Source organism: Stenella coeruleoalba, assembly GCF_951394435.1.
Source record: "Stenella coeruleoalba genome assembly, chromosome: 1".
In the NCBI taxonomy this organism is placed as follows: Eukaryota; Metazoa; Chordata; class Mammalia; order Artiodactyla; family Delphinidae; genus Stenella; species Stenella coeruleoalba.
In genome coordinates, this window is record NC_137169.1 from 99,837,129 (window position 1) to 99,977,324 (window position 140,196).

Consider the following 140,196-nt stretch of genomic DNA (forward strand, 5'->3'; position numbering starts at 1 on the left):
TTCTCACCTCCTAATGCAAACCCAGGTTCCCAAGGAGGCAAGGGAAGAGCCCGCTCAGGGGCTCCTAATGCGTGTGGAGGCTTACAGATCCTATACACCGCTGTCAAGCAGCTAGAACGTCCCTAGATTGCAACGATACATCAAAGCCTAAACTGAGGTAATTCCTCACCAGCAGGGGGCTTCCTCGGTAAGCACTGCCTCCCCGCGCGCTGTCCAATCTCTGGGGGTGTCACGCTAGGCGGTGGTGATGTCACACTGGCGGGGATGACATTTTAAAGCTGGACCGCCACACCGCCACCAAGCACCTTTAAATCACCGCGGAGTCGGCCGTGAGGAGGGGGCGGGGAGCCGATCCCCCCACTCGATCCACGCTGGCTCCCCACGGAGGCCCCCCCACTCCCCCTCCCACTCCCCTCCCCCTCCCACCAGTACTATGAAGTCATCCTAACCTGCCCGCTCTCCGACACTTCCGCCTCAGTAGGTGTCATGGCGCGGGGCTGGGGACTAGTTCCCGCGAGGAGGGGCCGGCCGGATGGGGGCGGCCGCTCGGCGCTCAGCTCGTCGAGTCTGGCGACAACGGCGGCTGCGGAGTCAGGGGCCCGGCGGTGGCCCCGGACGGCAGCGGGAGGCTGAGGCGGGAGCGCGCGGTGCTGAGGCGGCGGCGGCGGCGAGAGGCCGGGCGGCGGAGCTGGGGGGAGGCTGAGGGGGCTCCCCCCGTGGGACGGGCGCGGGGACGGCTCCGGGGGGCGGGGGCCGGGGCCCGGGCCGGCTCGCGCGGGGGGTATGATGATCCGGCGGCGGGGCCCCGGATCTCGTCTCCTCCGCCGCCTCCTCACTGCAGCCCCAGCTCGCGGCTGAGAACCAGACACACCGGCGGTGAGTCGAGGCGGGGGGGAAGTGGCCTTGGCAGGGAGCGACCTCCCATCGGCTTCCCGCGGCGCCCGGCTCTCCGGGGCGCCCGGCCTGCGGGGGGAGCCTCCCTCAGCGGCCCCCACCCGGGACCAGGCGCCGAGCCCTGCGCCCCGGCCGGTGACGGCCGCGGAGGGGATAGCGTTCCCAGGAAAGTGGGGAGGCTGCGGGCTTGTTTTCGGGGCAACTCCCCCGTGTCCTGCCACTTCTCTCCTGGGCGTGTTGTTGTCCTCAGATGACAGGGGACCGCCTGGCGTTTTCTCACCCGGCCGGTTTTTTCTCGGCTGTCGTGGCCGATTCCCAGTGTGTGGTTTGTGCGTGTGAATTTCACAGCTCTGCTTAGTGCCGTGTTTGGGGTTATTTGTGCTGTTGGGGACCAGGAAGCGGTGTCTGGAACGGACGGCCGCGGAGATGTGGGTGTGGGAGTCCTCCTATCCTCTCCACTGCTGTTATTTAATCGTTAGGTTGGTAAATTGTAATGATGGTGGAGACTGCGTGGGACCGGCCCACCTAATGTATATCTATGCAAGGCAGATCTAGATGTCTGGCTCAAAGGGAAACTTTTGCTGTTTGACGCCACTTTCCCAAAGCTTTCGTTTAAAAAAAAAAAAAAAAAGGGAGGGGGGCGGGGAAACAACCAAAACTCTTGGTAAGGCCCCCCGCTGTTCACAGGTCTGTGGGAAAGAGGCCGTTTTTTGTGCCTAGCAACCAAGACTTGGGGCTCGGTCTCCAAGAGCGCTGGTCTAACCTCCAATTTGTTGTGGTGACAAACCGTGAGCTCTGGCCTGTGTTTACGCTCGGCGCGCTTTCTTTTCTGTTTAGGTGGGGGAAGGGAGGAGGGGCTAGAGGAGGGGAAAAAAAAAAACCACCGCAAACTCCAGTGTCTTTACTCCACTTAACCCCCTGACTCAGTTGTAGATACTCTTTGAGGCAGCCCTAGATGCTTTTTCTTAGTGACACTTTGGGAATTTTCAGTCATTGCATCAAAATACTAATTTCAGCTGTAGAATCTTCTGCCCAATCTGTCCTTTATCTTATTTGTTTCCTGGTAACTGATGAAAACAGCAGCATGGCTTCCTTCTTCTGATGAAGTGGGGTTTAAATTAAGTGGCTGATGCCCTCAGTAGAACCTACAGTTTTGCTCTTGTTTGTGTGTAAAGCTATTTTTGATTCCTGGTCTGTAGTGGGTTCTTTTTTTTTTTTTTTTTAAGATTATAGAGAATGCAAATCTTTACCAGCTCTTTTTCATATGTAGGTCTAAAGCTTTCTGTAAAACATCTAAAAATCTACTAACAAGTCATATAATAGTTGTTAATTCAGCTGGTGATTTTGGAGATACCTGTAATCATCTCAGGGTTCTGTATTATAAAACTGGTACAACGGTATGATGAAAGATATCACTGACTTTAAGACACTGTTCCAGGCTTGAAGGATATTTTGGTAAAGTACTTGTGGCTGGAACTGGAGGCAGCCACGCCAGTAAAACATCTTACCAGTAGAATGGTGAATGAGATGTTGTAAACATACTGAGTCTGATTAGTAAGTAGGACTTTTGCTGGCAATATCTTCATGAATAGTTTATCCTGTCTTTGGACATTGTAGTTTTATGGATTGCAGAGCAAGTTGATTGGTAATTTGAGATTGAAAACCAAGCCAGAACTCTCTCCTAAAAGAAAAAAAGATAATCTCAATATTCACAATTCTCTGGAAAATAGACTTCTTTTATTCTCTGGTTTTGTTTTCATAAGCACAGCTTAGTCAGTGGTTGTGTTGGTAGAAATCAGTGAGCCAAAACTGCCTTATAAACTTCTTACAGTTGGAACTTGTGCAGCTTGTTGTTAGTTATATATCGTAACTGGTTCTTTTGTAATTTGAAGTAATTTTGCAAACATGAACTTCCTGATTGGCCCTTTATTTTCATTTTCATGACTATATAAAGCAATCCATTTTTAAAAAAGTTAGTTATTAATTCTTCCCCAGTTTCTTCCCTTAAATGTTATGCCATTCTGAACACAAGTCATCAAAATAATTTTTCTCTCAAGTACCACTTCAACAATCACTGATTTGCTTTTCGCTTCCTTTTTTGTTTTTTAGTTTTTGTTCCTAATCTCCTATCTCCCTAAATGCCTTATGTATTTTTGTAGAGCATAATTTGGCACTTAAAAATTTTTACATCCTGTTTTTATATATATATTTTTTGTGTCATATCACCTAAGCAACATTTTAAGTTCTTTGAAGATAGGGAAACTTAGGTGTATTTCTTTTGGATTCTTTAAGAGCGCCTTGTACAGTGCTTTCCCACCATACTTAATGAAAAAGAATCAGAAAACCTGAATTCTTTGCCAGCATTACTACTCATTAGCTCTGTGTAAAACTTGTTTGGCTTTCTTGGGTCTACTTTTTCTCATCTTGGAATTACAGGGTTTTAGAAAGTCTTTTAAGGTCCATTTTAGCCGTTAGAATCCCTGTACTTTTTTTGCCAGTGTCTTCTGCTCCAATCAAATGCATTACTCTAAATGGTTTTTCATTTTTCCATATCCCCTGGCATACTGGCAAAAGTTATCTCATTCATCTAAGACCTTCTACCTTCCATCTGCCAAACTGTCGTTACCTTAGTTGAGTCCTGTTTTCCTTAGGCCTTTTCTGGCTGATCCAAACAGGGTTCTATCTTAGTGTTTATGTTTCATATTGATGTGCTAATTTGTCATTTTTGTTAATTTGTCATTTTTCTTATGATTGAAACTCCGAGGTATAGTTTTCTTTATTCTAAACTTTATAGACCTTATAGACTGTCCTGTGCACATACTAAGATAGTGCCATTTTACCAAATACAAAAAACACTTTTCTTTTGTTCTGTTGCTATAGATTCTTCATTCCAAATAAATCTAAGAGAGCAATTGAAATTTAGGAAAAAATATCCTGCCTAGAAGGAAAACGCCACTCAGCCAGTTTACCAAAATATTACAGAATTGGTTTAAATGGCTGTAAATTACATAGAATTGTAGAGTTCCTTCTTTGTCAGCTACCACCACCTATTCCACACCCTATTTTTGCATACTAGTTGAGGAACTGGCTCTTTCACATGGTTCCATGTGAAGGAAGTGCTACAGGAAAGGGGGTGGGGAACTTTGATTCAAATGCCGTCATCAGGGTTTCAAGCTTATTTTTTCCTTCTGTATCACTATACTTAGAATAAGTATTCTCTTGTAGACAACAGACTATAATTTCTATCTCATGTGAGTATTTCTCTAATTTAGCCAGAATGACTTCTGAGATCCCCTTACATTTATATATGGAGCAGTAATGTGATCTCTTTATAGTCATTCATTCTAGCAAACATTTGACACACGCTGTGTGCCAGCCATTGTGATTGATGCCGATGATACAAAAGAAGAAGATACCTATTCTGCTGTTGGGAATTGCCATCATGGAACTTGCAGTTTAGAAGAGAAGTCAACTTCTAAATAAGTATTTATTTATTTATTCTAAGTATGACTACAAATAGTCATACTTAGAATAAAAATCCAGAGCGACCGCAAGTCAGTATGTATTCTGGCCCTTGTCTGCCTTTTTGTGTTCTGCTTCTACTATTTTTTCCCTTGTTCCGTTCCATCCATTCTGGTCTCTTCTTCAGATAGACCAAGAATGTATCTTGGCACTAACTGTTCTCTCACTGGGATGGCTTCTTCTTGTCAATTAGGTCTCAGCTTTAAGTGCCACCATCCTACAGTGCCTTCCCTGACCACCAAAGAGTATCTCTCCCCCTCCCACCATCTCGATCATGTCATTGTGTTTGTTTTCATCATAACATTTATCACTAGCTGCCATTTTCTTGGAGAAGAGGTGTTTATCTCCCCAGTAGAAAGTAAACTCCAGGAGATAAGGGATCTTGTCCATCTGGAACCACTGTTATCCCTGGGATCTAGAACAGTGCCAGCAGACATACTAGATGCTCAAAATATGTTTGTTCAATGAATAAATGAAATAAATAAGTACAAGTGTGGTAAGTGCTACTACTTCTGTAGTAGAGGATCCTGTGGGAGCCTTTATCAGGAAATCTAACCTAGTGGTCTGGAGAAGGCTTTCCTGAATGTATTTGTCAGCGTAGGGCTGGCTAAACAGTCTTGCTGAAGGAAAGTTGTTTTTCTCTCATGTAACAGCCTAAAGTAAATGTTCCAGGTTGAAGTGAGCATTCCTGCTGGGCAGGTTACTCTGCTCTACATGATCATTCAGGTACCCATGTTCTTTCCATCTTGCTGCTCTGCCAACCCTTGAGTGTTGTCTCAGGGCAGAAACTGGATCTCCATGGGTTCCTCCTGGTGGAAAGGGAGTGGAACACTAAAGGCTCATACGTCACTTTTTATTGGAGGGAGGGACTGGTAAAATGTTGTCTAGCCTTGTGCCTGGGATGAAGGAGAAAGTAGATTGTGGTCCAGACCAACAGCCTGTGCCACATTGAAAAAGTGAGCTTTAAGTAAAGGCTAAAAGGATAAGTAGTAGTTAAAAGAAGAGAAGACAGGGTAAAATGAAGTTCAGAGAGAAAATGTTATGTATGAAGGAACTGGGGCAGGAGAAACATTTCGAATTACTAGAAAAGAGAGTGCCTGGGGGAAAGAGTCAGTGAAACGAGGCTACAAAAATAATCAGGGTCCAGATCTTATAAAGCTTGACAATCCAAATTAGAGATTTTGGACTTTATCTTAAAGTTTTTATTTTATTTTGCTATTTTATTTATTTATTTTTGGCTGCGTCGCGTCTTCGTTGCTGCACGCGGGCTTTCTCTAGTTGCTGCGAGCGAGGGCTACTCTTTGTTGTGGTGCACAGGCTTCTCATCACGGTGGCTTCTTGTTGTGGAGCACGGGCTCTAGGTGTGCGGGCTTCAGTAGTTGGGGCGTGTGGGCTCAGTAGTTGTGGTTTGTGGGCTCTAGAGCGCAGGCTCAGTAGTTGTGGTGCAGGGGCTTAGTTGCTCTGTGAAATGTGGGATCTTTCTGGACCAGGGCTCGAACCCGTGTCCCCTGCATTGGCAGGCGGATTCTTAACCACTGGGCCACCAGGGAAGTCCCTATCCTAAAGTTTTAAATGAGGGATAGATAATGCATTTTTAAAAGCTTCAGTTGTAAGGTGAAGAATGAATTGAGAAGGGACCTTTAAAAAAACCCTTCAATTGTAAGGTGAAGAATGAATTGAGAAGGGCTAGAGAGTACCATTTGGGGAAAGTTAGGCTGTTGAACTAAGTAGTGCAGGATTGTGCAGTAGGTGGGAGATATTTGGTGTTCCAGTGAGAGTTTTCTTCCCAATCTTATCTTTTTCCAGAATGTGTATTCTTATTTACCCACTTTAATGATATGAATACTCTTTATATATCAGTGTGCTGGAGAATACGTACATCTGTGTACATGTCAGCTGAGGGCAAGTGCTAGAGGAAGAAATCAATATGCAGTACTGATGGTAGGTTATTTAGATCATCAATTGTTAAATTGTATCAAAAAGTCAAAGATGACTCCAAGCAAAAGCATTAGGAATTTATTATTGGTATGTCCAGGAAAAGATGGAAGTGAGTCAAGACTAAGGGCAAAACACTGATAAATGATTACCTCCATTGTCATACTCAGCTATTTCATTCATAGTTATAATATTTGAATTCTTTATGGTAAGATTATCTAACTGTAGTGCCCAGAGGATGGGGCACCCAGTAAATGTTGTTAAATAGATGTGCCCATGGCAGGGAGTGGAGAAGCTGTTAGTTTGACTGTTTTTGAAAGCCTTGGAGTCTAGCAAGACTCAATTCTCTTTTTAGCAATACGTACAAGTACCAGTAGCCTTTTGCCTTTTGTTCTAGTTTGGGATTAATGCAGTGGGAAAGTTTGTCATTATATTTAGACGGTTAAATCCTTGGAAAGTCAGGTTTGAAATGAAAAGACTAGTTTATTGCTAGAGTCAAGAGGGGAAACATTTTCAGGAAGTTAGCTTTTAATTTATTGGGAGCTGTTCTCATGTGAATTGAAAATAGTGTAATGTGCTTAAGGGAGTGTGATACATTGTAAATTTCCCACAGATGCTAATTCTATTCCATGGTTTTGTTTGGGAAGTCTCAGCCTAGGGAGAAAACTGTCTCTCACCCCCCCACCCCACCCCCTGCAAAAAAAAAAAAAAAGAAAAGAAAAAATTTTGGGGGGACATAGTATCTTTATGTCGTGTTTAGAAATGGCTGTTTTTAGCGGAATTTCAGAGTGTTATATAAATAAGAGTATAGATTTTTCTGGGCAATTTTGATTCTGTATTTGCTTCTCACCTAGTGCTTGTTGAGGTCAGGCTGAGTCTCAGCCACACTGTAAGAGTCCTGGTGGCATGACATTGACTTCAGTACCATACACCCTTGCTGGGGGGAAGGCCAGTGAAATTCTGGGTTGTTATTTCCCTATGGGTGGACTTAAGTTTGTCTTACTGAGTAAGAATTATATTTATTTATATACTTAAACTTTTGGAGCAGTTTCCTAGAACTTGTGCTTTTTGCAGTACTCAGTGTGAATTTGAAGCCATCAGTATCTGTTATTTTGTTCACTGGGTGAAAGGTTGTCATTAACATTCCTCTGGTAAACAGAATACTTTTGAAAAGTGTCCAGTTATGATCATCATACTTTTAAAAACTTGGAGCTACATTTCATGAATTCTTTTCAGTATAAGCCCCCATATTCCTATACATAGCTACAAACTGCAAATTTTGTATAGTATTCAAATTTTTTACTAAATACTTTTAGGTACATGAAGGTTGTGCTTATGTATTTTGATAGATTGTTAAAAGTAGTAACTCAACAAATATACGATGGAAAACAAATTTCAAACATTTGCTTCCTTTTCGTTGTTCAGAAATTGGTTTGATATTATGACAAGAAATATTTTTGCATATATTAATAGGTAAATTTTGTAAAGGCACTACTTGATTTCAGTTTTTCTCTCATTATAGTTTGGTATTATGTCAGTGATATAGGTAGAATAAGATGATTTGTAAATCTGTAACCTAGGAGTTAAATTGCAATAACATTTAAAAAAAATATTTATTTATTTTGGTTGCTCCAGGTCTTAGTTGTGGCTCCAGAGCTCCTTAGTTGCGACACGTGGGCTCCTTACTTGTGGCATGTGAACTCTTAGTTGTGACATGCATGTAGGATCTAGTTCCCTGACCAGGGATCGAACCTGGGCCCCCTGCATTGGGAGCGCTTAGTCTTATCCACTGCGCCACCAGGGAAGTCCCGCAATAACATTCTTTTAATTTATACTTTTTTTCTCGTCAAGGTTCATATAAATTATAGAAACTCTTGTTTAAAGTAAATCCAGACAGCATTTTAGAAATTGAAGGTTGAGGGTTTGTTCTTTCTTCTAGCTATCTGGTCCAGTGCAGATGGTTTTTAGTTGCATTCAAGCACAAAGAAACGTTCACTTTGTTTTTTTATGTTCTGTAACATCCCTTGTCATGTTTCCTTCCTTTCTAGTTGTGTGTGTTTATTCTCTTATGACTAATAAAATTACACTGTGTGTACTAGAGTGGAGGCTTCCCCCATATCTCAAGGACTGCACAGATAAAAGAGAGGGACGTCAAAAAACCAAAACAAAAGAAGCATTTGAGAATCCTGCAGTTTAACATGAGTAGTAGGGAGTAGAAATGAAGTTGGTAGGCAGGGGTCAAATCACCCAGCAAATACTGAGTGTCTGTATATTGTCAGAGTCTGTGGTAGGTTCTGGAGATAAAAGCAAAAGAACAAGACAGATATGGTACCTGCTCTCATGGAACCTTTACAGTATCTGGGGATGTAACATTAAATAAATAATGTTATAAGATAGGTACAGGGTGTTGTGGGAATGCAGTGGTGGTGATGATTGTGGGGAGAGTGTGTGTGTGTGTGTGTGTGTGAGAGAGAGAGAGAGAGAGAGAGAGAGAGAGAGAGAGAGGGAGGGAGGGAAGAAACAGTTTTCCTAGCAGAGAGTCTCCAACATAGAGGGCCTCCCAAGAACTGAAACAAGGGGCAGTATGACTGGAGTGGTGGAAGAATCGAGGTGGGGAGATTTTGGAAGACAGCAACTAGATTTGTGGGGAGCTTATTAAAGCAAGTTGAGGATTTTGGATTTTATCCCTAAAGCAATCAAAGACCCTGGAGGCAGAAGGAGGGAGATGGTTAACAAAGAGCAGTCCTCCAATATATAATACATAGTTTAAAAGCAAAGTTCCCCTGAGTGCATTCAGGATGAGTTTGGAGGCTCCTGGCAGTTTGAACTAGAAAGGTTCCAATAAGGGTAGAGAAAAAATGGCTGATTTGAAATATGCTTAGGAAGTAGATAAGATTTGTTATAGGTTAGATATGGGGATTAAGAGAGGGAAACAAGGGAGGGGAATGAGTCAGGATAATAATATTAAGTGAATTTTTGGCACTAAGCATGTCATGTGTATTAAATCATTTAATTCACCATTTTATAGATGAGGAAACTGAGACTCATTGCCTCCCTGATTTTTTAGCTTGAGGTGTTAGATGCATGATGGTGTCTCATAATTGAGGTAAAAAACTGGGTGTGGGGTGGAGGCTCAGAAGTTTAATTCTGGACATCTTGAATTTGAGATGTCTCTGAGATATCCAAGTTGAAGTGTGGAGTGGTTATTTGAAAATAAGGATTTGGAGTTCAAGAGAGAAGTCTGGGTTAGAGAGGGAAATTTGTTACTTTTTCGCAGATGACTAATGCTGGGAAGTAGTGAAAAGAGGGAACATGTGGAGCAAGAGAAGAGGGATTAGTGTGGAGGCCCGAGGCACCTGAGGGTTATGTGATTCAGAAGGAAGAAGATAAATATGAAATGGCTTGTATGCTAGGTCAAATGTTTGGACTTTATTCTGAAAATATTAGCTTTCGGATTAGTCTTTGGGCTTATTGAGCTTGAGGTGTCTGTGGGACATTCAGGGACAGAAAGGTGGGCAGTTCTTATTACTTTTCCCCATATTTTTCTAAGGATGACTTCCCTAGGTTCTTCAGAAGATCCCGTCTGGGCTTTGCCTCATCCTGATTACTTTCTTCTGGTCAGTTTATCAATGGTCCTTTTACAACATAGTGGGCAGAGCTAGACACTGTTTTATTTGTGATCTGAGCAGAGTGGGTTGCCTTCACTTTGCTACATTCTGGACACTGCTTTTTCTGTGAATATAGTTTAAGATTGAATTAGCTTTTTAGGGGAGGGGAACATTATTACATAATGTTTCTCTTGCTAACAAAGTGTTTTTCATATATGATCCTGTGAAACCTTGTATCTCTTATCCTTGTGCTTTGTGCTAGCCAGATTTTGGACCTAAGTAGGAAGTCAGTATTTGTGTTAAATGTCATCAGCTAGATTTACCTTATGGTTTCTGCTCTTTGTGATCTTTTTGGACCTGTTACTTAGCAATATTGAGTATCCTGCCCAAATTTGGTTCATCTATGAATTTTATAAGCATGTCATCTATGTCTACTTTTAAATAATTGATTTAAGAGCTAATCAGGGCAGGAATGAAGACAGCTGTGGAATGAACTCTGGGGCCACAGAGCTTGGGTTTGAATTCTAGTGCTGCCACTTAAGAACTGTGTTATTTTGGGCAAATTCTTTTAACCAGTCTGTGTCTTAGTTTCCTCATCTGTAGAATGGAAATAATGATAGTATGTTTTTCAAAAGGTTGTGGTGAGAATTAAATGAGTTATGTGTATGAAGTGCTTAGACTACCACTTGACACATACTAAGTGATCAATCATCTAAGCTATTGTTGTTGTTTTTATCTTATAAACCATCTTAGATGTTCATACTCTTTTAACAGTATGTCCTATTATTGCTGAGTCTCAAAAAAGTGATTCAGGATGTGTAATTAGACCAAAAAGTTTATCCTTCTATAATAGGAAACATGTTTTGGAAAATGTATAAAATAAAACCTCAGCCAGATATACGTTTACTTGTTTTTTTCTAAACTGAAAGTTTTCTGATATACTAATTGAGGGGTTGTATAAAATTGAGGGCCTAATTCTTCCTCTTTCTTGATGTAGGTATGGCATCACAGCTGCAGGTGTTTTCCCCCCCATCAGTGTCGTCGAGTGCCTTCTGCAGTGCAAAGAAACTGAAAATAGAGCCTTCTGGTTGGGATGTTTCTGGACAGAGCAGCAACGACAAATACTATACCCACAGCAAAACCCTCCCAGCCACACAAGGGCAAGCCAACTCTTCTCACCAGGTAGCAAATTTCAACATCCCTGCTTACGACCAGGGCCTCCTCCTCCCAGCTCCTGCAGTGGAGCATATTGTTGTAACAGCTGCTGATAGCTCTGCCAGTGCTGCTACATCAACCTTCCAAAGCAGCCAGACCCTGACTCACAGAAGCAACGTTTCTTTGCTTGAGCCATATCAAAAATGTGGATTGAAAAGAAAAAGTGAGGAAGTTGACAGCAACGGTAGCGTGCAAATCATAGAAGAACATCCCCCTCTCATGCTGCAAAACAGGACTGTGGTGGGTGCCGCTGCCACGACCACCACTGTGACCACAAAGAGTAGCAGTTCCAGTGGAGAAGGGGATTACCAGCTGGTCCAGCATGAGATCCTTTGCTCTATGACAAACAGCTATGAAGTCTTGGAGTTCTTAGGCCGGGGAACATTTGGACAGGTGGCCAAGTGCTGGAAGCGGAGCACCAAGGAAATTGTGGCTATTAAAATCTTGAAGAACCACCCCTCCTATGCCAGACAAGGACAGATTGAAGTGAGCATCCTTTCCCGCCTAAGCAGTGAAAATGCCGATGAGTATAATTTTGTCCGTTCTTATGAGTGCTTTCAGCATAAGAATCATACCTGCCTTGTGTTTGAGATGCTGGAGCAGAACTTATATGATTTTCTAAAGCAGAACAAGTTTAGCCCACTGCCACTCAAGTACATCAGACCAATCTTGCAGCAGGTGGCCACAGCCCTGATGAAGCTCAAGAGCCTTGGTCTAATTCACGCTGACCTTAAGCCTGAAAACATAATGCTGGTCGATCCAGTGCGCCAACCCTACCGAGTGAAGGTCATTGACTTTGGTTCTGCTAGTCACGTTTCCAAAGCTGTGTGCTCAACCTACTTACAGTCACGTTACTACAGGCAAGTGGCAAATGCTAAAGAGCATGTCTTCAACTAGAGATCTGTCTTTATATTTAACATATATTACAAAGGGCTACGTATAACAATGAATTTATTTACAGATTTCAACACAGAATAGGATAATATACTTTAGTATTATCCTAAATATATTTAGTATTTAATATTCCATGTGTGTGGCATTCCTATATGTAACATTATTTTATTTCTGAAATTTTAACTCTAGAAAAATTAATTCAGTCTGATTCTGAAGGTTGTTCCTAGTTGAATTATAGTAGCATCTGGTTCCTTCTTTACTACCGTTATACCTAATTTTCCCATTTTAAAGTATCTTTAAATATATAAGATGTTTACTTATATGTGATGAATTTGGGCATATGCTGCTATTTTTCCCAGGTTCCTCTCTTGGCAGGTAAGATGCCTTGGGAATAATTCCAAGTTTAACTCTAGCAACGTTTTATTATTTTACATTTTCTTTCTTGCATAATAGAGAGAATTGGATTAGATGATTGCTAAGGTCTCTTCTCGTTTTAATATTCTCCATAGTCCTTTGAACTTATTTGCATATGAACTTATTTGGTTCCATAGTCCTTTGAACTTATTTGCATATGAACTTATTTGGTTATCCTAAAATGGCCTTGACCCAAACACCTTATAGTTTAGTGATTTATATTTCCATATTGATACTTCTAATAAAGCTACCTTTTCAATATATAATATTTATTGGGACAGAACTTAAATGCTGGTATGTAGAATTTTGTCTGTACTGTAATCAAGGAGTATTACTGAAAGAGAAGACGGGAAAGTCTTTAAATGAGCTTTTATTTCTCAGTACGTCATTTATCTGTCTAGTTATTAATTTTAAAGAATCTGATATTTATTTTAATGGTCATGCATTAAACACAGATTGTACACTCACCCAATCACGAAGTGAAACAATAAAAAAAGATAACCCACAAAATAAGTTTTATCAAGAGATATGTCCAACATGCCAAATGCCTATAATAAATTTTGAGAAATAGAAATTCTGAACTAAGAATTTTATATTATGTGTGAAAATAATGTAAGGACATTTTAACCTGTATAGGGACTCAGAAAATATGCCATCTACATATTTTTGTTTTTCTAATTGTGATAAAACCTACCTAACATGAAGTTTACCATTAACATGTACCATTCAGTGTTGTGAAGTATCTTCATAGTGTTGTATAGCCTTCACCACTATTTCCAAATGTTTTTTATCACCCAAAACAGAAACTCTGTAACCATTAAGCAGTAACTACTCCACCCTCCTACCCCCTACCCCTGTTACCTCTATTTGACTTTCTGTCTCTATGAAATTGCCTATTCTAGATATTGCATATAAGTGGAATCATACAATATTTCTCCTTTTGGGTCTGACTTACTTCACTTAGCCTAATGTTTTCAAGGTTAATCTCTGAAATTCTGTAGCATGTATCAGAATTTCATTCCTTTTCAGGACTGAATAATATTCCATTGCATGTATATACCACATTTTATTTATCTGTTCATCTGTTGATGGACACTTGGGTTGTTTCCACATTTTTGGCTATTGTGAATAATGATGTAATATGAACATTGGCATTCAAGTGTTTGAGTCCCTGTTTTCAATTCTTTTGGGTATAAAACTAGAAGTAGAGTTGCTGGGTCATATGGTAATTCTTTAACTTTTTGAGGAACCACCAAACTGTTTTTTCTCAGCCATTGCATGATCTTATATTCCCACCAGCAATGCATGAGGATTCCAATTTCTCCATATCCTCACCAATACACCAACACTTGTTATTTTCTTTCTCTCTCTTTTTTTTCTGTTTTTTTTTTTGGATAATAGCCATCCTTATGTATGTGAAATGATATCTCATATAGTTTTGATTTGCATTTCCCTAATGTTTAGTGATGGTGAGCATCATTTCATGTGCTTATTGGCCATCTGTATGTCTTCTCTGGAGCAGTGTCTTAAGTCCTTTGTCCATCTTTGAATTGGATTGTTTTTTGTTGTTGCTGAGTTGTAGGAGTTCTTTATATATTCTGAGTATTAATCCCTGGTCAGATATATGATTTGCAGATATTTTCTCCCATTCCATGGGGTTGCCTTTTCACTATATTGATAGTGTTGTTAGCACAAAAGTTTTAAATTTTGATGAAGTCCTATTTGTCTTTTTTGTTGTTGCTTATACTTTTGGTATATTCAAGAAATCGTTGTCAGGGCTCCCCTGGTGGCGCAGTGGTTGAGAGTCCGCCTGCCGATGCAGGGGACATGGGTTCGTGCCCCGGTCCGGGAAGATCCCACATGCCACGGAGCAGCTGGGCCCGTGAGCCATGGCCGCTGAGCCTGCGCGTCCGGAGCCTGTGCTCCGCAACGGGAGAGGCCACAACAGTGAGAGGCCCGCATACTGCAGAAAAAAAAAAAAAAAAAGAAATCGTTGTCAAACAAATGTCATGAAGCTTTTCCCCATGTTTTCTTCAAATAGCTTTAGCTCTTATATTTAGGTTTTTGATCCATTTTGAATTAATTTTTGTATGGTATAAAGTATGGGTCCAATTTCATTCTTTTGCATGTGGATATTCAGTTTTCCCAGCACCATTTGCTGAAAAGACTGTCCTTTCTCCATTGAATGGTCTTAACACTCTTGTCAGAATCCTTTGGCCATATATATGAGGGTTCATTTCTGGGGTCTCCCTTCTGTTCCATTGTTCTAAATGTCTGTCTTTATGCCAGTACCATGCTTTTTTGATTACTGTAGCTTTGTAATAAGTTTTGAAATCAGGAAGTGTGAGACCTCTAGTTTTATTTTCTTTCAAGATTGTTTTGGCTGTTTTGGAGTCTCCTGAAATTCTATATGAGTTTTAGGATGGACTTTTCTATTTCTGAAAAAAACATCATTGGTGTTTATAGCGATTTCACTGAGTCTGCACATCACTTTGCGCAGTGTTGACGTCTTAACATTGTCTTCCAATCCACCCTAATCTGTTTTTATCTATTCTTTTTATAGTTTTCTAAAGCTCTATCACAGTAATACTTGATGAGCCTAAGGCAAGTGGAATAGCAGCTCAGGCATTCCTTCTTTATATAAATTTTATCCACAGTGGTCCTGTGCATGTTGCATTGTTGCTTTATTAGAGTCCATTAAATCCTCACCCTCTTGTCTTTCAGAAAACCTCTCTGAAATCCTTTTGACCATTGAAGCATTCTGGCTCCAGAGCCAGCCTTCCTCTTACCCTCCTTTTTACATTGCATTGTTTACATTGCTTCATCTTGCTGATAACATGCCAAAGTACTATCAGTTGACGTAAATTTTTGCCACCATGCTGTCTCTGTTGGCCATGGGCACAGCTAAATAATTCAAGCAGTTAAAATAAAGTACTTTATTTCCTAGCCCACTGTAAATGTAAATGTAGACTAATTCCAAGAAAAGTTGCTGTCGTTGGGGCTTGAGTTTTAGGCACAAAGGTTTGTCATGCTTACAAGCTCAATGCTTTTCCATTCTGAACAGGCTAGCTGGCCTTAAAGCTGAGGTCACTTTGTTATGTACGGAAGGACAAGATCTAGATAAGGAAAACATATTTTCAGTTTATCCCAGACAAACAAACAATCCAGTTTCATCTGACACTGAAACCACAGTTAACACCTAAGCCACAGATGTAGGAAGTTAGACTTTATGTAACATCTCTTATTTGGTTTGATGCCTCTGAGATGGGTGGGAAGAAACAAGAGTGTTCATGAAGATGAGCAGAGAATGATTTGTGCTGTTAAGTGATTCCAACCTTAGCTTGCTCTGGGTTCCAGTGAAATAGAGCTTTATGACTTAGGTGGAAGTTTTCAATTTAAAGGAGTTTGAAGTTGGGAAATCAAAATGCAAGGATTGCTATTTCTACCTCCTGGTTATAGCAGTGAGAGCCTGTTTAGTATTTGTTCTCAAAGGATGGGATGTATCTTCAAAGAGGAGAGTCACCATGTCCAAAGTACAATTAATGCCATTTTCCTACTAAAGGGAAGACTGCTAGTTTTGTTTTCCTTTTTCCTGTGCTTTAATAGGTAATCTTTTTTACTGCCCAGTTGTTAGGATGTCAGAGCTGGAAAGGGACCTAGAAGAGTAATTAACTTATTATATAGATGAAGTAGAACCAGAATTTCAGTGTATAGTTTATATTGAGGGATTGAGAAATATTGGAGGCCAAGGGGAAAGATGATATAGTAATGAAAATATTATCAAGAATCTTGATTTGAATTCAGAGGTTAAAACATTCAGTCTTTAGAGGTGAACCTGCTCTAACTGATGTTCAGTAAAAGAAGATAACTTAAGTCTTTTTGCTTCCTGGAGTTTACATCAGTCTAACATTTTTAGGCTCTAATGAAAGTGAAAAGTCCTCAATAGACTGAGCAGCCTTATTTTATTTTACTTTATTTTTACTGCTTTCCTTGTTTTTCTTTTGATACTTACCTTTTTGCATGGTAGATGTGGTAGAGTTAACTGTTTTGGGTGAGCTTTTACTTGAAATACTTAGCTGCTTTTGTTACTCCAGAAGCAGAGCAAGACCAAATGGAAAAACTGATTCCAGTCAGTCTTCAGGGTTTTTTTGTTTAGTGGGCTTGGGAGATGGAATTAGTGTTTTTCTTAATTTCCCTTAAACTTTAAGCCTTAGAAGCCTAACAGTTATCACATCTTATGGCTACCTTTTTAAAGAAGTAAGTTATTGGGTGGCCTGGCCCCTCCCTGTGACCTGCCTTTTGGATTTTAAAATGTCTTCCTGGTATAGTAGGAATGGCAAAATCAATCTGCTGCTCTTCAGTTGATGTTTAGGAATGTTCTAAGCCCAGTTTTTATTTTGGCACAAAGCCATTTGCATTCTCCCTGCCAGCTATTTTTGGCACTGTCATGAACTTAGAAATTAATGAGTCTGCTCAGTGAAAGTAAAAATTGTGTTCCTTTTCAATTTTAGAAAGGCTTTTATGTTTCTGGGTACTCTTACCCTCTAGTTTATTAATGCTGTCAAACATGCCACAGTGGTTGTATTTAATTGAACTCTGAAATTCCATCAGTAATATGGGGCTCTAGCCACCTGCAATAGGAATATCACTTTTTTGTTTTCTTTGGCTAACAGAACCACAGTTCACATTAAATAGCCCCAAAACTGATGGTATTAGTGGTTCCACCCTTAGCTGTCAAATAGTGTAAGTCCCAGCAGGCCTGGATCTTCTGCTGTTTCTGTGCAAGGATCAGGAAAGTTTTTAGACCCCTTGGAGTCCTCTAATTTACCATTTTCTAGGGGCTACTTAGAAAATTACTCTGGGAGGATATTCTTATTTAGGGAAATATCTTTATACCCTCCCCACTCAGTCTTTGTCTGCCCCCCTCCCCCATACACACAACACAACAATAAGCACATACTACTTAAGAATAAAATTTGGGAAACCTAGGCACTTCATGAGGAGCCATGGCCAGTGGTTCCTAATGGAGAGATCTGCTTTTCCATTTAGCTCCTGATTAATGAGGGATCTGGATCTGGAGTGTCCTTACAGATTCAAATTCTGTGACTTGTAAGAAGAAAAGGAAATTATTTGGAGATGATAAAGTGTTTCAGAGCTCAGACCTTGGATCCAGACTGCCTGGGCTCCAGCCTTGGGCAAGTTACTTAACCTGCCAGTGCCCAGTTTCTACATCTGTAAAATGGAAATAATACTTTCTTACATAGAATCTAAGGTGCCATTGATTGTAAGATGAAATATAATATTATTTATGTACCAATAAGAAAGTAAAGGCACTGCCATTAAACTAAAATATATCATCATTTGCAGGAATCTTCTTAATTTCAGAGATGTTAAAATGTGAAAAATGTGTACCTTATAATTGATGACTTAACAGTGATAAGATATACTTTCATAGGATTGTTGTAAGAATTAAGTGAACCCCACATTTTAAAGAACTTAGTGCATGGCACATACTAAGTACTATATAAATATCATCTATTATTAATATAACCTATTATTATCCCCCTTTTGAATCCATTTATCTCTTAATTTTAGTTACAATTTGAAAAATACCATGTATACCACCATGCCAAATAGATAGGTATGTATTTAACTTTTACTTATTTAGAGACAGTATAATGTACTCAACTTCAGAGCTAGGCTACCAGGATTCAAATTCTAGCTCTGCCACTTATTAACTGTGTGATTTTGGGCAAATTACTTAATCTATTTGCCTCTGTTTCCTCCTCTATAAGTATAACATAGAGGGGATAATAATTTTGCCTTGGATATATTCATATAGAGAGAGCTCTTAGTTTATGGTATTACCATAGTTTTCTCTTTAAGGTTTCGTAGGGTTGGGTTTCTCACATGGAGCGTTAGTGGAAATGAATATTTCTGAAGGCACACAGAGAGTTCAAAGTTTTAAAAGAATGATGGTATAATAATAATAGTCATTGTTTTATCTAACACTTACATAACACACCATGTGCCAGGCGCTGGTCAAGAGCTTTAATATTTGAATGACATCATTATCATCATTATTTTTTACTTATTTATTTTAACCTTACCACAACCTTATGTAGTAAGAGGTACTCATCTCCATTTTATGAATGAGGAACCTGAGGCTCATAGTGGAAATCAGCCGCATAGCACAGGGAGATCAGCTCAGTGCTTTGTGACCACCTAGAGGAGTGGGATAGGGAGGGCGGGAGGGAGATGCAAGAGGGAGGAGATATGGGGATGTATGTATATGTATAGCTGATTCACTTTGTTATACAGCAGAAACTAGCACACCATTGTAAAGCAATTATACTCCAATAAAGTTGTTAAAAAAAAAAAAGAACCTGAGGCTCAGAAAGATTAATTGCCTACAGCTGTTAAATAATGGAATTAGGATTTGAACCACTGTGTCTCTACAGAAGGCATTTCTGTCATAAAGGGGTATTTATTGATCAGGCCATTTAATTGATTTTTCTGTAATTAAAAAGTTTCTAAGAATAAAAAGAATAAGTCCATAATCCCTTATCTGTAATTTCTAAATTCAGAAAGCTTTCAAAGCTAAAAATCTTTTTCTAAGTTTGGTATAAACTTATTTATTGGCAAGACCTGGCTTGAATCAATGTAAGGCTGTTTAAAGTATTTGTCTGGCTTAGTGTGATTGCTCATATGTTTTGTTGCAGAAGTATTAATGTGTTTGATTATGGGATGCTTCCCTACACTCCATTGGGATTATTATAAAGTATGTAGTTTATGCATGGGTAGTACCTTTCTGAAATTCAAAAAGCTCTGAATTTCAAAACACATCTGGGGCCAAGAGTTTGGAATTATGGATTTTATACCAAAGATTGTTTTCATTTTCATTAAATCAATGTACCTTTACCTGATACTAAAACAAGACTTAATCAACATAGTTAGTTTCCCAAAATAATGTGTAATTTTTTTAATTTGCTATTTTTGTTTTTGCTAGAGCCCCTGAAATTATTCTTGGATTACCATTTTGTGAAGCTATTGATATGTGGTCATTGGGCTGTGTGATAGCTGAGCTGTTCCTGGGGTGGCCTCTTTATCCTGGTGCTTCAGAATATGATCAGGTAAGAGTGTTTATTTGGATGGCAATAGAAAGCAAGTAGTTACTGATGAAAGGTTCTAGAGGAATAGAAGTACTAGTGAAGTATTTATTTAGGTTGTAGGGAAAGAATAGTCCAATTAAAAATAATTTTTTAAAGAATAGAATTTTCTCTACCTGCTTCTTAGTCTGAAGTTATATTTGCAATTCTAAACTTTAAAAAGGATTTTATTTTATATTACTTTAGGTTGCTACTTTTCCAGGTCTGTAATGATTTATTAGAGACTTAACTTGTCAGCCAATATGTCTTGTGAATTAGGATATGAAAGTAGAGTAAGGAAGTGAAGTTGGAATTTTAAGAGCAAACTTTGGCTCATTTAGTGCTATTTATTCCTTTTTATACATGACACACACTGAAGTAATTACTATCTGCATACTGAAACACATTGGACCCTAGAAGTTGTGATGTGTATTAGGTCTCTGTAACATAGGATTTAGGAGGGAAATCTTATGAGTTGAAAAGTATTGTAACAAATTATCTATGTTTCAAAACAGACAAGCTTTAGAAGATATGCTACAACTTCCTAAGAAACTGGTCCTAAGGAAAAAAGTTTTGCCATGGAAGTAAATTGTGAATTCTCATTTTTTGTTCTTAAAAAAAAATGGTTCTATGGTTATTTTAAACCATTAAAAGAGAAAAGAGCAAAACAGTGTTTTTCCCTATTCAACCTGGCATTTTGACTCCTCAGTCCATTTTACAGTAGATGTAACATTTACCAACTTCCAAAAATTTGACTCTTTGGATTTGTCTCTGAGTGAGACATAAAAAATGAGTTGTTCATATGATAAGTAACCAGTTACATTGAGCTTTGTAATTTTTCAGTCTTTCATCCACCTTGTGAGACGTGAACCACCTTCCTTATTTTAACAACAACAACAAAGAAGTGTGAGGGAGATTAAATGATGCAAAACCACAGTTACTTGAACCAGTCCATTGATTCTCCTCTTTCGGTTTTAGACTCTTGAGAATCTGATGAAGCTATGGATCTTCTCAGAAAAATATGCTCACAATGTTTTATATACAAAGTTAGGGAATTCGTGGACCCCCGATTAAGAAAACTTGCTCCGAGCAATTATAGCCTCTAAAGTGCCATTCCTAGGCCAAATGTTTTGTGGCATCTCTTCAACCTTAGTAAACAGATTGCATTGTAAATATTCCTAGGAAGTGGAACCAAATAAAATTAGATTTAGAAGCTAAGGTACAATGGGGGGTTACCTTGTAAAGAAATGATATAGTAGTTTTGAGAATTTTTGCCTGGTGCACAGATGTGAAAATGGGTTGTAGGAGAAAGTTGTTTTTTTCCCATGCTTAATAATGAATAAATAGGGTGTTGCTGTTGTAGAGCAGGATTGGGAATACTTTATCTTGATGCATCTTTGCTTATATAGAAAGATTCCTGTGGCAGGATCCTTGTTCTTACAGCTGAGTTTTTTTAAAAACAACTTTATTGAGATATAATTCACATACTGTATAATTCAGCCATTTAAAGTGTACAACTCAGTGGTCTTTAGTATGTTCACAGGGTTGTGAACCATAGCCATAATCAGTTTAGAACATTTTCATGACTCTAAAATGAAACCCAGTACTTACTAGCAGTCAGTACCCATTCTTCCCTAACCACCCCACCACCACGCTGGGAGCCAGTAATCTACTTTCTGTCTGTATAGATTTGCCTATGCTAGCATAGCATATTCATCACATACAATATGTGGTCTTTTGTGCTGGGCTTCTTTTACTTAGCATGATGTTTTTCATCCATGCTGTTGCCTGTATCAGAACTTCATTACTTTTTATGGCTGATCAGTGTTTCATTGTGTGTATGTCTATGTGTGTGTGTGTGTGTGTGTGTGTGTGTGTGTGTGTGTGTGTATGTATATGTATATATGCCACGTTTTTTTATGTGCTCATCTGTTGATGGACACTTGGGGTGTTACCACCTTTTGGCTGTTGTGAATAATGGTGCTATGAATATTGGTGTACCAGGGTTTAAGTCCCTGTTTTCCGTTTCTTTGGGTATAAAGCTAGAAGTAGAATTGCTGAGTGTCTTGCTAATTCTATGAGTGTCTGAGAAAGTATATGAATAGATTATAGTTCAAAACTTCCCTAACATGGGAAAGGAAATAGTCAAGCAGGTGCAGGAAGCACAGAGAGTCCAATACAGGATAAATCCAAGGAGAAACACGCCAAGACACATATTAATCAAACTGTCAAAAATTAAACACAAAGAAAAAACATTAAAAGCAGCAAGGGAGGGCTTCCCTGGTGGCACGGTGGTTGAGAGTCCACCTGCCGATGCAGGGGACATGGGTTCGTGCCCCGGTCTGGGAAGATCCCACATGCCGCGGAGCGGCTAGGCCCGTGAGCCATGGCCGCTGAGCCTGCGTGTCCGGAGCCTGTGCTCCGCAACGGGAGAGGCCACAACAGTGAGAGGCCCGTGTACCGCAAAAAAAAACCCCAAAAAACAAACAAACAAACAATGGCAATAATACTTTCTGTTTGCATAAAGGTAAGGTGGGGCCTTTGTTGTTGCATTATTTTAAGCTATGTGAAAAGCAGTATCTGTATGATAGTTCCCATTCTACTTTCACAGTTTAACTCTTTTCATTCTATAATATTAAACATTTTTAATGTTTTAATATTGTAAGTGCATTATTGTAGAGAAATTAGAAAAGATGCAGTAAGCCAAGAGACAAAAATTTCAACCTTTAGTGGTTCTACCCCTCAAAGGTAACCTGTTACGTTTTGGTATATTTTGTATTTATTTATATATTTTAATTTATTAATTTTCTTTATGTATTCATTGACTACTGTCATAGGTACTCTGGTTACTGGGGATACAGTGCTGAATAAAACATTGTCCTTGCCCTCATGGAGGCTATAGTTTGGTGGTGGGAAATAGACATTAAGTAAATCACACAAATAATAATATAGTACAATTGAGATAAATTCTATGAAAGGAAATGTAGTTTTGCAGTTTGTGTGTGTGTGTGTGTGAGAGAGAGAGAGTGTGTGTGAGAGAGAGAGAGTGGACATGCACGCACACGTGTGCACATGCATGTATGGACATGCATGTATCTCCTGACCATGTATGTCCTAATGCCTCTTGATTATACTCATTTTTTCCTATTGCTATTACCCTCGTCCAGGCTGTCTTCATCACTTACATGGGCTACTAGACAACCTCCCTTTTACCTACTCTGGCCTCCCTCTAGTCTTTTTTCCAGAGTGTTTTTTTTTCAGAACACAAATTTGATCATGCCACTCCCCTGCTCTTTAGTGGTTTCCCGTGTTTTAGAATTAAGGGCTAAATCCTTAATATGGCCTCTGAGCCTCTACCTGGGTTGTTCTCCTCTTCCTCTCTTCCTTTCAAGATTTGATCTTATACCATTTCTTCTTGCTTTTCTTGCACTAGCCCCACTGGCATCATTTCAGCACTGGTTAAGAATGTTTCCTTCTAGCACAGGCCCTCACACATACTGTTCTCTTAGTCTGGAATGCTTCTCCACCACCCATTCATTTCGTTTAGTCAGTCCCTACTCATTTATTAGCTAACGTGTCACTTCTTCAAGTATGTTTTCCTCACCAGTCCCCAGTCTAGGTCAGGTTCCTTTGTTATGTATTTTTATAGAAGCCTGTTTATTTTCTTCAGGATGCCAATTCAGTTTGAATTATGCATTCAGTGTCTGTTTCCCTCACTTGACTGCAAAGTCTATGAGAGCAAGAACCATGTCTATTTTAACAATCACTACTGCCTGGCTTAATAAGTACTTACTGAAAGAATGAATATGTGCTACATATAGTTATGTTTCATATATAAACTTATGGACATAGAGGAATACATATACTGTGTTTCATCAAATCTAAGACACTGTTGATTGAGAGATGAACTACTTTTCTGTACCTCTAAGAAAGAATGCTTCCAATTAAACCATGATTTATCATGGCTATCAGTTTTAAGACATATCCTAATTTCAGAGATGTTAATGTGAAAAAATGTGCCTCTTAGAATCAGTGAAGTGTAATTTTTTTAAGTGAGGTCATATTTAATTTGTAATCTGCTTTTTCAGTTAGTATATTATGAAATATCTTTCTTTACAATGTCGATAAATATACTTTTACCCTATCATTTAAAATGTCTGCATAGTATTTCATTGTACAGATTTTATCCTGGATTTTAAATTCCCTTTTTGTATGGAAAAGAAGTTCACATTTAAAATGTTCTCATCCACATCAATTTTTTTTTTTTTTTCTATTTTGCCAATGCTGTATTTTGGCTTCCAGTTAGGTACCTCTCACAGATTCAGAGTAATATCCTGCTGTTTTCTAAAATTGTCTTGTGACGGCCGGCCAGATTTGGCCTGTAGGCCATAGTTTTCTGACCTCTGCTTTACACTCTTAAAAAATTGTTGAGGACCCCAAAGAGCCCTGTTTATGTAGCTTATATCTATTAATATATATTGCATTAGAAATTAAAACTGAAATTTTTGGGGAGGAGAGGTGAGAAGTAAGATTTCCTTGCTTAAAAGTTTCTTTCTAATTTCGTCATTAAATATAGCCATTCTTATGTGGAGGGGGGGATGGTTAAAAAAATTACCTCTTGTTTTACTTTCAGTAGGTCAGGAAAGAAGCAGATTGCTTTTTTGGATAGGGAGAATTGTGAAAGCAAACAGAAATGTGAACAATAAAACTGGGAAACTTTTATTTTTATTTTTTAAAATATTTATTTGGTTGTACTGGGTCTTAGCTGCGGCAGGTGGGCTCCTTAGTTGTGGCACGTGGGCTCCTTAGTTGCAGCAGGTGGTCTTCTTAGTTGTGGCACACAGGCTCCTTAGTTGCGGGAGGTGGGCTCCTTAGTCGTGGTATGCAAACTCTGAGTTGTGGCATGCATGTTGGATCTAGTTCCCTGACCAGGGGTCAAACCTGGGCCCCCTGCATTGGGAGCGCAGAGTATTATCCACTGTGCCACCAGGGAAGTCCCAAAACTGGGACACTTTTAAAACACAAGAATATACAGGCACATGTCTCATTAGCCATCAGAGCAGTGACATCATCACACATCACCTCTGGAAATCTCTATACCCATGAGAAAGAAATGAAAAAGGCAAATAACTTCTTAGTATTATTATGAAAATAGTTTATATTTCATAGACTCCCTAAAAGGATCTTGGGGACCCCTAAGTGTTCCCCAGACCACACTTTGAGAACTGCTGGTCTAGTTCAAAGTAGGTGTTCAATAAATATTGAATGGGGACTTCCCTGGTGGCACAGTGGTTAAGAATCGCCTGCCAATACAGGGGACACGGGTTCGATCCCTGGTCCGGGAAGGTCCCACATTTCTCTAGGCCACGGAGAAAGTAAGCCCGCGAGCCACAACTACTGAGCCTGCGTGCTACAGCTAGTGAAGTCTGTGCACCTAGAGCCTGTGCTCCACAACAAGAGAAACCACCGCAATGAGAAGCCCGTGCACCATAGCAAAGAGTAGCCCCTGCTCTCCACAACTAGAGAAAGCCCATGCACAGCAATGAAGACCTAATGCAACTAAAAATAAAAATAAAAATTGAATGAATGAACATAGTACCTGCCTTTTATTGATGGGGGGATAGAGAAACTAAATTGTTTAATTTTATGGTATGAGCAATTTAGAGTGGGGACAATTGACAAGAGCTAGAGTAGCCAAGGAAGGAAGAGGTTTATGGAAATTTTTTCCTAATCTCTTAAATTTGATAATGTATGAACAAACAAACAAAACCTTGGTAATCCATGAAATAGTTTGTTGGAAACTATTCTGTTCTGTCCTAGAAATTTCTTATAGTTTTTTGAACTCTGTATCAGAAATCTACCAAAAAAAAAGGTCACACAGAAAATTTTCAAAACTGAGTTTTCCTTGTAAATAATAGGTATAGTAACAAGGAAGTTACTGAATAAATATTTGGGAATTATCTGTGAGTGGGTTAGCATATATATCTACAGATAAATTTCATTTGTATTGATCAAATAGTTAATTTCTTTGCAGTACCTTTCTTTTTTTTTGACTAGAGCTAATATTTATAATATTTTAGTGTAAAAGTTTTTAATAATTTACCTTTTCACTCCAAATCAATGTTTTGATGGTTTTGACATTTCAGATTCGTTACATTTCACAAACACAAGGCCTGCCAGCTGAATATCTTCTCAGTGCCGGAACAAAAACAACCAGGTTTTTCAACAGAGATCCTAATTTGGGGTACCCACTGTGGAGGCTTAAGGTCTGACTCCCTTGCTATACTATACTATTCATTCCTGTACTCCTTAATTCCAATTTGAATTCAAAGTTTAGTTATTAAATTCTTGAGGTGGAGGGGGGCAAAAGGGGGGACAGTGGGAATTTTCGTTTGCAGGAGCAAATACTTTGAGAAATTATATCATTGTACCCGTATGGCCTTATCCTTAGTTAAAAAAACAAAACATTAAATGCCAGTTCAATTGGCTGAGGTTATTTTATATATTTGAATCAGCAGCTAAGAAGGGGGTATGGAGAGTAGTGCTTATCATTAAGTGATAGGAAGAACTAGAGTAATTTAGTAGTGGCTGTTTTTTAGAGAATTCTCAATAAATATGACAAAACAACACAATTTTATAACTGCCCATATTAAGACCTTACTTATTTTCTTAAAACAAATAGATGTCTGAGTAATTTGATTAACCCAGTGACTCTGTCTCTGAGCCTATTGAATAGTTAGTATTTGAAATATTGTTTCATTTGAAAGTAACTTTTAGAGAAAAATGGTAATGTCTCTTGTTAACTGACATTCTTCAGGAACTGTGCTACATCATTGCTTGCACATTTATTTTATCATTGTTGAAAGGGTGGCCAGGTATCAAGGTCCCATCTCTCTACCGGAAGATTTTCTTGTTGTAAATTACTTTCACGTTTGTGATCTCTGGTTGGCAAGGTGACAACACTTGTATCTCTGTATTCTGACTTTAATTTAGAATAAGAGGTGAAAACATACAGATGGAATTTTTTAAAAATCTGTATTTTGTAGACACCTGAAGAACATGAATTGGAGACTGGGATCAAATCAAAAGAAGCTCGAAAGTACATTTTTAATTGTTTAGATGATATGGCTCAGGTAAGCATGGAAAGTTTCAGAAAGCCAGACATTTATGTATCTCTTTAATCAGAGATACACTTCCATTGGTTATATTAAAGATAGATTCAATTTGTTATCATCTAATATATGTTTTCATTTTTTACATAAATACATTAATATTCTTCCACATATTAAAAGAATGTTTGAATCCTAGCAAAGGATATTTTTAGAATTTACATATTTCTCCTTTGCTTTTGCTTAACTAGTCTTTTGCATGTCAGTATTTTGAAATATTATTTACGAAGGTTCCTTTCTTGTCCATTTTTTCTACTAAATAAATACTTACATAAGAGCTAACATTTATTTAGTGCTTTTGTTCCAAACTCTGTCTAAACACATACTATGTCATTTAATCTTTTCAGCAATAGAAACTATATTTAAGTAATAACAATCATTTTTACTTAACTTCTTTGATCTGGATTTTGAATGAAAAGAGCTTACTCAGCTTTATTCTACCAACAAACTGTACCAAATTGAAGATTTTAATTAGACAGTATAAGAAGAGCTTCCATTTGTGAAAAAATTTCCTCAGGTTTTTCTCTTGAGCTATATATATATATATACACACACACACACACACACACATATTATACATATGAATATTATATATATAAATATGTATACATAGTGCACATGTTAAATGTCAGCATTAAAGGTTGAGTGATGAAGTATAATATTTCTAAATTTTCCTTGTAAGGTGAACATGTCCACAGACTTAGAGGGAACAGATATGTTGGCAGAGAAGGCGGATCGAAGAGAATACATAGATCTGTTAAAAAAAATGCTAACAATTGATGCGGATAAGAGAATTACTCCTCTGAAAACTCTTAACCATCAGTTTGTGACAATGACTCACCTTCTGGATTTTCCACATAGCAATCAGTGAGTATAGTATGGTCTGGGGCATTTTGCCATGATGTGGTTTTCTGTTGAGTTACCATCTTACAGCTAAATGGAAGTATCACAAGAGTAGTGGCTTTGATACTTGCATATTTGGCTTACTGATGCTTTTCCTTCTCATTGAAAAATCATGAAATTAAAAATTAGATGTGTAAAAAAAAATTAGATGTGTATTTTTCCTTTTTATGGTTATAAAAACTCTTGGTTCATTTTCTCTGAAAGTACTCAGGGGTAAAAAACCATTAATCTGTATTTATCTTGAGTTATTTGCTATCTGTTTAAATCTCGGCATTTTTTTCATTGAATTTTTAATCTCTTTTTTCAGTGTTAAGTCTTGTTTTCAGAACATGGAGATCTGCAAACGGAGGGTTCACATGTATGATACAGTGAATCAGATCAAGAGTCCGTTCACCACGCATGTTGCCCCAAATACAAGCACAAATCTAACCATGAGCTTCAGCAACCAACTCAATACAGTGCACAATCAGGTATTCAGTAAATGATTTTGGGAACTCAGACCTAAGTGGGATAAAAACTAGTAAGAGTACAGGGTGAGGTAGAGAAACCAGTCTTTGCTTTGGTGGTCTTGTAGCTTCATAAGAATTTTCAGACTGATAATACCTACACATCATGTGCTGACAAAAATTAAAAACAAAGGCCTAATCCATGCCCTCATAGTCTTAGCATAGCCAAATAAGTGGAACCTGGCTTCTGTACTACTTACTGCTGTTGATTGTACTGACTTCAGCCAAATGACTGTCTTTTTGTTAGATAGCTCTCATTACATGTATCGAAAGGTGTTCCCAATCATCTTTTTCTATGCTGTATATTAGGTCCTCAGAATTTACTCATCTGATAACTGGAAGTTTGTACTCTTTGACCACCTCTCCAGCCATCTCCTACCCTGCCCCACCAACTACTGATCTACTCTTTGTTTCTGTGAATTCCAATAATTAACTTTAAGAGTGGTTTTGCATTTGTTTGCCAAACAGTGATATTTACATTTAAGTTTGTTTCTGAAGATGGAAGTTTCCTAATTTCTTAGCTAGGTCTACTTTCTAAATGGAAGATCATATGAGATTTGGTGGGATCTCACATTCAGTAACTTTTTGCAAAGAAAGAAGAAGTAGGGGTTTATTTATATAGCCTCAACCAGAGCAGGACTTTTTTTTTATTCTTTGTTTTCTTTTTCAGCTTTATAATCTACCTTAAATTTAACAGATAGGAAGAATTTCTTAAGCAGAGAGTTATTTCAAAGACAGTTAACATTACATTTTAAAACTTCATTGTTAGTTTTTCTGGATAGAATCTATGTATGTGAAAATGTTTATACCAGTATCCTTTTGTTTTTAGGCCAGTGTTCTAGCTTCCAGTTCTACTGCAGCAGCTGCTACTCTTTCTCTGGCTAATTCAGATGTCTCACTGCTAAACTACCAGTCGGCTTTGTACCCATCATCTGCAGCACCAGTTCCTGGAGTTGCCCAGCAGGGTGTTTCCTTGCAGCCTGGAACCACCCAGATTTGCACTCAGACAGATCCATTCCAACAAACATTTATAGTATGTCCACCTGCTTTTCAAAGTAAGTGGGGAAACTCCTATATCATATGGTATATATCAGACCTACCTGCTTTAGGCAGATCCTAAGTAAGTATCTAGTTGTTTAGTTTTGATCTTTGACAAGTTTAAACTCAGTCTTTGATTATGAAGATAACTGAAGTAGGTTGATCTTTTTTACGTTGGTTATTTGTCTAATTATGATGCTATCTGACACATAGGCATTCAATTAATGTTTCCTTATTTGAACTGCCTGATAACCAGTTTTCTTGCCCATTGAGACCTTGTACTGATGTCCTATATCTAGCATAAACATGTATCTCTCAATGTTCAGAGTATATACATCTTGAAAAAAACTTGTTGGAAATAGAACTGCTATATATTGAATCTTATTCCCTGTATCATTCCATTATAAAATAAAATTAGTATTCCAAATAAAAGGTAATTCTATTAAAAAATGTAAAAATCATGTTTAAGAATGTAGAAACCTCTTAAGTTACATTCAGAAGTAAAGATCATTATTGAACTGAAAAATTCTACAAGCTGAGGTATTTGTGTGGGTAAGGCATTAAGATTATCTGCTTCAGCTTATGAATTATATTGTTCCTGCAAACTCCTATCAGTAGAGGAACAGAATAGCTGAAGAAGGGGGCTCTCACCTGATGTGTTGCAATAAGATTTTAATTTTTACATTTCCATCCTTCCTCATTTTCTCGTTGTTCCGTATTTATTGATCTGGTGAGCTATTTAAAAGGTTAAATAAATTATTTTAAGGATATATTCTGATGACATCTTGACTTTCCCAATAGAAAGTCAATGTCATGCCCTCTGGGAATAAACCAGGATTCAGGCTTCTCATAGCAGTTCACACAGAAGCAGTTAGCATTTTTATCTTTTTACTTCAGCTACTTATTGACTGTGACTCTTATTTGTTTGGTTTCTGACAGAGTCAGAGCAAACAGAAGGAAAAGAGGGGCTAGGGGAGATTGAGAGATTACCGGGAGTACAGGAGAGCGATAGCAATGTAAATCAGGGAGAAACCACAGGGAGAGAGGAGGAGCAGATTCAAAACCTGTAAATGCAAATTTAGCCTAATTTACCCAATTATTTTTTTCGTATGCTTCATAATAGTAAATTCTATACTTTGGGTTGTCATATGTTGAGTGATTCTTCTACTGAACTTAGCAAATAGCCACCCCTCTCCCCTTCATCTTTCCCAAAGTGAGTTTCATTGGAATACTTTTCAGGTGTGCAACTGAAGTTTTCTGCTTCTTCTCAGATGATATTTAAGAGATGAGGCAGAAGAACTTTTAGTTCCTTTAACAAAACAAAATGTAAGGAGAAGAGGTAGAGGGGGAAAGTGGTTTAACCCCTTTTGGTATATTTAGGGAAGTATAAGCTTTGGAAATTTTTTTCCTATTTAGGAAGTCTAAATAACCTGAGGAGCTAGATAGAGCAAATTTTAAAATTTACAAATGAAAGGCAGTTTTAAAATGAAAGTGATGACAGTAATGAAAACTGATATGTATTAGTTACTACATGCCAGATAATGTTCTAAGTGCTTTTACATGTATGTATTCATACTCACAGACAACCCTGGGAAGTGGATAATGTCATTATGCCCAATTTATAGGTGAGAAAACTGATCGTGATTCCCTCATTTGCCCAGTTTTTATGCCCAGTCAGCGGTAGGGCCATGATTTTGAACCCAGGCAGTGGGCCCATAGCTTATACATCTTGAAGTGTTATACTCTGTACTGCCTTTCAGTGTCTAAACTCAAAGAGCTGTAGGGAGTTGTCAGTTCATTTGCCAACCACAGCCATATGCTGGTTTCTGCCCAGCAGGCCTCTGTACCAGGTTGCCTACTTTTCTTTCACCATCTGCTCTTTCACAAGATGCCTACACTTAGAGGAGAATAGACCCTCATCCATTTGACAGCTTTACTCTTCTTGCCATACTTTCATGTTTTTTTTAATTTAAAGGGCTATGTTCAACAAAAACAAAAAACAAAACAAATAATAAAAACAAAACTTTAATCCAAGTTCAGGGTTCAGGGAGAACCTTCCCAAAGGGTTGCCTTTTGTTAATTCTTTGTTTCCACTTGGGGTTCCCTGCAAAAGCTAGTTTTAAACTAGCTTGACTGCTGTGGCTTAGCCTAAATTACTATAGCAATCTAATACTTACTTAGAGTCACATTTGTGGGTCAGTATATAAATACTACTTTCTATAGTATTCCAGTTGACCAAAATAGACATTTTGCTCAGTGGAAACTATAATTCTGTAATTTTGTCCTCTTTTATTTCATCATCCTGGGACACAAAGATGAGCTTCTATAGTGAACATTTCTTCCTAAATTTTGCCGTAGGAGGCTATTGCAATAATGTTGTCTTGTAATTAGCCATGGAAATATAGACAAGAATCCTTGATGTTACTTAGCTTTCTGATTAGATAGCATTGCCTTAGGAAGAATGGCTGGCAATTTTTTTTTTTTTAATCTGGATACCTGGATTTGTTTCCTTTTCTTTTTATGTAAGTAGCACTTTTAAAAAAGTTATTATTAGAGTGTTGTAATTCTGATTTTACTAGTCTCTTTTACTTTGTACATTTCTGGATTATGTTTTCCTATGTGACAATTAGTTACTAAATTAAATTACTGAAATGCAAAATTGGAAGACTTAGCTTGCTGAAAACAACAATATTAGAGTTTATGAGTTATGCTCATTTGATACCTCCATAGTAATATTCAGAGAAATTAGTTGGTGATAGCCTAGAAAGTGTCACTGAAGGAATATTCTAATTAAAATGGCTGTATCCTCACTTAACAAAATGCAACCATCAGTGAATCAAGAGGCATTATAGAAACTTAAATTCTTTACGTTGAAAGCCTTGATAGGGTAGGTTTAAAAGAAAGTTTTGAAGGTTCTCTTCTCAAGTCTTGGCAAAAGGGAGAACTATCTTGAGCCCTTCTTTTCCCCAGAATGAGATACTCCTGATTGCAGGAAACATTTATTCAACATTTGTGCCCAGAGGATAATGAATAAAATGATAAAGAGACATGGTCACTGTTCTAAAGGCAGCAAAAAGTTCTTAATTTTCCTAGCTTTCCATTAGCTAGAGAAGAGCTTTAGAAAGCTGTCAGTGACGAGAGCAGATTTCTAAAATAAGTACAAAAAAGTGTTTCTGTAAACCACAATGTCTGCTTTTAAAATATTTTTATCCTAGGCATAATTCCTTCAGTTCACATACTGGTTAAAGATAAAATATATGACTAAATTGTGAACTAGGTTATATATTTTTGAGCAGTTGGGTAAAAACATCCCCTTAAAATAGTCTAAATAAAAGGGTAACCAAGATAATAAATTATTGAGCTTTTCATAATGTTCCTTATCTAATTAACCAGAAGTTATAAAGTCTTTGCCTTTAATAGATTACACTTTTTAAATGCTTAAGTGTTTTTTTTCCCTCTAGGATTAAAAGCTGAACATAACTTACTAAGTGAAGGTTTTTTGTTTGTTTTTGCCTCTGCTGTTAATGGGAGTGGGATGAGTGTTGTGTTTTAAGCTTTGTTGGATAAAAAAAAAAAGTTTTGAATTTCCTGAAGCCAGCCCTCCCTCTGTCAGGCATCTTTCCATTAATCCAACCTGAAGGGAATCAAGTCTCCCTTTTCTTAACTTCCCAGACTTTGGTGAAACGCCTTTGTCTTAAGTGTCTAGAACTAAAACCTGGGTGGTAGATTTTTCGAACCAAAAAGCTAAAAACAAACCCAAAAACCCCCAAACAAGCAGTATCCCCAGACCTAGCAAAGCAATATAACTGTGATGTTACTTTTTACAGCTGGACTACAAGCAACAACAAAGCATTCTGGATTCCCTGTGAGGATGGATAATGCTGTGCCAATTGTACCCCAGGCACCAGCTGCTCAGCCACTACAGATACAGTCGGGAGTTCTTACACAGGTAAAAGACAGAGCAGCTTGGATACTCAATAGTGCTGAAGTTCTCTGAAGCACTGTTGAGAATCAGATATTTTGTCCTAGAAAATGATATTTGCTTTGACTGTAAGATCTTTCTTGGTCACGATTCAGTGGACTTAAAATGAAACATCTATAATGGAATGACATACTCATTCCTAACACTATTGCAACTCTGCCAGTGACTTCCTTAGACTTGGAGACATAAATATCCAGACTTTGAGAAATTGTCTACTGAGTAAATTTAATTTTGTGGGATGAAGTTAATTTTTTATCTTGATGCTCTTAAAGGTATAGGACACATGTAACAACACTTTGATTCTAAAAGTAAAAGGTTCCCCTTTTGCTCTCTTAGTGTCCCCATTACTCACTCTTTGAGAATTTCATCACAGTTGAGAGGCTGGATTATATCAGGATGCCTCTTCGAGTATTACATTCCTTCATTCCTTGTGTTTAACTAGGCTGTAGAAAGGTTTAAAACTTTATCCCTGCCATGCAAAACGTAGCTAAGATGGTCAAGAAACTCATGAAATATTCATATAAGCAACAAATACTATATTTTTAATTCTGTGTATAAATGTTTGTGGCCTGTGACACATAGCAAATCTGAAATCCAAAACCCTGATTTTGTGAGTAGGAAGAGGAAGAATTCTTAATACGTGCCTTTGTTAACTGAGTTTTTTAGAACTGATCCTCTGAATCCAGCCCAAGAAGGATTCCCATACTTTTTTGCTTTAGGCCATTGACATTTGACCTAGTGGTCCAATGCTGTGCGGAGTTGAAGGGGAAAGTTGTGTTTGGTACATGCATTTTAAGTGATATGAAACTACTGCTTATTGTTGGTAATAACTTGGGGGGAATGAAAACCCTTCTGAATCCAGATAACCTGCCTCCGTGTTTGTTTCACTCACCTGCCTAATCTACATTTCAGGGAAGCTGTACACCACTAATGGTAGCAACTCTCCACCCTCAAGTAGCCACCATCACACCGCAGTATGCGGTGCCCTTTACTCTGAGCTGCGCAGCCGGCCGGCCGGCGCTGGTTGAACAGACTGCCGCTGTACTGGTAATTCCCCTCACTTGATTGTGTTACTAACGGAGTTTCTTTGGTTTCTTTTTTTTTTTTTACTTTTTCCTGTTTGTTTTTGTTCTGTTTTCTTCTGGTTTTCTCATTTTTCCAAAAAAATTTTTTTAACTTAGTCTTTGCAGAGGGCATGGAAGCATGTGCCATCTTGTGGCTGTGTTCTTGCTACATCTTTAATGTCTCATTGTTTTCCTCCCCAACATTTGCTGAAGCACTGTTTGACTCTGATGTTCAGTGTGGCTCTGAAAGGGGTCAGACCCCTTGATTCTTCTTTGCCAGCCTAGTGTGATAAAAGCTCTTGGTGTAGCCTCAGAAGAGCTTCAACACTGTTATCTGTTTCTCTGCCCTATCTTTTACCCTGTGAACCTTGAGAATGAAGGAAATGGCCTTTAGTTTGGCTCTGCTACAGGTACCGGATGGCCAAAATTGGAACTCCTTGGCAAGTTAGCTTCCTTCTTTATTGACTGTTTTAAGCTTCTAAAACTTTTGTGTATGTAGAAATGTTTAAGATGCTCTTACTTTATTTCCTTATTAGTTGACATTAACTTTCCGTCTCTGAACACATGAAGATAACTCTTTGCCACTTACGATCAGTGACAGCTAATATCTTCCATTTAAACATCTTCCCTTTAGAGCCTTTTTAGATCATATTTCATTTGTTGGTTGAAATCAAAGGTGAACTCGTTTATAGGGGTTTTGGAGAAATTAATTATTTTACAAATAGGTCTTTATACAAAAGACCTATTTATACTGAAAAACTTTATGTAAGAATATCTTTGTTATCAAAAGTCATGGGGAAAATTTATTAAATATAGCAGCAAATGTAGTGTGGGTTTTAGAGATAGGAAAACAAACAAATAGGACTTTGAGGTATATTTCAGCATTTGTAACCTTAATAGTGATTTTTGGATGTGTTTGGTTTATTTGGGGGAGTTAGAATTATTTATTTGACATCTGGCATTTTATCATTTAAAATTTAAAATTAGATAAGCATTCGAAAACCTAATTGATACTGTTGACCCCTGATATTTGTTCATCTTTCAGAGTGGCTTTAAATTTCTTTTGTTGTTTCTCAAGGACTCGTGTGAGTGAAAAACACTTTCAGAATACATACTTTAGTTGCTGGAATTTCTTTGGTTTTCAATTTAAGAGTCTTTGTCACTGCCAAATTAATTACATCATAAGCATAAGCCCTGAGTGTGAGGGAGTCAGATATATTTCCAACTTGATTGATCCAAGCCACTGGTTTTAACTTGCACACCTGTAGTTTTGAGGTTGGGAATGTTAGTTGACACTTCTCCTTTGCTGCTTCTCTTAAGTTTGCACTAGCCATTTGCTAAGCTTTGCATATTTTTGTTCTTCCTCTGTCAAAACAGTTCGTCGCTTGGAACGCCAGATTTCTGCCTCACGTTGAAATGTTATTTCTTGCTTTGTATTAAACTACATGCTTTGTCTTGTGCAGGTGTTGGCTTATGGAAAGACGCATGGTGTGACTTAACATACTTCTCTTATTTTTTGTTTTGTTTTGTTTTGTTTTGAATTCTGCTTATGGTAGCAGACATGTTTGCAGTTTCTCTGATTTGAAGGCTTCTTGTTTGGAACCGGTATTTGTAACAAGTGGATCTGTTACTTGCAGAAATATTTTTAAAACAGTGTGTTGATGGCCTTGCAGTTTGGAATTCCAGAAACAGAACCATATGTACCCAAGCATTGTAGGTGATTGTACTGTGGAATTCAGGTTTAAAAAGCAGACTTTCAAATCTGTTCCCATTTTTCTAGGAAATGCCACAATTTCCGTAAGAAGTACAGAAAACATATTTGTTGCTATTTATTGCAAGTGGCATGGCTTGTTAAGAACTACAAACAATATATTTTCTTTTAGTGATTAGTTTTTATGTCGAGTTATGTTTCTACAAATGATGCATATTTAGGAAACTACTAAAAACAAAATATGGTACTCTCCGCATCTATTTCTTAAATATTTTTCTTATTGCATTTTTTAAAAATGCTATCACATGGCTATAAATGATGAAGTTAGCTTTCTCTTGCTGGCATTAAGCTTGTTTGCCAAAGGATTTTGGCCTTTGGTCATCCACATCTGGCTCCATTTTCCAAGGACTACCCTTTTAAAAAGGAACAATTCTCCTCTTTGTTTTATGGGTTGAATTGACCTGATGTCTTTTATCTGATTGGCACTCAAATTTTTAAATTCCTATTTTTAATCTCAAGGGAGTTGTCTTAACTCTTTCTTGGGATGTTTTTAGACTCTTTGCAAAAATGTTACTCCAGCATTTAACTAGAGCTTACTTCTGAACTTTCAGATTCCTTTACTCTGCAGTATAATAGAAACTCTTAACCACAGGGATCTTCTTTTCTTTAATACCCTGGTGGTCAGGTTATGGAGGTGGCCAAGAGAAGGCAGCGTGTTCTTTTTCCCTGTTCATAAGACTTGTAACCTTGAGCCCCTCTGACCTTCCTTTTTTAAATCTCTGCAAGTTAACAATCTACAAGAAACTTCTTTTAAGCTATTAATTTTTCTTTCATCTAAAAAACAGAAGAAAAAGCCAAGAGTGAGTCAAGTCTGGATCTTTTTGTGTTTGTTTCCTTACAGCAGGCTTGGCCTGGAGGAACCCAACAAATTCTCCTGCCTTCAACTTGGCAACAGTTGCCTGGGGTAGCTCTACACAACTCAGTCCAGCCCACTGCAGTGATTCCAGAGGCCATGGGCAGTGGCCAGCAGCTCACAGACTGGAGGCAAGTGCCCTGTGTTCCTCTCTGGGAGAATTTGCAAGGACAGGTCCCTGAGGGAAGGACCACTTGAGGATTTGGTGAGACAGGAAGAAGGTAAAGGAAAGGAGAGATTTATCTCTGTGTGAAATCCTTGAAGAAAAGAATCCATATCAGGCTAGGAGACGGAGTTACAAGAAAACTTTGAATGCAGGAAAACAGTAGGTTCTAAGTTCAGAAATTATTTACTTCAGATTTAAAGAAAGTGTTATGCAATAAACCATACAGTGAAAACCCCTAAAGCCTTATAATCCAGGTGCCCAACTATAAAAATAAAACACAGCTTTATTTGGTTGTTTTAATTGCTTTTAGTACCTATTTGGTCCTGACTTCCCAGTGTTTTCAGCATTCATACTTCTCTTTCTGATGATACAGGAATGCCCACTCTCATGGCAACCAGTACAGCACTATTATGCAGCAGCCATCCTTGCTGACTAACCATGTGACATTGGCCACTGCTCAGCCCCTTAATGTTGGCGTTGCCCATGTTGTCAGACAGCAACAATCCAGTTCCCTCCCTTCAAAGAAGAATAAGCAGTCTGCTCCAGTCTCTTCTAAGTAAGTCTCTGTTAGGGCTGATAGTTAAAATTGCCAGTTTGAAAGATATGTCGCCTGGCATTTAGAGTGTTGGAGTATAGACACTTTCGGTATGAAGCAGCAAGAAGCTGCCAAATTGAAAAGAGCTAACCTTCGGGCATGCACACAGAGGTGTTCTGGTTATGCTGATCCTATCTCTCTGCTGCCACTTTGAATCCAGCCTTCTTTTGGCTGATGTTTTTAGTTTTCTGCCCACTTCACAGAGTGAAATTTAACCACGGGGTAAAGGGCATACAAAAATAAAATCTATATTCTAATTTTGGTGTTCTTGTCCTGGAAACCCTGGCTAGAGTGGTTAGTTTATTTTTTATTGGGACTTTTATAGTTAAGTGTATTGGCTTATTGATTTGGTAAGAAGGAATCAAAGAGTAAATTGGAAAGAGTTCTGGGGAAAAGATATCTACTTTTGGGGACCAAGCACTGAATGATCTTTCTTGTGACCTTTTCCTACAGGTCCTCTCTGGATGTTCTGCCTTCTCAAGTCTATTCTCTGGTTGGGAGCAGCCCCCTCCGTACCACATCTTCTTATAATTCCCTAGTCCCTGTACAAGATCAGCATCAGCCAATCATCATTCCAGATACTCCCAGCCCTCCTGTGAGTGTCATCACTATCCGCAGTGACACTGATGAGGAAGAGGACAACAAATATAAGCCCAATAGGTAAGACAGGTGAATGGTTCCCTAGCTCTGGGGCTCCTGCCCTTGGTCTTAGTCTGTTGGCTTCACACAAGTGGCTCAATTTTGGCTATGAAAGGAAGGACTAAAAAGGGGTATTTAGGAAGCATGGCCGTGGATGAGTGAGCCAGAACACTCAAGTTTCCATAACTGAGCATTGTCAAGTTTTCTGTAATATTATACATGTTCATCAGTTAAATCAGTCGTTCAGATACATTAGATGGAAGGTATAGATTACGTTGTCAGGCTGTTCTGGCTTGGAATGCACATTATGTACTACCGACATGATCCCCTGCCTTTAAGGAACTTTAGAGTCTGAAAACAGATACTGTAACAGAAGCATGTAAAAAACAATTAATTGGAACAAGTTGGTAGATATGAGATTATATGAAATTCGTGTAATTTTTTAATCTGAACAGACCTCTTTGGAAGAGGTAGAACTTTAAGTAGGGCTACCTTCTTTTCCCCCCTCTGCTATATGGTCATTCAGTTTAAGAATTTAAGTACCAGATTATTTCCTCTTATCCCAGCACCTTAATCCAAGTCCTTAATTGGGCAGTTAACTAAGAGAGATAGGATACATTTAAGAACTATGATACACACCTCTCTTGGTGTGAACATAGTCAGTTGCCTTGATTGTTCTGTGTTCTTCTTCATTGTGTTTTTGGTGTTAGGCATATAGAAGAAGCAATAACTCTACTTTTACCTGAGGAGGAAGGATTCACGCATGAAAGTAACTTAGGAGACTTAACAGAGTCACGTGTAAATGAAGTTTAAATGAACTTGAAAGAGTAAATTTAGAATGAAATACTTCAAAAGGGCTATTTACAAATGGTATTTACAAATGGCTATTTACAAATGGTAAATAGACTTGAAACTAAGTTTTGAAAGTGGTTATTGAACTGATTTGGGGAAGAAAAAAGTTAACTTTCCAGTGAAGAAAAGGGGCCTAGTACTGGCAAAAATTATATAACCAGCAGGATTGCTTTGACCGGAGGCAAGCCTATTAAAAATTAAGGAAAAGGTAAAGTTAGTAAGGTAGGGATCATTTTGTGAAGAAACTTTTTTTAAAAACACCTATAGTGAGAAGTTTGATTAGATACAGTAAAGAACCATTTATAGCCTAGCAGGGTGATATGAAAATAAAGTGGTGTTTGAAGAATGCTGTTGAAATAACTGCGAATGGGAATGGCTAAGAGGCAACATAGAATAGTTGCTAGAGGTGTGTACTTTGGAGTCATTCTGTCCTGGATCTGAATCCTGTCTTCACAACTTATCACTTGTGTGACCTTGGTCAAGTTTCCTAATCTCCATCTCCCTCTGCCTCAGTTGCCTTATCTGCAAAACAGGGATAAAGTACCTACTTCATGGAAGTGTTGTGAGATATGTGTAGAGTGTAAGAATAGTGCCTGATGCATAATAAGCACTCAGAAATTTGTTGCTGCTACTGTTGTTATTATTACTATCATCATGATTATCATCATTTTTATTATGGGAAGACCAGAGACCAGCAAAGAAACATTGCTAAAAGGGGGTTGAATTTTCATGTATTTTCTTCTCCTCAGCTCTGGCCTGAAGGCAAGGTCTAATGTCATCAGTTATGTCACTGTCAATGATTCTCCAGACTCTGACTCTTCCTTGAGCAGCCCATATTCCACTGATACCCTGAGTGCTCTCCGGGGCAATAGTGGACCCCTTCCGGAGGGTCCCGGCAGAGTCGTGGGGGATGGCGCTGGCACCCGCACCATCATTGTACCTCCACTGAAAACTCAGCTTGGTGACTGCACTGTAGCAACCCAGGCCTCAGGTGAGTTTGTTCACAGCTGGAGTTGAATGCTCCTTCGATGTGTGTATCTTTAGTATTTTGCTATAATCTGCTTTTGCCAATGGTACAGACCAGTGGTGTAGATTTTCCTAAAAATTGCCTAGTTCAGAAATCAGTTCCTTGTGATATGAAATTGTTTTTGGCCCTCAGTTTATCTTCCTGTGTTTATTTTGCTTGGATCAATATAAAAGTGAGTTTGTAGACTCAGTAATACACTCACTGTTGATGGGAGAAGGTAGATACAACTTTTGTTAGATGGCAGGGAGAATTAACAGGCAGGTTTTTTTGCCACAGGTGATTCAGATTTGACAATCCAGCAATGAATGGGAACTGATAATATTAAAAGTGATTGCAAAAGTTTTTTTGGAAAACAATATGTACTTTAGATCTTTTCTCGCCCAGTGGCATAGCAGTGATGCTTTTGTGGGTTGTATTATCAACCAAATTACCTCCATCTGTTTTGCTCTGTGAGACGCTGGGTTTAGGTTCCCGGGTTCAGTTATTGGGTAATGAAATGCTAACTGCAGTAACAAGCCCCAGTTTTCGTGGCTTAACATAATAGAAATTTATTTCTTAGTCACGTGAGTTCCCAGTGCAAGTGCTCCTGGTTGGTGGGCCTGGCAGCGAGTTAAGGATCAGAGCCTTGGAATCCTCAGCATCCAATCAGAAGGAGAAGGAAAGTATGGAGGAGGCACACACAGTTTTTAACCTCTTTAGCCCCGGAAATAGTGAAAACTCATCACATGGCCCCACCTAGAGGCAAGGGGGCCCAGAAAAATGTAGTCCTTGTCTAGGCAGCTCTTTTCCAGTGGCAACTCTATACACCAAAGGCGAGGACTGTGAAATTTTGGCATCGATATAGCCATCTCTTCGTACTTTTATGAATTAGTGTTTTACCATGAATTATAATACTGCCGAAGACATAAACAGTGTTCTAGTTTGAGGGTGACGTGTGGTTCTCCTCCTGAGAAGTAGACAACTGTCCATTGCAGACAGGGCAAAACTTCCTGATGCCAGGCTACTGAGAAACATTATTAGGAGCTCTGTCCACTATTGGGTCCAAAGAAAATAGGTTGCTCCACAAGTCACTGAATAAATGCTCCAGTTTTCCTAGTGGGACCACAGAAGGAAGCAAAATTTTGAAAATTGATCGTGCTTATATTCAGCTGCAGTTTCTTAGAATTTGAAGACAGTGAATGCCCAACAAGATATAATCTTGTCTTCCTTTAAACCCTTTGACACCTAAATGTTCCTAAATATTACCAATATCTTACTCAGCTTCACATTGTCATTTCTGTACTTGTTTAATCCCTTCCTACATAAACTCTAGGCTCCTTGAGAGCAGGGACCATGTCTTACTTGTGTTTATATTTCTAATAGTACCTTTCACATTACTGGAGATTAGATAATATTTACTGAAGTGAACCTTTTGAAGATCTTTATGGAGCTTTGTAGAAAGACAGAAAAGAAATGGATAATACAGTTTTTGTTCTTCTAGTGTAAATGTAATTGAGGAAATAAGATACACATGAAACCTTAACTCTTGCAAACCTCATACAAACATGGACTGATTAATATGATGCCATCTGAGGTTTAGCTCAGTGATACTGAGTCCACGTCTGCTCATAACTAAAGCCTGACCCTTTCTTAGGTCTCCTGAGCAGTAAGACCAAGCCAGTGGCTTCAGTGAGCGGGCAGTCATCTGGATGCTGTATCACCCCCACAGGTTATCGAGCTCAGCGCGGGGGGACCAGCGCAGCACAGCCACTCAACCTTAGCCAGGTAAGCACTAGGGGCTGCTGCCTTCTGTTTGGGGCCCCCGCTATTGTTACTCTCTGGAGAACCCTGCTTCTGGCTGGACTGCTGAATAAAGCCAAATGAAGTCCCTTTTGTGTCAAACAATTTGGTGTTCCATGGCCTGTGTCATATCTGTATGTGTTGTGTCTCTTCATTCCCTCTGTAAATGTGTTCAGAATGTACGTTCCAGGTTTTCCATCAGACCTCCCTAGTCTATCCTGGAAGATGAGAGAAATGTGTGGAATTTAGAAAGTGCCTAGGATGCTTTAGTTCTTGCCTCGTTCTGCACCACCACATGCATTGAGACTAGATTCTCTTTCTTTATCTCCTGGGTCATAAATAACCTGAGCCTTACTCTGTTTACTTGAAGCAAGAGACAGTGAAAAAGCTTTCTGGATACTTAATCAACTGGTTCTAGTCTTACATGGTGCTTGAGTCTGGGATTTGGGGCTTTTTTCCCCCATCTGATCCTCTGATGGGGTGGGGAGGGTCACTATTCTATTTGTGTTCACTTTTTCCTCAGCTGAAATTCTGGTGCTTGTATGATGTCTACTAGTAGTGAGAAAGTGTAAATATGAGGGTGTAACTCTGTGGTTGTGTGTGTGTGAGAGAGAGAGAGCACATGCAGGTGCAAATGTAAGTTTGAGTTAGTGCATGTGTCTTGGGCTCCACAGTTCAAGAGGGATATGAAAAACTTAGAGGAGAGCAAGAGAAAACAATGGCAAGGAAGAAAGGTTAGGAAAAATTCAGTCACTGATGCCAGAATAGGGTGAGTTGAGTCGACAGTTATTTACTTGCAGGAGTGAGTAACCCTATGAACTCTTGATTTCCCCCTTTCCTCTGTCATACTTGAGAGCAAACTGCTGCTGTCTGGGCTGGGTTACGATCTATTCTGCCAGGAGGCAGAGGGATGGATGGCTGACTTCTGACAGCATTGCCAGTCTGGGAGATTCTGTGCTATGGCAGCCCAGAAGCAGTATGAGTTAGAACCTCAACTCTCAAATTGGCCTTTGGTGCCCTGAGCCAGGGTGACCTCAAGATTCCTCACTTCCTTCTTCCTCCTTCCAGAACCAGCAATCATCATCAGCTCCAACCTCGCAAGAGAGAAGCAGCAACCCTGCCCCCCGCAGGCAGCAGGCGTTTGTGGCCCCGCTCTCCCAAGCCCCTTACGCCTTCCAGCATGGCAGCCCACTACATTCGACTGGGCACCCACACCTGGCCCCAGCCCCTGCTCACCTGCCAAGCCAGCCTCACCTGTATACGTATGCTGCCCCCACTTCTGCTGCTGCATTGGGCTCCACCAGCTCCATTGCTCATCTCTTCTCCCCGCAGGGCTCCTCAAGGCATGCTGCAGCGTATACTACCCACCCTAGCACTCTGGTGCACCAGGTCCCTGTCAGTGTTGGGCCCAGTCTCCTCACTTCTGCCAGCGTGGCCCCTGCTCAGTACCAACACCAATTTGCCACCCAGTCTTACATTGGGTCTTCCCGAGGCTCAACCATTTACACTGGATACCCACTGAGCCCTACCAAGATCAGCCAGTATTCTTACTTGTAGTTGGTGAGTATGAGGGAGGAGGGGTCAGAGTTCTTAATGGGCTGTGATGAGCTCCTCCCTCACCCTCTCCTGAAACTCCTTAGCCAGCAACTTGCTCTGCAGGGGCCCACTGAAGCAGATGGCTTTTCTCTGGGGAACCTGTCTCAGTGTTGACTGCATTGTTGTAGTCTCCCAAAGTCTGCCCTATTTTTTAATTCTTTATTTTTGTGACAGCATTTTTGGTATTTGGAAGAGTTCAGATGCCCATCATCTGCAGTTACCAAGGAAGAGAGATCATTCTGAAGTTAACCTTTGAAAAATATTTTCTCTCTCTGACTTGATTTCTATAAATGCTTTTAAAAACAAGTGAAGTTCCTCTTTATTTAACTTTATTTTATTGTAATCGCTGGTCAGAGGAAAAATGCTGATAGAAGGACTTGAAATCTGATAACAAGAAAAGAAAAATCATTACTTTCTGCTTGTTTAAAAACCAAGACTTAATTGCTTATCTTAAGAGCAGCTTGCACAAGTCTGTATTTTACTATCTTGCATTTCTCCTCAAAATTTTACCTTTGCTAATGGGACGTTTAAGCTTACAGTGTTTCAATTTTGTTTTCATGTCATGTTATATTTAGTGGGAAATTGTTATTTTTGCAAAACTGGTTACATACTACTCTCTGTTACTGTTGGGATTCTCTCAGTTGCTCCTGTGTTTATTATTAAAGTAGTGTTAAAAAGGCAGCTCACCATTTGCTGGTAACTTAGTGTGAGAGAATCCATACCTACCGTGAAAGCACCAGGTATTCTTTCTAAATGAACCCTGTGCATTCTTTTTAAATTATTTTTAAAAAGTCCTTCTCTCTCTGATTTAGCTTAAATTTTATTATTGGAAAAGCCATTAAGGTGGTTATTATTGTATGGTGGTAGTTGTTTTATTATATGCAAAATCTCTTTGTATTATGCGATACTGGCATTGATGAGCTTTGCCTAAAGGTTGTTGGCATCGATGAGCTTTGCCTGAATATTAGTATGAATTTTCAATAATACACCTCTTTCTCTCTTTGCCTCAGCTCTCCCTTCATTCTATGTGATTTATTTGGGGAGAAAGCTAAAGGATCTGAAACCGGATAAGAAACGTTGTGTATAGCTTTTATACTTTAAAGTAGCTTTCTTTGTATGCCAGCAGCAAATTGAATGCTCTCTTATTAAGACTTATATAATAAGTGCATGTAGGAATTGCAAAAAATATTTTAAAAATTTATTACTGAATTTAAAAATATTTTAGAAGTTTTGTAATGGTGGTGTTTTAATATTTTGCATAATTAAATATGTACATATTGATTAGAAGACTATAACAAGCAATTTTTCCTGCTAACCCAAAATGTTATTTGTAATCAGATGTGTAGTGATTACACTTGAATTGTGTATTTAGTGTGTTTCTGATCCTCCAGTGTTACCCCGGAGATGGAATTGATGTCTCCATTGTATTTAAACCAAAATGAACTGATACTTGTTGGAATGTATGTGAACTAATTGCAATTATATTAGAGCATATTACTGTAGTGCTGAGTGAGCAGGGGCATTGCCTGCAAGGAGAGGAGACCCTTGGAATTGTTTTGCACAGGTGTGTCTGGTGAGGAGTTGTTCAGTGTGTGTCTCTTCCTTCCCTTTCTCCTCTTTCCCTTATTGTAGTGCCTTATATGATAATGTAGTGGTTAATAGAGTTTACAGTGAGCTTGCCTTAGGACGGACCAGCAAGCCCCCGTGGACCCTAAGCTGTTCACTGGGATTTATCAGAACAGGATTAATAGCTGTGTTGTGTATATGCATTGTTCTCAGTTTCCCTGCCGACACTGAAAAATAAAAACAGCAGCTTCTCTTTTTTACTGCCACCTCTACCCCTTTCCATTTTGGATTCTCAGCCGAGTTCTCACAGAAGCATTTTCCCCATGTGGCTCTCTCACTGTGCATTGCTACCTTGCTTCTGTGAGAATTCGGGAAGCAGGTGAGAGGAGTCAAGCCAATATTAAATATGCATTTTTTTTCTTTCTTTTTTTTTAAGTATGTGCAATCACTTTTAGATGAGATTTATTTTTTCCTTTTCCCATGTGGCAGTCCTTCCTGCAAATAGTTGATATTCCTAGTAAAATATTTGCTTGTTGAAAAAAACATGTAACAGATGTGTTTATACCAAAGAGCCTGTTGTATTGCTTCCCACATCCCCAATACTATGAGGAGGAGTTTTGTGAAGCCGCTGGTGACAGGGAACTCAAAGAAAGGTTTCTTAGCCGGTGAAGAATATTTAGAAGGAACCAAAGCCTGTTGAGCCATCGGGCTTTTGAGGTTTCTTTTTAACAACTTGTGTATTCTTGGGGCCCTTCAAACTGTGAAAGTGTCCTTGTACTCTCAGCTCCTACACGGATCTGGGTCAAGTAGAGAGTACTGGGGATGGCAAAGTTCCTGCCCATTAAAGATTTGGGGGAAGAAGGTTAACCCTAAGATGTAGACATGTTCCATCTGAACTGAAAATTATGTATTTGAGGGATAAGTCTAGGACTGGTTCTTTGTAGAGATGGTGTCAAGGAGGTGCAGGATGGAGATGGGAGATTTCATGGAGCCTGGTCGGCAAGCTCTGTACCAGGTTGAACACCGAGGAGCTGTCAAGGTATTTGGAATTTCTTCATTGTAAGGAGGAAGGGCTTTCAAGATGGGGCAGATAGTCAGTATAGCCTACCAGGAACATGTTGGTGTTTTCTACTTTTTTTTTTTTTATCATTATTTTGTGTTTTCAGCATTATATTGATCAAGATACCCAAGCAGTTTGTATAGTTTCTGTCACTAGTGTTATACAGTTTTCTGGTCAGTGTGTGCAATCTTTGTGTCTCTTTTTGCCAAGCGCATTCTCATTTTCATGCTCAAAGGCAGATCTAGTTTCTAATGTAAATATTTTTTGTTCCTTATCTTTACAAGGGATAAGATTTGTTGTTTTTGTAAGAAATGAGATGCAGGAAAAAAACACTCCACTCCTGCTCACCCTACCCCCCCACCCTCAGTCCAGTAAGTGGATACCACTTAAGATAGGAGTCTTCACGGGGAGAAGACAATACCAAGAGCTTATATTGTTACCATAATCACCTTACTAGCAGTGTGTGGCTTTAAGAATTTTAGAGATCTTCAGTATTAGTTTTGCAAATTGGCATTTCAGATTTACCAAGATAAAAATCTATCTGTGTCTGCTGAATGTGTATGTGCTCAGTGTGGCTTTAGATTCTGTCTCTGGGGCTTAACATTGCTGGCCCTGACAGGATGGGGGAAGCTCCAAGAATAAAGTGAGCAGCTGGCCCAGGTCACAGTGGCCTGACCTCAGACCAGCTTAAGGCTTTAAGTCCTGTCAGAACTTGTATTTCCAGCTTCTCCCCTTCAGGGTGAGAGAGAAAATGGGAAGGGTTAGGTACAGCCACTCTAGGCTCATCTGGACACTTGATCACTCTGGAGTTTTTAGTAGCTTCCAGGAAGTGATACTATGGTCAGTGCTCAGCTAAAATCCCAGCCCCAGGAATGAGAACTTCATTTAAACAGTTCTGACCATCCATCGTCCTCCACTAGAGGGGCTAAACTTGACTGCCCTTAGCCAGGCAAGCGCAGTAGTGTGTGTTTTATTCAGCATTATTATGCAAAAACCCACTGGTTAGGATGGTTTGCTTTAGGATAGGAAATGAAATTGCCTCTCAGTGACAGGAATGACCCAAGCCTGCTTCCTGTTTCAATTTTTTTTTTTTAACTGATGGATGGTGCAGCATGTCTACATGGTTGTTCGTTGCTAAACTTTATATAATACGTGGTTTTGATTCAGCTTGAAAAATAATCTCACTACATGTAGCAGTACATTTTATGTACATTATATGTAACGTTAGTATTTCTGCTTTGAATCCTTGATATTGCAATGGAATTCCAAGTTTATTAAATGTATTTGATATGCTAGTTATTGTGTGCGATTTAAACTTTTTTTGCTTTCTCCCTTTTCTGGTTGTGCGCTTCCTTTTATGACAAGCCTCTAGAAACAGTTTCTGAGAATTACTGAGCTATGTTTGTAATGCAGATGTACTTAGGGAGTATGTAAAATAATCATTTTAACAAAAAGAAATAGATATTTAAAATTTAATACTAACTACGGGAAAAGGGTCCATTGTGTAAAAACATAGTTTATCTTTGGATTCAATGTTTGTCTTTGGTTTTACAAAGTAGCTTGTATTTTCAGTATTTTCTACATAATATGGTAAAATGTAGAGCAATTGCAATGCATCAATAAAATGGGTAAATTTTCTGATTCATGTGGCTGTTTTTGACTTCTCTTATAGGGGTACAAAGGGGATCAACAATTGGCATCTTTGGAGTGACTAAAGACATTGCATCTGAACACCAATAGAGTGTTAGAGACAACTTCATTCTTCATACAAATCTCCGCCCCAGAAATAAATAGGGGTCGGTAGGGAATACTTCCCAAGAATGGAGTGTCCAGGGCCCTAACTTAAGATCATCTGGATCTGGCCCTTTGAAAGATGCAGAAACTTCTGACACAGGCTAATTAAACTTTGCTTCCTAGCATGTTCCACCAAACATCTAAAGTACCAGAATGCAAATAAGAATAACCACAAGACGATGCTATTTTCCCCTCCTTTCAGAAAGCTGCACTGTTAGAAGAATCGTTTTTTTTTTCTTCTTATAACATCTTTATTGGAGTATAATTGCTTTACAATGGTGTGTTAGTTTTTGCTGTATAACAAAGTGAATCAGCTATACATATACATATACATATATCCCCATATCTCCTCCCTATCCCACCCCTCTAGATGGTCGCATCTCCCTGTGCTATGCGGCTGCTTTCCACTAGCTGGCTGTTTTACATTTGGTAGTGTGTATATGTCCATGCCACTCTCTCACTTCATCCCAGCTTACCCTTCCCCCTCCCCATGTCCTCAAGTCCAAGGAGTAGTTTTTTTTTTTTCTTTAGAGGAGGACTTTGGCTCAGATTTCTCTTAAGTGAGTGATTAAAGTAAAATTTCTCCTGATAAAGAATTAGAGATTTGTCTAGATTCATCACTGCGGGGCTCTGAATAAATGCTATGCTCATTTGACTTCTTTTGACGCATGTGTTTCAGGACAAGTCTGTCTTACAGTGGCCATTAATTTTTTGGGCTCCTGTAGTCATAGTTGGGATATGGAAATGAGAAACATTTAGAAACACCCTTTTGGGCCATAACCAAGAGAAGTTATCAATAGTCTGTTCTCTCCCATTAGTAGGGAAGTCAGAGTACGTTTATTTTGATTTAGACTGCAACATATATATTTTTCATTTTTTTTTTTCCTAAATAAATGAATGTAAAATTAGTGTGAACTCACTGAACACTCCCTAGTTTGGGTAAGAGAATATGCCTAGAAACTTTCAGGCAAAGGAAAACTGTATATAGAAAGACTGCAGTCAGTCTCACTTCCAGATAATCAAGAATTAATTTACTAATTTCTCAATGACCTGTTTTGGGTTTTTTGGTTTTTGTTTTTTAGTTTTAATCTCAGATACATTCTCTTTCTTAGGCTAAATCAGAGAGAGATTGGGATAGCCCCATAAGTAATTGGATAGTCCGTGGGGAAAGCTGCATTTTAATCATGAAAACCCCTGTAAATTAAATCTACTTGGCTTGCTTTGTGGGAAATTTTCCACTGGAGGTGAACTTGGTTTCCCTATTAATTCTGAGATGACACCAGGTGCTTAGCACAAGATGGCGCCAGTGAGCTGTAGAAGAAGGTACTACAGACTTGACCACTGTGGCCTTTCTTCCCACCCCTTCCCCTCAAACCTCATCTCCCCTGCTTCCAGCTTCCACTAAAGGCAGAAAACAATCCATGCTGTTATTGCTGGGAAAGGAAAGGATTAACGAAGGATGGTTCTTAAGTCAGCATTGGAAGCATTCTAAAGCAGGAATAGAGTTTGTTAAATTTCCTCCGGGGCCTCTGCCTCCCCCTGCTAGCTCCTTTCCCTGGGTGACTGCCCAGAAGGCCTTTGCCCTAGGGTTTCCGATCTCCTTCTCCTCTCCTGGGGAGCCCACGGCCTAGGCGGGAGGCGGTTAAGCCTTCTGGCTGCTCTGCAATAGGGCCATCTGTGTTTGATCAATCCAAGCGGAAAGGAGGGGGTGGGGCCCGTAAAGAGACTGTGAAAGCATTCCAGAGTAGTGAGAGAGCCCCGAGATCCTGCAAGAGAGAAGGCACCGCCCCCAGCCCGGCCTCCGAAGCTAACCCGCTGGCTTGAGTGGAAGAGGCCGTGTGCACACGACTACACACTTGGTCTACCCTGGCCCTACTCTCCCGCAGCCATGGGGCCCCGCACCCCGCTCCTTATCTTGTTCCTTTTGTCTTGGTCGGGACCCCTTCGAGGACAGCAGCACCACCTTGTGGAGTATATGGAACGCCGACTAGCTGCCTTAGAGGTAGGTGTCTCCTTTCTCTTCTGGCCCAGCCTGGAAGGATTCCACATCTCCTGTTGATTCAACCAGTTTGTCAGGGATATGGGGATGACAAATTAGGGCTCTCGTAAGAACCTCCAGAAAACTCCATCTTTTAATAAGAGGATCCTCAAAATTGCAAGTCCTCCTCTTTCCCCACATACAGAAAGCAATTCCAAAGCAAATAGACCTTTGTGTTTCACCCCTGGGCTTAGATGGGATAAGGGAAGAGAGTGGAAATTGAGAGCTAGAATTATGGGAATGCATCTCAGGATGAGCTGATGATTCTTTTAAAAGCTGGAAGTTCTCAGAGAATCTGCAACTTTCTGCCTTTTTAACAGCTTGGAGTCTGTAGCATCCTAATTCCCAAGAAAAGGATCGTATAATGGAGCAGAGGTCCCTTCTCACCCTCATGCACTTAGACTGCCCTAGAGGCTCAGAGAAGTCAGTGGCACTGCTCACAGCACGGCCGGAGGATGCAAAGTCGGGATGGGGGCCTAGATGGATCTTAGCTGAGCTCTTTGCGCATTTTAGCATCTTGAACATTTGGTTTTCTCTCTGTGGAGGTTGAAGGGGATGCTGATGCCTGGCTGAGTTTTGCTTTTTCCCATTCCTGACTCCCTGGTTGGGCCTCTCCCTGCCTGAGAGTTGTAACCCTTCGGCCTTCCTTCCTGCTGCCCCATCCCTTTAGGAACGGCTGGCCCAGTGCCAGGACCAGAGTAGTCGGCATGCTGCTGAGCTGCGGGATTTCAAGAACAAGATGCTGCCGCTGTTGGAGGTGGCCGAGAAGGAGCGGGAGGCACTCAGAACTGAGGCTGACACCATCTCTGGGAGAGTGGACCGTCTGGAGCGGGAAGTAGACTATCTGGAGACCCAGAACCCAGCCCTACCCTGTGTAGAGGTTGATGAGAAGGTGACTGGAGGCCCTGGGGCCAAAGGCAAGGGCAGAAGAAACGAGAAGTACGATATGGTGACAGGTAAGCAATCTGAAACAGACCCCTGTATTCTTCCTTGGTTCTTCCCCTTTTTTCTCCTTATCCCAGTCCATTTGGCTCTGTCTTCTAGAATCTGTTTTAGGGAAATCTCTGTACTATGAGGTTCATTAAGGAGAGTTTCTGGGGACCCAGGCCTCTGTGGTGCTCTTTGCCCCAATCCTCCATGAGAGTGGAGGTGTCCACTGGGCAAAGGCCCAACTGTTCTCCAAATAGCCCACCCTGGGGGGTTCCTGCAGTGAGCATCTAACTCTTGCCTGTTTTTCCTTGTCCTGTGCTTTTCTCCTTTCCCACCAGACTGTGGCTACACAATCTCTCAGGTGAGATCAATGAAGATCCTGAAGCGGTTTGGTGGCCCAGCTGGTCTGTGGACCAAGGATCCACTGGGGCCAGCAGAGAAGATCTACGTGTTAGATGGGACCCAGAATGACACAGCCTTTGTCTTCCCAAGGCTGCGTGACTTCACCCTTGCCATGGCTGCCCGGAAAGCTTCCCGAGTCCGGGTGCCCTTCCCCTGGGTAGGCACGGGCCAGCTGGTATATGGTGGCTTTCTTTACTATGCCCGGAGGCCCCCTGGAGGACCTGGAGGGGGCGGTGAGTTGGAGAACACTTTGCAGCTCATCAAATTCCACCTGGCAAACCGAACAGTGGTGGACAGTTCAGTATTCCCAGCAGAGGGTTTGATCCCCCCGTACGGGCTGACGGCAGACACGTACATAGACCTGGCGGCTGATGAGGAGGGCCTTTGGGCTGTCTATGCCACCCGGGAGGACGACAGGCACTTGTGTCTGGCCAAGTTAGACCCGCAGACACTGGACACAGAGCAGCAGTGGGACACACCATGTCCCAGAGAGAATGCTGAGGCTGCCTTTGTCATCTGTGGGACCCTATACGTTGTTTATAATACCCGCCCTGCCAGTCGGGCCCGCATCCAGTGCTCCTTTGATGCCAGTGGCACCCTGACCCCTGAAAGAGCAGCACTCCCTTATTTCCCCCGCCGATATGGTGCCCACGCCAGCCTCCGCTATAACCCCCGAGAGCGCCAGCTTTATGCCTGGGATGATGGCTACCAGATTGTCTATAAGCTGGAGATGAGGAAGAAAGAGGAAGAAGTTTGAGGGAGCTAGTCTTGTGTTTTGAATCTCTTTCACCTCCATACATTTATATCCCGACTAAATTTCCTGCTCGTCATTCAGGGCAAGTTGTGATTCACATCTCATATTTTCAGCCAATGGAAGCCAAATTCTCATTGCCCCTTCATTTCACATGGGACTCCAGATCTCGAGGAATCCTTTTAGAGCTAAAAGAGAGAAAGCCCTAAATGTTCACTCCTCTCTTGCCCCATGTCAGCAGATTTCAGGCCGATGAAAGATGAGCCAGTTCCAGAGCTCTGACCCTTATACATATGGAGGCGACCCTAGTGAACAGGCAACAGAATATTTCTTGCCTCAGTGCGAGTCAGGGGAGAGAGAGGGCTAGGAGGAGATGTTAGACTCTGCCCTCTCTCCCTTCTCCCTTCAGTGCCCTAGAGGATGGGACTCGTTCTGTACTGCAGCGTTTTGCATTAAAAGGAAAATCCACTGCTCCTTGCCTGTGTTTGTTTGGGGTAGCCCTCAGATCAGATTTCTCCCCGTGATCGTCCATCTTCTCCTCTGCCACATCCCCGCTCCTTAAGCCGCATTAGGAACTTGGCTGGGCTCCCTTGCCTAGCGAGAGGGGCTTCTCCAGTTTCAGACTTCACTGGGAGGTGCCTGGGGAGGCGGCAGAATCCCAGCACTTCCAGAGGCTGGGGCAAAAGCCCCCGGTGCCCACCGTCCTCCACAGCAGCCCTCCCAGAACCACCAGCGGCACCACGCCTCCGGCTGCGAGACTGGGGCCCAGGGGCACAGCTTCCAATTCCAATTCTCCGAGGTTTTGATGCAGACAGTGGGGTTTAGTCGAATGTGGAAACCAGAGCCCTGAATGCGTGTGGGTTCTGTAAGAACTTTAAGCCTCACCTCTGAAGTGGACTCTGCCCCCAGGACCGGAACCCCACTCCCATCTCCAGCATCAAGCTCATCACCAGGGCCAGGTTGCACAATCGCGCTTGGTCTGAACCGCTCTGATTTTCCTGCTGCCACGGCGTCTGCGGTTTGAGCGAGGAGGAGGGGCAGTGACCACGTCCCAGATGTTAGTCTTACCAGTTTCCCAACACATCCCTCCCGCCACCCTCCTCACCCCCACTTACCTACCCCAGTCCTGGAACCTGGCTGAAGTCTGTCCAGAAGTCCCGGAAACTTAACCCTTTCCTGCCTAGCACTCTGGCCTCTGGGCTGCAATTGCAGAAGGCCATCTGGGGAAGGGAGAAGGGAGAAAGGACAGGAGGAGACCCCGGTTTCGGACTCCAGTCTCTAGGCATCTGCTGAGCTCTGTACCAGGCCCCGCTCCAGCCTCATCCCCATGTCCAACTCTCCGGAGCAAGGCCATCTGATGGACAAGATCCACTGCTTAGACTGTGAAGTTGACCTCAAGCAGCCCTGGGAGTCCTCCTGGTTATTTACCCCTTGCGGGGGGAGGAGAAAGGGACCCGGTCTTCTCCCCCCACCCCTCCCCCACCCCCGGGGTAGGGTGGATCAGTCAGGACCCTGTGATCCTCCTTTTGTCTTCTTCCCTCCCCAGGCAGAGCTGCTCCTGACGTAGGTTGGCGAGGCAGGGGAAATGAAAGGCAGTGAAGCACCTCACAAAGACGCTATTGTGGGGAGCCTGGGCGGGCGGAGGCTCGCTCCCATTCAGTTCTCTCTAATATGGGGCTGGCAGCAGTAATCACCGCCTGTCAGCCCACAGAGGGGTCTGCCCACGGAACATCTGGCTCTAGCAGCGCGCGGTTCGCTGAGGAGGGCGTGGAGGAGGGAGGGAGTTCTCGGTGGGGGCCGGGCCCCGAGGAGGGGTGTGTGGGCACGTGCACACATGGGGGGAGCTCATCTCCTTCGTGTGACACCACTGTGTGAGAGGGTGAGGCCCCGTCTGTAGAGGCATCTTGATACAGAAATGGCTTTTTGACGACCCTGGGGAGGGAATAGCTCGGAGACTCTGTGTGTAGATGACATCAGTGTGAGGAGTGAGTACCAACACCGGGTCCTTCCACCTCACAACGTGTGTGTGCCTGTCTTTGTGGCATCTTTTTTTCCCTGGTTCCTCAATGAGGGAAGACGCAGCTTTTTTTTTTTTTTTTTTTCTTGCTTAAAGTTTCTTTGGAAAAGTTCACTCAGACTTTTCTGAAAGGGCAGAAATCTCTGGGGCCTTGTCACTTACTACTTTTTCCTTTTTGTTTTTCTTTTTTGGCTTGTGTACAATAGCTAGTGCTATTTTGGAAGCGTTTTAGACGGTGAGTGGAACTGTGTGGGCAGATCCAGTGAACTGTCCAAATTCATTAAGCTTAATTATCTGCTGCTCAAGGACAGAGCCTCCGTGGCTGAATCCTATCATCAAAAAGCAGCCTCACTGCTCCTTCTCAGACCCTCCATAACATGTCACTTGACAGAAACGGGTTATGACCTCTGGTTTGAGTTGACAGTGGGAAGACAGTGGGAAGCAGAGGCCCTATGGGGTAAAAAGGCGCTAAGAGTCCAAAGAGAAGTTCCACGTGTGTCCCCAACACCCGGCCCTAAGACAGTAAAAGCCAGGGATGGGGTTGTGGGAGTAGCATCAAGAAGCAGGAAGGGCCGCTGCTGTGGGGACAGCTGTCTGCCAGATCTCTGGTCCAGGCACTGCCTCTCTATCACAAGGCAGGGTTGAGAGGGTTCCCTTTACCCCTATTCTGCCCTCAGAACTCCCCACCCTCACTTCCCAGCTCTCCTCTTTGTTCTCAATATCCTTTCCTCCCTGGTGCTGGTCTTTGTGTCTGCCCATGAGAGAAACGAACGTGTTCACCTTGTCATTTTCATCAGGGAACCTGAGCCAGTGTTGTCAGAGCCCCAGATGGTGGCGGAGGGAGAGGGCAGAGATATATAAGGAATGAAGTTGTTGATTCAGCTGACAGTGCTTCCTCTGGAATCGGGCTCTGAGCTAAACAGGAAGCAGAGGCCTTTCCCTCTTCCTCCTCCTCCAGTCTCAGATTTTCTGGATTCCTTCTCATCCCTCTCCTTGTACAGGCGCCCTTCCCCGAGACGCCTGGAAGCATCCCCTTCTACTGCTCCACATTTCTCTACCTGCGTTAGGTCAAAACATGCCCATTTTGAGAGCTCTTGAAACTGTTCTGGTATTTCTCCCAGCCTGCAGGATTGGTCTCTTGAGCCTCTCTGTGGCTGCCTCGGCAATGCGGTCTCTGCCCCAGGAGGGCTGTTTTCGACCTTCAGCCAGAGGGCAGGGGCCGTCCTTCCGCCCTTCGCCCCGCTCTGCAGCTGCAGCCTCTCCTGATCCTCTGCCCCAGCAGCCTGGACGCGTCTTCCTTTGCTACCCCCGGCCACCAAGGCTGGTAAGCTTTCCTCTGCCTGCTTTTTAACTTCTGCTCTCACAATGCAGAGCTTAAAAGATTAAATCTTTATTTATGGATTTAATAACTCCACAGAAGAATTATAAATGTGGCAGACAGTGTATTACTTTAGAGGGCAGAATGAGAAGGTAAAAACGAAGACCTCTCAGCACCCTCTCTCCAGAACATGGGTCTGACGATATCTGGAGTTGGACACATCTCCCCAGAACACTCCAGCCTGACCTCTGGGGTCATGACCTCCAGCCTCCCCAGCTCCACCTTCTCTGAGAACGGACACCCTTCCTTCCCATCCATAGCCGTGTGGCCCAATGGGAACAAATCAGATTCTCTCTCCTGGGGATTTAGAATTGCAGATCAGAGATGTTAGGTCTGAGAGAGTGTCTGGAAGCATCTTTTGCCCTGCTACGGAGAGACAGTGAGAGCCAGACTGCAGAGGGAAAAGGATACGGAGACACCAGACAGAAGCAGAGACAGGAGAGGAGTGAGGGGTGACTGATCAGGGGCAGTGTGCATGTCTGATCTCAAACCAGCTCTCCTGCGGTCCCAGTACATTGCTAGCCCTTGGGTTCTAACAAAATGCCTGAATCCTTAAACTAAATACTCCCTTTTCTTGTTTGTTCATGTTTATTTCTTTGCTCAAGTTAATATGAGTAGGTTTCTGTTTCCTACAACCCAGATCCAACTCCTCATCTACACCTTACCTTCCCACCAAAAAAATCACCCCATCTACTGGACGGCCGGGCACATGGCCTTCAGCCTTTAGAGTGTTTCTCCCTGCCCATGACCTAGAGGACTCACTAGAGTGATGAAGAATCTGTGCAGGCCTGTCCTGAATCATTGTACCACGGCTCGCCACGCCACTCATCCTCCGCGACACCCCACAGACCGCAGCTCACTTACCCTCTCCTGTTCTGGCGTCTCATGGTGTGGCGTTTCTTTCTCCATTGTAGCTTGTAGCACAGTGTTCTCTGAGGCAACCTGACATAACTTTAGGGTCCGGCAAGCTTGGAGTCAGAGCTCCTGGGGTGAGAGTCTGCCTCCGCTACTTACTGCTCTGATACCTTGAGCAAGTTATTTAATACCTTATCTATAAGGTAATAATATCTGCCCAACAGGATTGTTGCTGTGAGGATCAGAGATGGTATATGCCAGCTCTTTGGCAGTGCAGACAATCAGAATGTAGTTCTCAAGCCCCACTTCCTTTGGGACGCTTTTCTGGCTGTTCTCAATCCCACCTGGCAGGGTCAGGGGCCTTTCCTCTGGGCCCTGACTTACCCTGTGTGCATCCCAGTTGGAGCCGATACCACAGTGTGTTGTGTCTTGCTCATCTTTGTGTCCCCAGAGCCTAACCCAGAGCCTGGCTCAGAGACGGGACTCAGTAAATACTTGTATCGTGCTCCCCCAGGAGACTGTGAACCCTTGGAACTCTGGGCAGATTTGTCTCCTAACTCAGGGCCTAACTCAGACCAGCAAGCAGTAAATGTTCTTGGTGGCATTTTTCAATTCAGCTGCACAAAGACAAGCTACAGATAAAAACAGAAAGCAGGGCTACCCTGGCACAGTGGTTGAGTCTGCCTGCCGATGCAGGGGACACGGGTTCGAGCCCTGGTCTGGGAGGATCCCACATGCCGCGGAGCAACTGGGCCCGTGAGCCACAACTACTGAGCCTGCACATCTGGAGTCTGTGCTCCGCAGCAAGAGAGGCCGCAACAGTGAGAGCTCCGCGCACTGCAATGAAGAGTGGCCCCCGCTTGCCACAACTAGAGAAAGCCCTCGCACAGAAACGAAGACCCAAACAGCCAAAAAAATTAATGAATTAATTAAAAAAATAATAAAAACAGAAAGCAGTCTCTCTTCAACTGCAGAATGTGTTGGCCTTCCCACAGTGGCGATTTCTAGCTCCTACATCTAAGGGGAACGTCTCAAAGTAGGCCAGCACAGCTAAGCCCTGTGGCCACGGGGGAGGAAGGCAATAAAACTACGGAAGGAAGGCAGTGGGAAGACCTTTGTTGTTCAGCATCTGGTTCACAGCAGGGGTTGTGGAGTAGTTAAGTCTGTTCCCAACCTGGCCCTGCCACTTGCTACCAAGTTACTTCTCTGTGACCCTCGGTTTCTTCATCTATGTATGATGTAGAGAATACCAATTCCACAGATTGCTGTGAGAATTAAGCGAGGTAATCCCTGTAAAGCAGTAAACCGGTGTCTGGCACATAGTAGGTGCTCAGTAAGTATTGTCTTGTTATCAATATCATCTTGATTGCAGGAGTCTTTTCAGATTAAGAAATGCTCATGCTTTTTATCTCCTCGGATCCTTTCAACAATTCTGTGAGACAGGCAATTCTCAGGAACCCGAGGATTATAAGAGATTTAATGATTCGTCTAAGGTTGCAGAGCTAATAAAGGTAGTAGGGCCAGAACCTAGTCTTGGAGGCTGTGTGGAGGAGCGGGGAGAACTGGAGCTCTGAACACAAGCTGAGTTCAAATGGTTGCTCAGCCGCTCGCTGGCCAGGTAATCCTGGGCAAACCAATCCTCTGAGAGTCTGAGTGTCAAAGACTTGTTGTGAGGGATGGGTGGACTAGTGTGTGTAAAATATCTAGCAGAGCATCCAGAACAATAAAGTTGCTCACGACATGCTCATTCCCAGGACTGTGACTTGCTGTCTCATATTGGACAGTATGCTGCTGATTCTCTCTGTCTGGTGATCAACCCTCTGTCTTGATCCAGTGGCTCTCTGGCAGCCTTCTCTCTCCACTTGTACATTGTCTACAAGAAGGCAGGACACGTGTTTCCCACCGTAATCTGTACATTATCAGTAACAGCGGGGTTGACAGGTGTCCCGTGCCAGGGGTGAGGGAAGAAAGCAGGCTGTGTGGGAACATCCCCACCTCTTCTCTGTGCCTGTACCAACTTCACCAGCAGTGCTGTGTGTGTTTGGTTTTCTTTCTTTTCTTTTCTTTTCTTTTAAATATAGTGCTCCCAAGCTGCCTTTTTCCTTCTACCACGTTTTCTCTCTCAGAGATATTCTAGTTGTTCAGTGTGTGTCCCTAGTAGCCATTACTATTGACTTTTCGGATTTATCTTGCTGTTGATCTTGCTGTTGACTTTGCCAGATCCTTCGATGCCGTTTTGGTTGCACTTTGTCTTACAGATATTTATTAGTGTCCAGTTGCACATGATTTTTGTTTTGTGGCTGCTGAATATTGTATTCCAGGCCTGTAAATTCAGGCAGCTGTCAAATGCATGAGCTGTTCTCCGTCTACTCTGCTTGCCCTTTTGGAGGAAGGAAGACAGTGTGGAGAGAGCACAGGGGTGGGAGGAAGAAGACCTTTCTATTTCAGTGTGACTGGTTCATGTGGCTGAGTGTCCTGGCTTTGCTCCTCATTAACTGTGTGACCTTGAGTCAGATGCTAACCTCTCTGAGTCTCAGCGCTCACTTGCAAAATAGGATTATGTTACCTGGATTACCATCTCGTAGGACTGTGGAAGTTCAAGTCGTAATGCATAAAGCTTTTAGGACCTCCAGGAAGGAATCTTAGGAATCACTGAGTTTAGCTCCCTCATTTCACAATTGAAGAAATTGAAGTCCAGAGAGCCTTTTGAGGGCAGGGACCATGCCTTATTCATCTCTCTATCCTGGGGATACAGACAGAGTTAGGCGCAACCTGGGTGTCCAACAAATATTTTGTAAACGAGCTGAGCAATCAGCTCGCAGGGACATGTCTATGATTTAACCTCTCGATGACTCAGGGTTATCAACATCAATTACTGTGCTGTGCCTCTGTGCCCTGACGCCTTCAGAGCCAATTATGCTGTGCAGGATGTGGCTATGATGCTTTTCTTCTTTGTGTGTCTCGTCTCTCCTCCCGCACTGTCACCTGTCAGTTTACCTTGTAGCCTTTGGATCCATTCTGAGAAATCTCCCTCACTGTTTCTAATTGACTGTCCACTCAGGCTGGGACAGAACAAGAGTTAAAGGGCTTTGAAAGACGTAAAGTTGGCACACAGGCCAGGTACCTTTACTGGCATCACGAAGAGTGTGGCAGAGTATTCCGCAGACTAGAAGCATAGCCTGTTTTAACCTGGAAGAGGCCTTAATGTCATCTGGTCTAGGACCCTCAAGTCATGCAAGTGTTTTCTAACTCACCGTACACTTCCAGAGCCTTCTAGCATGGTGTGATCGGTTTACTCAGTGACTTGTGAAGCAGCTGCATGTTTTATGCTGGCAGTGACTGAGGATTCAATGGTTTCTACCCCCTGGAATCTCTACCCAATGACCTGGATTCTTGAGCATTTTTCCCTCCCAGCAGAGGGGAGGTAAACACACAGATGTGGATTTCTCCTCTCATGCCTGATTATGACCTAGAAATTCCCTTCTCTTCCTCTCTCTGTCCTTTCCAGCCCTCCTTAGTCCTGATGGAGGTGAAATACTTTTTACCGTTGTATACTGTTTAGATATCTAGGGGAATCTTTAAAGACGTAAACTAGAAACACTAGCTTAATAATTAAGTAAATAAGGGGAGACATCGGGGAAATGTTTCTTTTATCAGTGGATTTTTTTTTTTTTTGGCCGCACCTCGTGGCTTGCAGAATCTTAGTTCCCGATCAGCGATTGAACTTGGGCCCACAGCAGTGAAAGCACAGAGTCCTAACCCCTGGACCGCCAGGAAAGTCCCTATCACTGGATTTTAAGTTGAGGTAGGAGTAATCTCATTTAAACAGACTTCAGTATTCATCTGAAAGCCTGTAAATTGCAGACAACTTATCAGCCACAAAGTGGGATTTTATGTACTGTGAGTTTTTAATGAGGGCAAGGGAGGCAGCTCAACACTTACTGATTCATGGTCTGGGAAAGATCAGCCTGGCTTACCCTCTCCCTGAGGACAGGGCAGTGGCAGGGCACAGAGCAGACATCTGAGGTTCAAGAGGTAGTTCAGCTCTTTTCTGCCTGTGTGATCTCAGTTTCCTCATCTGTAAGAGAACACCAATATTCATATCTTCCTCACAGGGGCAGTGTGATGACTGAAATGAGATAATGCATGTGAAAGTTTTTGTAAATCATACAGCCACACAAGTGCTCACTGCTCAGATTACTCAGTTAAGAGTCAACGTAGAGTGTCTTGGGTATGTGCTGGGTTTCGGGCAGCCAAGGAATGGGACAGGCTGAGGAGCCCGTCCAGCAAGAAAGAGCAAAGGGTTGCTGCACAAATGAAAAGTCACCATTAGGAAAATTGATTATTACAAACAAAAGGAACTTGTAGGTGTATCAGACTCAAAAAGGGGGATATGACGCCTATGGAACCTGGACCCTGTTATGGAATTGAATCGCTGTGAGTGGTCATCAGCAGGCAGAAAATGCAAAGTCAGAGACAGTGTTCAGACTGCAAAGTCAGAACACCATGACTGTGTAGAACGAGACCCAATGCCTAGTTATAGAGCAGGAAGCAAATCTGGGGGTGAGATGCACATCCGCGTCTGGGAAGGTCACTGAGGGATGTTGAAGTCTGAATGGAGCCCGTGTCAGAGGCAGCATCAGTGGGGACCCTTCAATGTCAAAGCCACTTGGACAGACAATTGATTAATGAAAAATGTAATGGATATTGGTGAAGTATTTACTATGTGCTAAGTGCTTCCTCACAACAGTGAATAAGACAATCATGGACATATCTTCACAGCTCCTGGACTGGTGGTTAAAGAGATGAATCAATAGGAACCACACTGCAGTGCGGTAGGGCTTGTGCTATAGGAGGACCTTCTACCCAAGCCTTTCCTGCAGTGGGGGATGGTCAACTTCTGGAGGGTCCTCAGCCTGGCTGGAGGGACACCCATCAGGACCGCTCTGCACACCATTGCCACCGCTGTCATCATCACTCAGCTGGACCACTGCAGGAGGCTCCCAACTGACCTCCTTGCCCCAGGGTCTCTCCCGGCTCCAGCACCCATGTCATTATGTCTCGCTCTATGTCATTGTTTGTTAATGGACCCATCTCCCCAGACTAGACTGTGAAACTCTCCCTTTCTGGGGGGATTCAGAGAACAGAGAACGGAGACAGTGACTTCCTCTTTATAGCTTTGGTACCTACTTCTTGGGTTCAGTGGATGTTTGAGGAGAACAGGGAGAGGAAAAGGCAGGAAGGCACAAAGGGAGGAAGGAGGGTCCAGGACTGTCCTCTCCTTCCAAGCTCGTTCTCCATGAGCTTGAGAGGTGAGTGCCCCCGACACTGGGAGTTTGCACAGGTGTAAGCTCTCCCTGAAGCAGCAGCTTCTTTCGTGGGACGGCCAGCAGCCAGAACCCAGGCCAGTTCTCCTTTTTTTTGCAGTTTTCTTTGCAAGTCTCCTGGGAACAGGACCTTGTTGCCAGCTTTGCGTGCCCTGGAGCAAGTCTCACTGGATTCTCCCTCGAATTCACCTTTGCCTTGGGCTGCAGCCTCTGCAGGGCACTCACCTCCGGGCCCTGCCACCTACAGAAATAATAAACGGTAGCACTGTTTACGGAGCCTTTGGCACTCACCCTACACGGCACAAATGCAGTGGTTTCGGCCTTCAAAACAATGATTCCAACGCATTTAACAAGAGCCAGGCTTTGTGCTGGGGGCTGAGAAGACATGGTAATGACTTCTGTGCCTCAGAAACTGACTACTTAGTTGGGGTGGGGCAGTGGGAGGCGGCCAAGGGTAGGGTGATAAGACAGGCATACGTTTCTCTCTGCTACCCACTGCCTGAGGAGTTTAGGATAAGTGCCTTAAGAGAGGGGTGCCTCATGAGAATTCCAAGGAGGAAGCGGTCATACTCCAAGGAGGGGGCTTTGAAGAGACGCCATCAAGTGGTAGCATTTGAGGTGGCCTCAGAGGAAGGGCTGGACGGAGAGGGCGCTCCAGGAGGGGGACTGGCAGGACCCCAGGGGTGGAGATGGTCAGGTACAAGTGCATTCAGGAAAGAGCTACTAGGTTAGTTTCATGAGAATATAAATTGCCTCTAAGGGTGCACAGGGAAATAAAAGTTAAAAGACCCCGATCAAGCCATATTGCTGAGGGAGCTCTTTTGAGTCGAGGTAAACTTGTTGAAGCTGTGCAAGTAATGAGCTAACAGTACAACAACCCTGCAGATTAGGACTGATGTCTCCATTTTACAGATGAGGAAACTGAGGTTGAAATACACAATTTGTCCAAGGTCACACACCTAGAAAGCGGTAGAGCCAGAACTTGTACCAAAGTCTGTCTGGCTCTTGTACCAAAGGTCATGCCCTCGACCTTTGTCACTGAGGTGATGGCATGAAAGTGGATGAGCCTGACGAGGGAGACAGCACAGATGGAAAATGTCTGAGGTTCAAGGCGGCATCACCGCATACTCAGGGGCTGGGAGAATGAAGAGAAGCCAGTGTAGGAGAGAGACTGAGTAGAACTAGGAAAAGTCCTCATCTCTAAATCCGAGAGAGGAGGATGGACCAAGAAGGAGGGGGCAGGCAGGACCCTCAAACGTGCAGAGAGGTCGGGAAGACGAGGGAAAGAGCTGGAGTGGGGCTGGGAGGCTTTCGCCGTGGAGCACAAGTCAGCGAGGGGAGGGGAGGTCATGAAACAAGGCTGCTCGCTGAAGAATCTGCGTGCTCAACAGGCAGCCGGGGTGGGCAGGAGGCAGGAGGGAGGAAGAGAAGCAGGGTGAAGGGAAGGCTTTTCTTTTTTCAGTGTATTTTTAATTATGAAATATTTTGAATGTACAGAAAATAATATAATTGGCAACCATGAACCACCGCTCAGACTTAAAACGTTAACATTTTTGATGCTTGCTGTAGATCTTTCTTTCTTTCTTTAAAAAAAAAAAAAGGACATATAAGCTTACAGATTTGGCTAACCCTCCCCTTTCCCATCCTCACTGGCCCCTTTCCCTCCTCACAGGTAATTACCATCCTTCAGTTAGTATCATCCCCTTGTGTTTAAAACAACATGTTTATTGCACATATCTGTACCAATGCAGCTTGTAGAATTCTTTTGTATGTTTTAAAATTCACCTAAAAGGTATCTCCTATAAATACATGTATGCAATCTTTTTAAACCCCAGCATTATTTTGGAGACTGCCCAGGATGATCATAGAGCTCTGGTTCCTTCATTTTAACTACCGCTGTATTCATAAGTCATGACCCTCCCCTCCTGAGGGTTGTTTCCACTTCTCACTCTTACACACCGCGTGGGGCATCCTTGCTCAGGCCTCCCTGTGCCCACGTGGGAGGGTCCTCGACAGACCCCGGAAGTGGGGCAAGCTGTGCATCACGGTACATCTGTCTTCAGTTTCACCGGGCGCTAGGACTCCTCAAAGCGAGGAGTGTGTGTGGTGTGGCTGCTCTATTCCTGATTATCCTCAGTGTTTGTTTCCAGAAGGGGAAAGACAGGTGTCTGGGCAGAGGCTGACGGTGTGATGGAGAGAGAGAACCAGCCTATTTAGGATGAGGACAGACGTGTGGGGAGGAGAAGGGACAGGGCTTCTCGGAGAGGAGCAAGGAGACGAGATACCAAGTGACATGGAGAGCATTGGCTTTAGAAAGGATCCCCGTCTTGTTGGGAAGGTGAGGGTGATGGGCTGGGAAGTAGCTCCGACTTTGAGAAGGAAGAAGAGGGGAATAGCCAGCGCTAAAGGGAATTTGGCATGAAGGCAGTGAGAGATGGCGGAGATATATGGCTGGGAAGTGAGGGCCAGCTGAAACTGCCGGGGTCCACAGCGAGTCACCTCACGGCCAGCATCCCCTATCCTCCTCCTTCTGGACGATGTTTGTCCACTGCTAACAGCTAATAGCTCCTCACTTTTTTGATCCCTTACCATGCTTTAAGTCTATCATGCAATTAATTAATAGGAAGACAGGCATCTTCCTATTTCACAACCATCTTTAATTGCATGATAGGCTTAAAGCAAAAAGACTTCGGGGTTTTGGTTGATATAAGGTTTATGTTAGTAGGTGCTGTGTGTGTGGTATGGCTGCCCCCAAAGATGATATTCCTTAGGCCGAATGAATAGAAGCACAGCGTTAGCAGGAGAGGAGGGGAAACAGTCTGGCCGCTCTGCTGTGGTCAGGTCTGAGAAGCAATGTTCTTTTCTGTCCTAGGTGAAGAGGATAGTTAGAGCTGCTTCTATTGGTTAGGCACCTACTGTGTGCTAGCCTCCTGTGAGATGCTTTGCATGCATTCCTTTTTAATCCCAACCACAATCCTGAAAAGTTGATGTTATTATCTCCATTTTACAAGCAAAAAAATTGAGCCTCCTGTCACAGGCCAAGATCACTGGGAACTGGTGTAGTTAACACCCACTGAAAAGAAGACCTATGGGAAGTAAGAACACTCTCTTCAAATATCAGAAAGGTCATCATAATAGTTGTTTTATCTGGCCCAAAAATGTAGAACAAGGCTCTCAACAGAGGTGAGGTAAGTTACACAAAGAGAGGAAGTTCCACTTAACAAAGGGAAGAACAGTCAGCCCTGTGCCAGAATGTTTTGCGTTACCTGTGGTGGTAGTGAGCTCCCTGTTTCTGGAGGTGTTCAAGCAAAGTCTGGATGAATGTTGGGTGGGGTTTTATGGAGGATGCAAGTGTTAGAGGAGTGGAATAGATGCTCCTCATAATATTTTCCAACATTCAGATTTTGTTCCAGTTTTCAGCAAGATAAAAAGAAGAAAAGTTATGAGGGAAGAGGTTCAAAGGACTTGGAATGGCTGGCCATGGGTCAAAGCTCCACGTGCCATATTTTAGAAAATGAGAGGGGTTCTTCTGGCCACTGGGGCAAGGGGTAGAACTGGAGCCCTGCCCCACCCACCTCTGACCTGGTGAAGTCTCCTGGAGAAGTTAGAGGAAGAAGTTAGTGTGTGCTTTTCTGCCTGAGCAGCTCCCCATCCATTTTTCACAAGCTCTGTCTCAGGCAGGTGTCTGGCTATGGTTTGAATCTGATTTGTTTGCATTTCTGCAGCAGGCGGCTGCTGCAACTGACTGCAGAGGGAGAGATTTGCTTTGCACGTAATTTAATTCAATGAGTTTGCCTGCCGCCCCGCCCCCTCCACCCCGCCCCAGAAGGGGAATCAACACGCTTTCTTCCAACCTTGCCTTCGCTTGGTCATTAGCGGGATGCGGCTCTGTGCACCTCGTTAGATTCATGGGATCACAACTCAGGAGTGATTTACTGTAACTCCTGATATTAAAAATCGCTGAGTGAGACATGTGGAATGAATAATGCTCTGTAGTGAATCTGTTAATGAATTTCCTCTCTGCTCTCAAAATAAAGGGATTGGGGAAAAAAAGGGGGGGGAGGCGGACTGGGACCAGAAAAAGACCATGAAACTGTGCAAATAGGGGTTCTTGATGATTCTGGAGAGAAAACAATCAGAAATTGCTGTTTTAAAAATTTCCACTTTCTATTCTCAGTAGGGACTGTCATTAATTTCAGGGTAGAAGACGGCTTGGCATCTTTCTGGTATGCTTTTTTTTTATGAATTTATTTATTTATGTTTTATTTTTGACTGCGTTGGGTCTTCGTTGCTGTGCGGGTCTTTCTCTAGTTGAGGCGAGCGGGGGCTGCTCTCCGTTGCGGTGCACAGGATTCTCGTTGCAGTGGCTTCTCATTGTGTTGGCTTCTCTTGTTGCGGAGCACAGGCACTAGGTGCGCTGGCTTCCGTAGTTGTGCATGTGGGCTCAGTAGTTGTGGTACACAGGCTCAGTAGTTGTGGCTCACGGACTTTAGAGCGCAGGCTCAGTAGTTGTGGTGCATGCTCTTAGTTGCTCTGTGGCATGTGGAATCTTCCCAGACCAGGGCTTGAACCTGTGTCCCCTGCATTGGCAGGCAGATTCTTAACCACTGCACCAGCAGGGAAGTCCCTCTGGTATCCTTAAAATGGAATAAATAAGCAGTTACCTGCAAAAAAAAGAAAAAAAAGAGATTATGATCCAGGGTTCAAGTCATCTTTGCTGGCTTCTGATTTGCATGTATGTGATGAAGTATGCCACTGTTCCAGAGGTTGATTGCTGAGAAGCTGGACTCATGAAGAATGAAATCTGTTTAGCAACAGGTGAGGAAGTAGTGGGACCTCCTGGCAACTCATCCTGGCTTGCTGCCCACCTGCAAGCCCTCACCGGCTGGGCCATTGTGTCCTGCTCCAGGCTAGTGACCGGGGCCAGTTTCCTGGGCGTGTGACCCCTGAAGTCACACAGGACCCCATGTTTGGTTTATTGCTCTGCTATTGCTGTCTTGAAATTCTTAATTTTGAAAAAGGAGCCCCCTCGCTTTCATTTTGTACGGGGCCTTACAAATTATGTAGACAGACCAACCGACCGGTAATTCTTTCATTGATCCATCACCTGCCCTGTGTCTTCTGCCCTTTCCAACTCTGGCTTTTCTCAGAGGAAAAAACGATAAGATGTTTGCTCTACAAATATGTGTATTAGGTAAAACTATGTGTCTGTGTTTTAGAAAGATGGACAATTTATTGCTTTTTACACCTGATTAAAATATAATACATGTTAATTGTGGAGAAATTGAGAAGTACAAAGAAGAAAAAGAAATTATCCATATACCTACCACACGACAACATAGCTTTCCAGTCCTCTCTTGTACATATTTTTGTTTTCCTCTATCTTTATATCATTGACAATATGTGGAACTAATGTTTTGGAAAATGCTTTTAAAAAATTCCCAACATAGCAGAGGTTTTCCCTATATTTTTTCCCCCAGATTTTATGGTACTCTAGTATACAAGGATACTGTCATTTACTCAGTCCCTTACTGTTGGGTCATTTCATGTTTATTATAAATAACACTCCAAAGAGAACACACAGATATAAACAAAACAAAACAGATCATTTTCTTGGGACAGTTCCTAGAAATCAGACTTAGACCTCTGGCACACATCACAAACAGGCCTCCGGAAACTGTTCCAATTTCCAGTGGGGAAGGGAGGAGGGAGGGGGTTAAAGGAGGGGTAGAAGAAAATAGAAGACAAGGGAGCTCTGCTTGGGTCTTTGGGCTCTGGGCCAACAGCGGAGTTTCTCTTTCAGGTTCAGATCGTGGTCTACACTACAGTGATTTGGAACAGAGCTAGTTTTCCACTAATCCAGAACATTTCCAGCGTTCTGATCCTGGTATTTCCTGCCCCTGCCAGTGCTGTCACCGGTGATCTGACAGCTGGCGGAAGGAGGGCTCCCAGGAGCTGTGTCACATTCAGTTGCTGTAGGACAAGGGCACTGTCTGCCCCTGCAGAGTTGCTACTGGGGACGTTTTAGGGAGCCAGGCTTGGCTTCACATCTGTACTCCTTCCAAAGTCTCCTGAGCGGAGGAAAAAAGCATTCCAAACTTGATAGCCTCTTCTGATTGAGAAATAGGAGCCTGGAGAGGCCGGTGCCCTCTGCAGATTCATTCCGAATGTAAAATGATCTCTGTTTGCATTTGCAGAATGAGTCTGCCAGTCGCTGTCTTGATCATTTAGACTTTTATTTAGGTTTGGGGGAGGGAGAATGGTGCGTGGTTGGTCTGTTTACTACAGAGGCCGAAGCCTGTCTGACTGTGTGGGAGAAGCTGCCATATGTTGCTGGTGGGGAGGGAGCTCTCGAGATCTCTTTGAAATGCAAGTTGCGAATCTCTGGATGTTTCCACGCTGGGTCTGTGGCCAGGGTAAGTCTCAGAAATTGGCTTCTGCTAGGGGACAGGGGAGGTGAGGAGTGTGTTCTGGGCGGCGTGGGGTTGAGAAGTGCCTGTAGAGACCAGCAGTGCAGCAGACCCCAAAGGCTCCTCGGCCCCTGCCCAGTCTGGGGCCAGGAAGGAGTGGGGACGGGGGTCTGGCTTTCTATTTAGTTGCCATGGTTCTTCTTGGCTGGGATGACCCTCTCTTGACTAGGTGATTTTTCCCATCTGCTGCAGATAAAAGATTTCTGAGTTAAATCATTTTCCCTGGACTTCTTTCTGCCTCTGTCCACAGTTCATCTCCACTCAGTCTTCTGCAAGGTGCTGCTGGCTCCAGGGCTCTGGTGGAAGGTCACTCACTCCCACTGGCCAGCTCCACAGCCGGCTAGAGTCGCCAAGGACAAACCACTGGCCTTCTGGCTCCTCCTCCCTAGTCTCCCCACTCCCCCCACGGGAAGAACAAAGGGCTCCCAGCTCTGCAGACCAACACGATGAACGCCTTCTGGAGGGAAACTGCTCTGCAGGCCTCTGCCTTTGGTTCTGCCCCAAGGCCACTTAGTAAACAAAGGCTCCTCCATTTGAGTCTGTGGACACAGTCTGAGCTTCTGCAAGTTCTCCAATTGCTTGAATTTTGACTTTTCAATCGTATGGTAAGCTTTACAAAAGTCCTGACACCATTTATAAAAATACAACTTATTTTTAAGTCGATGTCTTTGCACATGTGTTCTAAGGGATCTTAGGAAACTTTTTCTCCTTTAAAAGGGCCATAATTCAAAAAGAGTCATGTACCAAAATGTTCATTGCAGCTCTATTTACAATAGCCAGGACATGGAAGCAACCTAAGTGTCCATCAACAGATGAATGGATAAAGAAGATGTGGCACATATATACAATGGAATATTACTCAGCCATAAAAAGAAACGAAATTGAGCTATTTGTAATGAGGTGGATAGACCTAGAGTCTGTCATACAGAGTGAAGTAAGTCAGAAAGAGAAAGACAAATACCATACGCTAACACATATATATGGAATTTAAGGGGAAAAAAATGTCATGAAGAATCTAGGGGTAAGACAGGAATAAAGACACAGACCTACTACAGAACAGACTTGAGGATATGGGGAGGGGGAAGGGTGAGCTGTGACAAAGCGAGAGAGAGGCATGGACATATATACACTACCAAACGTAAGGTAGATAGCTAGTGGGAAGCAGCCGCATAGCACAGGGAGATCAGCTCCGTGCTTTGTGACTGCCTGAAGGGGTGGGATAGGGAGGGTGGGAGGGAGGGAGAGGGAAGAGATATGGGAACATATGTATATGTATAACTGATTCACTTTGTTATAAAGCAGAAACTAACACACCATTGTAAAGCAATTATACCCCAATAAAGATGTTAAAAAAATAAAGGACAGAACTTCACACAAACTTGAGAAATTCTGCACAGGGCCTCTAATGATCACAGCTGCCTTTGTTGAGCCCTTGATCAGGGGCAAGCCCTGTGCTCATTTAACTCCTTCAATAACGCTACAAAACAGGCATCCCCATCCTCACCCCCATTTCCCAAAAAAGGAGAAAAAAGCTTAGAGGTAAAATGGCTGGACAAGGCCACACAGGCCTGGAAGCCAAGAATCAAATGCCAGTCGGATCCCAAAGCCTGTGCTCTTAATTCTATTAGAATCTCCCTGTGAGAGGCATCATTCTAGGTAGTGTGGGGATGAGGGTGGAAAGTTTAATTAATTAAACAAAAATTAATTCCAATGTTCCTGAACAGTTAGTTTATATCCCCAGAGGGGCTATAACAGCTGTACACACATAACTAATGAAGGTTGGATTGTGATAACAGCTAAAAATTAAATGCAAGAAACTGCTGAAAAGCAGAGGAAAGATTAATTCTAGCTTAATGGGTTGGGATTGAAGAGGGTAGGAAAGAGATCACTCATTTTAAAACTAAAATTTAATTGAGCCACTACTACCTGCAAGGAATTGTACCAAGAACTAGAGACACTGAGTTGAAAAAGACACTGTCTAGTCTTCAGAGCATCTCTAGGGCAGACAGATGAATGAACAATGAGAAAGCAATGGAGCAGCGTTATTGTAGAGATACGCACAAGAGGGGAACCTCCTGGCCCCTCCCAACCCCGAGGCTGGTTAGGGAAGCACTTGGTGGGTAGAGAGGGAAGGGAAAGGGGTTGAACACTTCAAGCAGAGGGAGCAGCTGGAAAAAATACAGGGTGAGAGGCTGGGTCCACACAGGGAATTCGAATAGGTTTCACATTGTTGAGGGCAGAGCATTCTCCTTGGGCAGCGGTGAGTCACAAAGTTTTAAATTTCCTCAATGAGGAAATTGACATTTTCTGGCAACAAGGGGGACCTGTTGAAGGTGTTAAGAATGGGAGTGATGAGAGACCTTCAAGATGGCAGAGGAGTAAGACGTGGAGGTCGGATCCCAGGGAGAGGACTGAGATTGGCTGCATGAACACAGCCTGAAGGGGGCTAGTGCACCACAGGTAGCCGGGAGGGAGTCCGGGAAAAAGTCTCGACCTGCCTAAGAGGCAAGAGACCATTGTTTCGGGGTGCGTGAGGAGAGGGGATTCCTTCCCTGTCTGCCACAGAAGGCAGAGCACCGCCTAAATGAGCTCCAGAGACGGGCGTGAGCTGCGGCTATCAGCTCGGACCCCAGAGACGGGCATGAAACGCTAAGGCTGCTGCTGCCGCCACCAAGAAGCCTGTGTGCGAGCACAGGTCACTATCCACACACCCCCTCCCAGGAGCCTGTGCAGCCCGCCACTGCCAGGGTCCCGTGATCCAGGGACAACTTCCCCGGGAGAACGCACGGCGCCCCTCAGGCTGTTGCAACATCACACCGGCCTCTGCTGCCACAGGCTCACCCTGCATTCCAATTATAACTACCGTATCCTTCCCCCCCGCCCCCGCCACCCCCCCTGCCTGAGTGAGCCAGAGCCTCCTAATCAGCTGCTGCTTTAAGCCCATCCTGTCTGGGCGGGAAGAGATGCCTGAGGGTGACATACACCCAGAGGCGGGGCCAAATCCAAAGCTGAACCCCAGGAGCTGTGTGAACAAAGAAGAGAAAGGGAAATCTCTCCCAGCAGCTTCAGAAGCAGCGGATTAAATCTCCACAATCAACTTGATGTACCCTGCATCTGTGGAATACCTTAATAGACAACGAATCATCCCAAATTGAGGCGGTGGATTTTGGGAGCAACTGTAGACTTGGGGTTTTTACCGCTTGTTATCATTGGTGGACTTGTTTATTGGTTTGGTTGCTCTCTCCGTTTATTATTATTTCATTTTATTTTAATAATTTAATTTACTTTTTATTATTATTTTTTTTCTTTCTTTTTTTTCTCCCTTTTCTTCTGAGCCGTGTGGCTGACAGGGTCTTGGTGCTCTGGCCTGGTGTCAGGCCTGAGCCTCTGAGGTGGGAGAGCTGAGTTCAGGACATTGGACCACCAGAGACTTCCTGGCCCCATGTAATATCAATTGGCAAGAGCTCTCCCAGAGATCTCCATCTCAATGATAAGACCCAGCTCCACCCAACGGCCAGCAAGCTCCAGTGCTGGACAGCCCATGCCAAACAACTAGTAAGACAAGAACACAACCCCACCCATTAGCAGAGAGGCTGCCTAAAATCATAATAAGGTCACAGAAACCCCAAAACACACCACCAGATGCGGCCCTGCCCACCAGAAAGACAAGATCCAGTCCCACCCAACAGAACACAGGCACCAGTCCCATCCACCAGGAAGCCTACAAAAGCCACTGAACCAACCTCACCCACTGGGGGCAGACACCAAAAACAACGGGAACTACAAACCTGCAGCCTGTGAAAAGGAGACCTCAAACACAGTAAGATAAGCAAAATGACAAGACAGAGAAATACGCAACAGATGAAGGAGCAAGGTAAAAATCCACCAGTCCAAACAAATGAAGAGGAAATAGGCAGTGTACCTGAAAAAGAATTCAGAATAATGATAGTAAAGATGATCCAAAATCTTGGACATATAATGGAGAAATTACAAGAAATGTTTAACAAGGGCCTAGAAGAACTAAAGAGCAAACAAACAATGATGTACAACACGATAAATGAAATTAAAAATTCACTTGAAGGAATCAATAGCAGAATAACTGAAGACCTGGAAGACAAAAGAGTAGAAATAACTACCACAGAGCAGAATAAAGAAAAAAAATGAAAAGAATTGAAGACAATCTCAGAGACCCCTTGGACAACATTAAACGCATGAACATTCGAATTATAGGGGTCCGGAAGAGAAAGAGTGTCTGAGAAAATATATGAATAGATTATAGTTGAAAACTTCCCTAACATGGGAAAGGAAACAGTCAATCAGGTCCAGGAAGCACAGAGAGTCCCATATAGGATAAATCCAAGGAGAAACACGCCAAGACACATATTAATCAAACTGTGAAAAATTAAACACAAAGAAAAAATGTTAAAAGCAGCAAGGGAGGGCTTCCCTGGTGGCACAGTGGTTGAGAGTCCGCCTGCTGATGCAGGGGACACGGGTTCGTGCCCCGGTCCGGAAAGATCCCACATGCCACTGAGTGGCTGGGCCTGTGATCCATGGCCGCTGAGCCTGCACGTCCGGAGCCTGTGCTCCGCAACGGGAGGGGTCACAACAGTGAGAGGTCCACGTACTACCAAAAAAAAAAAAAAAAAAAGCAGCAAGGGAAAAGCAACAACTAACATACAAGGGAATCCCCAAAAGGTTAACAGCTGATCTTTCAGCAGAAACTCTGCAAGCGAGAAGAGAGTGGCAGGACATATTTAAAGTGATGAAAGGGAAAAACCTACAACCAAGATTACTCTACCCAACAAAGATCTCATTCACATTCGACGGAGAAATTAAAACCTTTACAGACAATCGAAAGTTAAGAGAATTCAGCCCACCAAATCAGCTTTACAACAAGTGCTAAAGGAACTTCTCTAGGCAGGAAACACAAGAGAAGGAAAAGACCTACAATAACAAACCCAAAACAATCAAGAAAATGGTAATAGGAACATACATATCGAAAATTACCTTAAATGTAAATGGATTAAATGCTCCAACCAAAAGACATAAACTGGCTGAATGGACACAAAAACAAGACCCGTATATATGCTGTCTATAAGAGACCCTCTTCAGACCTAGGGACACATACAGACTGAAAATGAGGGAATGGAAAAAGATGGAAACCAAAAGAAAACTGGAGTAGCAATTCTCATATTAGACAAAATAGACATTAAAATAAAGACTATCACAAGGAACAAAGAAGGACACTACACAATGATCAAGGGATCAATCCAAGAAGATGTAACAATTGTAAATATTTATGCACCCAAACTAGGAGCACCTCAATACATAAGGCAAATGCTAACAGCCATAAAAGGGGAAATCGACAGTAACACAATCATAGTAGGGGACTTTAACAAGTCACTTTCACCAATGGACAGATCATCCAAAATGAAAATATATAAGGAAACACAAGCTTTAAATGACACTTTAGACAAGATGAACATAATTGATATTTATAGGACATTCCATCCCAAAACAACAGAATACACTTTCTTCTCAAGTGCTCATGGAACATCCTCCAGGATAGATCATATCTTGGGTCACAAATCAAGCCTTGGTAAATTTAAGAAAATTGAAATCTTATCAAGTAAATTTTCTGACCACAACGCTATGAGACTAGATATCAATTACAGGAAAAAAAATGTAAAAAATACAAACACATGGAGGCTAAATAATACATTACTAAATAATCAAGAGGTCACTGAAGAAATCAAAGAGGAAATCAAAAAAATACCTAGAAACAAATGACAATGAAAACACGATGACCCAAAACCTATGGGATGCAGCAAAAACAGTTCTAAGAGGGAAGTTTATAGTAATACAATCCTACCTCAAGAAACAAGAAAAATCTCAAATAAACAACCTAGCTTAAACCTACAACAATTAGCGAAGGAAGGACAAAAATCCCCTGAAGTTAGCAGAAGGAAAGAAATCATAAAGATCAGATCAGAAATAAATGAAAAAGAAATGAAGGAAAAATAGCAAAGATCAATAAAACTAAAAGGAAGATAAACAAAATTGATAAACCATTAGCCAGACTCATCAAGAAAAAAAGGGAGAACACTCAAATCAATAGAATTAGAAATGAAAAAGCAGAAGTAACAACTGACACTGCAGAAATACAAAGGATCATGAGAGATTACTACAAGCAACTATATGCCAATAAAATGGACAACCTGGAGAAATGGACAAATTCTTAGAAAAGCACAACCTTCCGAGACTGAATGAGGGAGAAATAGAAAATATAAACAGAACAATCACAAGCACTGAAATTGAAAGTGTGCTGTAAAATCTTGCAACAAACAAAAGCCCAGGACCAGATGGCTTCACAGGCGAATTCTATCAAACATTTAGAGGAGAGCTAACACCTATCCTTCTCAAACTCTTCCAATATATAGCCGAAGGGGAAACACTTGCAAACTTATTCTATGAGACCACCATCACCCTGATACCAAAGCCAGATAAAGATGTCACACAAAAAAACAAAACTGCAGGCCAATATTGCTGATGAACATAGATGCAAAAATCCTGAACAAAATATTAGCAAGCAGAATCCAACAGCACATTAAAAGGATCATACACCATGATCAAGTGGGGTTTATCCCAGGAATGCAAGGATTCTTCAATATACACAGTCAATCAATGTGATACACCATATTAACAAACTGAAGGATAAAAACCATATGATAATCTCAATAGATGCAGAAAAAGCTTTTGACAAAATAAAACATCCATTTATGATAAAAACTCTCCAGAAAGTAGGCATAGAGGGAACCTACCTAAACATAATAAAGGCCATATATGACAAGCCCACAGCCAACATTGTTCTCAATGGTGAAAAACTGAAACCATTTCCACTAAGATTAGGAAGAAGACAAGGTTGCCCACTCTCATCACTATTATTCAACATAGTTTTGGACATTTGTTTTAGCCACAGCAATCAGAGAAGAGAAAGAAATAAAAGGAATCTAAATCGGAAATGAAGTAAAACTGTCACTGTTTGCAGATGACATGATACTATATATAGAGAATCCTAAAAATGCTACCAGAAAACCTCAAGAGCTAACCAATGAATCTGGTAAATTAGCAGGATACAAAATTAATGCACAGAAATCTCTTGCATCCCTATACACTAATGATGAAAAATCTGAATGAGAAAGTAAGGTAACACTCCCATTTACCACTGCAACAAAAAGAATAAAATACCTAGGAATAAACCTATCTAAGGAGACAAAAGACCTGTATGCAGAAAACTATAAGACACTGATGAAAGAAATTAAAGATGGTACAAACAGATGGAGAGATATACCATGTTCTTGGATTGGAAGAATCAACATTGTGAAAATGACTATACTACCCAAAGCAATCTACAGATTCAATGCAATCCCTATCAAACTACCAATGGCATTTTTCACAGAACTAGATCAAAAAATTTCACAATTAGTATGGAAACACAAAAGACTCTGAATAGCCCAAGCAATTTGGAGAGAGAAAAATGGAGCTGGAGGAATCAGGCTCCCTGACTTCAGACTACACTACAAAGCTACAGTAATCAAGACAGTATAGTACTGGCACAAAAACAGAAATATAGATCAATGGAACAGGATAGAAGCCCAGAGATAAACCTATGCACATATGGTCACCTTATTTTTGATAAAGGAGGCAAGAATATACAGTGGAGAAAAGAGAGCCTCTTCAATAAGTGGTGCTGGGAAAACTGGACAGCTACATGTAAAAGAATGAAATTAGAGCACTTCCTAACACCATACACAAAAATAAAATCAAAATAAATTAAAGACCTAAACGTAAGGCCAGACACTGTGAAACTCTTAGAGGAAAACATAGGCAGAACACTCTATGACAGTGTTAAATCACAGCAAGATCCTTTTTGACCCACCTCCTAGAGAAATGGAAAAAATAATAAACAAATGGGACCTAATGAAACTTAAAAGATTTTGCACAGCAAAGGAAACCATAAACCAGATGAAAACACAACACTCAGAATGGGAAAAAATATTTGCAAACAAAGCAACTGATAAAGGATTTATCTCCAAAATATACAAGCAGCCCATGCAGCTCAATATCAGAAAAACAAACAACCCAATCCAAAAATGGGCAGAAGACCAAAATAGACATTTCTCCAAAGAAGGTATACAGATTGCCAACAAACTCATGAAAGGATGCTCAACATCACTAATCATTAGAGAAATGCAAATCAAAAGTACAATGAGGTATCACCTCACACCAGTCAGAATGGCCATCATCAAAGAATCTACAAACAATAAATGCTGGAGAGGGTGTGGAGAAAAGCGGAACCCTCTTTCACTGTTGGTGGGATTGTAAAGTGATACAGCCACTATAGAGAACAGTATGGAAGTTCCTTAAAAAACTAAAAATAGAACTACCATATAACCCAGAAATCCCACTTCTGGCCATATACCCCGAGAAATCCATTATTCAAAAAGAGTCATATACTACAATGTTCATTGCAGCTCTATTTACAATAGCCAGGACATGGAAGCAACCTAAGTGTCCATTGACAGATGAATAGATAAAGAAGATGTGGGACATACATACAATGGAATATTATTCAGCCATAAAAAGAAAGGAAATTGAGTTATTTGTGGTGAGGTGGATGGACCTAGAGTCTTTCATACATAATGAAGTAAGTCAGAAAGAGTAAAACAAATACCATATGCTAACACATATATATGGAATCTAAAAAAAAAAAAAAAGGTTCTGAAGAACCTAGGGGCAGGACAGGAATAAAGACACAGATGTGGAGAATGGACTTGAGGACACGGGGAGGGGGAAGGGTAAGCTGAGATGAAGTGAGAGAGTGCTATGGACATATATACACTACCAAATGTAAAATAGATAGCTAGTGGGAAGCAGCCGCATAGCACAGGGAGATCAGCTCGGTGCTTTGTGACCACCTAGAGGGGTGGATAGGGATGGTGGGAGGGAGACGCAAGATGGAGGAGATATGGGGATATATGTATACGTATAGCTGATTCACTTTGTTATACAGCAGAAGCTAACACACCATTGTAAAATAATTATACTCCAATAAAGATGTTTAAAAAAACATGAATGGGAATGATGAGTCTTAGAATGCTGACTCTGGCAGCACTGACCAGTGGGGCAGACAAGGTGAAGACTGGAGTCAGGGAGGCCAGACAGGAAGCCATTGCAGTAATGCAGGTGAAAAATGGGGAGTCTCAGTTAAGGCTTCCCATTGCACTCTGAGGAAAGATCAAAACCATTACAATGAAGCACCGGTCCCCCCAGACTGACTTGTTATCTCTGTGACCTCATCTCCCACCCAGTCTTTCCTTGCTCAGCCACACCGACCACTCAGGCTGATCCTTGAACATGCCCATCACACTGACCTCAGGGCATTGCCACCTTCTCTTTCCTCTCTCTGGAATGGTCTTCCTCCAGATGTTCACATGGTTCACTCCCTTATGTCCTTCAAGCCTTTGCTTAAAGTCTCCTTTTCAATGAAACCTTCCTAGTCAGTTTACTTAAGGTAGTACTCCCACCCTCAACTCCATGTCCCACTTCCATGGTTGTTTGTTTCTTTCCATCCACCACACTATATCTTTTACTTACCGGCTTATGTTTTGTCTTCTTCCAGGAGAATGGAAGTACCTTGAGGGCAGGGATGTGCCTGTTTTGATCACGGCTATATCCATAGTATTTACTGCAGTGTCTAGCATAGAGTAGGTATCAATAAGTATTTGCTAGGACTTCCCTGGTGGCACAGTGGTAAAGAATCCACCTGCCAATGCATGGGACATGGGTTTGAGCCCTGGTCCGGGAAGATCCCACATGCTGCAGAGCAGCTAAGCCTGTGTGCCACAACTACTGAGCCTGTGTGCCTAGAGCCCGTGCTCCGCAACAGGAGAAGCCACCACAATGAGAAGCCTGCGCACCGCAACAGAGTAGTCCCCACTCACCGCAACTACAGAAAGCCCATGTGTAGCCAAAAATAAATAAATTTATTAAAAAGAAAAAAGTATTTGCTAAATGAGTGAATTATTGAGTTCATGGATGAAAGAAAATTCATGAAGACAGGAGTAGTAGCAGTGGGGTTGAGAAAAGGAGAGAGGTGGGGAGAAATTTAGGAGGGATTGCCAACAGGACCTGACATTGCTGAATGTGGGGAGTAGAGGAGAGAGGAATCTAGGGCAACTTTCAGGTGTCTGACTCCAGTGCTATGTTGGTGGAGGGCATTCAAGAAGCTGGAAAATCTTTTTTTTTTTAAGGGCTTTGCAAAAAAAAATTTTTTTTTTGCTCTAAGTACATTTTTTTAATTGAAGTATAGTTGATTTACAATGTTGTGCTAACTTCTGCTGTATAGCAAAATGACTCAGTTATATATATATATATATATATATATATATATATATATATATATATATATATACTTTTTTTTCATATTGTTTTCCATTATGGTTTATCCAGGACATTGAATATAGTTCCTTGTGCTATATAGTACGACCTTGTTGTCCATCCATTATATATGTAATAGTTTGCACCTACTAACCCCGAATTTCTCTTTCTGATTTTTCATCATTAGTGTATAGAAATGCAAGAGATTTCTGTGCATTAATTTTGCATCCTGCTACTTTACCAAATTCATTGGTTAGCACTTGTGGTTTTCTGGTAGCATTTTTAGGATTCTTTATGTACAGTATCATGTCATCTGCAAATAGTGACAGTTTTACTTCTTCTTTTCCAATTTGTATTCCTTTTATTTCTTTTTCTTCTCTGATTGCCATGGCTAGGACTTCCAAAACTATGTTGAGTAATAGTGGTGAGAGTGGACATCCTTGTCTTGTTCCTGATCTTAGAGGAAATGTTTTCAGTTTTTCACCATTGAGAAAGATGTTTGCTGTGGGTTTGTCGTATATGGCCTTTATTATGTTCAGGTAGGTTCCCTCTATGCCCACTTTCTGGAGAGTTTTTATCATAAATCGGTGTTGAATTTTTTCAAAAGCTTTTTCTGCATCTATTGAGATGATCATATGGTTTTTATTCTTCAATTTGTTAATATGGTGTATCACATTGATTGATTTGCGTATATTGAAGAATCCTTGCATCCCTGAGATAAATCCCACTTGATCATGGTGTATAATCCTTTTAATGTGTTGTTGGATTCTGTTTGCTAGTATTGAGATTTTTTCCATCTATATTCATGAGTGATATTGGTCTGTAATTTTCTTTTTTTGTAGTATCTTTGTCTGGTTTTGGTATCAAGGTGATGGTGGCCTCATAGAATGAGTTTGGGAGTGTTCCTTCCTCTGTAATTTTTTGGAAGAGTTTGAGAAGGATGGGTGTTAGCTCTTCTCTAAATATCTGTTAGAATACACTTGTGAAGCCATGTGGTCCTGGACTTTAGTTTCTTGGAAGATTTTTATCACAGTTTCAATATCATTACTTGTGATTGGTCTGTTCATATTTTCTATTTCTTCCTGGTTCAGTCTTGGAAGGTTACACCTTTCTAAGAATTTGTCCATTTCTTCCAGGTTGTCCATTTTAGTGGCATAGAGCTGCTTGTAGTAGTCTCTTAGGATGCTTTGTATTTCTGTGGTGTCTGTTGTAACTTCTCCTTTTTCATTTCTACTTTTATGGATTTGAGTCCTCTCCCTCTTTTTCTTGATGAGGCTGGCTAGTGGTTTGTCAATTTTGTTTATCTTCTCAAAGAACCAGCTTTTAGTTTTATTGATCTTTGCTATTGTTTTCTTTGTTTCTATTTCATTTATTTCTGCTGTGATCTTTATGATTTCTTTCCTTTCGCTAACTTTGGGTTTTGTTTGTTCTTCTTTCTCTAGTTCCTTTAGGTGTATGGTTGATTGTTTATTTGAGATTTTTCTTGTTTCTTGAGGTAGGTTTGTATAGCTATAAACTTCCCTTTTAGAACTGCTTTTGCTGCAACTCATAGGTTTTGGATCATCGTGTTTTCATTGTCATTTGTCTCTAGGTATTTTTTGATTTCCTCTTTGATTCCTTCAGTGATATCTTGGTTATTTAGTGATGGATTGTTTAGCCTCCATGTGTTTGACGTTTTTTTCCCTGTAATTCATTTCTAATCTCATAGCGTTGTGGTCAGAAAATATGCTTGATATGATTTCAATTTTCTTAAATTTACTGAGGCTTGATTTGTGACCCAAGACATGATCTATCCTGGAGAATGTTCCATGCGCACTTGAGAAGAAAGTGTAATCTCATGTTTTTGCATGGAATGTCCTATAAATATCAATTAAATCTATCTGGTCTGTTGTGTCATTTAAAGCTTCTGTTTCCTTATTAATTTTCTGTTTAGATGATCTGTCCATTGGTGTAAGTGAGGTGTTAAAGTCCCCCACTATTTTGGTGTTACTGTTGATTTCCTCTTTTAGAGCTGTTATCAGTTGCCTTATGTATTGAGGTGCTCCTATGTTGGGTGCATATATATTTATAATTGTTATATCTTCTTCTTGGATTGATCCCTTGATCATTATGTAGTGTCCTTCCTTGTCTCTTGTAACATTCTTTATTTTAAAGTCTATTTTATCTGATAGGAGTATTGCTACTCCAGCTTTCTTTTGGTTTCCATTTGCATGGAATATCTTTTTCCATCCTCTCACTTTCAGTCTGTATGCGTCCCTAGGTCTGAAGTGGGTCTCTTGTAGACAGCATATATATGGGTCTTGTTTTTGTATCCATTCAGCAGGCCTGTGTCTTTTGGCTGGATCATTTAATCCATTCACGTTTAAGGTAATTATTGATATGTATGTTCCTATGATCATTTTCTTAATTGTTTTGGGTTTGTTTTTGTAGGTGATTTTCTTCTCTGTACTTCCCACTTACAGAAGTTCCTTTAGCATTTTTTGTAGCGCTGGTTTGGTGATGCTGAATTCCCTTAGCTTTTGCTTGTCTCTAAAGCTTTTTATTTTTCCATCGAATCTGAACGAGATCCTTGCCGGGTAGAGTAATCTTGGTTGTAGGTTCTTCCCTTTCATCACTTTAAGTATATCATGTCACTCCCTTCTGGCTTGTAGAGTTTCTGCTGGGAAATCAGCTGTTAACCTTGTGGGAGTTCCCTTGTATGTTATTTGTCATTTTTCTCTTGCTGCTTTCAATAATTTTCCTTTGTCTTTAATTTTTGCCAATTTGATTACTATGTGTCTTGGCATGTTTCTCCTTTGGTTTATACTGTATGGGACTTGCTGCACTTCCTGGACTTGGGTGGCTATTTCCTTTCCCATGTTAGGGAAGTTTTCGACTATAATCTCTTCAAATATTTTCTTGGGTCGTTTCTCTCTCTCTTCTCCTTCTGGGACCCCTATAATGTGAATATTGTTGCCTTTAATGTTGTCCCAGAGGTCTCTTTGTAGACTTTTTAATGATGGCCATTATGACTATTTTGAGGTGATACCTCATTGTAGTTTTGATTTGCATTTCTCTACTAATTAGCTATGTTGAGCATTTTTCATGTGCCTATTGGCCATCTGTATGTCTTCTTTGGAGAAATGTCTGCTTAGATTTTCTGCCCATTTTTTGATTGGGTTGTTTGTTTTTTTGTTGTTGAGTGAGCTATTTGTATATTTTGGAAATGAAGACCTTTTCGGTCGTAAATATTTTCTCCCATTCCATAGGTTGTCCTTTTGTTTTGTTTATGGTTTCCTTTGCTGTGCAAAAGCTTGTAAGTTTGATTAGGTCCCATCTGTTTATTTTTGTTTTTATTTCTATTGCCTTAGGAGACTGACCTAAGAAAACATCAGTATAATTTACTTCAGAGAATGCTTTGCCTATTTTCTCTTCTAGGAGTTTTATGGTGTCTTGCCTTAAAGTCTTTAAGCCATTTTGAGTTTATTATTGTGTATTGTGTAAAGGTGTGTTCTGACTTCATTGATTTACATGTGGCTGTCCAAATTTCCCAGCACCACTAGCTGAAAAGGCTGTCATTTTTTTTTATATTTTTACGTCCTTTGTTGAGGATTAATTGACAGTAGGTATATGGGTTTATATCTGGGCTCTCTATTCTTTTTTTAAATTAATTAATTAATTAATTAATTTTTGGCTGCGTTGCTACACGTGGGCTTTCTTTAGTTGCGGTGAGCGGGGGCTACTCTTTGTTGTGGTTCATGGGCTTCTCATTGCGGTAGCTTCTCTTGTTGAGAAGCATGGGCTCTAGGCACATGGGCTTCAGTAGTTGCAGCACATGGGCTCAGTGGTTGTGGCTCTTGGGCTCTAGAGCACAGACGCAGTAGTTGTGGTGCATGGAATTAGTTGCTCTGTGACATGTGGGATCTTCCTGGACCAGGGTTCGAACCCGTTTTCCCTGCATTGGCAGGTGGATTCTTAAACACTGTGCCACCAGGGAAGCTCGAATGATTTTAATTTTAAAACAAGTGATGGCAGGTGCTAATGGTACAGTACGAAAGTATACTCCACTTTTAGAGTCTTGGGCTGTTCCAGAAACATAATCACACTCCTCTTTTCTGCAGAGTCCACCATTCTCAGAGCTTCTATTCCTACATCTCCCTTCCAAAGTGAGGAATAAGCACAGGTGTGGTCCTTCTTCAAGAAGGTGACAGCTGGTCTACAGGTAGCCTGGACTGCCACTGCCACAGTCGCAGGCACTCCAGTCTTCCTCTCTCTTCCCTCCTCCTCCTCTGCCTCCTCCTTGCAGACTCCTCTTGCTGGATCCCTCCAAGTCCATGCGGGAGTGCAGGGTCCCTGCCTACCCCGTGCTGCCACCCCAGCGCCCCACCACCCAGCCTGAGGTGGCAAGCTGCGTGTGATCCCCTGCAGCAGCTGCAGGCAGGTGCCCAATGCCAGACAGTGGCATGCCCTCTGAGCTCTCTATTCTGTTCCATTGATCTGTATGTCTGTTTTTGTGCCCATACCACACTGTTTTGATTACTGTAGCTTTGTAGTACAGTCAGAAGAAGAAAAATGTTTTGTTTTTTTTTGCGGTACGTGGGTCTCTCACTGTTGTGGCCTCTCCCATTGTGGAGCACAGACTCCGGACACTCAAGCTCAGCGGCCATGGCTCACGGGCCTAGCTGCTCTGCGGCATGTGGGATCTTCCTGGACTGGGGCACGAACCTGTGTCCCCTGCATTGGCAGGTGGACTCTCAACCACTGCGCCACCAGGGAAGCCTGAAAAGTGGTTTTAAACTAATTTTGGAGGACCCCTGGGGGTGAATTCCTTGGGATTTCCTGGAATCACTTCAGAGGTCATTGAAGGGAGGAAGGGGAGTGCTCCAACCAGAGAAAATCTGCATTTCTCTATTTTGCTTTTGGTTTTCTTGTTTTTGTTTGGTTTAATTTTTAAGTCATGAGATCAGAAATTATAATAGACTACAGTTACTGAGTTCTTACTATATTTTGAATATTAGGCTAAGTAGGCATTAAAACCTGGATTATCTCATGTAGTCTTCACAACACCTAAATGAGGGTGACACTAGTCTTATCCTCTTTCTACAGAGCAGGAAATTGAGGGAGAAGAGAGATTAAGTGATTTGCCCAAGGTCACAGAGCTAGTAAGTATAGAGCAGTGTGATTCCTGAATCCATGGTTTAAAGAGAAAATAGACAACTGTGTAGACTGATGGAGAACAAAGTATCACCTTTATTAACGATTAAAGCTCTCATATCTAGAGCAAAATGGGGTTGTTAACATTCTTCCTTCTGACACACGTCCACAAGTCCTGAAGACACCCAAGCAAAACCTCGCTTGGTGGGTGGGAGGTTTGGGCCTGAGGAGAAGGAGGAAGGAACGCATCGCCAGGTTTCTCCCAGCCCGCCCTCCAATCAGGAATGGGGGGTGGAGTCAGGCAAGAGTGTCCACTCAGGTAGGTCCCTTCCTGGGTAAGGAAATGTCAGCAATGGGAAGAAGAGCATGCATGAGGGTGAGCTCCCTTGGGAGAGGAGCAGCCGGGTGGAGAGAGTTCCTAAAATGGCAAGCAGAGGCCTGAAACCAGTAAAACCAACAGCTGGCAGAGAAACATTCACCAGTTTTTGAAGATCTAAAACAAAGAACCTAAACCAGGGTCAAGAAGGCAGAATCATCAAAAAGAAATTGGTCTTGTGGGGACTGTGGGGAGCCTGTGCTCCATCTGAAGGGCAGCTGCTGCCCTAATCAAGCCAATTCTTGCCGCCAGGGAGTGTGGGCTTGGGGTTGCCTCATTTTTCTTTTTTTTGTTTGTTTTAAAGCTAGAAATCTTTATTTTTGTATAAAATGCTCTGACCTTTAAATATTGCAACCCTCCCTCCCCCAAACTCTGTGTAGTCCAAACCAATAACCTTTGAAGGCTGTATCTGGCCTGCATGCCCTGAACCTCTTTGGGACTTGAGAATCTGATGAAAACTAGTCTTTTCCTTAGGGGGAAAAAAATGTCTGAACAAACACACAAAATCGTGGATGTCCTTTGTGGGCATCCCTGTGGCCCTGGAATCATCCTGTTCTAAAGGCACACTTTGTAGATGCAAAAGTGACAAGGGCTTCTTGTGAACAGACCTGAGGTCTTAGGAAGGTACAAGCCTGGATGTAGTGTGTCATGTACCTGAATGAGACAGTGGAGTTTGTTGGGGTCACTACGTCCACCCTGTTAACCATACTTTGTACAGGGAAAGGTCCAAGAGGCCTGGACACTGGTCTGGAGGAAGTAGAGGAGCAGGTATGGAGGCAGTGAAGGAGCCTTGATGGGCAGGGAGATTTTGAGCTGGACTTTGAGGGTCGACAGAACTATAAAAGAGGGAATTTTAGAAGATGGAACGAATCCTTTTTTCTGCTCTTGTGCAAAAAGGAAGGGTGTGGATTTAAAGTTGGGATGCCCTAAATGTCATGGCTGTCTGCAAGGAGGACAGGTATTACATGCAAGAGACTGTCCTTCCAACCATGCATGTGTCCTAGCCAGGCTCCTGAACTTTCCCGGGTGGATGACAGCCCATCTCCTGCTCAGCCTATTAAAGAATGTGGATCTGCCCTTAATTGGTAGCAGGGAGGAGCTGAACTCCATGTACTTGTCAGATAGCATAACACTGAGCTCCCTGCAGCTCAACATTTACCAAATGCTCGGTTGCAAAAAATAGCATCAATGGAGGCAAAAGACAAGCATTCCCACCATTCCTCTAGATTCCTCGTCTTATCTACATATAAGTCAGAACTACAGAGACCTTCAGAGAGCTGGGTGGTGGAACATATCATTTTGGCCTCTGGTTGGCTGCCTTTTTAGAACAGGTCTTCTCTGCTATGCCACTGGCCTAATGATGTCCTTATCATAAGAATGTTAAGGATGAGGTTCACTTTATTAGGCAAGTTTCTACTTTTTGAATACTTGTGTAGCAGCCTTCAGTAATTCATGTCTTTCTGTAGTCACTGCCCTCACTGAGTAGGGCTGTCCCATGTGACCAATAGGATATACCTGAAATGATGCCGTGTGACTTCTGAAGCTAGACCATAAGGTACTGTGGCTTCCACCATGTTCTTTCTCATCTTGCCACTCTAGGGGAATTTGACTGCTTGTCTTGAGGACACTCAAGCAACCCTATGGAGAGGTCTGTGTGGTGAGGAACTGAGGCCTCCTGCCTACAGCCAGCAAGAACTTGCCTGCCATGTGAATGAGTCGTCTTGGAAGCGAATTTCCAGGCCCAAATTTTGTAACCTAATTTTTTGTTACGAACTTTCATATCTCTAAATATCAAGCTTAAACTGCTACTTCCTGATTTCTTTGTTTGTTTGTTTTAGGCATTATCAATTTCCCACTTTTTCATTTTTATAGTGAGAAATACACCAAAACTTAGCAGATTAAAACAATAAACATTATCTCTCACAATCACTTCCTTCTCCTCTCAATATATTATAGAATACATTTGATCGTTATATTGATATTTCATGATTACATAATTAGGACCACAGAAATGATATTTGTAGCAGAGTTATTAGTTTTTCTTTCTTACACTATTTTATTTTTTTATGCTGGGGATAATTATTATCTTGTCTTTATGCTTAATTTCTAAGTATTTATCATTATTTCATGCAGAACATTCCCCTAATCGTCTAAACTCTTTAATACTTCCAAACAAATTGGGTATTCCATCAATTTCCTCTGATGGAGACAGCTCCTAGAACGTTCTGGTGATCTCTAATGACTAGTACCCTGGGATTTTCCTTACTCTCATCCTGGAGAGTTCCCTTTGCCCCTCTTTCATTTTGGATTCCCTTTTTCTTGTATTTCAATACATTTGTTTTTATTTAAAAGCACAGTGAATTGCATACCTCCTCCTGTTTCCTCTTTACACTGGTTGCTAGGAGGCACAGAAAATCTATAACCATTTAAAGTAAGGTTTACAGAGACTTATGGAATGTATTTTTGGCATTTTCACCTTACCCTTGAATTTATCCTATTTCTTCTAACTTTGCTTTTCCTTTTGATTCATGGTCCAATTTTAAAAAACATTTGCTATATTCAATATATCTTTGTTAACCATCTCAAATTCCTTTACCCAAGATGGACAAAAGCTGGAGTGTCAAAATATTGAATACAAGGCAAAACTCTGGAGGCGGAGCAAAGCATCAGGATCCAGCAATGAAAGAACACCAAAGACCAAAGGAGCAGGGGGAAGTTAAACACTGAGAGGTGGAGGCTGGAGTTGGGAGGTGGGGGAAGTGAGAACAGGTTTAAAGAGTGGAGAAGCCAGGACAGTTTCCCCATAAATTAGTGAGAGTTCTCAGCCTGCCTTATGGTTCAGCGGAGGCATTGAGTTGGGGATTATGAGGGATGTCAACACCTTTCTATGTCCCATTACAGTCTGCTTCCCTTTCCCATCCCCACCTCTACCGGCTCCTGGCCCTTCGTCCTGCTTCTCAGGTACCTCAATGTTCTTGTCATTGTTGGAGGAAGCTGGGGAAAGAGGAAATGAGGAAGTGGAGCAAACTTTACAGTAATCTCATTAACAGATACCAGTCGTATTTTACAGGGATCACAAAGCTGTGTACACAGCATTATTTTAGGAAAGATGGAAAATTCATTGCATCCAGGGGAAGAGGTGTCCCTTCTTCAATCCATGTGAACCCTTTCAGCTGTGCCCTTGAACTCTGCCCTCATCACCTTCTCCAGGATCCCCTACCATCAGTTTTCCCATCACTCTTGTATCTTCAATCTCTTCCTCTTTTCCCAAACCTTTCCTCTATGGATGCCCAAGTTGTTCTCATCCTTTAAAAAATTTTTTTAATTGAAGTATAGATAATTTACAATGTTTCAGGTATACAGCAAAGTGGTTCAGATATATATAATATATATTCTTTTTCAGATTCTTTTCCATTATAGGTTATTACAAGATAGTGAATACAGCTCCGTGTGCTGTATGTTCTCATTCTTTAAAAATTCCTTCCTTTTTTTAAAAATTTTTATTTTTGGCTGCGTTGGGTTTTTGTTGCTGCGCAGGGGCTTTCTCTAGTTGCGGCGAGCAGGGGCTACTCTTCGGTGCGGTGCGCAGGCTTCTCACTGCAGTGACTTCTCTTGTTGCGGAGCACGGGCTCTAGGCACGTGGACTTCAGTAGTTGCAGCACGTGGGCTCAGTAGTTGTGGCTCGCGGGCTCTAGAGCCCAGGCTCAGTAGCTATGGTGCACGGGCTTAGCTGCTCCACGGCATGTGGGATCTTCCCGGACCAAGGCTCGAACCCTTGACCCCTGCATTGACAGGCGGATTCTTAACCACTGCGCCACCAGGGAAACCCCAAGAATTCCTTCCTTGATTCCCTCTAGTCACAGTTCTATCTCCCTCTTTCCCTTCCCAGTCAGATTTCTTGAAAAAGTCTTCTGCACCTGCTGCTTCTATTTTCTCTGTTTCTCAGTCCACTCCCTGTTGTTACCAGTGGCCTTTTGGAGGCTGTCCTCATCTCAGGCTTGATGTTATTTGACTGGTTTGCATTATCTGCTGACCCCGACTTCCTCCTTCCTGAAACCTCCCTCCTTAATTTTCATGACTCACGTTTAATCTCTTCCTCTCTGGTTTCTTCTTTCTACAGTTTCCAATTCCTCCAGTCACCCCTTAAACGAATGGTCCATTCTTGACCCTCTTGTCTTTTCACCTGTAAGTTCCCCCTGATGTGTCATCTCCTCCAGTGGCTTCACATTTCACTGCTGCCAAATGTGGATATTTCCAACCCAGGGCCCTCTCCTGAGTTGCATACCTGCATATACAACCACCTTCTGCAACTTAAACTCTGTCTCCAAAACCAAATTCATTGTCTTGCACAAGCCTGCCTCTGCCTGGATTTCCTGTTCTGGAGAAGGGCATGGTCAGCTGACCTTGGTGTCCGAAAAGAAATTTAGAACTAACGAGGTGGCCATGGGGATGGAGAAGGGAGACCAAGGACATGAGATAGGAAGAGGGAGGAAGAATCCAGGATCACGTTGATTTGTGTCCTACCGGATGTGGGGTAGAGAAGCGGTCAGAGGTGGTCAGAGACGATTGGTCTCTTTTCTCCATCCCACGGCCACTGCCTTAGTTCAGACTTTCAGTGCTCCTACAACCCCCTAAATGGTCTCCTCACCTTCAAGCTTCCCTCCTAGAACCCAGTCTCCACGCTGTGTCCAGAGAGGATATTAAAACGCATGTTTGGGTGTGGTGTTCTCCTGTGCAAAGCCACATTGACACCCGTGAGTTTAGGGAAAATCCAGACTCCCCATCTCGGTCTTAAAGGCTCTTCAGAGCGGGGTCCTGCCTGGGTCTCGAGCCTCAGCTCTCCAGGGCCCTGCCTTGGTACAGGGCCTTGGTACTTTAAGCTTCAATGCCACTGAACTTGCCATTTCCTATACCTGAAGTCTCTATCCCCACCTTCTATCCTTCCAGCACAGCTCAAGCACCCCTCTCCCAGCTTTTGCTGCCCTCGCCCCCTCCCTTGGCCCAGGCTGGGTGAGGGCCCTCTCTCTGGGTCCCCGTGTCCTCACCTCTGTCAGACACCATCACACATACTGTAATCATTTGTTTCCTTTTCTGTAAACAAGAGGTGTGAGAGCAGGACCTATTTTTTTTTAAGCTCTATAATCCTAGTACCTGGCACAGTTTGGCCTGTTGTAGATATTTAACAAATGTTAACTGAAAGAGTGAATGAATGAAAGACCACATTGCAGAAGAAAGTATTGTCAATACTCCTCTCTTACTTCACAAATTTGACACTTAATAATAGCAGTTTCTTTTTTCTTGAATTTCAGGTGCACAGGATTGGATTAATCTACTCCTCAGCTCATGAAATACTAACACCATTGGTCCATGCAAAACCCCATTCATTCATTCATTTTATCCCTAATCCTTAGTCTTATCACTGTTCTAATTTAATGCTGAATCTTTTAAAAAAATATTTAGTTATTTATTTAGGCTACCCTGGGTCTTAGTTGCGGCACGTGGGCTCTTAGTGGCAGCATGCAAACACTTAGTTGTGGCATGCAGGATCTTGTTCCGTGACCAGGGATACAACCCGGGCCCCCTGCACTGGGAGCGCAGAGTCTTGCCCACTGGACCACCAGAGAAGTCCCTAATGCTGAATCTTTGAAAAATGTATATGACTGTTTTGTGAGCAAATATTTTAAATTTATGTGACTAGTATTGTGTGATAGAGCTCATTATGTTTCTAGCATTTTCTATTCAGGGCAAGAAATGTAAGGTCCAACTGTGTTGACATGTGTACACCTAGCCTATTGTCTTTAACTGCTTCATTGTTCTCCTAAAAAGAAACATTTAAACAGACTCTTTTGTTCCCGTGGTTTCTTTGTTTTGTTTTTTAATTTGATCCTCATCTCAGCAATGTGAGGATGTCAGGACAAATATTAATATCTCCGTTTGACTGAGCAGACACAGCTCAGAGATTAAGTGAACTGCCGAAGTTGCAGCATTTTGGGGGCAGAACCCAAATGGTTCCCTGTCCTCTAACACCAAGTTCAGTTTGTGGTCAAGGGTCACGCTCCTTTCTCAGTGCGGGTGTGACCACTGCTCTCTCTAAGGATGTGGTAGGTTTGAGCTTGCTCTGACGGTCAGGGGCAAGAGAGTCCCAGGGCAAACCTTACTAGATGTCCTCCTTCTCTAGCATCCCTTCCTCCTCAAACTCAGACTAGAAGGAGTGTCTGGGCAGCTGGGGCTGGAGGTAGGGAGGAGGACACTGCATAAAGGCAACACCTTTGGGGCTGTCAGAATCCACAAGGGCCAGGGATGGGGGGGGTCATTGCTAATTGTGTATTATGGACACTTGCCTCTCCCTCACTTACTTCCCTGAGCCGTTGTTGAGTCACCTACAGGAAATGGCCCCATCCCCACAAAGCCCAGTCCCCTGGCATTTACCCCACCTGCCCACCTGCATCACTGCCTCTGTCTCAGGTGCAGGTGTCCACGCTACAAGTTCTGATAAGAGACACCTGTGCTTGTTTTTATAGATAATAAAAATTATAAAGGACTATAAGTGCCAGGTGAACCCTCTGTAGAACCGACCCATGAGGGAGAGTTTCAGGCCACTACCTTTCACCCTGTCCTCTCCTCATTGCTGGAAAAATACATAATTACAATCACAACTAACTTGTGATTAGTCACAAGCACACTGTTTACAAAGTATCTGTTACCTCATTTTATACACACATCGCCAACACATGTTATTACCACTAGCCTCTTGTCAGAGTTGAGAAAATTGAGGCTCAGAGAGGTTCAATAACTTCCTCAAGGTTACACAGCGAAAAAGTAGCACAATTGGGACTCAGATCTAAATCTTCTGATCACAGATGTTATGCCTTATCCACTACACTCTGTCAAGGGCAGATGTCCAATTTCCTCTAGGAGAATTCCAGGTTGGTGCCTGAGATTCAGCATGAAGATGATATTATGAAAGGAAATTACTCATATCTCTCCAGGGAGTACCCTAAGTGGAGCAACAGTATCATCCGTCATGTAGCAACTCTGCCCTGAGCCACTGTTGGGTGTGCAACCAGCTCTCAGAGTAACAAAGCCGTCTCCAGGTAAATCACAGGTGACTAATTAAAATGCACGCTCTCCCGGGCTCCTTGGTTAATGCTTTCCCAAACGAGGCAGGGGTGGGAAGGGTGGTGAAGTTGTTGCAAGATGGAAAGAAAGCGGAGGAAGAAAAAAAGAGGGATGAAATGAATGGAAGGGGAGAAAGAGAGAAAAAGAGGGAGGGGAAGAAGGAAGGAAGGAAGGAAGGAAGGAAGGAAGGGAGGAAGGAAGGAAGGAAGGAAGGAAGGGAAGGAGGTAGGTTTGCCTATGTTTTTCAAGGAAAACAGGTAAGCTTTATGAGTCTAACAAATTTACATTTTCTAGCATTTTACAAAGTGCTCTCAGGTGTGTGACCCTATGACCTTCATGAAGACCTTGTGATGGAAGTAAAATACTATCATCCCACTTTACAAACAAGGAAGCTGAGGTTCTTGGCGATTCGAGATCTTGGAAACAGCCTAGAAGAACAGGAAAGACCTTAAGTCTTGATGTCCAGCAGACCTGGATTCAAATCCAGACTAGCTGTGAACGATTGACATGGTCTTTGTCAAATTACTTAGCATCTCTGAGCTTTGGTTTCCTCTTCTCGAAAACTGAGGGCAAGGACAGCCCCAGTCCCTTAGGGTTATTCGGAGGATTAAATATTATATATATATATTTTTAAACATCTTTATTGGAGTATAATTGCTTTACAATGGTATGTTAGTTTCAGCTTCACAACAAAATGAATCAGTTATATATACACATATGTTCCCATATCTCTTCCCGCTTGCGTCTCCCTCCCTCCCACCCTCCCTATCCCACCCCTCCAGGCGGTCACAAAGCACCGAGCTGATCTCCCTGTGCTATGCGGCTGCTTCCCACTAGCTATCTACCTTACGTTTGGTAGTGTATATATGTCCATGCCTCTTTATCGCTTTGTCACCGTTTACCCTTCCCCCTCCCCATAGCCTCAAGTCCATTCTCTAGTAAGTCTGTGTCTTTATTCCTGTTTCACCCCTAGGTTTTTCATGACATTTTTTTTTTCTTAAATTTCATATATATGTGTTAGCATACGGTATTTGTCTCTCTCTTTCTGACTTACTTCACTCTGTATGACAGACTCTAGGTCTATCCACCTCATTACAAATAGCTCAATTTCATCTCTTTTTATGGCTGAGTAATATTCCATTGTATATATGTGCCACATCTTCTTTATCCATTCATCCGATGATGGACACTTAGGTTGTTTCCATCTCTGGGCTATTGTAAATAGAGCTGCAATGAACATTTTGGTACATGACTCTTTTTGAATTATGGTTTTCTCAGGGTATATGCCCAGTAGTGGGATTGCTGGGTCATATGGTAGTTCTATTTGTAGCTTTTTAAGGAACCTCCATACTGTTCTCCACAGTGGCTGTATCAATTTACATTCCCACCAACAGTGTAAGAGGGTTCCCTTTTCTCCACACCCTCTCCAGCATTTATTGTTTCTAGATTTTTTGATGATGGCCATTCTGACTGGTGTGAGATGATATCTCATTGTCGTTTTGATTTGCATTTCTCTAATGATTAGTGATGTTGAGCATTCTTTCATGTGTTTGTTGGCACTCTGTATATCTTCTTTGGAGAAATGTCTATTTAGGTCTTCTGCCCATTTTTGGATTGGGTTGTTTGTTTTTTTGTTATTAAGCTGCATGAGCTGCTTGTAAATTTTGGAGATTAATCCTTTGTCAGTTGCTTCATTTGCAAATATTTTCTCCCATTCTGAGAGTTGTCTTTTTGTCTTCTTTATGGTTTCCTTTGCTGTGCAAAAGCTTTTAAGTTTCATTAGGTCCCATTTGTTTACTTTTGTTTTTATTTCCATTTCTCTAGGAGGTGGGTCAAAAAGGACCTTGCTGTGATTTATGTCATAGAGTGTTCTGCCTATGTTTTCCTCTAAGAGTTTGATAGTTTCTGGCCTTACATTTAGGTCTTTAATCCATTTTGAGCTTATTTTTTGTATGGTGTTAGGGAGTGATCTAATCTCATACTTTTACATGTAGCTGTCCAGTTTTCCCAGCACCACTTATTGAATAGGCTGTCCTTTCTCCACTGTACATTTCTGCCTCCTTTGTCAAAGATAAGGTGACCATATGTGCGTGGGTTTATCTCTGGGCTTTCTATCCTGTTCCATTGATCTATATTTCTGTTTTTGTGCCAGTACCATACTGTCTTGATTACTGTAGCTTTGTAGTATAGTCTGAAGTCAGCAAGCCTGATTCCTCCAGCTCCATTTTTCGTTCTCAAGATTGCTTTGGCTATTCGGGGTCTTTTGTGTTTCCATACAAATTGTGATTAAATATTATATTGCTTGGCACGAGAGCTCAAAATACGCTAGCTATCTTATTTCTATTGCTTCTGTATTGTCATTACTTACTACTGTTACTAGAGTATGAGACAGCATTATTACTCATAATGGTGTACACTCAACAAGTGTTAGCTTCTCCCTACACGACCCCAAGCCCTCACTTCCCCGAGGTATCATAGCTAGTCATTGCTGGACCCAGGCTGGCCATGGCTTTGACTTTAGTACTGGTATCCTTGCACAGTATCTTGTTGCCCACCCTCTATTTAGTGCCTCAAAAATGCAACTAGAATATACTGTATATATCCATGACACTAATATTCTTTCCATTTCCAAAGGGATATCCAGATATCTTAAGATTAATTCTTCAGAATATCCCACTATCCTCCGCTGCTTGGGAAGGACCCATACGTGTGTCATCTATATTACAGCCTAGTATCGTGATGTTTCCTCTAATTATTTTTAAGTTTGAGTAGACAATTCTGTACAAACAATAAACTAGGAAGCCTGAAAATAATGGGCAGAGTTTAATGGTGAGATTAATCTTAAAGCAAAGTTAATTAACACATAATCATCTTTGTGCTGCATGGTGATTAGGTATAAATCAAAGCTATTTCTGTAAATGAAAATAATCAGTAATATTTTGTGCAATTAAACCAAGCACTCGCTGGGGGAGAGCAGCAGTGCTGATGGTGGGTGGGTAATACAGTTAGAGCTCCCAGTGTCTCTAACTTGCTTGAGGAAAGGATTGGCCACTGGGTCCCTAAGATGCCTATTACAATGCCTGGCAGTCATAAGTGTTCGATACATGTTCGCTCCTCTGCTTCCACATCTATTTCTTCTCCTTTACTTCCCTCTTCCCATAATGATTATTGTTACTATTATTCCTTAGGCTTAACTAACATGGTCCCAGTACCACTACCTTAGTTCCCAGTGTTTGAATGACTAATTGTGAGCTAGGGGGTTGAAAACCGTTGTTCAGACATTCAAAAAGAAGAAAAAAACTACTCGGGAAAAAAATGGTCTTAGGATTCATTAGAAAATTCTAATAACCAACGATCCTCTCTCAGATAAAAAAGCAATAAATGAAGAGTCAGATTATAGTCATTTTTAATACTTCAAGGTTGCTGGAATTAAAGGAACAGAATGACAACAATGAAAAAGTGGCTCTCTGTCCCTGCAGGGTAATAATACAGTATAGGTATTTGGGGGATCGCTGCCTAGCCCTCAGGGGACCCGTCCACTTGTGGGATGGTTTCCCAGTATGTGTTAGTTTATGTCCCCTTGGCTGACATTGGGTTGGATCAGGATTGAGTACTCGACTCGGCTGAGCTAATCAGACTCTTTCTCCTGAGAACCTGGAGCTGTGATTCATGGACAGTGAGTTCCTGTGTGTGGCTTGAACTGAGAACTTATAAACTTGAGAGTTGAATGATGGCTCTCAGGTAGAGAGAAGCAGAAAAAAACAGTCTACAGAGACAGAGAAGAATCAAACAGAGGTACAGAGAGAAGCAGAGATGAGTGTCTATGTGACCCTAAAGTAAAAGAAAAACAGAAAATGGCCAATTAGTTTCCCGTGGACTTTCCAGCTCCTACTTTAGATGTGTTCTGAGACCCACATCCACTCCCTGGTCCTCGGTTCTGTGAGATCCTCTTGTACCCATACTATCCATTTTCCTATTTTATTTAAGCTAGCTCAAATGGGTATTTGTTATTTGCAACCAGAAGAGCCTTAACCAAAATACATTGCTTAGTCAGCTTGGTTTCCCAAGACCTTTTGCAAAAGGTAGAGGGATTTGGATAATTTTGTTGAGAAATGATATTGCCCAAAATAGACACAGCTGCTTCCTTCTTTGAGGCTAATGCCAAGCCTACTTAACTTGCTTTAAATCATTTTCTTCTTCCTCCTTCCTGGCCTGGAGTCATTAGGCTGGAATGGGAATGGATGAATATGGTGACAGGGGGCAGGGACAGGATACAAACAGCTGTACTGGAGACTTCCTGTCCTGTGTGATCTCGTGTTCTCGGAAGAGCAGCAACTGCCCAGGACTCGTCATCTAAAGCTCAGAGTTTCCCTCATAAGACTCTGCTTCCTGCAGACTTTTCAAGGGTCTCAGGGAACTTGCTGCCACAGTTCTAGCTGCTGGACCTGGCCACCCCTCCACCACTACCCCACCTCCACACAGTAGATTTGGAGTTCAGAACAGCTTTGCGAGGGGCTTTAAAGTCAGCGAGCCAGCAAATACAGAGTACTAAGGGGAATGGAGAAATCAATTTCCACTTCCATTTGTTACAAACAGATGCAATGTACCTGAGAAGAGCACCAAATATGGACTTAATTAAAAAAAAAAGTCCTTAGTTTTCTTCTATGTCCCCCATGATGGAAAAACTCATTTCTCCAAGCAGTTTGGAGGGTAAGAGATGCAGAATGACTGGCAAGGGCCTCCAAATGATGTGTCCTCTGTGTTGGAAGTAATTAAAAATCCAGAAAATATTTACATATGTGAGCCTAGTTAGAACAGCAATGTCCCAAGTTTGGGGCAGGTCAAGCCTCTCTGTGTGTGGAGGATGAATCTGTCTCACTGAACAGAGACTTCCTCTAGGGAAAAAATTGAGGACAATTTTCTGAGTCGTATCTAGGCACACTGAGTGATGGGTTTCTGAATGTGAAATCCTGGTACCACCCAGAGAATGCTCTATTACTTGAGATCAGAAATTCTGGAAGAAAAGTTTCTCTGCTCATCCAACCAGCAAGCATTTGGTGGACACCTGCTTTTGTAAACCAGCAGGACCTTATGGGGCCTTCTCAGGACAGACCCCTCCCCCATATCCTCTGCTTTAGCTCCTCTAAGTACCTAGATAATAGTGTCTGATGCACATTTCCTGAGTTGTTTTACAGATGCTAAAACCCCCACCAAATGGAAGAAATTAACTGCTTGATGTCCATGAGCACATAGCCCCCAGGCCTACTGAAGCCTAAAGGTTGATAATGTTAACCCTGTAACTCTGCCCTGTTACCTCACCATCAACCAATCAGAGAACTGTGCACAGGCTGATCACATACCCTGGGATGCCCTTCCCTCACCGGGCCTTTAAAAATGCTTTGCTGAAACCCAACAGGGAGTTCAGGATTTTAGAGCACGAGCAACCCATCCTCCTTGTATTGGCGCCTTTATAATAAATGCTGCACTTTCCTTCACCGCAACTGCAGCCTCAGTAGATTGGCTTTACTGCGCATGGGTGAGCAGACCCAAGTTTGGTTCATTAATACTTGGGCCACAAAACTGAACTGGGAGCAGCAAAAGACATAAGAGAGTCACCAGAAGCACATATCATACTTTGAGAACCTTAGCATTTCATTCATGCAGTCGTGCAGCATTTATGAAGCACCTAGACACATTCAAGGCATTGGAATAAGATAGTGAACCTGAGTAGATGAGGTCCCTGGTCCCATGGAGTTTAAATTCTAATGAAGAGAGACGAAAACAAGAAAGAAAGTTAATGAAAAATAAATACATATGTTAATTTTCAGAGACTAAAGGAAATAAAACAGGGTAATGGGATGAAGTGGGATTGGGCAAAGAGACAATTTTAAATACAAGGTCAGGGAAGTCTCTGGGGCCTGAATAATGAGAAGGAAGCAAGCAGTCAAATGAAGCCCGGGGAGAGCATTTTAGGTGAAGAAAACAACAAAGCCAAGGAATATTTGAGGACCACAAAAACGAGCAGCACAGCTAGAAATGTGATAATTGTTGGCGCTACAGAGGGGCCAAAGGCCGGATCATCTGAGCCTCGCAGACCACAGAAAGAGTTGGATTTTTTTTTTTTTTTTTTTTTTTTTTGCGATACGCGGGCCTCTCACTGTTGTGGTCTCTCTCATTGTGGAGCACAGGCTCCGGACATGCAGGCTCAGCGGCCATGGTTCACGGGCCCAGCCACTCTGCGGCATGTGGGATCTTCCCGGACCGGGGCACGAACCCGTGTCCCCTGCATCAGCAGGCGGACTCTCAACCACTGCGCCACCAGGGAAGCCCATGAGTTGGATTTTATTCTAGGTGGAATGAGAAGGCTTTGGAGGGTTTTAATCAGAAGAGTAATATGATCTGATTTGTTTTAAACTGTGAAAGGCCATTTTGTGGAGAGTGGACTCCAGGAGAGCAGGAATGGAAGCTACTAGCAGGGAGACTAGTTAGGCCAGAGTGGTGAGCTCAGAGCGGGGATGTTGGTGGTTAGGACCGGGGTGGTGGGCGGTGGGGACAGTGAGACGAGTGGGGACAGGACTTGCTGGAGGTTCCTTTATTGGGGATGAGTGGAAGAATTGAGGATGACTCAGGACTTTGGCCTGAGCACAGAGCCCCCACTAAGACTGGGGAAGCGTGGGAAGGAGATGTTTTAGTGGGACATTGAAGGAGAAGTTTGGAGGGGAAGACAATGAGTATCATTTTGGATATGTTCACTTTGAGGTGCTTTACTATACGACTTGGCCGGACAAACATACACAGGCAAAACAATTCAAGTAGTATAGAAGCCTGTTATTCACAAGAGGCCTCGGATATATAAAATCCCTAACACTTAAGATCCTACAACAAAGGATCCTCAAAGCTCCAGACTCACCATTTACCTAATGATTGCGTCTGCGTACTTAACTCCTAAAACCTTATAGTCCCCACCTGTAAAACATGGATTCAATATAGCATCAACTTCACAAAGCTGTGGAGAAGATTAAAAGAGATTCTGCACATAGAGCACGGCTCTTGGTATGCGGTAAGCATTCAATAAATAGTTGCTATTGGTAATTGCATTAGTTTCTAGGGCTGTCAAAACAAGGTACCACCAACTGCGTGGCTTCAAGCAACAGAAATTTATTATCTCACAGTTCTGGAGGCTAGAAGTCTGAAATTGAGGTATCATCAGGGCTACGCTGCCTCTGAAACCTGTAGGGGGGAATCCTTCCTTGCCCCTTTCTAGCTTCTAGTGTTTGCCGGAGATCCTTGGCCGGTAGACGCATTGCTCCAGACTCTGCCTCTGTTGTCACTGGCTGTCTTCTTCCTGTGTGTCTCTGTGTCTCCATACAGTGTTCCCTCTGTGGGTCTCTCTCTCCTCTTCTTATGCAGACACCAGTCATTGGACTAAGGGCTTATACCCTTCTTCAATACAATCTCATCTTAACTAATCACATCTGCAAGGACCTTACTTTCAAGTAAGGTTACATTCTGAGGTGCTCTGGGCTGGGGAGAGGGACACAATTCAGCCCATAACAGTAGTCTTAATAACACCACTGATAAGTTATTTCCTTATCTGGGTAGCGGGCCCTGCCAGACAGAAACACTTACAACCAATTCTTTCAATTCACGGAATAGTCTTGGTCTCTGATAGAGAACTTGGTGGTATGTGACTGGCATTTTAACAGAGAGTTGAGATGATCTATCTGTACTTAGAATCACGGCATTTTTGGAGTTTGAAGTGACCAGGAATAACTTAGTCCAAATCCTTCATCTTGTCATTGAGGAAACCCACGCCTAGAAATGTGATGTGATTGGCAGAGGGCACATATCTGGACAGCAGTCAGGCTGATTCTGGGAAGCTTGTTTTCTCCCTTCTAAGATAACATTTCTCCCATTATACTTATTTGATCCTGCGGTCAAATGGCAATCGAATTTCACTGCCTTCGCCCCTTCCTAATCAAGTCTCCCCCTCCAACCAACCACCTACCTAAAGTCCAAACCTCTCTCTGAGAGGAAACATCACACAAGAAGATCTGGGAATCAGAAGAGGGAAAAGATACCTCCTTCCTTTTCCAGCTGTATTCAGAACACTTATTTTTCACTCCCTGTTTGACTCTGGGGAGGGTAAGCAGCAACTGAGAGGCTGTAATATATAAAACTCTAAACAAATGTAATAGGTAATTATGACTTCATCTAGACTTCCTGCAACTCGGAAATGATGTTATTTCAAGCAACTCATTCTTTAAAAAACAATTCTAGTGTAACAAAATAGTTGGAGTTAGAATTTTTACCTTTACAGTAAAGTGATGCCTTAAATGCCATATGAGTTAGGATGCTTTCGGCTGCAAGTAACATGATAGCTCAAAGTGGTTGAAGCAGTAAGGGATTTATCTCCCATAATGAGAACATCAGAACAAGGCAATTCAGGGTTGCTTAACTCAGTAGTTCAACAAGGTCAGGGGGCTTGAAGTGGCTTCTCTGGGATCCGGCTGGCTTCTTCCTCTGCTCACAAGATGTCTGCCACAGCTTCAAGTCTAACTGTATAATCACGCCCTTCCATTTTTTGTATTTTTGATGCATTGACCTCTTGGACTCTTGCTGACCGGAGAGAAACTGCCCCTCCCAGGGCTGGCTAATTTCCTAGAGATAGTAAACTGCTGGCCTCCTTTCATATGCAAACCAACCGATCCAGATCCCATATCTCATACCTCAACCACCTTCTTTATCAGGCTCTCACAGGGCTCTCACTCTCTGGGCCACCTGCCCTAATCATCCCAGGGTCAGGTACCAGGCAAATAGGAACATACCCAATGCCCCAGAGACAGAAATTATTCACCTAGCCAATCCTAAGCCTGCTTACCCTACCTCACTTGTTCTGCCTGTAGAAACTGCAGTAAACTCTCTTGCCCACATTTCCCCCAGCTCCTTCTCCCCCCAGATTTGCCCCAGTGCTTCACTATGTATCCCCCCATCTCTCACCCCCTGCCCCGGTGTGGTGTGGCATGCTCCCTCCTCTTGGAAGCTGTAATTATCGGTGGCAATCGACTCCTGATCTATTGGCTTCACCATACCTGAAAAATAATAAAACTCACATTTTAAAAATAATAATGTCCTCACATGATGAGTTCAAAACATGAAGGGGCTGGGGAAGGAACATCTTCCTTGAGTACCTGGGGAGGGTGAGTATCAGAACCAAATCTGAGTTCTGATGAAGGGCAACTGGGGGGGCCCTGGCTGTTGGGTAGGCCATCCACACTTTCTGTCACAAGCCCTGTGAGAATACAAGCAAGAGAAAAGATAAAAATTGGGTGGAACTAATCAAGGAAGGCATTCTGAGTGCACAAGCTTCCAGTGAGAGCTGGGGGTCCTAGAAGACTTGGCGTGTGTGGCGTGTGGAAGTGAGCAGGTGGTAGAGGCGAAGGAGAAACAGAAAGCAGATGAGTCACCCCTGGCCGTGACGGTAAACAGGTGTACCTGACGTGAGGGGAAATGCAGCTTTGGCCACGGACGTCTGTTGGAAGCTCCTGGTCCTTCTTGACTTTAAATCACTTGCCTTTGGCATGAGAGAGGACAGGCATCTCATCCAATGCACCAACCTGGCTGCAAGAAGCAGCCAAATTCATCCCCACTCAGGAGTCCTGGTTAAAGATCCTCCAAGATGTCTGTGACAAGGAACAGCGGGTCGTAAGATCTATTTCTGCCTCCTGCCTCTGACTCATGGCATGACTCAAGGTGAATCTCTCTCTGCACATCTCCGAGTCTCCGGCCCCCAGCCATGAGCAACAGAAGACCAAAGCCGTGTTTCCCTGCCGGCAAGGTTGGCTGTCCCTGCAGGGACCCCGCAAAGACTCCCAGACTGCTCCCTCTTCCCGCCGCTGACGCTTTTCAGCTTTTCCGGCTTTCTCTCCCCCTCCCAGTTCCCCACTTTATTTTTCCTTTTCTTATTTTCCAAATAGCACAGCTCCAAAGCACCCAGACACTCGTCCTGGGGACGGCTCTGCCGGGTGCCCCTGAGCTGCAGGAACGGCCCTGAGATTGCTTCTTCCTCTTAAGCGACTCCGTTTGCAGGATAAATAATGTTATTCCCAGGGCGGGCTCCCGTGGGCCGGGGCAGATCTCCATTTTCCAGCAGGTCAACCTCCATTCCACTAGGGGGCTTTTGAACGTTAATAGGCGTTTCTCTTCAGGTGCCCTTCTCTGTTCTTTACAGAGCACCAGTCCAGGGGGAACTTCCACTGGAATCCTACAGAGAGACGATTACTCTTCTTTGTTTTCCTTACAAATTAGTTTCTGGATTTAATGGCTCTTGTTGCCCAGCAGACTTAGAAAATTGGGGTGGAGGGAGCACCCATTATGGGCGCCTGGTATATTGGCAGCCTCCGGAAGTGTGGGGCTTAAGATTTAGGTGGGATTAACTCTTGGAGGCTAGGGGTGGGCCTTCTCTTCCCCTGGAAGGAATCATATTTGTTGTTGTTTAGGAAATGTAGAGATTGTAGCATTAGAATACAATAGATGGAAAGCAAGGATCTCAGCGGGCAGGTGGCGAGGGCTATGTTGCTCAGCTGTGGAAGGATATGGAGTTAGAACTGAAGATTGAGCATTACCTCAAGGTTGTCTTGTGAATGGCACAGGCATAAAGGACAAAATCCAGGGATGACTTGGCTAGGGTCATTCCACCAGCAAGTGGCAGGGGTAGGATTCATCCTGGGCTGTGAAAGCCTGGACCTCAGCTCTCAAACCCCGCACTGAACCCGTACAAGGAGATGGAAGCAAAGCGGATGCAACCCCCGTGCTTGGGGTCTTCCCAGGCTCGGATGCCTTTGGTAAAGAGTTGCTTCAACTGCCATCAGAAATGTGGCTCTACAGCCCAGCAAAGACTGGCCAGGAAAAGGAGAGTCCATACTCAGTGGTCATCGACACCACAGCTCTGATGATGCAGGCAGAGAGGATGACAAGATGGCAGGTAGTCCCCTGCCACTTGGAGATTTGGAGGGACCTGTTGCCTGGATTACAGGGCCAGACCTAAGCTGGTGATGGCGATGCTGGTCCGCCACATCACATGGCAGCTAATGGGACAGCTGTGATAGTGGCCCAGGGCAGCAGAGGTCACAGGAGAGCTGAGCTCACCTTAGCACCCATCTGTCTATGTACTAAGTCAGCGCTCTACAGGCAGCTGCGTGTGGCAGGAACAGGCCAGGGCCGAGGAGGCAGGCCTTCCAGAGACCAGAGCCACAGACGCCCGGAGGAGAGCAGTGAGGGGCCTCTGTTCATTGATTCATTCAATCCGAAATGTTCATTGAGCAAGTGCTATGAGCCAGGAACTGTGGTCGGCGGTAAAGATTCAGGACCTGGTTTCTGCCTTCAAGGTTTTAACAGTACAGATGGACAAACAAGCAAAATTCAATTGAGTGTGAAAAGTGGGAGCTTGAAGCATATGCTCTCGAAGAGGTGGTATTCAAGCTGACACCTGAAGGTGGGCAGGAGTGAGGCAGGCCTGGGGTGCAGGGTGGGGTGAGGTGGGGGCAGAGGCAGGGGAGGCGAACTTCCCAGATGGGGTAAACAGCACATGTCAAGGTCCACAGGTGAGACAGAACTTGGACAGCCTAGTAGTCTCTGGTTGAAAGCTGATGTCAGGAGAGCTGAGTCAAAGCAATATCATGAATGGTCTTGTAGACTTTGTCAGAGTGTGGACTTGATTCCGGGGCCATGAAGAGACTTGGAAGCATCTCCAGAAAAGGAGCAGGGAGGTCAGATCTGTACTTAGCAAGGTCACTCTAGTGATGGTGTGGAGGGCAGTTTGGAGGGAGACCAGTTAGGGGGCTACTGAAGTTTTCCAAGCAAGTGATGATGGTGCTGTGACCCTCAGGTCTGTGTAGGACACCCCAAAACGAGGGGAGAAAATATCTGTGGGTGTGGTTCGGCCTTCTTTTCCTGGTGTCCAGGGATCAGGGCACAGTCCACAAGTGCCAACATGGGCAGCTGCAGAGTTTACAAGCAGAACAGCTCAAGGTGCCCAGAGTGAGTGCGCAGATTTGGAAGAAGGTTCTGGAAGAGACCAAAAATTCCATCACATGTAGAAGAGGTATCAAAAAGGATATTCTTGAGTTAAAGCTAAGTAGCTTAGTCTGCCATCCAACAAAACACGAAGGGCAGACCAATCCCCGGGATGAGGACTGACTCCCCTGTGGGACCATCTAAGGGTAGGAGGGGTCTGAGAGCCATGGAACTGAGGGTGTGGTGGTTTCGGGGAATCCCAGGGAAAATAACCTCTCTCTCTTCTATGTGAGGATATAGTGAAAAGGTGGCCATCTGAAAGCCAGGCAGAGAGATCTCATTAGGAACTGAGTCAGCTGGTACCTTGATCTTGGACTTCCTAGCTTCAAGAAGTATGAGAAATACATTTTTATTTTTCAAGCCACCCATTCTATGGTACTTTGTTATAAGAGCCTGAGTTGACTAAGACAGGAGGGGTGTCTGTTCACTGTCCAATCAGCTGGGGCACAGGGAGGCAGGCAAAGTTGTGAAGCACAAAAGAGCCCCCAGAGTCCGATGGCAGGAAAACTCGGAGGACCGATGTCAGGGGAAAGGTTTTGGATCTTGTAGCAGACAGCGTTTGGTGCCTTGCATCACGTCCCCTTGGGCCACTTTTGATTTCAGTTGCTGCAGGGGTGGGTGGTTCTGAAACAAAACTCCTTCTTGGGTGGGACTTAAACCCACCTGTACCTCAGATTGGGACTTGAACTCACAATCCCTGACTTAGGAGGGGACTTGAACCCACTGTCTTTCAATTGAAACTGCTCAGGACTTACTGACATCAGGACTTACTGAAGCTCAGGTCCTTTTGCCTCAGCACAGAAAGAATTCAGCGAGAGGCAAAGTGGCAGGCAGAGAGTTTATTAGCATAGGACGCTTAGGAGAGATACAAGTGGGCTGGCAAGGGAGTGCAGCAGCCCCAAGAACAAAGAGCGCTACATTTTTATAATCAAAGAAGAAGTGGGGAGGGGAGAAGACCACCTTCTTCCTCATTCTTGGGCAGACGTCAAGGCTTACATCATCAATTCCTCCTTTGGCCCTATGTGGTTTAACTCAGACGATCATGGGACTATTTAAATCATATGTATATTAGCAAAAGGGTGGTAACATATACTAAAATATGGTAATTCATCTCAGGTTTCCCTATAATGTCCCCTTTCACCTAGTTTCTTTCCCATTTCTGTCTTGGCTATGCGCAGAAATGCTGCTCTTCAGGGACTATGAACTCCCTGACTTCATGTAACAAGATTCAGACCCCATATCTATTGTCTTGTGTTTTAACTCTCAGGGTTTGTGGCTTGAGTGTGTCCGGCACTTGGATGCACCTGGCCTTCCTTCAAGGTAGTGTAGATTGTTGCTAGGTTACTGGATTCTTTTCTTGAGTCGTCATTAGCTTACAACAGTCTCCCAAACTTCCTTAAAATTCCCTTCCTGTCCTCAATCCCCTAGTGGGATTTCTAAACTGACTATTTCATTATCCTACTCTATTCCTATCGGTTCTGTGCAAGCTCAGGTTCACGGCTCCCTGATAGGTTCCACCCAGGCCCGCTCCACCTGCTGCCTCTGAGTATTTCTGAGGCCACAGGAGCTGCTCCACTTGGGGAGGGATGGGTGGTGAATACACTTCGGGACAACCTCATGCAGTGGAGGGGCTAGAGCCCAGGTGGATAAGTGTTCTAGCCTCCTGTCTTTTAGGTGAATAATTCTGGGAGCAACCCAGTAAGCACCTCAGGGATCTCTGCAGAACTGAGTCCCGTAGGCTTCAGCAGTGATGTCCCTATCATAGCACACATTGGTTTGTTCCTTTTTTCTCTTTCTTCCTGCTCCCTCATTCCTTCTTTCTGGACAATTTTATAAACTATCTGCACCCAAGCCTCAATCTTCAATTCTGTTCTAAGAGAACCCAACTGAGATTTATTCTGAAGGCAATAGGGAGCCCTCGATGCAGTTTTTTCTTTTCTGATAGTAATCCTGCGATGAACTCTAGGCACTCTGCTAGGCAGGGAGAATACAAATATAATATGTCACAGTCCTTGAACTTGAGGAGCTTATGACCTCCTCTTCCTTCTGTGAACTTTTCAGTGTTTTTATTTCCGTGATCTCACTTGGCCCTCTCAGCAACCTTTCCAGCAAAGTTGTGCAAACATCATTATTCCCGCCTGATAGAAAAAGCAAAAGGAGACATAGAAAGGTTAAAGCAGTTTACAAGGTCACACAACTAGCGAGTAGTTTTTTAAGCAATTAAAATCTTTGGCTGCGTATATAAATGATCATAGTTACTCTGAGAAAATAACATTAAAAGTGACACATTTGGGCTTCCCTGGTGGCGCAGTGTTTGAGAATCTGCCTGCTAATGCAGGGAACATGGGTTCGAGCCCTGGTCTGGGAGGATCCCACATGCCGCGGAGCAACTAGGCCCGTGAGCCACAACTACTGAGCCTGCGCGTTTGGAGCCTGTGCTCCTCAACAAGAGAGGCCACGATAGTGAGAGGCCAGCGCACCGCGATGAAGAGGGGCCCCCACTTGCCACAACTGGAGAAAGCCCTCGCACAGAAATGAAGACCCAACACAGCAAAAATAAATAAATTAATTAATAAACTCCTACCCCCAACATCTTCAAAAAAAAAAAAAGTGACACATTTGCTGTAATTTAATTAGTTGCTCGCCTTCATTATAGTTTCTTCCGGTTCTCTGTTTCTCTCCACTTTCCAAATATTGTACTGGCTTTTCATCAGTGCTATATAATTTCTTTTGTGAAAGTAGGTCACCGTACAACGTGTTAATATAACTTTCCTTTTACAGTTTAAACAACCTTTTCGTAAAATTGAAACGGAAAAAAACCCCTTTGACTGCCATTGCATAATTTTAAGCAGAACAACAAAATCCGATTTGCATTTTAGAAAGACGAGTATGAGGGCAGGACGGAGGAGAGACTGGAAGGGCAGGATTCTACATTCCCTCCCCTGGTGGTTCTATCCCTTTCCGTGGCTTTAAATAACATCTTTATGCTGATGACTCATACATTTATATCTCCAGTCCCGACTTCTCTTCTGAGTTCCAGACTGGCATACCCAGCCCTCTAACTGACGTCTCTACTTGGATGCCTCACAGGCACTCAAACTTAACATGTCCAGGATGAAACTCTTAGATTCCCACTTTTTCCCTCAAACTGTCCCTCTTCCAGCATTTCCTACTTGGTTAGTGGCCCCAGCTGTTCAAGCCAGAAACCTAGAAGTCATCCCGATTCTCCTCTCTCTCATCTTCTGTAACCAGGCAATTAGCAATTCTAGCAATTTACATATTTTCCAAATATGTCTCAGATCCATATAATTCTCCCCATCCTGGCCACCATCATCTCTTGCCTGGACTATGGTTGTAGCCTCCTAACAGTTCTCTCTCTTTCCACTCTTTTTCCTATTGAGACAGGGGTCGGTGGGGGTGGGGGAGGGAGGGGAAAGTTTTCCTTCTCATTGGTTTCATGTTTCCACGTGGTGGCACCTTCATTAGATGAACAGTCCTGGCCTCTCTCAGGGATCTGAATTGTGAGTTATTCCACTTGCATGGCTTAGCTTTCTTGCAGAATAATCTGCCTGCCTCAGAGAGGCTGTATTGGTTTTCTATTTTTTTTTTTTGCAGTACGCAGGCCTCTCACTGTTGTGGCCGCTCCCGTTGCGGAGCACAGGCTCTGGACGTGCAGGCTCAGCAGCCATGGCTCACGGGCCCAGCCGCTCTGCGGCATGTGGGATCTTCCCGGACCGGGGCACGAACCCGTGTCCCCTGAATCGGCAGGCAGACTCTCAACCACTGCGCCACCAGAGAAGCCCAGTATTGGTTTTCTAATGATGAGTAAGAAATTACCGAAAACTCAGCAGCTTAAAATAACACACATGCATTATGGCTGTTCCAGTTAATTTCCTTTCCATTTAAAGCATTTTGGATTTTCTTTCACTTGTAACATTGACACCAACTTTTTCAGAGGCCATCTTGGTGGAAGTGTTGGGTGTCAACTGGATAACATACATGGGTCAGAAACTCAGGACAATCTGAGCAAGAGACAAAGACTTAGGTGCCAACGGCATGTGGGTAGGAGTTGAAGCCAGTGAAGTGGACATGCACCTAGGAAGGGGGTGCACCCAGGAAGAATGACACAGTGACAGGAGAAAAAAGTGACAGAGTGAGTCTGAGGAACACCAGCACTTATGAGCTGGGTGAGTAAGTAGAACCTGTGGAGGAGAATAAGAAGCGCCAGCCATAGAGGTGGGAGGAAAACCAGTGGCAGGTGAGGGGGGTGGAGGGATTAGGGAGATCAAGTGAGGAGAAAGTATCTGGCAAGACAGCAGCCTCAGATGCTGGAAAGGTTTCAGGCAGGATAAGAATGGAAAAGAGTCCATGTACTTAGCAGCTAGGATGTTGCAGGAGATTTGGGCAAAGATAATTTCAGTGGCATGTGAGGGCAGAGGGTCAAGGGGAGGAAAGCAGTAGAGGCAGTCAAGGTAGACCTGTTTCGCCAAAAGTTTGGTCGTGAAGTGAAGGAGGGGGCTGGTAAGAGAGGCTCACAGGAGTTGTTTCGAAGTCACACACCTTTGGATCTGACTTTCCGGTGCTCCCAAGATAGTATGAGTTACCTAATCATATCTGATAATATTTTTTTCTAGTTAACTACTAGGGTGGGTTCTGCTACCTAAAATTAAGAATCCTTGATGAAACAGCGGGCTTGAGGAAAATGCCGAAGGTCTGAAGTAGTAATCATGGAGGAAGGGAGAGGAAAAAATATAGCAGTGGAAGATGCATAAGCACGGTTTGTTGTTGAAGGGACAGAAGCAGTATGGAGAGGAGGCTGAAGATAAAGGGCTGAGGACTGCCTGATGGAATGATGTTTTTGAGGGGGAGGAGGAAAGAGAAGTGGGACCTGAGGTGGAAGCGGCAGGGCTGGCCTGGATGGGGGAGAGAGGTCACTTTCACTGACCCAGAGCGAAGGCAGCGAGGATGGATGGGAAGGAAGGTACGTTGCCGGGCTGTTGTGCGGGGGTGGAGGAAGTCAGTCACGACTCTCCCTTGAGGAGGGAGTAAGGTGTTTGCTGAACGGAGGGAGAAAAGTGGTGACGCAGGGCGTGGAGTACACATGTGTCATGTTACGGTTCCCGGGTTCTTTTTTAAATTTTTCTTTTTTATTTTGAAACAATTTCACACTTACAGGAGATTTGCAAGCAAAGTTTGACAAACTTTTTTTCTGATTCATTTGAGAGGAAGTTGCCAACATGGTACCTCATTACCCTCAAATCCTTTACTGCGTATTTCCTACAAAAAAGAATATTCTCCCACATAACCAAGACGTAACCTTCAAAACAGAGAAATGCAGGCGGATACATTACTACCATCTAATTCTTAGACCCTATTCCAGTTTCACTGATTGTTCCATTAGTGTTTATTAGAGGAAAAGGATTCAACTGAGGGTCACATGTTGTGTTATTTGTCATGTCTCTTTAGTCTCTTTTTAATCTGGAAGACTTTCCTCAATCTTTCCTTGGTTTTCATGATCTTAGCACTTTTGAAGATCACAGGCCCGTTATTTTGTAGACCGTTCTTCAACTGGGTTTGTCTGCTGTTTCTTCATGATTGTATTTAGGTTATGAACCTTTGGTACATATAACACAGGAGTGATGTTCTTTATTTTCATTGCATCTTACCAGGTGGCACAGGAGTTCTATTTGTTCCACTGCTGATGGCATTAACTTTGATCACTTAATTTAAGGTGATGTTTACCAGTCCTCTCCACTATACAGTTATTCTTTATTACTTTTGTAACTAATCTTTTGTGAGGAGGTACACAGAGACTATGTAAATATCTTCTTCCTTATCAAACTGTCAACTTATTTTTATATCAGTAGTGACTCATTGTTTTCTATATTATTCAAAGGGTTATAATGTGTTACTATGATGATATTTTCCCCCAGATTTTGTCATTGTGATCCCCTTTAAACTGACTTCTCTAACTTTTTGGGGCACATCTCCATCATTCCTTGAGCACTTCCTTACTTTTTGGAAAAACAAGATGTTCTAGGCTCAACTTATAGTTTCCCTGTTCCAGTTCTGTGCTTTGGATTGAATTGTGTCCCCAAATTTATATGTTGAAACCCTAAGCCTGAAAGTGACTATATTTGGAGATAGGGTCTATGAGGAAGTAATTAAGGTTAAATGAGATCATCAAAGTGGGGTCTTGATCTGATATGATCAGTGTTCTTACAAGAAGAGACACCAGAGAGCTTCCTTTCTCTGTGTGTGCCATGTGAGGACACAGTGAGAAGACAGCCTTCTGCAAATCAAGAAAAAAGACTTCACCAGGAACTGAAACAGCTGCACCTTGATCTTGGACTTCTAGCCTCCAGAACTGTAACAAAATACACTTCTGTTGTTTAAGCCACCCAGTCTGTGATATTTTGTTATGGCAGCCCAGGGAGACTAAGAGATCATGGAATTAGCTGTTGCTCTAAGAAGCTCTAGTTCTCTCACTTGAGAGTGGTATTTAGAAGTTACCATCTGGGTGCTACAGGTGCTCATTACACTGGTGGTGTCACTGTTCTCTCAGGACACAGGGCTGGAAAATACACATATGAGCTCACATGCACGTGTGTGTGTGTGTGTACACAAATTTACGTATGTATTTATTTCTCTATTTATATTGAAAACCATGAATTCACACCAATACCTCCATTTCAATTCTCAAACCACAGTGTTTACTCTAGTTTTCTCCCTTTCCACCTCCAATAGTAAGAAACCTAGGTCCATTATGCTTAATATTAAGTTGCTTATTTGGTCAATTTCCTTATATGTAGCCAGTCTCCTGTTGCTTCCCCCTCCACAGCAAGTATCCCTTCCTCACCCTTTCTGGGCTCTGATACTGGTGCTGAGTCAATGCAACTGCCCCCTGTGCGGATGCCCTCTTCAGCCTTCCTGGGCTCCCAAACTGCACACTGGGCCACCCCCTATATCCAAACCCTCCTCATTCCTCTCAAGCTCAAATACTCTTGCTGGGATGGCCCCACCCCTATGTGAATATCCTTCTCACTCTTCTCAGCTCGAACACTCTGCCCCAGGTCACCTTCTTATGCAAAAGCGTCCTTTATCCTGCTCAGGTTTTGACACCCTGTACTGGGTCACACCCCACATGCTTGCCATCCTCACCCTCTTGGACTCTGACACTCTCTCCTGCATGGACACCTCCTTCCTTACCCTGATCAGGCTCCATTATCCTGTGTTACTCACCCTCCCTTGCAGATGTTCTCCTCACCCCACTCAGGCCCTTATACTCTGCACTGGATGCCCACTTCCTACCCAGTGTAGACAACTTCACCTCAATTAGGCTCTGACATCCCACTCTGAGACACCACTACTTCGCCTCCTCTAGTGCAGATGCCCAATTTTTCTGGCCCATCTAATGGCGTTGGATTGAATTGTTCTGGAGGGAAGAGGACTGGAAAGAGAAAAAAGAATCCCTTATCAGTGGATATGATTGTATGTCTGTGGGAATAAACCAAGAGGTTGTCTATAAAGTGGGAATGAAGAATTTGGGAACACCCCAACCTCCACTCAGGGTGTTATGGGAGGAATCCCGGGGAAGTAGGATTAAAATGTGACTGTAACTTAGTGGATAGTAATCCAGTGATGACGTTCTAATCATTGCACCTATTTTAAGAAAAATCTGTGTACACTGAAGGGGATTGGTCAGGCTCAAACCTGAATACTGCTGGCCACTTTTGGGTGGTCTCTGCGCACAGCAAAACTTCCTAAAAATCCTCATATCTCCCCACTCATTATGGCAGCTGTTCTTGGCAAAGCTCTTCTCACTCTCCTTCCAGAATCTTCCAACCCATCTGGCTTCTCCTTAATTCTTCTCTTTTCCAACCCCCTTCCTCTTGTCTTCTGAATCTCTCTCTCTTTTTTTTTTTTTTCTGGTGCCATGCCTCTTGTAACATAAATCTGATTAGTTTTTACCTTCTCCATTCCACCCATACCCTAAAAAAAGGTAGAGGAATTTTCCTTAGAATGTAGAGGGAGGAGGAATGATTGTGAATTCACTAATATTTGTGTCCTTATCTAAAATATGATGACTTTCTTAATTAAGGTTTTTTGGATAAAAGTAACCAAAACCAACTCAAGCCAGTTTAAGTCAAAAGGAGAACTTATTACATACATTCACGGAATCAAAAGAGGAGTTGACTCATGAGGTTCCTGAAGAGGTAAGAAAAAGGGCAGCTCCAGGGGCTTAACGTCAGATATTTGTGGTTCTTCCTCCACTGTGACTCACTGAAGAGGAGAAAAACCATGAAACCTTTCAATTATTCCCAATTTCAAGAGGATAAAAGTATTACATGAATGATTACTGCACTAATAAAATTGCAGGGGGGAAAAATGCATGCATATGCATATATAGGGGCATGACAATGTTAATCGAATTATAGTGCATAGTTTTAAGGCCTAATTATTGAAAAATGATAGGTCTAAAAGATCACTACACAACAACCACAATAAACTAAACTGATATTTATAACGCTAAACAATCAACAAGCCAAATCTACGGTAATTTATAATGTATGCAATTTATAATTAATGATCAATATAATTAAGCTATCAAAACCCACAGTCAATTCTAAATAACACTGATGAGGCACTGACAATGAAGTGTCATTATCCCACATGCCAGGAATTCCATCTCTCTGTGCGCCTGTGCTGTGAGAGCATCTCCTCATTGCCAACTTGGCCCGGCAGACAGCTTCCTCAGCAGAACATCAATTTAGAGTTCTCTTTTATAACAGTCACCTTAGTTTGTGGACCCTACATTTTAGTGATCCACAATGACCCGTTCAGTAGAGTATTAGAAAATAGTCATTCATTATATATAAAATGTATGGCATTATATAGAAATGTCATTTGCACAGAAGAATAGAAGGAAGGCCTTGCATTTTGGGAAGGTTTGAGGCTCACCACGTACTTTGGGAGTCACTGCTCTGGAAATCTACCATGATTTCCAGCAACTAACAGCTCACTCATCTTCCTCAGATCAAAATCTCCAAATCCCAAGGCAGAGATTGCAATTGACCCAGATTGAGCCAGCTTGAGCCCGGTGTCCATCCTGGACCAGTTATCCATGAGGTTGGAATTGGGGGTGGGGGGAGGGGGAGCAGGACCTCTTTATGGGAAGATGTTTCGTTTGTCCGCCCTGTGGATGTGGACGGCAGTTCCCACAGAAGCGGGGCTCCACGGACAATAACATCCACTAAATAACAATACTGACAATGAATACTGGATTAGGGTCATGAGACATATACCATATCTTGGACATCCAGAGGGAATTGGAATCTTTATTTTGTCTCCAGCCTTTGTGTAGCTGGAAGAAAAGTGTAGATTCAGTTCAATCCAGGCAACAATGTAAACAATAGCTCTGGGGAAGAATCTCTCTATGAAAATGCTCAGTCTCCCAGTTTCTGGAGCCTTTTGTCCACTCACCCCCACTCTACTGCCCCCTTGGAATCATGTGGTGGTGTCCCTGCTTCCTGAGTCTCCAGGGCTCTATCTCTGTCCCTGGTCCTGGTCACTGTTCGCTCTGCTAAAGCCGGCAGCTAGAGGGATTTGTGATTTGGTCCCTCTTAGCCTAGGCAGAGCCCTACATTACTCCCTGGCTAACTCAGCCTCCCTAAGCATTCCTGGCTGGGAGGAGGTTCCTCTGAGTTTCCATCATGTCCCTCACCTGGCTCCCCTACACTGGTGGTCTGTTCATAGTCTTCTCTAGACCCTCATTCTGCCTGACATGGCTACTCGGTCCTCATTGTCTATGCTTTGACTCATGAGGTCTTTATGTCCTTAGTGCTTTTCACTTTCTGGGTGTCTGAGAAGGTCAGTCCCAACAGTGGGGTGTGTGTGTGTGTGTGTGTGTGTGTGTGTGTGTGTAGTGTGTGATGTGTGTCTATGTGTGGCGGTATGTGTGTGTGATGAGAGGGGGGAAGTTATCTCCTTTCTTTCTCACTTTCTCACCTCCTCTCCCCATAATCCCTCAGGACTGAAAGGAAAGGTTTTCATCACTTTCTCTATGTCATGTCCCTCATCTACCATAGAGAGAGCTTCACAGCTTCACTGGCACTCTAAGAGCTGGTTCCTGATACACTAAAGGGGAAGATAAAGGAATTTTGAAAGTGATACCCTATGTTTATTGAATACTCATTGTATTCCAGACACTTTCTAACTACTTCCATGTATTTCAGAGTTTGTTATCTAAAAGGAATCCAGTTTGTTGAATGTGTGCTTTATGTGTATTAGCTTGTTAAATTCTTATAACAAACTTCTGAGGAAGGTACCATAATTACTCCCATTTTACAGATAAGGAGACCGAGTCATAGAGAAATTCAGTAACTTTCTTAACGTCACACAACTGGCAAATGGTAGAACCTGGATCTGAATACAGCTATTATGCCTCCGAGTCTGTCATTTTAGCCAATTGGCAATTCTAACTCTTTCAAGATAATAGCCTGGATCGAAAGATTAGTGTCTTGCTGAGAAACCTCATTTTAAATGTCCATAGCAGAATATTAATTCTTTATTTCTTTTTGCGTTCTTCTGCAACAATTTAATCTCTCCAGGCACATGATGCTTGGGGCTAAGTAAAGGGAAAGTCATAACCTCTGAAAGGCAAAAGAGAAAAGCACATCAATAATTTTTCAAAACACTGACTTCACCATCTTCATCATAACAATAATGGGTCAGAGTGGAGGGCCTTTACTAGTTGAAACTAGCACCTGGCAGCTGACCCAGCTGTGGGCGGAGAATGTGGCCTTTCTAGCCCTACAGAATGAGTGGACACCTTTACTGATATAGCAGGCAGACATTCAGTCTGAGACCCCTAATGAAATAGCAGGGTTTCTAAATAGTAAAGACCCTGAGGGGAAGCTGGAGTAAGTAACAAGCACCAGAGAGGTGAGTCTGGGATTAGTTCAGCCCAGATGTCTGGCTGCGGTCATCACCTGGGCACCATTCTGCTGGGAAGGGGACTTATTTATGCAAGCAAGACAGGCTTCTGTCAGCCTTTCAGGTGGCCACTGTGACAGTGGTGGTAGCTGTATCTCCAACTGGAGAGCCAATGTTAGGATGACAAAGTCCACAGTCTTGTGAGGTTTAAACGCCAGCGGAGGGAGACAGGTAACAAGTGGGCACGTTAAGTGCGTGACTTACAGGAGCAAAATAAATTCAGTGGTGGTGATCTTTTCTGCAGTGGAAATGTGGGCAGATCTGAGGATTGGTCTGCTCACACCTGGGTTGTAGACAATCCTTTGGTCACTTTAAGTTGTAAAAACAGCCTCAATCTGGAAACCAGAATGTCTGGTGCAAGATAATGATTAAATGCTCCAATTTCATCCAAAGCTGGCTTCTTGACTCTAGGAAAAAGGAGGGATGTGGCCAGCTTCTGCTTTCTCTTATTACATCATCTTCCCCACCTCACCTTCTCACCTCTTCCTGGCCAGTATTTTACTCCTTTCAGGGTGGAGACTGTGTATGTGAGGGGGAGAGGGAGTGTGTGTTAAGGGGATGGGGCAGTTCTTACTAGACTGGGAGATTCTGTGTTCTTTGGGTCAGGCAGATGTTTAAAGCTGACCCTTTCTTTGGAGATTACAGTCACTGCAGTTTCTTTGGCCCAGGTAGATGCATCTTCATTGTGAGGGGTTATTTGCTTTTCTTCCTTGGTCCCTAGAAACCTGGTCTTCTCTTCCAGCTTCTTGCTGCTGGGATTACTGCATCCTCTGGGGGCCTCACTGGGCGGAAGAACCCAAGACGAACCTTCTTTGATTTTTCTCACGTGTTCACATTGGTCCAAAGGAAATACTCAAGCATCTCATATTCCAACAGGCTCTGGAAGCACAGACTGAACCCAGTACAGCACCCTCCACCCTGTTTTCCCAGGCTGACCACTTTGGTTTTCTCGAGGGGAGTGGGGCACAAGTCCAATATCTAACTCTCCTCCTCTCTTGCCAACCTGAGAGAACACACAGTAAGCCCTCCAAGTGGTCCTCTAATGCCCTCTCTCCAGGCTTGGGTGAAGGAGTTGGCTCTCTCAGGACAGCGACAACTCCTTCCAAAAAAATCCTCTATAAATCCCTTCTTCTTTTCTTACCTCTCTTTTTATATATGTGAACTGGCTGAGGGGACCAACAATCATGGAAACATTCTTGACCATTTTCTTTGTAGATTTTGTATACGGTTATCTAGCTTTGAAATTTCACATCTATTGTTCCTTGGTGTTTTGGTGGAAACTTCCATTTCAATGTCCTATTACACAGGTAAACAAAGAGAAGATAATTTCAGATTTTAATAAGCTGCATGAAGAAATGGAAATGGGATGATGTGACAGAGGTGGCCTGAGGGGAAGAAGAGCTAATTTAGAAAATGTGATCTGGGAAGGCATCTATCTTGGAGGACGTGGCAACCTGAGCTGTGACCTGAAAGACAAGGAACCAGTTCTGCCAAGATCAGCCAGTTCTGCTGGTGTGTCGGGGGTGAGGGAGGATAAAGCATTTCAGGCGGTGGGAACAGCAGGAACAGAATCCCGGGGGGAACAGGTACGGTGTGATCAAGGAAGGCCACAGGCTGGATTGAATGGAACAAGTGATGAGAGTACATTGGAGAGGCGGGCAGGGACTGGATCACACAGGACCGTGGGCTTGGTGAGGGTTTTGGATTTGTTCTAACTGTGTGGGGAAGTTGTTGGAGGGTTTTGAGCAGGAAATGACCTGATCTGATTTATATTTTAAACAGATCAATCAATGACACAGAAAGAAAGAAGGAGAGGGAACTATTACAGAAGAAAAGAACCTTAAAGACATAATGAAACACAATGTATAGACCCGCTTTGAATCCTTATCTAAACAGATTGTGAAAAGAGATCTTTGAGACAACCTAGGAAATTTGAATACAGACTTGATGTCAGATGATATTAATTAATTATTGTTAGTTTTGTTAGGTGGGATAATAGCATGATTCTTAAAAGAAATTCTGTATTAGTTTGAGACGCATAATACACAGGTGTTTATGGGTGATATGCCATGATATCTAAGATTTGCTTTGACATATTACACACACACACACAAACTCACAAACAAAACAACAGAAAACTGGGGCTTCATTATACTATGTTCTCTACTTAGGTATCTTTGTTTTTTAGAATTTTAAAAAATTTATTTAATTTATTTATTTTTGACTGCATTGGGTCTTCATTACTGCGCGGGCTTTCTCTAGTTGCGGCGAGTGAGGGCTAGTCTTCATTGTGGTGAGTGGGCTTCTCATTGTGGTGGCTTCTCTTGTTGCAGAGCACAGGCTTTAGGCGCGCGGGCTTCAGTAGTTGTGGTGCGCGGGCTCAGTAGTTGTGGCGCACGGGCTCAGTAGTTGTGGCGCACAGGCTTTGTTGCTCCGCGGCATGTGGGATCCTCCCAGACCAGGGCTCAAACCTGCATCCCCTGCACTGGCAGGCAGACTCCCGACAACTGAGCCACCAGGGAAGCCCCTCTACTTAGGTATCTTTTAAAAAATGCATATGATATAACTTAAATGTGGAATCTAAAATACTGATACAAAGGAACTTATTTACAAAACAGACTCACAGACATAGAAAACAAATTTATGGTTACCCAAGGGGAAGGGGGCAGGGACAAATTAGGGATTTGGGATTAACAGATACAGACTACTATATATAAAATATGTAAAAAAGGTCCTACCGTATAGCACAGGGAACTATATTCAATATCTTGTAATAACCTATGATGGAAGAGAATCTGAAACAGAATATACATATATCTCTGAATCACTTTGCTGTATACCTGAAACATTGTAAACCAACTATACCTCAAAAAAATTGGGGGGAAATGCATATTAAAAGTTACAAAGAAAAGAATTTGGCTGTTGTGTGGAGAATGGATTGCAGGGGACAAGAGTGGAAGAAAAGAGACCAATCAGGAGGCCTTGGCAGTCATCCCCAAAGAGGAGAGAGGTGATGGTGGCTTAGAGTAGCGTGGTAGGGTTGGGGTAGAGATGGGAATAAAGATAGAGATTTCAGAGATAGACCCAACAGAGCTTGCAGGTTGGATGTGAAGGATAGGTAGCAGCCTGGGTAAGACTAATAAGAAAGTGACACTGGGGACGATGCGGGAGCTCGTTTTTCCACCCCAGGTCTTTCATTCTCAAACTAATCCCCACTAGATTGGGGATGGAGAAATGGGGAACTAAGGCTCTTCTGATTACTCATGTCACAGGTCAATTTTATGTTCTTGGCTTTGGGGCTGGGCTGAGCCCAAGTTAGCAGTACAACTGTAGGGAGCTAGCAAAGAGGCAGGGAGAACTGGAAGACTGGCTGAAACGTTTGGAACAGCTGCAAATTCTGTAATTCTACAAGGTAATTGGAAGAAATCACTTCCCATTAGAAGTTGTGGTCCTAAACTTCCGGGAAAATCCTTGGTTTATCTTCTCCTGGATGAAATGTTTTTTTCCATACTAGACCATCCCATAATGCATTTCAGCAGTGGAACCCAGAAACACAGACCTCAAATTTACTCTTGGTGAGATCAACTGTGCAAACACCCGTTTAGCCGCTAGAACCACTGTGTCAGCATTTAGGGAGCTAAGTACTGGTGCCAGTGAAGGGACTCCTGACTGCCTGTGATCTGTTCAGAGGCAAAGCTATTTGTTGGTAGCTCTTTGTTTTTGGTGTCACCATTTTCTTTTTCCTTTCTGTACAGCTGGTAAGACAAATGGAGATGTGCGTCTGTCACTGTGGATCTATCAATGGTTTGGATTTTCTGGATATAATCTTGTCTAATGGAGCCAGGTCTTTTTCTGCCTGAGTTTTTTTCCCTATGTGTAAAGCATTTTTTGTTGTTGTTGTCGCTAAAGTGCTCTGATGTCCTGGTACTAAAACACAAAACACACACACACACACACACACACACACACACACACACACACAGAGTGCTTTTATTGCTCAAGAATGGAGGCTCTGAATGGTGCTTGGAATGCAGTGGGGACAGCGCTGTGTGAGACGAGCAGACCTCATCCCTCATAGGTGGCTGCTGCCTTGCCTGTTTTGCATTCTGTCATCCTCCCTGATCCTGTGTCTGCTCGGTCTACCCTGTCATGTTGTTCTCTAGAAAATCAGGTCACCCTGTACCTAACTTTCCCCTGGTCCGTGACTTTTAGCCACTTATTGGGCTTGTTGTGTTGTGTCTAATCCTTGCTCAGCCTAGCCATGTGCGCTGCCATTAGAGAACGCTACAAATCATCGCTTAAGGACCATAATATCCACTCTAATGGTTAGAACACAAGGTTGCCCTCTCCCTTGTGTCCAAGCAGCAGTTGTAAGCTCTTGGAATAGGTCCGTCATTGCCTTCTTAACAAATACAGTGTCTTCTGAGTTGGGGTCTCAAATCTCACTCCTCAGAGCATAGTTTTCTTTATTTTTTTAAATAAATTAATTAATTATTTTAAATTTTTGGCTGAGTTGGGTCTTCGTTGCTGCGCATGGGCTTTCTCTTTGATGCGGTGCGCGGGCTTCTCATTGCGGTGGCTTCTCTTGTCGCGGAGCACAGGCTCTAGGGACGTGGGCTTCAGTAGCTGTGGCACGTGGGCTCAGCAGTTGTGGCTCGCAGGCTCTAGAGTGCAGGCTCAGTAGTTGTGGCGCATGGGCTTAGTTGCTCTATGGCATGTGGGATCTTCCCGGACCAGGGCTCAAACCTGTGTCCCCTGCATTGGCAGGATTCTTAACCACTGTGCCACCGGGGAAGTCCCAGCATAGTTTTCTTTAGAACATGCTCATTCATGTGCTTTCTCTGCTACCAGAGTTTGGCACCTGCTCCCCAGCTGTCACTTATGGATTTCTCCAGTAGGAACCTTCCCTAACCACTTGCCATCAGGCAAGTCACTTAGTATATTTGAATCATATATCCTTCTTAGGTAAATAAGAGTAACATTCCTCCCGTCCTTCTTTCTTGGCATTGTGCCAGGGCTGGGGGCGTGGGGAGGGGGGTGCTGGGATTATCCAATGAGACACAACTTGTGAATATCCTTTACAAAATATAAGACACTGCATGAAAGTTAGCAGTCATTGTAATAACCAAGAAACGTCTCTAGGAGGTGGGAGGTATATATACAGCAATAGCTAAGCGTGTCTCTTTTATTCAACACACCTGTATTGAGTATGTGCCAAGTACCATGATCAATAAGACACAGTCCCTGCATTAGGAACTTAAAGTCTTGTGTTATGGACAGACAAGAAAACAGATGCTTACAATTCAGAGAGATAAGAACTATGGTAATACTAAGTCCCGTATGGGAGTGCACAGAAAACACATCTACCCTAGACTAAGAGACCTCCGAGAAGACCTCCTGGAAGAGGTGTGGGGCATGAGCAAAGCTGAGCCAAAAGAGAGACTGGAAGACAGAGGCCTCTGGGGACTGTAAGTTGTTCAGTATGGCTCTAAGAGTGAAGTCCAGAGGTAAGGCTGAAGAGACAGGCAGAACTAGATTATGGGGTGCGGGGGGGTTGGAACATTGAGGCACTACTGAAAGGTTTTAAGAGTGACACTCAGATATGTCTAAAAGCCACATGAGGAATATTTTGGAAAGAGGGAAGACTGAATGGGGAAGATCAGTGAAAAGGCTACAGGGATAAACTAGTTAAGAGATTACAGTAGCATTCTCTAAGCTAATGCTGGAGGGTTGAAAAGAAGTAGATGGATTCAAGAGATATTTGGGAGGTAAAAATCAATAAAATTTGATGTTTAATTAGATATGAGGCTTGGAGTAGAAGAGATAGTGAAGGGTAACACCCTTATTTCCAGTTTGACGAACTGTATGGATGGTGGTGTCATTTACTCACCTCAAGATCATGGAAGGAGAAGGGTGGCCATAGAGAAAGATGATAATTTCAGTTTGGGCTGTGACTCATTTTCAGGGCTTAGGGAGTCCATGTAGAGACAGACATAGTATTTGGCTATTCTGATATTTATTTCATGATGCTTGGCTGCTCATAACTGCAGGAAGGGACAGAATTACAGAGTACATTGTTCTTACGTGACTGCCCATGCTGGCTCCACATAGAACTGATGGCAGACACTGGCTGACCAGCAACTGTTTGTGTGTGGTCTGGCTCAAACAAATGAGTGATACCAATTAGATTCCGTCTCTGGAGAGTTTCAACGAAGCCACTGAATACTGCCAGTCATTAAGGGACATGGGTGTTGGAAGGTCTTATAGAATCAGGGGCTGTGGTAGCAGTCACTGGGGCCATAAGTATGTGGCTGAGAGGGCAGCAAGTTGGTCCCCCATTGTCTTCCTGAACGGCCTGAAAAGACAGGAGGATGGAATAGACACAGACTGATGAACAACTGGGTGACCACGTCACCACTTCTGAGAGAGAAAGACAGAGACAGAGAAAGAGAAGATGTCTGGTTTATTTTCTAATTTTTACTTCCAGTTTCCTTGAGCCTGGCTGTCCTTGTTCTTTCTATCCCTTAATCTCTCTCTCTCTCTCTCTCTCTCTCTCTCTCTATATATATATATGGATATATACACACACATACACACTCATATATATCCACACATACATGTACCCACACATACATACACACGTATATATACATATATATGTTTAAGTGTTACATAAACATATTCAAAATTTTTTACTTTAGTTCTTTTAAAAGTGTGCAACCAGAAAAGTTGTAATTAGGATGGAAATTGGTACCAGGAGTGGGATTTCAAGTGCTAGAGCCTTAAGACTTGAGACCAGCTATGGTATCATTGGAATGAGACATAATAAAAAACTTTCATTATAGGATAGGAAGTTTGCAGTCTGTGATTTTTGGTGGAAAAACACTAATTAAGTTGTCACCTGCTATCCCTTGAGACCCAGACCATAGGCACACCGAAGGTGAAACTTTGGGAGGCTTGATGCCAGAATGTAAGGATAATGAAGTAGATTACTTATTGCTTGAAACCTTAGATAAGGGCCAACAGCAAAGAGACACGTTTCTGTCCAGAATACCTGTCTATGAGCAAATAAGAAAAACAGGGTGATTATGTAATTCTGGTGCAGGAAGCCCATTTTGCCTGTAGCTGGAGCTGTCTGATTACTTAGAACCAAGTCCAAAAACCAGTGGGCCCTGCCAAAGTTTGGTCTGGTCCTAATTTTCTGTCTCATTGAGTTTCTAGTGCCAAAGTTAAAAACTCTGATAGACAAAGATGGATGTTCAGGCCACGGGGAAACAATTATTTGGGAGGAGAAAGGGTTGCTGGAGAAGATGACACACCCCACAAGCTCCTCCTAGGTATTTCTCACTCTGCCTTCCCCAAGAAGAACCCTCCCACCGAGAGGCAAGTCTCACAGCCAGAGTTGGAATTTGGATAAGGAAAGACAGGTTAGGAAAGACGAACCAAGGGTTTTTCAGCTACATCCCTTCTGTACCATGTGGCATCAGCCATTAAGGGAAGGACAGTCAGACTGAAGAAGCTAATCTTGGGTTCTAGACAACAGATTTGTGGACCTGGTCCTCAGGATTCATTTGGGCTGTGAAGGATAGGCAGCCTCCCAAGGACATTGGCCTTTCTGTGCTAGCTAGGGGTTCCCTGTTGCTTTGGGATCTGATATATGCTTTGGGATCTGATATATGCCACTGTATGATTCTTGTCCTAGAGATTTCTTTCTTTCCTCTATTTGTCAAAGTGAATGATTTTCCCCCCTGCTGTCATCCTGTTTTTTTCTCCATTGTTGGATATCAGGGGAATGGCAGAGGTTGCATTTACCATTTAGCTCACAGATTGCAAGAAAGCGAGCAGTCATATTTGGACAGGATCTCACAGAAATAGAAGAGGAATAGATAGACTGAATGTTGTGGACTCTGGGGCAAGCAAGCAATCTTTGAGATGGCCTTAGGATACTCACCAACTCTGGATGAGGAGCAGAATGTGACTGTGACTTCCTGGTGTTTCTGTTGGGGAGCTGTATGATTTGTAGCTGTAAATGTGATCAAGTTAGGTGAGAGTGTCTTTGGAAATGTTTGCAGAGGGAAAAGTTCTGTGTGCCAGGCAGGGAAGCAGAAGAATGAAATTGACAGGCCTTTATTACTTGTCCTGTCCAGTGATGCTAGAGGGACAACTCTATCTATTGCATGATTGCCTCCCTCTATCGTGTCACAGCTCTTGGACCCGTGATGGACACCTAACCCCGGGCATCCAATCCTATGACTTCTGTTGTCTGGATTGAGTGGATAGAATCATCCAAGCAGACTCTTTCTTCCAACACTTGCACAGGGATTCATGGAATCTATTGCCATTTGGAGTGGGCTCTGGAGTTGGGTCCTATGCGCTTGGGGGTTAATGAGTAGGCAGAGGAAGGTGATGGGGTGTGAGATGATAGCAGAGCAGACCCTGGAGGGTGGGGAGACAGAATTGCTGCTTCTGTTCCTAATGGGTTTCTCCTGATTTCAATTCCAGATCCTCTCATATCTGGCAATGTTTTATTTTCTGTCATTGGAGTTCATTGGACTTCTGCTTACTTTAAATCCCAAACTGTAGCAGAAATCTAGAGTTCAGGAGCGAGATCTGGGTGGAGATATGGTTTTGGGGCCCATCCACATTTCCATGGAATCAAGACCCTGCGAGTAGATGAAATCACCTAAGGAAGGTATAGAGGGAAACAGAAAATGTTGTTTTTTTGATCATTTTAAATACTTTACATGCTTTAAAAGACACTAAGTCCTGGTGTATATGATTTTCCTTTTCCGTCTAAATAACTCTGTGAAGTAGCCATTATTATTAACCTATTTTTACAAATAAGGGAAGGTGATAATGAGGGTTGAATCACTTTGCCCAGGTCACACAGCCTATAGCAATAGCAGTGATGGGCCCTGTCTTCTGACTGATCCATTTTTAATCCCCCGACAGGAACAGCTAGGGATCCACGGAGCCAAGCTATTTGCTCTGGGTGGGAACCTGGGGGCATCGTTCTCCCCTTGAGGTGGACACCACTTTGTAACTCTAAGAACCAGCATCGCCTGCTATTTGCAGAGAACTTGTCAAGGGAGTAAATGAAATGAGGGGCGTCATGATCCCCATGACGAGCCTGCTGGTCTCCAGAGCCTTTAAGGAAGACCACTGATGCCTCATCATCGCAGCAGGGAGGGACCTGTGCTCCAGAGTTATCCCTCCCTGGGACTTCCCTGGCGGGCCAGTGGTTAAGACTGTGTGCTCCCACTGCAGGGGGCACGGGTTGGCTCCCTGGTCGGGGAAATAAGATCCCACACACACACAAAAATGACAAACCTATCCCTCCCAAGGTCAATTCCCAGTCCCTCTGAGATGTGTTTAATGCCCCCAAATTTTACTAGTTGGGGGTGGGTAGTGGGGGGAGATGGTAAATGGTATTTTTTGGACAGAGGGTTAGTTTGGGAAATGCTGAGTTAAATAAACATAGAGATTTCTTTACCACACTTCTCAGAGCGTTAGATGTGTTAGTGTGCATCTCCCCAAGGAGCATATTATGGAAAGAATTTCCTAAACCTACTTGACGCCAGAACGCTTCCGAATGTGGTTGTGTTCTGATGGGGGAGGGAGAGATACTGCGGAGGTGGGAGGCCGGAGGCCCAAACACACCTCCTGGGTAAGCAACCACCCCTCTCTATTTGCAAGCTACTGGCCTGGACGGGAACTCTCCTGACTGATGTGTGTGTGTGTGTATGCGTGTGTGTGTGTGTGTGTGTTTAGCAAGTGTGTATTTGTGTCTATGCACCCACGCAAGCAGACAGAATTCCTGGCCATCAGCTCAAAGGCAGGAACCAGATTGATTTTTATCACTTAGCCCTTAAGGTCTTTCATCTCCTAATATTTGCTCAGGTCCCTTTGAGCTTTGAGGACTCCCTGTTAAATAAGGCACAGCCCGCCTCACATGGTGGTGTGTGTGTGTGTGTGTGTGTGTGTGTGTGTGTGTGTGTGTCTCCAGTTGGTTGGAACGGGGCAGGGCAGGGTGGGAGAGCTCATTATCATTCTTATCAAAGTTGGCTTATTATATCATTTTTTCCAATAGCTACTTTCTACTAAAATTATATTTTCACCATGATGTTTGTGATCTCATGAATTCTGTTTTTGAAAGTGCTCATTATAAAACCTTTCAATGCATATTTATTATATGTTTTAATAAAATCCTAATAAGTAAAAAAAAAAGAAAAGAAAGTCTAGGAAGGAGACAAGGCAAGATAAGAGGACACTTGGGCCCTTGCTGCTGGCCCTGACCCCTTGGGGGCCCTCTCTTTGGCCTGCCCTACTTACTGAGGATGGGTTGGAGGAGCCTTGCAGGGAACTTCTCTCAAATTGACACCCTCTGTTTATTTTTGCACCCCTAATTACCCTTTCAACTTGCCCTGGTTTATTTTTAGAGGTTTCCCATCCCCCTCATTAACAGTTCATAAAGCTCCTGTCTCACATTTCTACCATTTATACCCTTAATTAAACACCATGGCCTTTGTTATCTCTGAATACTCGCCTTGTTAGAATTTAAATGGAAAGACTCGCAGCTTTGGCCTTACTGATTTTAAGCATTCCCTCCCCTTCCTACAACCCTTTTGTGTGCCCTGGGGTTGTCAAGAGCGCTGTCTCCCCGGGGTTTTCTCTGTTGCCTTTTGGTTATTCTTTTTCACAATCAAGGACTGAGCATGTAGAAGAAGAAGGTTTGAGACTCTGGGTGTTCTGTCTTGTGTTTTGGTTTTGTTTTGTTGATTTTTTTTTTTTTTGGCACCCTTGGCCTCCTTCCTCTACCTCTGCCTGAAATTATGAGGAAAGAGGTTGGTTGGGATCTTTTCAAGCTTTGCCATCCAATGTGTAAACAGAACAGCGATGCTTAATTAAATGCACCCCAGGACTCAGATCCCTGATCTTACACCTGCTGATCCTCCCGTCTCATCAGGAAGGTGTTGCCTAATTACCTTTTCCCGCTGGCCCAGTTTATATTCAAAGCCTCTTAGTGGGAATGGCCAAAGTATTGAAAGCATCTATCATCAGAGGCATAGATTCCAGGTACCACTTTGCAGAGGAAAGAAGGCTGGCGTGGGACAGGAGCAGCGCTTTGTCTGGTGACACTCGGTGGCACGGGTCCAGGTTTCTAGGGCAGAAAAGAAGATGCTTCCTGGGCGGTGTTTGGGGACCTGTGGAGGAGCCAGCACTTTGGGCAAGCAGCCAGTAGCCTGTCCTTCATGGCTTGGGCCCAATTTGCCTTGTGGAGCTCACAGCCTCCCCGGCAAGAGACAAACCTGTTGTCCATGCTGATGACTCAGGGGTGCAGGCTGTGACGGTGCCCCCGCCCGCTAGAAGCAGGACAGAGTAGTTAGGGTCAGACTTTTCCAGGTTTTCTTCTCAGCTCTTCCCCTTGGCCTTAGACAAGTGACTTGACATCTCTTACTTGTTTCCTCATCTGTATAATGAGATAATACTAATTGTACCTACCTCCCTGCATTGATGTCAGAATTAATCAGGTAATGCAGGTAAAGAAACTGGCATGGTGACTGGCACATCATAACTATTTAACAGATAATAGCTGCTAGCATTAGTATTAGTATTGTTGGAAGGTAGTGGCCATGTGGTCCTCAGTGGCCATTCTGGACCACGGGGCAGTGGAGATACTTAGAGAACCTTCCACAGATGTATTCTCTTTAGCCTGTTTCTCCCAGAAATTATCCTGTGTTCTGTGGATGGTGTAGGATAATTCTGAGTCATGGTGATGACGTTGATTCTAGTGTGTAGGAGAGGTTATCTACTCATTCATTCACATGCCAACTTAGCCAACAGACATTTATCAAGCGTCTACTATGCAAGGTGCAGTGGGGACATCAGCTCTCAAGCAGGCTCTACTCTGATGGGAAGACCCTAACTATGACATACATCAGAATGAAACATATTCTAGGAAGGAGATACAAAAGTTGGACTTAGAGGAACAGAGAAAAAAAAGCTGTTAATTTTGACCTGGGAGGTGCAGAACTCAGGGATGGCGGAGGAAGGACATTTGAGCAACAACATGAAGGACAAAAAAGGTTTCAGAGGGGCTTCCCTGGTGGCGCAGTGGTTGAGAGACCGCCTGCCGATGCAGGGGATGCGGGTTCGTGCCCCGGTCCGGGAGGATCCCGCATGCCGCGGAGCGGCTGGGTCCGTGAGCCATGGCCACTGAGCCTGCGCGTCCGGAGCCTGTGCTCCGCAATGGGAGAGGCCACGACAGTGAGGGGCCCGCGTACCACAAAAAAAAAAAAAAAAAAAAAGTTTCAAGGCGAAGGAGGAAGGGAAGAACACTCCAGGATGAGGGAACAGCATTAGCAAAGTCATGGAGAAGTGGAGATCCATAGTTGTTTGGGAAATGCAGCCTGTGTGGAGAGAGGGGAACATGGCACTGGACTTGAATGCTCCGGTAGGGAGTCTGAAGGAATGGGAGTGGGTGGCCGAAGAGACGTGACATCAGATCTTTGTTTCAGAGAGATAGCTAACTGGGACTGTGTGAAGGTGGGTTTGCTCCCAACATTTCACCACGAGGAAACCCCTTTCCTTAATTTACCTCCATAGATCTCACAGTTTGATTTGGGCCATTTAACAAATTCTGTTTATTAACATCTGTGAGGCTGTATTGAGGTAAATGTACAGTTTCTAGTAGTTCCTTTAAATATTGAAGATCCATAGATAATCTGAAAGTGCCGGGTTGGGGACCAAGGGCATCGAGAGAGGTCAAAGAGCAGAGATCTGCAGACCCCTTAGTAAATGCCCACAGTCTCCTGGGCCAAAGTCGGGGGACTGAGCTTAGGCAGGGCTGCGCTTTCCAAAAGGCAGGGATAGGTGGGAGACAGTCTGTGGGTGCAATGGACAGGACCTGTGAGGGAGTGGGGCAGAGGAGAGGGAGGAAAAGAGAGAAGGTGATTCAGAGGCCCTGGGCCTGGGGATGAGACCATCAGTGGTGCATTCACCAAGGGAGGGGGGCAGACTCCAAGGGAGGAGTCAGCAGAGAGTGGGATACAGAGTTTGAGGGGCCTACAGTCATCCACGTGGAGTTCTCCAGCAGGAGTTTGGGAGCTTGGGGGGCATCTCAAGACATTTTCTCATGGGCAGAAAAACTGGGGCTCTGTTGACCTTCTATCCTCAGGCTCAATGCGTGGGATCAGCGGGTGGGACTAGCGATCCTAGGCCTCCACCTTACCTTTTTTTTTAACATCTTCACTGGAGTATAATTGATTTACGTTGTTGTGTTAGTTTCTGCTGTATAACAAAGTGAATCAGCTATACGTATACATATATCCCCATATCTCCTCCCTCTTGTGTCTCCCTCCCACCCTCCCTATCCCACCCCTCTAGGTGGTCACAAAGCACCGAGCTGATCTCCCTGTGCTATGCGGCTGCTTCCCACTAGCTATCTATTTTACCTTTGGTAGTGTATATATGTCCATGCCACTCTCTCACTTCGTCCCAGCTTACCCTTCCCCCTCCCTGTGTCCTCAGGTCCATTCTCTACATCTGCATCTTTATTACTGCCCTGCCCCTAGGTTCTTCAGAACCTTTTGTTTTTTTTTAGATTCCATATATATGTGTTAGCACACGGTATTTGTTTTTCTCTTTCTGACTTACTCCACTCTGTGTGACAGACTCTAGGTCCATCCACCTCACTACAAATAACTCAGTTTCGTTTCTTTTTATGGCTGAGTAATATTCCACTGTATATATGTGCCACATCTTCTTTATCCATTCATCCTATGATGGACACTTAGGTTGCTTCCATGTCCTGTCTATTGTAAATAGACCTGCAGTGAACATTGTGCTACATGACTCTTTTTGAAATATTCCACCTTATCTTTTAACGTATGCTCCAATCAATCCCTGATCACATAGAGTCTACTTCCTAAAATTCTCCTGTACCTGTCCCTTGGAGCCTAGGCAATGCTTGTTGACTATCAGAAGGCAAAGATTGGGTTAGGAAGCAGGGTGGACGGAGGGGCTCTGGATGGCACTCTGCCACCACCTCCTGTGTCCGTGCCCAGCCTGTGGTCAGCCTGATTTAGAGCAGATGCTCTCAGTCATGATCAACCTCTCTGTCTCTGCTTTTGCTCTGTGGTGACAGAGCAAGGGTGTGGAATAGGAAGCAGATGGCTTGCCCTGCTGTACTTGGGACTGAATTGCAATATTGGTGGTGGGGGCACTGGGCAGAGTTTCCAGAGTGGGTACTTTTGCTGCTAACACCCCTTCCTGTTCAGGTTGACAGTGTGCTGCCCTTGGGGCTGCCAGACAGATACGTGGTGGGGGGCATAATCCCACCCCAAGATTTCCCATGAATGCGGCCCTCTGTGACTGCCCACTGTGTGGAATTCAGGAATTCAGAGCACAATCACCCTATGAGGTGGGTCTGGGTCAGGGTCTTCTTGATTAGGAACAGCTGTCCCACGCCAGGTAAAGCCAATCTCTAATTCTGGGACCAAACGGTCCTCCGTGCACGGGCTCGGACTTTACCAGCATCAGGATCATCCGCCAGCTTGTTGGAATACAGATTCCTAGGCTCCACCCCAGGTCTGGTGCATCAGAATCCCTGTGATAATGATTTACATTTTTAGCAAGGTTTCCAGGTGGTTCGAATGCACAGTAAAGTTTGAGAGCCACTGCTGGAGACCATCCGTATTACCATGACGCTTGGTTTTCTAGAAACTGTTTCCTGAACCACACGCTTGTGTTCTGAATCTGGGTACTTGACTCTGGTCTAGGCTCGTGTGTCCTCTAGCTTCTGGCCGTAGGTGCTTCCTCTCTTGCAGGCCCACCATGATGGGGCGCCTGGACATGCAGGGCAGCAGGGGGAGCTGGACAAGAAAAAGGGTCCGATCGTGTTCACTGATGTGGGGAGAGCTGGGAGTCGAGGATCAAACCAGCAGGATAATGCTGAAGTTCACAGACAGCCGAGGGAGAAGTTTGCTTTGGGAAATCCTGGGTTTATGCTGCAGCAGGAGGGCCTTGTCTGTGGCAGGTGGCAGTTTGGGTCTGGTGCTCCAAGGTCATGGGCTCTGGGATGTGGACCAGCATCGGCACGGAGGTGGTAGGTGACGTGGAGTTGGCGGTGGGTGAAATTGTCCAGGGAGAGGGTGGAGAGGTGGAGAGATGCCAAGCACTGGGCCTGGGGGCCTTCTCCCTTCTAGGGATGTTGGTATAAGAGTTGGGATGGATGCAAAACAGGATCCTATGAAGGAGACCAGAGTCAGGTAAGGGGAGAACCTCAAGGAGGGAGAGCTGATGGTGCAGGAGGCACTCCATCCGGGAGCCACAGAGATGGAGTGGGAACACTTGCTTTAACAAGCCATTGGCTCTGCGTACTGGCGAGGAGACAGTGGAGGCGAGTGTTCACGAGCTTTGGCTCTGCTCTAAGTGGGGTACACTTGGGCGGTGGAGCACCTGTGCGTTTGGCTTCCCTGAGGGGCTGGCATGGACTCTCGCACAAGCGGGCTGCAACAGGGCAGTAGAAGGGGAGCCCCTCCTCTGACATGTCACCGTGTCCTCCCTGTGCAGCTGGGCTTGGCCAAGGCTGAGCTGTTAACCGCTTGCCCCGTGCTGGCTTCCCATGCCCTGCTCCCCAGGCAGTCTAGAACACCATGGCCCTCCTCTGCTCCTCGAGCCAGAAACTGCACTCTGCTAAATGAGCTGGACTTGCTGGAACTTTCTCGTCCGCCTAGGCCACTTAAACTTCCAAATTGGTTGAACACCATCTGGTTTTCCGTTTGGGTTTGAGTTGCCCCTCCTCCTTGCACCTTGGCGGCAGCCGGTGAGGTCGAAGAGACTGGCCGCTCAGCTGTGGCTGAATGTGGGGAAGCTCACTCCGGGGGGCAGGCATGGAGTTGGGGATGAAAACTGATCCGTGCCACTTGGCTTCACGTTTTTCTCCCCAAAGTGAAAACCCAGCTGGCTCGTTCTCCCTGGTTTGCTTCTGAAGCTGTATCCGGTATTTATAGAGGACCGAACCAAGGGCCAATCAGCTCGGAATGGAAATTCCTGAGCCTGGAGTTCTCTGGAGCAACCGGCTCTTGGCTTTCTCTCTCCCTGGAGTTCAGCTAAGGTTTTCTCTTGAAAACTTTCAAGTTCTGAGAAGTTTGAGGAGGCACAAATGGAGGATGGACATGACAACACACTGACTGTCTTCTCTTGGTGTGGACACCCTGTGTGCTTTTTGGGGTTGACGGCCACAGATGGGTGAAGGGCCAGGAGAATGGATCAGTGGGGGACCCTGGGGAAGCAGCTGCGGTGCCCAGCTCTCTGGGGGTGACAGGCATTGTCTACTGTTCCTGCAGCCTCTAGGACCTCCCACTTCTGAAATTATGTGCCCGTGCTGACCTACTGGGTATCAACCAGAATTGGTGGTGGTTGTTAGCACGAGCCTTCCAGCTGCAAGGAAAAGGGATTGTGAGAGATTTGACATTTAAAAAGACAGCTGCAATGAGTGAGGTATTGACTGACACATTAACTAAAGGTCACCACTTTTGTTTCCGAAATTTTCAACGTTCAGTGCTTAAGTTATTCTAAATTAATTACATAGCCACTTGATTTATTCCTTACATTCCCCCTCCCTGCTCCCTCCCACCCTCTCCAAGCTTAAGAGCAGTACATTGGCTTATCCCCTTTGTTCTCAGGTCACTCAGTTGTGAAAGTGACAGGTCTTCAAGGGAAAAGGAGAGGGTCCAGGCCGCTGTGCTGCAGTAAACTCTCAGGATGCAGATCGAGGCGGAGCCTGACCACTGCCATCAAAGCAACTACACCCCTGTTTTACAGATGAAGGAAATGAGGCTCAGAGAGGTTACGTGATCCGCCCAGGGTAGCCTGGAGAAGCTTGAGAAGGCAGGACTTAACCCACATCTTCTGGTTCTAGGTTCTTGAGTTTTCCAGATATACTGGGGTCAGAGAGTTGAATCCACCCTCACAAGGCAAATCTGGCAGGAAACAGGTAGCTGCTGGGATTGAAAGACTGGAGAATATAGTTCTACCCCCTGCTTCATTGCCAGGGAGAGAGCCCCTGGGAGCATAAGGGCAGCTCCAGGTTCGAGACCAGGGGTTACAGGAAGAACTTCTCTGCATAGCAAGTCACGTATATTTGGATCATTTGGGAAAGAAAGTTCCTGGTAATTGAAGGATGACAGTGTCTGAAGCTCGTCTGGCCCTTTGATTTCACAATCCATTTTAACTACAGTGTGTCATTGTCAGTAATTTCTCCAGGGAGATGAAAGACCATGGTATAAAGGGCCATAGCCCTTTCCGCCATGATTAGCAAGTCCTCTGTCATCTCAGGGACTCACGTTTCCAAAAACACTTAGAATTTCTAGCCACGAGTTTTCATTCCTTATTGCTCCAGACTGAAGGGGCCTCACAAACCTGACTCAGGCACAGATTGCAAGGTGAAGCCACAGAGAAAAGAACTGCTACATGTCTCAGTATGCCTGAGGCTCCTGCCCACGTTGGCGCTCTGTGTCTCTCTGGATAATTCCTGATGTGTCACCAAACTTCCCCAATCTGTGCAGAAAAAGAGCCACCTGGGGAAAAGAGTCACATACCTCCCCACTCCTACCCCCAGGACTAATTTACCGTGAGTTACTCGTCCTCAGCTGAGATCCCTGTAGGAGGAGACTCACCACTCTGGTTCTGAAAGGAAAGAGATACAAGAAGGCAGAGCTAGCCTGTGTGCATTCCTGAGTTTCCAGGCTTCCTCTGAACCCTCTGAATTCTTCTGTCTGTCCTCTCCCATGGCAGCTCATCATCAGTTTCCCTTCTCATCCTGTCTAATGGCACAGGCTTTGTTCAGAGCTGCACATGGTAGAGTGATGAGCCCTTGACTGTGCTCAACACTGCTTTCCAGTAGAGCTGCTGAATTACAGCCTTCACTCTTCCTTGTATTGTCCAACATAGAACACATTTATGGGCTGACTGGCTGGGGTTGGGTGTGATGGGCAGACTCCCCAAGTCTTTAGCTGTTCCTAGAGGAGTAACTGATGTAGGGAATCAAGTTAGTATGCGTGACTGAGGGTTCACAAAGAGGTTGTTGTAGGGCTGTCTCCAGGAAGGGATGAGGCTGGGCTCTCAGAGGGTACATTTGGGATGCGCCATGAAGGGGATATGCATAGATGGCTGGGGTAGGAAATCCTTCTCTAGGATGCCTTAAATCTCTAGTATATCTCTAGCATTGCCCTTACCATATTGTAGAATAATTTTCTATTTTTGTGTCTATCTCCTCCTCTGAATTGTGAGCTCCTTGAAGAGCTATGTTTTGTTAGAAGACAGCTTGGCATCGTGCTTAAGCATGTGAGCTCTGGGATTTAGATATCTGGGTTCAGCTGTGTGACCTTGGGCAAGTTTCTTAACCTCTTAGGGCTAGAGGAAGAATTAAGTGATATAATGGATGTAAAGAATTAAAACAGTGTCTGGCATATAGGAAATGTTTTGTGTTCGTTAGTTATTATTAATTTGTGTGCCCTCAGCCCTAGCATGTTACCCGATATATACTAGCTGCTCAACACATGTTTGTTGAGTGAATACCTATGTGCATGCAGAAGCAGATGAGCCTTCTTCATTCATGGGAATGAGTCCAACTGAAATTCTTGAGTGTTCTGGAACTGAGTGGGCAGGAAAAAGAAACTGGGCTATAGGGTTGAGTTTGGTCAGCAGGTTGGGAGTTGTGCCAGGACATTTGCAGTTGTGGGAGGTGACTTCTACAGAAACTTGGCAAGAGTTGAGTTTAGTGTAAAAGGTCTAGTTAGCTGGTTTGAACTCCATGACTTGGTCCTGCACCAAGGATCACAACATGTGTTTAGAAGTAGGAACCCCAGAGGTGAGGATGAATTTGTGGACAGATTGTCAGCAAATGGCATTTGTGGGTAATCACAGTGTCCTTAAGAGTTGGATCTCTACCAATACTACCCAAAGCAATCTACAGATTCAATGTAATCCCCATCAAAGTCCCAATGATTTTTTTTTTTTTGGAAATAGATTCATCCTAAAATTCATGGAATCTCAAGGGACCCCAAAGAGCCAGAAATAATTTTGAAAAAGGACACAGTTGGAGAATTTACACTGCCTGATTTCAAAACTTACTACAAAGCTATAGTAATCAAAACAGTGTGGTACTCACATAAAGACAGACCTATAGACCAATGAAACAGAATAGAGAGCCCAGAAATAAATCCACACATATATTGTCAAATGATTTTCAACAGGGTGCCAAGATCATTCAATGGGGAAAAGACAGTTTTGGCAACAAATGATGTAGGAAAAAACTGGATAGCCACATGATAAAAGAATGAATTTGAACCCTTACCTCACAGCCTATACAAAATTTAACTGAAAATGGATCAAAGACCTAAGTATGAGAGGTAAAACTATAAAACTCTTAGAAGAAAGCACTGGGGGAAATCATCATGGTATTGGATTTGGCAATGATTTATTGAGTATGACACCAAAAGCACAGGTAACAAAAGAAAAACTAGAAAAGCTGGATGACATCAAAATTAAAAACTTTTGTTCATCAAAGGACATGATCAACAGGGTAAAATGGCAGCCCACAAAGTGGGAGACAATATTTGCAAATCATAAATCTGATAAGGGGTTAATATCTAGAATACATAAAGAACTCTTAAAATTTAATAAGGACAACAGCAAAAATTCAAAAATAAGCAAAGGACTTGAATAGACATTTTTCCAATGAAGATATACAGAGGGCCAATAAGCACATGAAAAGATATTCAGTGTTACTAATCATTAGGAAAATGCAAATCAAAACCACAACAAGATACCACTTCATACCTATTAGGATGCCTACCATCAAAAAATCAAACAATAACAATTATTGGTGAGGATATAGAGAAATTAGAATCTTTGTACACTGCTGTGGGAATGTAAAATGGTGCCGCTGCTATGGAAAATAGTATGATGGTTCCTCAAAGTATTAAAAATAGAATTACCGTGATACAGCAATTCCACTTCTGGGTATATGCCCCCTCAAAATTGAAATCAAATCAAGGACACGAAGAGACACTTGTGCACCTACGTTCATAGCAGCATTATTCCAATAACCAAAAGGTGAAATGTCCACTGTGGATGAATAGAAAGCAAAATATGGTACATACATATAATGGACTATTACTCAGCCTTAAAAAGGAAGGAAATTCTGACACGTATTATAACATGGATGAACCTTCAGGACATTATGCTAAGCGAAATAATCCAGGATGAAGAATAAACGTCATGGGAATTCCCTGGCCGTCCAGTGGTTAGGGTCCCACACTTCCACTGCAGGGGGCACAGGTTCAATCCCTGGTCAGGGAACTAAGATTGTGCAAGCTGTGTGGTGCAGCCAAAAAATAAATAAAATAAAAAAGAATAAACATCATATGATTCCACTCTTATGAGGTACCTAGAGTAGTCAAATTTACAGACAGAAAACGGAATTATGGCTGCCAGCAGCTGGAGAGAGGGAGTGGTGGGGCTGCTAAATAATGGGTGTAGAATTTCAGTTTTGCAAGATGAGAAAAGTTCTGTGGATGGATGGCAGCGATAGTTGCACAAAAATGTGAATATATTTAAAGTCACTGAGCTGTACACTTAAAGATGGTTAAAATGGTAAATTTTATGATATGTATATTTTACTACAATTAAAAAAAAAAAAGGCAAGAGCATAGCTGAAGTGGCAAAAAAAGAGGTGGGTCCCTGCAAATGTGGGTGAAAATAGACTAGTGAGTCAAGTTACGTTTAAGCACTTTGGATTAACTTGTTATGAAGAAGTATTTTATGAAGCCCTTGATTGATGTTTTTGTTCATTAGCATTTTCATTGATTAGCTTCACTTGGGGACACCTCCATTATTATTCATATCACTTCTGTTCTCCTTGACCTCTCAATGTTTATAGGTCCTGAAGAACATCTCTTTGAGACTCTCCTTGTATTGGCGTGGCAGCGTCAGCCTCCTGTCTTCACATCTCATTTTGGTGTGTAAGCTTTCTATACATTAACATCTCATGCCTGACCTCTCAGCCGAGTAGCATGTTGGACTGCAGCTGCCTGCTAGACATCTTTCCAGCATCTCAAACTCAGCTGGGCCCAAACTGGACTCATCAGTTTTTTTCTTGTTCTGCTGAGTTTCTGGTTCCCTTGGAAGGCACCATCATTCTTCTGGTGCCTCAAGTGTAAAACCAACAACTTTGCATCCCGTTTCCCTCTCCCTTCTTCCAGATTTGCTCAGCTGTCAGCTCTGTGGTGTTTTCCACCTGTGATCACCACATCCTGTGCATGTGCCCTTGTTTCCCTGTGCACTGCCTATGCTAGCCCAGCCCTTGGTCCATTTTCGACTGGACCACTGCAACTGCCTGCTGGTCTCTTCGTCTCCAGTCTCTCCCAATGGGCTTGCCACAGCTGTGCAGGGGGTGCAGCTGTGACCCAGCCAGAGGAAAGCCAGGGAGAGGCCAGTCCTGTTCCCTGAGCTAGAAGATCAGACCTGAGGATAGGGCTTACTTCAAAGAGGAGCAGAGCAGGACAGGACAAATCATAAAGTCCCGAGTGGCTTGTCGCTGAGAAATAGCCTGAGGAGGTAAGACTGGGTAAGTGGATGAGGTGTGGCAGCTGGGCTAAGTCTCAGATGCAGGCAAGTTTTGAAGTTCCAGGTGATCAGCCCTTTTGGGAGCAGAAGCCTAGCCTCCAATGGGGGGTGGGCAGCAAGTCTGTTTCCCAGTGGAGGCAGCTGACAAGAAGTACGCGGGGACCAGGGTAGGGGAAAGGAGCGCTTCTCGGGCAGAAGTCCAGCATTCTGTCTGGGAAGAGCAGTGCAAGCAAGGGGGCAGTGGTTCAGGGGGCTCCTTTGTCTCCCCTGGATGCAGGTGGCTTGGCAGCCCTCGGAATTCCTCAGCTCTGGGTCTTCACGTGTATGGACCCCTCAGCCTGGAATGTGCCCCCTCCCCACAACTTCCACATCCCCAACGCCTACCCATCCTTAAAAGGTCTAGATCAGGGGCCCCTTCTTCCTCGAGCTGTCACTCCATCTGCAGAGCTGTGGTATTCTTTCTTGGACTTCTGTAGCCTTTTATTTCACCTCCCTTCCTGCATTTACCACTTTCTACCTTGGACTAGAGTTACTTATGTTACCAAGTTACTAGACTAAAAAGCTTTTTGTGGGCAAGATTCAAGCCTGAGGCTAGCACAGGTGTGTGGCCCAATATATAGCTGTGTGACTCAACGTACAGTCCTTGATTTCATTCAAAAATGAATAGACCACAGTTTCCCTTTATTGGTTTCTCGGAATCAGCCCTTCAGTGGCTGTCACCCTTCACGGGTCTGTGAAGTTCACTGTGGTCCTACCAAGTCCTGATGACCAAATATTTCTACTTCTTCTTCCTCTGGGAGCTTGAACCCCTTATGTTTTGGAGGCCACATGAGTAGTTCTGGGCAATGAACTGTGAAGGAAAGTGACATATATTCCTTCTGGGCCAGAGCACTGAGGCCGGGATGAGACCCTTCCCCTTCCGAGTGCTCTTACCCTCGGGCGTGGCAACTGGCAATGTCTGAGATGTTGGCTGCTCTGTCATCCTGAGTTCCCCTGAATCAATCCGATGAGCAGAGCCCCGCCTTGCCGACCTGTGATGAACATATAGCATGAATAAGAAATAAGCCTTTGTTGTTTTCAGTCGCTGAAATCTGAATGTTGTTACTGCTGTATAACCCAGCCCAGCCAGCCAGACGCATTTACCCTGATGGCTGATCTGCTCTAGATGTGACTAGCACAGCGGCAGATCCTGGTGGCTGGTGGGTGACCTGATGGGAAGTCAGAAGCAAGAGGAAGCTGCATCTTTGGGCCACAGAGTGCTTGTCTCAGCAGTTTGGCTCCCTTGGTGTCTTCTCACTGTGGAGTGCCAGTAATTCAGATGCAGATGTGCAGGAAGAGAGAGTACCTTCCACTCTCTACTCTATGGGTTGCTTTCTAAATTAATTAAAAGCTGGGGGTGAGCAGAGAGGATATTCTATTAAGTTAGAATGTTTTTGTTTTTGTTTTTCTTTTAATTTTCGAGTCTGCAACAGGATTTTCTCAAGTTGCGTTTTATGAGAATTAGCAGGATTCCTCTCGCGGTAGGCGAAAGCATTGCGCTTTCCCAGTATGAGTGTGTGACCCCTTCCCTAGAGAAGCTTCAGCATCTGGAGCGGCTGCTTGTTGAGCTCAACAGCTGAGAAAACAGCAGAGCCCCGTGTACCAAATGCCCTGTGAGCTACAAACCTGACAAAACAGGTGGATTCCAGCCTTCCGGGGTACACAGGTATTCCTTGGGCAGAATAAAATATGAACAAGCCCTTCCACTGTACCTTGATTGAAGGGAAGTGGTTATCTATGTGAAACACAGATTAAAAAGAAAAGCTTTCCAGTGTCCTGTGTGTGTGCTGACTGCTAGACCTCAGGAATGTACGATGATAAGAGAAACGGGCAAGAGGAGATTTAATTGAATAAAAACTCCAGGCTGTGACAAGGGTGGGACGACACAAAGCAGTAACTAACAGCATACTTTTTTAAATGACGATGCAATTAATTGCATCCTGAGTGTAAGGGGAGGGAAGGGGAGGGGAGAAGCATTCTTCAGCCTAGAAACACTGCTCCATAAAGGGAACTTTGCACTTTCAGAAACACATCGATGTACAAAAGGCCCTGGTTATCATGACTTCAGCGAAGCCCATGTCACCAACCCAAGAAAGAGGTTACTCGTGGCAGAGGAAGCTGACAAATGAATCAACCTTGTATTTCATTTTATTCCGCAACTTGTAACCATTTTATGCTCATCTTTGAGGGAGAGAGATCAGGGTAGACAACGAAATGGGCAGAAATTCAGGTTCCATTCATGCTTTGGGTTGAGGACTAGTCTCGCCTGAGGATGCTGGAGGCGGGGGTCCAGGAGCTGAGAGCCTCCCTGGCGTGGGCTCCCCAGCCTGTAGATGTTTACTAAAACTGCCGTAGCGGGACTGGTAGCGGTCGGTCAGGGTGGTGTGGAGGCTAACCATAATCTGCTCAGGAAATGATTTTTCACAGCCGCTGGGAGGCTCACTCGTGTGAGGTGGCTGCTTGGACATGAAAGGAATGCCTCAGAGCAGTGACTCTTCCATGATTCGCACTGATCCTATTCCCTTCTCAGTCCTCCCCATCTGCCTACAGGTTTGAAGATGACAGCTGGACATGCGTTTCAAGCTCACTTCTGGAAGGAACCCCTCGCACTAATTTCTGGGCTCCCTATGAGGCTGGAAAGTCAATGCCCCCTTCATAGTTACAGGACCCCCAGCACCTGCCCAATGATTGAGATGGCCATCTCGATGGGATCATTCTAGAGTCAAGAAACAGAATGAAGTTCATGGCCTGTTGGAAGTCTTGTCATGACCTTGAGTTTCTTCTTCTCTCAAGAGAGCATCCAGCCGCAAGGCCACTTGACTGGGAAGGCCTGTCAGTCACAAGACTTATCTTTACACCAATGACACATTAGCCCCTAGCCTAAAGCTCAGTACAGGGTGAATTCTCAGTTTATCTCCATTGTTTTAAGATGCAAACTTCTTTTGCCACGATATCCTGTTACCTCCTGCCCAATCTGGTCATTTTTAGGACTTAGGAGACACTACCCAAAGTTATATCAGCACAGAAACCTGATAACTTGGCTTAAAACAAGGGTTACTTTATTGAATCGCTGCTCCTAAAGCATGTGACATATGTAAAGAGTGAGACACAAGGTATGTGAACAGTTCTTGACCTGCCATTGTTGAAGGAAGCGCTTCTTCAGCAGACTTCAGCAGCAGTCACACACACAGCTCTGGAAATTGGCATTTCACAGCCACAAACTGAAGTGAAAACCCACCCACACATCTACCAGGGCTATACAGACTGAGATGGAGCAAATCAATCTAGTTCTAGGGGGTTGGTGGGAAGGCCACTATTAACTCAACAGAAATGGACGATTACAATACAGAATAGTTCAAACATTCTTTTTTCCTAAACTGAATTTGACCTACGGTAGAGATCTAAAGGAAAAAAAAAAATCCTTCACTACCACTGAAACAAACACTAAAGTCCTTTATAATCTATAGAACTAAAGTTTAAGATGAACATTGTCCTAGCATCTAGGGGGCTGAAATAGACTTAAGCTGACTTGGTTTTAATCAAGAAGGTACTGTTCATAAAAAGACTACACCTATTCCTTGGATTTCAAAACTTCCCATTCAGAAAAGAACATTTTATGTAGTTTTTTCTTTGATCTCTTTAGGCATTGTAAACAGTTGCTTGATACTTCATGGAACTATAAAGCTAGGTATAACGCAGAAATCATTCCAGAACATATGTGCTTCCTTTTTTTTTTTTTTTTACAAGAAGGTTATTTTTGAGAACAAAGATCTTGTTTTCAAACAAATATGGTCATTAACTGTGGCGTGCCAGAAAACATAGGGCATGTTCGTTTCAACAGAATTATTCCTAAAGGAAGTGACTCAGTTCCCATGAGGAATCAAGACATGTTCAATTCACGAGGACTGGGAGAGAGGAGCCCTGCACGACCAGCTGAAGGTTCACAGATAGCTCGGAATGCTCCCAATTTCAACATGGGGCCAGGAGTCCACATCTCGGTTTATGTCACATCAGCAAAGAGCTTCTAAGAGTCGTAAGCAGTAGCCTTTGTAAAGGCTCTTCGCTGAGGCCCACTTAACAAAGTAGCCATTGCCCGTCTCCCACTTCCCTCTCCTCCGGGGTTAGGGAGTTCAGTGGAGACACAAAATTTCAGAAACTCAAACCACCTCCCCCTCAAAGACGACTATGTTACACTGTATTTAATAGAACAAATGTCAGGGCTCTC

The 140,196-nt window shown here is 43.1% G+C and overlaps 2 protein-coding genes across 3 annotated transcripts; both read left to right on the top strand.

Annotated features, from left to right (window-relative positions):
• Positions 1-323: 323 nt before the first annotated feature.
• On the top strand, positions 324-47,839 carry HIPK1 (homeodomain interacting protein kinase 1). Of its 2 annotated transcripts, none has more exons than XM_079904476.1 (16): positions 324-477; positions 10,957-12,034; positions 19,492-19,615; positions 25,777-25,896; positions 26,677-26,763; positions 27,482-27,666; positions 28,010-28,172; positions 29,038-29,263; positions 33,074-33,195; positions 34,141-34,275; positions 36,905-37,047; positions 37,456-37,638; positions 38,131-38,337; positions 39,918-40,159; positions 41,829-41,959; positions 43,043-47,839. In XM_079904476.1, exons 2-16 carry the CDS (start codon positions 10,959-10,961, stop codon positions 43,529-43,531), a joined length of 3,633 nt encoding a protein of 1,210 aa, XP_079760602.1. In that variant the 5' UTR covers positions 324-477; positions 10,957-10,958; the 3' UTR covers positions 43,532-47,839. The 2 variants fall into 2 exon arrangements, with proteins under 2 accessions (XP_079760602.1, XP_079760601.1); XM_079904475.1 differs by lacking the exon at positions 324-477 and adding an exon at positions 616-876.
• A 676-nt stretch (positions 47,840-48,515) lies between these two features.
• OLFML3 (olfactomedin like 3) lies at positions 48,516-52,788 on the top strand. Its single transcript, XM_079936546.1, has 3 exons — positions 48,516-49,992; positions 50,699-50,984; positions 51,297-52,788. Exons 1-3 carry the CDS (start codon positions 49,879-49,881, stop codon positions 52,115-52,117), a joined length of 1,221 nt encoding a protein of 406 aa, XP_079792672.1. The 5' UTR covers positions 48,516-49,878; the 3' UTR covers positions 52,118-52,788.
• The last annotated feature ends 87,408 nt before the right edge of the window (positions 52,789-140,196 follow it).

Coding starts and splice junctions, on each gene's coding strand:
- HIPK1 (XM_079904476.1), top strand. CDS start 10,959: ATGGCATCACAGCTGCAGGTGTTTTCCCCCCCATCAGTGTCGTCGAGT. Junction 28,173..29,037: donor TCAATACAGTGCACAATCAG/GTATTCAGTAAA, acceptor TTTTGTTTTTAG/GCCAGTGTTCTAGCTTCCAG. Junction 40,160..41,828: donor TGTAGCAACCCAGGCCTCAG/GTGAGTTTGTTC, acceptor ACCCTTTCTTAG/GTCTCCTGAGCAGTAAGACC.
- OLFML3 (XM_079936546.1), top strand. CDS start 49,879: ATGGGGCCCCGCACCCCGCTCCTTATCTTGTTCCTTTTGTCTTGGTCG. Junction 49,993..50,698: donor GCCGACTAGCTGCCTTAGAG/GTAGGTGTCTCC, acceptor CCATCCCTTTAG/GAACGGCTGGCCCAGTGCCA. Junction 50,985..51,296: donor GAAGTACGATATGGTGACAG/GTAAGCAATCTG, acceptor CTTTCCCACCAG/ACTGTGGCTACACAATCTCT.